The 141,649-nt window shown below is 38.7% G+C and overlaps 3 protein-coding genes and 1 long non-coding RNA gene across 9 annotated transcripts; 3 read left to right on the top strand and 1 right to left on the bottom strand.

The window, feature by feature from the left end:
* The first annotated feature begins 23,613 nt into the window (after positions 1-23,613).
* Positions 23,614-37,171, top strand: abhd17c (abhydrolase domain containing 17C, depalmitoylase). Its single transcript, XM_007907196.2, has 3 exons — positions 23,614-24,102; positions 32,238-32,417; positions 35,465-37,171. Exons 1-3 carry the CDS (start codon positions 23,633-23,635, stop codon positions 35,682-35,684), a joined length of 870 nt encoding a protein of 289 aa, XP_007905387.1. The 5' UTR covers positions 23,614-23,632; the 3' UTR covers positions 35,685-37,171.
* An 875-nt stretch (positions 37,172-38,046) lies between these two features.
* Positions 38,047-97,468, top strand: LOC103187600 (cell surface hyaluronidase-like). Of its 5 annotated transcripts, none has more exons than XM_007907175.2 (27): positions 38,047-38,228; positions 39,340-39,470; positions 40,060-40,391; positions 44,668-45,147; positions 53,543-53,593; positions 60,181-60,321; positions 60,738-61,296; positions 62,637-62,806; positions 63,036-63,227; positions 63,448-63,617; positions 64,522-64,731; positions 65,698-65,903; positions 66,610-66,679; positions 67,082-67,210; positions 69,340-69,425; positions 71,211-71,342; positions 71,486-71,521; positions 73,204-73,356; positions 73,482-73,659; positions 75,224-75,439; positions 80,617-80,825; positions 90,102-90,284; positions 92,391-92,613; positions 93,108-93,209; positions 95,305-95,465; positions 95,778-95,887; positions 97,130-97,468. In XM_007907175.2, the coding sequence occupies exons 2-27, from the start codon at positions 39,403-39,405 to the stop codon at positions 97,324-97,326; spliced, it is 4,764 nt and encodes a 1,587-aa protein (XP_007905366.1). In that variant the 5' UTR covers positions 38,047-38,228; positions 39,340-39,402; the 3' UTR covers positions 97,327-97,468. The 5 variants fall into 5 exon arrangements, with proteins under 5 accessions (XP_007905366.1, XP_007905375.1, XP_007905360.1 ...); XM_007907184.2 differs by having other exon boundaries at positions 38,047-38,232; positions 63,039-63,227; XM_007907169.2 differs by having other exon boundaries at positions 38,047-38,232.
* Positions 54,217-57,593, bottom strand: LOC121850881. Of its 2 annotated transcripts, XR_006085797.1 has the most exons (4): positions 57,483-57,593; positions 56,858-56,898; positions 55,610-56,257; positions 54,217-54,584 (listed from the first exon to the last, which is right to left on the bottom strand). It is a non-coding gene; the product is annotated as an uncharacterized LOC121850881 (long non-coding RNA). The 2 variants fall into 2 exon arrangements; XR_006085796.1 differs by lacking the exon at positions 57,483-57,593 and having other exon boundaries at positions 56,858-56,957.
* LOC103187599 (cell migration inducing hyaluronidase 1) lies at positions 58,960-139,453 on the top strand. Its single transcript, XM_042344119.1, is given in 30 exon segments — positions 58,960-59,125; positions 99,916-100,074; positions 101,474-101,617; positions 102,195-102,336; positions 102,439-102,675; positions 102,968-103,147; positions 106,356-106,426; positions 107,016-107,111; positions 107,376-107,497; positions 108,110-108,257; positions 109,746-109,937; positions 114,221-114,390; positions 114,559-114,768; positions 119,294-119,499; positions 123,911-123,980; positions 124,112-124,240; positions 125,657-125,742; positions 126,586-126,717; positions 127,616-127,651; positions 128,210-128,365; positions 129,058-129,238; positions 129,940-130,155; positions 130,563-130,774; positions 133,898-133,974; positions 133,977-134,082; positions 134,503-134,707; positions 135,400-135,486; positions 136,381-136,538; positions 137,303-137,403; positions 138,638-139,453. Coding segments are annotated over 29 exon segments (4,065 nt in total). The 5' UTR covers positions 58,960-59,125; positions 99,916-100,007; the 3' UTR covers positions 138,766-139,453.
* Positions 139,454-141,649: the final 2,196 nt, after the last annotated feature.

The following is a 141,649-nucleotide window of genomic DNA, read 5'->3' as shown; positions in this document are numbered from 1 at the left end:
AGTTAGCCAAGGATGGATTTGACCCTGAATAAGTCGCTGAGTCCCAGTTGAAATAAATGTACAAATTGCAGTAAATTATACAATGAATTGTCAGCTATTAACCAGGATGCTGGGTAGGGCAGGTGACGCAGGGAGGAAACGCTGCCCATGTCATCGTGTTGAGAGCACGGCTCTTTTGGCTGAATCACACAGAAGCTCACAGATGTTCATCACATTTTCCCAAGGTTTTATCTGTTTAACCTTGGAATGCTTCCTGTGCAATTTCCTGCATATAAAATGTGCCCTCAAAAAACATCATTGACCTCTTGGCCTTGCCTTGTTCCCTTGCGCTCTCCTCCCATCATCTATCTCAATGCTGAGTAACTCACATTTTATATCATAGTGTCCACACACTAAATCAGTCAATTTGGCTATCTTGTACAATGTAGCTGCACATTCATCTTTGGCTGTATATCTATTTTGGTCAACTGGGTGTTGAATGAATGCAGAAATCTTTTGCTGAAGGTTTCAGGGTCTGCTTTGTCCAAAGCAATGGCACAGGGACTGATCAATAATACTTTGACTTTGTCTTTTTGTCCCACAGAGAGATAGAATTAAGTAAGTATACTCAGGAGGATGAGATAACCAGTTAGCAGAGGGATTAGAAGCCGTGGAACCAGAGGTCTGATTGGAGCAGATGGCGGTAACTGATGCAAGCGTGTAAAGCGGTAGCTGTTGAGCAGAAGAGTCTTTTGGTAAATTTGAAAGCTTGGATGAAACTGGAAGTGTCCATTACTTTAGTTATGCAGATCACCATAGCCATGTTCTTTTTCCCCTCTACCTCTGAAGATATGAACCTTGCTGCGTACAATTCTACAGGCACCTTTTAAGTGCTTCATCCAAGTGGCTATTAATGCGTTTGCCCAAGCCTTTTCAGTAAGCTACTCAACCTTGGGACATCACTACTGAGCCTCACCACAGTCCACATATACTCACTAAGTAGTGTTCAGGAATAGGAAGACTGACTTAAGTTTTCTCTCAGAGACCAATTCCTACTGTCATCAACTAAGTCAGCACAGTAAGCCAGTGATCACGTTCCTAATCTATGTGTCAATTTCAATCTAAACAGTATCTTAACCAGCTGAACTTGTGATTTTCATCCATTTTTATAGATTGATTGATTTTTCACTGTTTTGCCCACCTCAAAAATCCCTTTTTTATTGGTGTTACAATTGTACAGTGGTATTAAATACTGAATCGTGTGCATTTTTTATAATCATATGATTTCTTTGGAAATTTTGCAAAACTAGCAAATGTGGTGGAACATTCAAGACCATATGATTACGTCACAGCCACTTCAGCTGCTTAAAAGGTCACCTGTTTGCTGTAATAGCGGGTTAAGCACTTGTTTATATTGACTTTCAAAAGGAAACACAAGGGTGGATGTACCGAACACTCAGGTCCCGGTTCGCAGAGCTTGCCAACCGGAAAGTTATTGAGAAGTGCAACTCTGATGTCAATTGAAAGTACATGCTTGGAATTACTAACGTAAATCAGTTCTGGTGTGGCTTGGGAATTTCTACTGTTCTGGAACTTGTTCAAATTTAGCAAAGTATTTGTGATTTTTTACAATAAAATGTTGTTTCTAAGGTATATATTTAATAATATTTAATATTTAAGTAAGTAGTGTTAACTAAGTACAGAACAAGGATCTTGAATTTGATTTGCTGGGGACAAACTACAAATAATGTGTGGAGTGGCATTGTTATGTGACCGTTCCAAGATCATATTCTCTATTGAATTTAAAGCCTACTTTTAATTTGTGGAAACAAATCCACATATATCCAGAAGATGCAACTTTATTACAAGAGTTCTTAAAGAGTGATATGCAACATGTAGAAAATATTTATCCGGGTATAAATTATTAAACAACATAATTATCTGCCAGGGATCTAATTTGCAGTTATTGTAAGCACTAATCTTCAGTAGTCCTAAAAGGTGATATTCAAAGTAATGTTGAAACAATGATGATGTATAAACCAGATGCAGTTGCAAACTTTTGGTATGTGAAATTCACAAGTTGCAAATTCCCAGTCAACAAAATCTGTGAAAAGAAGTCAGTGGGAAACCACAGGCGGTTTTATTTATTGGTTGTTGTTTCAGACTTTCTGACTTGGGATTCGTGATTGACAGATCGTTAGTTTCTCAAAGAGCAGACATTTTCAATTGATGTAACGATCCAACTTGCAAATATCATGTATTCAACCCCATGATAAAGCAATTGTTCCAGATCATGGATCTTGACTAACAAGAGACCTGTGTTATAATCTTATCCCTACAAACAGAACACCTTAATGCCAGCAGCTACACATTCAGTTGCTTAGCAACTTTCTGTCTCGGTAAGCAACTCATTGTCATGGTTATTTTATTATTTGGGGAGAATGTAAAACCCAGCCTGACTGATTCTTGTCGGGGAGAATTCTGTGTTTGAAACATTGAGAACAAAGTACTTTACCAGAGCTGCTATTTCAAGAATTTAGTCAATTATTTAAGAAAGGTGCAAGTGCTGGAAAGTTCAGTGATCCCTGTGGAAAATCTGTGTATTGTGAGAAGGAAGTCGTGTCTCTATCTCATAGGGCAATCAAGCATCTGTCTGTCAAAGCTGCCTTTTATCCCCAAGAATTATATAATACAAAGCTGCTGAAGAGCTACACACCAGAGGATTTACGATCTTAATGCAATGCAGTTCTGAACATGTATGTGGTGACCCCTTTTCCTCTCCTGACACTTCTGTGAGACTCAACAGTTGTTTCCCAAGAAAATGTCCCCAGATGAAGTGTGTATTATGGGTTCCCAAGAAAATATTCCCAGATGAAGTGTGTTCGTCGTTGCACATTACAGCATTACGGGGTGAATTATACTTGGAATGTTTTAGTTCATAAATTCAAAATTTGATTAACTTTGGGATTTCTTCTTTTCTGTGTTAGCCATAGCACTTCATTCAGATGCTTTAGTGGCGCAGGTGGGGTGATTAATCTTGCCTGTGTTTCTCTGGTACAAGAGGGGGGAAAATTAAAAACAGCTATTCATTGGCTTTATCTTGGTAATGTAATGTGGAAATGTCCAGACAATGATCTTTTGTTAATTTAATCATTCACTTTGACTCCAAATTACTCAGAGTGGGTTGCACCACACCCTTCTTTAGTGTTGCTATATGCTACTGTGTGTTACCTGTGATAGATGTTTGGGCATTTGGTTTCTATTATTAGTTGTTTTCCTGACATAGCAACAGTCAAAATACTTAAACTAACAATGCACAACTGTACCCTTGAGAAGAGTAACTTTCATATTTACACAAGCTAAATCCCTTCATTTAATGTCAGCAATCCAGAACATTTAAGACATGTGCTTATTCACTGACCCAAGTTTAACCTATTTCCCTCTTACCCCCCACCCTCATCCCCACCCACCCAATTCCATGCAACAGCGCACCTTGAGCTACACTGCCATTTCAGGGTAACATGATCGAACAATCATTTAACAGTAAAAAGTTTATAACTTGCTGGTCCTTCAAAAAAGCATTTTGATATGGGGAGATGTTGAAGAGCTTATGTTAAAATGTAACAAGCAGTAAGCCATAAAGTGAATTGCCAATGAAGAATATAAACCCAGGCAGCAACCCTTTGGCAATGAAATGTGTAACTCACTAAAGTGGGACTCTTCGCATAATAAAAAAAATCTTGTAAGCAAACCTTTTTGTTCATTCACAGATATAATTGGAAAGCATAAATCCTATCAAAATGAAAAAAGTCATGTCTACATCACTGAAAATGATGCACATCTATTCTGACTATTTGGTTTGCCCGAATGGCAGCATATTTGCCCAGTTTTTCATGGGGCCTTCTCTGTGGTGGCAAGTTGTTTGTAGGCATCAAGTTGGAAAGGAAAATTAGCTATTCAGTTTTAAGGAGCAAACAATCAAATTTCACGTTGAGTTTTACTTCAGTACCCTCCAATGATAGGCTGCAGTTTGGCAGAACCACAGAAATCACTTCATGGATGTTTGTGAGACATTGCTGTGTGCAAATCGGTTGCCCCATTTGCCCACAAAATGCTCAAGTCACTACACTTTGCAGTAAATCCTATAAAGTGCTTTTGAAATGTCCTTACAATGTGAAAGGTGCTATATCAGATTATTATTATTAAAATCACTGAAGCAGCTCAGCAGTCCTCAGCTAAACCTCTGCAGAAATTGTCTTGCAACAAGAAAACTACACAAAAGTAAAGTTATTAATAAATAAACATTTCCAAAGTGCTTTCCTCTTTCTCTTCCAGAAATCAACCCATTATGCCTCCAACAAAGTGAACTTGTTAAATCAAAGTTGTTGATTTTACTCCCCCAAAATAACCAAAGAAAAGCAATTATTGTGACAGTGAAGTGCTGGTAGCAAGGTGGGAACAATGGTTAATAAAATCTGCCAAGAGTCGTGCTGTGCAGGAGATTCAGCTTGTAAACTGATGTCTCATTCCAGTTCAGAGAAAATGAATAAGGGAGGTGAGCTTCTTACATATGTACCAGTCAGAAACCGAACGATGTGGCAATCATTCTTGAGTTAGTTGTTGATGGGAACTATTTGTTTGCATAAAAGCAATTTAAGGTTTTGTTATTTTCAACATAATCTGTTTCAGCTAGAACACGTTTCTCTTTTTGCTTTTGCACTGGGAATGATGCAGAAATGTTACAACAGCACTCAAAAGGTTAGAGATGGAGACGTATTTCAGTTGTAAATTTTCTATTTGTCTCGTTGTGATGTAATTCACTCAGCCATTCTGCAAATTGAATAGGATTATAAACCAATGATGCAAATGGTGCTAAAAAAGGACTGGAAACTTTTATAAGATGCTGACGACATGCAGACTAGAGTCAGTGCTGGTTAATGCTTTCAGAAGTTTTATTGCTTTGGGTTTGGGATTTTCTTTGAAACAGACGTAATTGTCTTTTGTCCGTGTCAATGATTCTTCAATCCTGTCTGCACCCTGCTGCTTTCTTTTATTGCTTTCTTTTATTGCTGTCTTTGCTTAATAAATTCTGCAACATTTCTAAGTCAGACCTTTGGAGGAATTAGATGCTGTGCTTTTTCTTTGTTATCAATAAATGTCTAATATGATTGTAATGAACAGCATATTTTGTAACAATCCTGCTGGATCAAATACATTGCTGTCTTAAAAGTGTACCTTATTCCTATTCTTTGTCCTGTGCAAAAGCACCAATAGTTGTAACATTTACTGTAAAACGTATACATTTTCTGTACAAAGGTGATCTTTTATTAGTCCCTATTATTAGCATTTATTGCCAGGGAACAATATTTAAATTAACTTTCTTTTGCTGCTTTTGAGGCGAAGGATACCTCCGAATAGAATGGAATACTCAAATCTGAAAAAGGTCGATAAACACAGTGTCTCTGTTTGGCAGGTGCAAAAATTTGTCAGTGATTGAAACATTGAAGAACCACACAAGACCAACCTGACTGACCAAGTATCCTTCCCTCCTAAATAACAGTCACGCATTGCTGAATAAGAAATAAATTGAGGTTTTAAGAAACAAGTTAAACATGGCTGCTCATCTCAGTTCCCTTCCTCTGACTGGAAGTGGGTAAGTGAAGGAAGTCTGCAGTTTCTGTCATTTTAGTTATGTGCTGTATTTGCTCAAATCTAAGACTTTTTTTTCATTAAGAAGCATCTCCAAAATCAAGGTGCATCTTAGAATTGATGGTGTCTCCGTTTTGCAAAGTTTATACGCAGTGGATGAAAGGACATAAAGTAAGATTGCTCTGTATCATGGGGAAAGGTTCATGCTGGGACTCAGCAGAATGAGAAGTTTTTCAGGAACTCTCTCCCTCTAACCCTCGATCTTGCCCCCTCCCTGTGCTTAACTTTCACCTAAAACCCTACAACAACAACAAATTACATTTGTATAGCATCTCATTAACCACACCTACGAACACCCCCCCACCCCCCACTCCTCCCTTGACACCGTCTTTGTGAAGCGCTCCAAGATGTTATCCTATATGGAGTGCAAGTTGTTATTTAGAAAATTTTGTTGTTATAAAAAATCTTATCAATGTAATTCTATTCTAGTGTTACAAACTCCAGTTTTGCAATAATAAACCATGCATTGTTGTACAAAGATGTCTGGCTGCTGTGTATCACTAGCCAAATCTCTTGGCATTTCTTTACACAGCTACTATTTAGTGAACCATTACACTGGCGCTAATATTTTGGAAACTGCAGGATACATTTCCAGACAGAGGCTGTGCTTTGTACGCTCTTCAGCTCCATACGTTAGCTTGTCATCAAGTTGTCATCCTTACTGTTAACTGCTGGCTGTTAAATCACATAGCGTGCTGGAAAAGAAGAACAAGGTAAGATTATCTCTCCATCAAGTGGTGTACAGACCAAAGGCAGAAAATTGGAACCAACTAAGGGGTGTTATATACACTCTGCAGGTTATAGTTGCCATTCTATGTCTCAAAGGTAATTTAGTGCAAGTAATACAATCTCTAAAAAGGTACCATTGGTTTAAAGCAAATACTTTCTTAGTAATCCTTGCATTTGATATAGCGTTTCATCACGTCATTGAAACATTTCCAAACGCTTCACAGGATATACTTTAAAGTGGATTGACTGTGTACTTTGAGGGCGAAACACGGTAGCCAATCTTCCCCATCTTTAGGCCGCACCTGAAGACCTTCCTCTTCGACCGCGCCTACGGTCACCTTCCCCCTCCCCCTAGCTCTGCCTCAGACTCCGCCGTTCCTAAGCGCTCTAAGACGCCGCCCGGCGTGGAGGGCGCTATATAAGTGCAAGTTGTTGTTGTATTGATCTGAAAGCTGCTGTAGTCAGAAGGGCATTTATGAGAAATGCTCTTAAAATTGTATGTAATGACTCTAAGTGAAGTCGCCACTGTAGATGCGAGGGTGTTGTCATGTGTTACTTGCAATGTAGACAACCATTGGTCCAGTCTTACTGTTCCACTAATCTAATGCTTTTATGGAAGCAAATGACTTTCAATACTAGCACTGTATTCTAACAAATTCCATTAGATATATCCATTAAGGTCAGTATCCACATGCAGGAACAGTACATTATAAGTATACGAGCACACTATTTATTTGGGTTCCCATTGTCGTCACATGAGCTGTGATCTACTTTTGTACAATTAGTGTGTATGGAAACATGCGGGAACATTTTGTGGAAACTACCACCAACAACAACTTGCATTTATATAGAGCCCTTCACGCTGAGTAGCGTCCTGGAGTGCTTGACAGTGGAAGAGTCTGACACCAAGCCAGAGGGAGAGGGAGGGGGAGGTGACCTTAAGCATGATCAAAAAGGTCTTTAGGCGGGATTGGACAACAAAATATCTGATGAATATATCACTTATCAGCATGTCTTTGTGCTCTACAAACAGTCACATACAAAGGCCTTTGATACTTTCTTTCCCGTGTGCAACAATCATGGCATTTTTAAATGTTGTTAATGATTTGATGTCTGGATAACTGGCACTTGCTGCCAACCATGATCTATTACAAGCAAACGTTTTCTTTAAAGATAAGAGGAATGGGATTTAAGACAAAATAATTGGCTCCTTAAACATGCCTCCTGCAGATTCCTTCTCCCTACATAGTACATTTAATAACTCTGCTATTTTCACTTTTAATATCTAACTTAGTATATATTGTTTGTCTGTGCTTTCCTAGGTCGGGAATTTTTTTGTACAGCCCTCCTTTAAACTACAAGACATGCATAAATATCCTCTGCTCCTACTTTGCTACTTTGCAGTAGTCTTCATGCTTTAGCTAAGTGATGTTTAAAATTTGTGGACCTTTGTCCAGACTTCTGCTCAAGATCACAAGTCTTGGATCCTGTGTTTACTCTCTCCTTGACATATAGCCCTGCCTGACACCTCCTCTGCATTCTGAGCAGCTTGGCTCTTTCCCAAAGACATCATCTTGTCTCTCCATCCAATCATTGACCAGGTCACAGTCATTGGAATGAACCTTCTGAATTCCTCTGAAGATTTTATAAAGATTCAGCAGTTGACGTCTCAAACTTTATTGGGGTCAAATGGCTCAGCAAGTACAGTATTTCAGGAGTGTGGAATGATCAAATGCATCCTGACTGGCTGATGCCATTTCCAGACGCTAAAATAACACATTCTCACAATTTGCTTTACATTAAGCCATTTGTTTAAAAGCTTCATTAAAAAATTGTTTTTTTTTAATATTTATTTCAAAAAGTGATGATGGTACCTTTATTTCAGAATAGGAGATTTTGCAGACCATTCCAAGAGAGGGGGAAAAAATATTAAAGTTGAGATGACATTGATAAACCTCTTGAGGTTAAAGTCATCCCAACCTCTTGAAGTATTATAACCTTAGAAATGTATTCCAGAATGTGAAGAATGCTGAACATGGCAGTAGCAGCAAGTTAAAGTGAACATCCAAGTATTTTCCAGTTAATAGCTTTCCTTTCTGGTGGAATTTGCTAGTTTTGCTGCATTTTCAGTATGTGTCTTAAATCTCAAGTTGTGTCATTTCTATAAATCTGGTATCTACACATTACCGCATTATATATAACTGATTTTGCAGCCTTACAGTTTATCAATATTTTACTTTTCATGAAGCTAAACCGATTCCATAACAACAATCGACGCTCAGTGATCTGTAGAGCTTTGAACTTATGGTGTCTCCTTTATTGCGTTGTACTCGTCAAGTACAATGGCAGGTGAGCCAGTGTTCGTTCATGAGCTTTCAATTTTGGCTGCGATACCTTGAATAACTATTTTCAAGAAATAAATACTTTTGTTTTCAAATAACGAGCTCGAAAAATATGTGGAAATTGGCATTTTGGCGTGTTCGAAATTCTCACGTGTTTGCTGATTAGTAATAACTCCAGAGGATATTGTTTCAGTTTTATTAATAATGTGCTCCTTGCTCTGGCATAAGACTGCGGAAATGGTCATTGGAACTGGCTTCCTGCCATTAATTTATGATTTTTTTGTCTCTAAATAATTAAAAATGCAATATTTGGACACTAATCATTAAGAGATTAATTCATAATGAAAGCGATAAGTTATTTATCATCATATTGTCTAACATTGTGACATTTGATGCCTGTGTTCTAAACCAGCCTAACTTTCAGAATAAGAACTGTTGTTGAGTTAAATAACTAAATCCTTCTCTTTAATAATTGACTAAATCGCAATTGTTGATTCACCAGCAATAGCTGTGGTTAAATCAATTGTAAAATGGCTTAAACAGCAATCAAGATCTCCTTACAGGAAAATTACTGACCCTCAAAATATCTGCCCATAGTTCCATGCGTTTCCATTGTTGTGAAAAGTGGATATTTCCTTTACAGTTCATTGTTCGTTATGGGCGGTTTCTGTTTCTGAATTCTTAGCTGTTTGTATGGTTTAGTTGCCTTTATAATTGTTAAAATGTTTCAATTTATTTTAAAGCAATTTTGAGATTTAAGTTTTACGAAGTTCACTGAGACCGACATGAACTCCAGCACAGGGCATACTGATTCCAACCCATGATAAGAATAGTAACTCAAAATATAAATATTATCAAGAATCTGAAAAATCTAATTTTGCCATTCTTTTAAAATAATGCAAAAGTACTCATTATTACTATTTAAAGACATTCACCAAACATTCCAGTGTTATATTTTGTATAAAAGGAGCTTTATTCTGTAAATACTGGGTTGTTTGTGTGCATTCCTTATAATGTATCCACTGAACCGCAAAGCAGAAACAAATTCTTAGCTAAAGGGTATAATGAGTTAAGATGTTGACAGCTCCATGTGGCTAGAGAAGGGTGAACAGCTGTGATTTATTGTTCCATGCAAATATCTTGTGGTTTAAAATGGGTCTGATAAAAGCTTGACTTAGTGTGTTTTTGCCTGTAGCTGCATTACATTCCTATGTCAGGTCATGGAGCAGACAGCAAGTGGCTGTATCACATAATGATTACAAAAAGTGGCCCCCAGTGAAAACATTTTTTACCGGATTTTTTTTATTTAAAGTACAGAAGCCAAGCCTGTAGAACTCTTAAGGAATGTTGTAAGCAATAGTTTCTGTAATCTCAGACTGTATGACTCAACATCAAAGTTACCAAAAGCTGAATATGGATTGTGGGTCCGTTGGGGGCGCCAATCCCACCTACATGGCCATAACCAAAAGACCTGGGCTTGTATGAAATGCTCGTGACTTCTTCCAGCAGTTGTCTCCTCTACCTTCACCACTCTAAACTCCTACCAACAATCAGTAATGGCAGGACACATGGTGATGTGTCTGCTATTACAATGTAGGTTTATCGTGTCCTACACAGAACCAACATGGGAAGTAATAATAATAAGTTAACAGATAGTTTTGAATCTTGAGCATATGGTGGTACAGGTTGATGTTTCACAATCAACAGCTCTATTCTGGTGGTGTTTTGACTACTGTCACACACACAAAAGTCAACATTGACACAGCAATGAGGCACCAAAGAGTGGTGGAGACATGGGTTCACCCTAACCCTATCACAGTTCTTCGTGCTTTGGAACTCCTGGTGCCAGCTACATTATAAAAGGAAAGTACTGTGCTTCATGGAGGCCAGACACTTCTGGGAACAGGGAGGAAGAATAACCTAAGGGAGTGTAATTTTGTGATGCTGCAGGAGATCTGTTGGTGGAAGGCTGGAAACAGGTCACTGACCTGCTCTGATGACAGTCAATAGAGACCAACTGGAGAATTGGGAAAAATGGGAGAAAATAGTAAAAATGTGATGTATTTAATAAAATCATTTTAAAGTCCAAATCAAAATAAGCAACGTGGCATTACCAGCGCTAAGATGGCAACAGTTTTAAAGCAATAAACATAATAATATTTATCTTCCTTGATGGATGTACTGCATAGTGGCTCATTTGTGTGAAACTGAGCTTAGGAATGCTCAGCTCAATTCCAAGATACCTGATCTCAGCTGAGGCAACAGTTCAGGTGCTACAGCTGGATTTGGGGCCCTACAATAGTGAAGGAAACATACCAGAGTTGATTATTATCAGCAACCTGGGCCAGCCCTAAAATGAGGGTGTGTCGGCATTTAATGAAGACAGGCTTGCGCTTTGGTCAACTATCCCCTACCCCTGGTTGGGATCGTGTTCCGCCACTGTCAAGCGCTCTGGGACGAGCATGACCGGCAGAATATAAATGCAAGTTGTTGGTGTAAGGTTGTTGAGTAGCATCCTAATAGTCACTGTTCACTGTTCTAGGTTCACAGATAAAGAAGGATCACAGGGCACCCATGAAACAATAGAATAATACGAGAGGAGAGTTGAGAAAATTCAAAGGAAAAAGATTAAATTCAGTAAACTTACGTTCACATAAAAAGTCAGAAAAAGACCAGTGATGGATTCAAAGGAGATTTAATGAGTTAATGTGCCGAGAGGTAGATAAAAATGAAATGTATTCAGTTGAAATTAGTTTTAATGAAGAACATTTTGTTATAGATTATCTCAATTTTAATTTCTTGCCTGAGTTACTAGAAAAATATGTTTTAAACCATCTCATAGTCTCTGGCATAAAATAGACACAAGGGATTTGGAAGATAGATCATGCCTTTTATAATAATAATCAATAATAAAACATTCATCAGTATATCTCCATTTCCTGGCAGACACTCAGTGATTCAAACTGGCACTCTGGCTAACCCTCAAGTACTATGAAAGTAAATGTTGTAAAAGATGAAGCCATTGAATCTACAACTGCAATCTATAAACCCTGACTGGAAGTCAATGGTGCAAAGATGCAATAGGAGGAAAATAAGCCTGTAAAACAGCAGGGTTCACTTTAATTGCCCTATATTTCCTTACAGCACCAAATCTATCAATGTTGACATGTTTTGCCATGTTCTCGGTACAAAATGTAAACTTATCATGTAATATAAAATGCTAGATATTTTGTACTCCAACAAATTAGTTCACCAAAACAATTCACGATTATTTGGAGTTACAAACAGCAGAGAATGTACAAAAATAATCAACTTTCTTTGTTTATACTCAACTTTCATTGCTTGTGCTCAATTTTCATTGTTTGAAAGAGAACAAAACAGCAAGTTCCAACACTAAAATGTTCATGTATAAATTGTACAGCCAATTATCTGTTAACTATTCTCAAACTAATGCACATTTCACATTCTACAACAGCAGAGCACACTGCAGCCCAATGAAAGAACCACAAACTTTCATAGCTTCCATTAGTACACTGCTGACTTGAGGAGTAGTTAAATGAAACATGAAAGTTAAATGAAAGTAGTTCAATGAAATTTCAAAAAAACATCAGTTTTGTAGGTAGTCTGAAGAAAACAGCTGACTAAGTGAATCATTCAGATTAGGTATGTTGGTTTATCCCACAAAATGTCAGTGGCACCTGTTAGAAGCACCTAAAACAATCTATGTGCTCCTAGTTCACATCTAATATGTCTCTAATGTAAGGCAGCCCATTAGATTTATTTTCATTAGATTGGAGTAAGTCAGTTTGTTGCAAATATTGCTTGTGGCAAGATGGAACAGATAATTCAATTATTACCAATAAGTGGTATTTTGCAATATAATAATAATAATAATCCTTGCATTTGATATAGCGCTTTTCACGTCTTCTAGATGTCTCAAAGCGCTTTCACAGAATAGGCTGTAATATGGTACGTATTGTAGATTCTACATTCCGCAAAAGTTCAAAAGCATCCCTCAAAGAGCAAAGCAACACGACGATACACTATTTTAACCAGTGTCGAAAAACACTGCCATTTTAGATATCTATTCTGTAGTAAGTATTAAATAGTTCTTAGATGTTGTTCATTTTTGACCTTATGAAATTATGGTTTATTGTTGCTGGTCCCTCTGTATACCATAATCACTGGTAATAGAGGGATGAAATTCCTCTTGCCTCTAGCATAGTAAATTTGACAATGTGTGTTTATGAAGGTAAAATCCCATGGTAAGTGCACTTCATCAAAGTTATTAAACTTAGTGGCAAGAGGAATGTGATCCCATGGTTTGTATTCTGTGATCATGTTCAAACATAGTTTGTGTTCTGTGATCGTGTTCAAACAGCTAAAAAAAAATACAAAAACATATTTAGAATGGATAAACATGAAGGTCTGTGTTAGTACCCTGATCAAATGTTTAACATTCCATAGAGATTTCAGAAAATAAGAAATGTAGGAACTTGTTACTCAACCAGAAATAAGGCTGTGAAGTGTGAAATCTGATAATCACGTCTTTCATTGTGTGATCAACATTTGAGCCCTTGGAAATAAAATGTTAACGTATGCGAGATCTTACAGCAAAAGAATGCATTGGCACAGAGCAGGGACCATGTTACTGGTTATTCAATAGCTTGAAAAATAAATATCAGTCCTTCAGAATCATTTAAATATTTTTGGAGGGAATTAAATAATTTGAGATGATTTTTTTGATAAAATACAGATGCTGGATTAAACTAAAGCTTTCAGGTATTTGACAAACTGACATCAACAACTTATACATGTCCACCTAACAACGACCCTTGGAGAACAAAAAAAAACTTCTAGTCAATTTTCATCTCTAGAGGGAAAAGAAACTGCCTTCACTACATTAAAAAAAAATCAGAAGAAAGAAATGTCTCTCATAAAGAACGTTCAGTATTTTGGGGGAAAAAGGTAACTGAATGGAGGTGAATTTCTGGGCGTTAGAAATTTTTGGCAACAGTATCTGGAAATAGCACCACTGTGGGAATGAAGGTAACCATTTTCTGACAGCTGTTTTCAATCTCAGAAATAGATTGGTGAAATGCCAATTGAGTTTATTCATGAGGGGAAGATGGGAATAGATCGAATTGAAGTAGGCCACGTTGCAGTTTCTTTATACTTAAGGGCCTGTGAACCTGTTGCCAGGAAGAGCTGGTGTTGCAAAATAAGCACCTTGTGTAACTTGGCAAAACCATAAAAGCTTGGAGTTTCTCCTGTTAATGCTGGCAGATAAGGAAGAGGACAGAAGGGAAGTGAGGGCACACAGGTGTTGGATTTGAGATACATGTTGTATCTCAAATTGATGGGGGTCCAGCGTTAAGAGAAAGTTGAGACTCTCCAGGGAAGTAATTACTTAACTGTCTCAAGGCAGAAACTTGAGGATCCAGCATTATTCTGCTGGTGATTGAAAAGATTACAATTGCTTTTCTACTTGGCCCATCCATTTTCACAGCAATGTGAGGCAAAAATGTTATGCCATTGCTCTCTTCCTCGAGATCTTGAGCCAAATCAAATGAGAACGTGTGAAGATTGGGGCATCTGAAGAACCAACTATATCAACAACACACCACTCCATCACAACTCTGAGTATGCCAGATTTGGTCAGAAGCTCAAAGCCTGAACCCACAAACCTCACTGTAAAATATGTGATTTTACTAACAATGCCAATTCATATACTGCTCCTTATTTAATTAAAAAAAGTCAGCGTGAACAAGACTGAGGAGAATCAGTTGTGTTTGCCTCTCAATCCTTTCTAAAATTACAGGTAGCAGAAGGCAATTCTGATCACAGAATTGAATGTATGTTTACTAAGAAGACAATGTGATGTAATACTGCACATTTTAGTTACTGTTACTAATTTGCATTTAATTAACTTATCAATTTTGAAAATCTATTTTGAAGACGTGTTAAAATACGTCTTTGTTGATTACATATGGATCGAGATCCATAGTGCTAAAAAATACATTGACAAAGAAAAAAGAAAGTTAATGTAGAAAAAAAATCACACAAAATGCCAAGATAGCAAGAATACATTTAATACATTGATACCAATTGTACTTTATTTAAACCAGTTGTTGAAATCAAAGTACACATATTTTAACCATCTCCTACGTTACTACTGTTGACTGTTATTAGATCTGACACAATGGAACAAGGCAAGAAGGCAAGAAAAGGTTAAAATTGCAGGATGACACATAAATGTTTCTGAAACAGGAAGGGTATTTACCAACTTAAATCAACTCAGAAAAAATGTGTGATGCTATGGCAATACTGTATTGTAATGATGTTTGCTGCTGGATGTTTCAACATCATTACAAATGTTGACATTTACTGGTACAAAAGGTTACAGTTTCCACTTATTAAATAATTTAAGTTATTCCTGAAAGGTTGAGCTTCCTGGACTATCATTGCTATTGTTGCACAAGACTTGGTGTTGTAATAATTACATTTTCATGTTTTTATTGGTTTGATCTTTGTTGTGTGCACTCACAAACAAAAAAGGTTTGTGGAAAACCAAAGGTTACATATACTTTGGTATTATAATTATTGTTGCACAAACATTGTTTACTAGTAACTATAGATACCAGAATGCTGTAGGAATGGGGAAACTGCCACTGATTTCTCAATCATATAATTCATTTATAAAGTCATTTAAAAGAAGTTCACTCAATGGACATCCACTCAAGTTTAGACTTCTCTATCTAGGAGTCAGACTGCAAGGGTTGTTAGAATAACAAGATACAGTAATTCAATTTTATGTGGAACATGATGGTTCTGAGTTGCTAGAAACCATACAATTTGCACATGGAGGCAGAATAATTTAGGATGCAAGGCTCCATAGATGTTTTATAAATATGTTATTCAGTTCTAAAGAGATAGAAAGAAAAGTCTGTACCGCTAGTGTCAATCCATTCCTTTAAACAATTTGGTTGTTTCTTAAAGACATGAATTTGTATCAACGAGTAAATATCATTGACAGATTTCTGCAAGGAAGGATGTAAAAATGGAAATGGCTCTATTATTTCATGTATTTTCATTTTGAAAAGCCACAAGACAGAATATTACCTTGCAAGTACAGGTTTTGAAACCAAATGATTATGGCACTACTCGTGTAACTCAATATATACTAACAAATTTGCAACTATAGATTTTTAGATCGCTGACTGACAGATTGCTTTGCATGTTTTAAATCCTGCTATTGTTAAAATAGTTTATACAATATCTACAATATATATAAATTTACAGTATATGCGTTTGCTGTACAGAATATACAATGTCATTTTCTAGATCATGACTGTTATGTAAATTCCTCTTCTCAATCCAGATACGTGAATGTAATGTAGCAATTATCTAGAATATTTTAATATAAAGTTATTGTTATAAACCCAAGTTGATAAAAAAAATTGTGGATACATAAATCTTAATCAACATTTGAAGTTTTGAAATTATTTGAAAATGTGTAAAATCAATATTTTGAAAGCTGCAAAAGAAAATCATATTTTGAAATGTTAACAAATTTTCTGTTTGGATTTCGGGAAACAGTGTAATGTGATAAATGATAAGCAGTAATATTTTTGTAATGTAAAATATACAACAACAAAATTACATTTGTATAGCGCCTTTCACGTCGGGAGAACGTCCCAAGGCGCTGGACAGTCAGTGTTTTGGACCTGAGCTGGGGGCCAGGCTTGGGGAGGGTGGAGGGCAGGGAGTTAAGCAGGTTACTCGAAAGCACGGTCGAACAGGATAGTTTTGAGATGAGTCTTGAAGAAGGCAAGGGAGGGGGTGAGGTAGAGGGACTGCGGGATGGAGTTCCAGAGGATGGGGGCAGAGTGGCAGAAAGCCCGCCCGCCAATGGTGGGGTGGTGAGGCGGGGTTGTGAAGCAGGCCAGAGCCTGCTGAGCGGAGGGAGCGGGCAGTATGGTAGGGAGTTAGGAGGTTCCAGAACTAGGGGGAGTGATATAGTATAAGTAGAATAAGTATAATGTAACATATAAGTAGAAAACTGACATGAAGTAGGCCTTATTTCTGATTTTAAGTGAACACTGTTCAATTGATGGCCAAATGTACCCTTTAGAAAACAACATCTGTTCTTTTGATGGAAAACAAGATACGATCTGGCTTTTTCAGCTGTTTTCTATCCTTTTCTGTTTCTGTTGGTTCATACTTCAATAACATTTCAGTTATTTTATGTAATTGTTCTGCACCACCTTATTCCCATTTTTCACCACCACGTTAACCCATTAATTACTGAATCAGGTTTCCTTATGAAAATAAGATTGACATTTTAATTAATTCAGTGAATTTTAGTATTTTAGAAATGTGGAGTATTTCTCCTGGTTTTCATGGTTTATATTGCCCTAATTCAAATAAATTTTACTAATCTTTTCATTTAGCTGAGCAGCAATTGGAAATTGCTGGGGCAGATTAGCTATCATATTTGACTACGTAATATTCATTTCATTTCTAGTCAATTCTATTTTGTAAAACGTATCAAAACATTTATTCTTATATGAAAAGCACTATATATTAAAGTTCTATGATCTAGTTTATAATAAATAATATTACTATTATAATAAATAGAAATGTAACTGATCAATCCTTCATATAATGTGGAATAGTAGACTGTCCAACACCTTGAGATGTCCTCCCAATGTGAAAGACGCTATACAAATGGAAAGTGTATATACAAATGAAAACTGATATTGTGTTGGATTCAACCATTACAATTACTGGGGCAGATTAGCTACCAAACCAAAACTGATACTAGGTGTAACATTACTGTGGCACTTCGAACAAAGATCTGTAGATCAAGAGCAGGAATGTAGGCTGTTTTCTTTCCCTCTTTCTACTGGAGAGAGTGAGTTTACTTTTAGCACTCAGTGCTATCCACCCATACCAGGAATTGAACTTGGGACTTTTATGGCTCAAAAGCATTTGGTACCTTTATTCACAGTATTCATAGGAAAACCTCAAACCGATCTTTCTGCTCAGCGGGTACCATACCGTTTCATGTCCCTTGCCCTACCCACACCACTATCGTCAGACGGGCTTTCAGTCTATCTGCCCCCACTGAACCTCCATCCAGAGTCCCTCTTTCAAGATCTGCCTCCTGACCTTCCTCTTTAACTGTCCCTTTGATCATATCCACCGCCCGCCCCCCACACACCAATCCCACTCTCTTAGCTTCTACTCCCGGTTTGGGTGCAAAGCAAGCACTTTGGAATGTCCTCCCAATGTGAAAGCTTTATAAATGTAAAGTTGTTGTTGAAGCTCTTTGGAACGTCCTCCCGATGTGAAAGGCGCTTTACAGCTTTTCCTGTTTTTTTTAATGAAATCAATGAAATAATAAAACAATCATTTCATGCCTTTAACTCTGTGAAAATCCAAAATATTGCAGCTGGAATTTTGATGTCTCCCTTGATATCCCAAGTCGAGGTAATAGTCTCTAATGTTAAAAAACTATTTGTAGTCTCAGCTGAAAAACGTTTGTTTGCAGTCTTATTTAGGTGGCTCTTGGGATTCCAAACTCTTATTAATATTATTTTCAAAAAGTTTAACAAGTGTGTTTCTATTTCCCATGCTCACAAAAGTGTTGACATGCAAAAAGAGCAGTGAAGTTCTGGGAGAACTGTTTATGGACTTCAGTGTGACTCCTGAAATTCCCATCCCTCACAAACGGGTATAAAAAAAACGTTTGCAAAAACACCCAAAAGCCCCATTGAACTTGTTTGAGGATTTGTCAGGGGATATTAGGGAGGAATTCCTGTAAAATATTGCAACTGAGAAAGTATATTTTGAAGTGAATATTTAACATTAAGTTGTAACTAGTGTTTAAAGGATACTGTAAATATGTCAAAATTTTCACTCCAGCAGTGGCAGCCATGAATATCAGAACTTTTTTCCAAGAGCATGTACGTAGCAGCACTGGAAAGTCTTATGAAATTTTGCATAGTTTATTTCCATATACATGCACTATACTTCCACAAGACTGTGGGCTCTTGCCTCCTTCAAGGCACGACTCCAGACCTTCCTTTTTGACTGTGCCTTCAGCTGCCCTCCTACCCCCTCTGCTCTCTCATACCAACCCTGCCCCCCATGCTTGGGTCCTGATCCCTGACTGTTCAGCTCCTTGGAACGTCCTCCCGATGTGAAAGGCGCTTTACAAATGTAATTTGTAAAATTACTGTGAAAATATACTTTATTTGGAAAGTTATTTTATTTAGTCCAGTTATGACATTGCACAATGCAAAGGACATAAACATATATCTAAAAAATAATTTTAAATATTTGTAATGTACATGACACTATTTTTTATTATGCAGGAAGTCTCGTAAAAAGATTGTCCTCAAGTGATATACCTTTTAATATTCAGAACTCATGTATAATAGGGCATGGGAGTAGAGGTTTCCTCAATTCCCTGATGGGAGCAGGAAATACGCATTCTATTTACCATTCTGAATCTATTAGAATTTCTAGCAGAATAAGCTTACATTAAATGCACAATTTCAATGTTTATTTTGGCAAAGATACATCTGGTGTGTGCAGAGGGTGTTTACAGTATTTAAAAGTATGAGAAGTTATTCATTAATACATGCAGACAAATGGATGCCTATTTGGCATTTAGGACTGATTATAAACACGTATTTTCAGTCCTGAGCTGATTTAAACCACCACTTATGTAAATTATAAATTCAAAATGAATGAAGAATGCCATACTCACCAGCAATTAATTTCTTGACTTTCCACTAATTTGTTTAATTGTGTAAATTATACTTATTTTCCTTAATACTTTATTTTCTACTTTTGAAACACTGTCAATTTCACATTTCAAACTTTCTGCACAGGTCAGCAGGATACATTGCAACATACAATAACACAGGAGGCAAAACGGATACTGGGCATTGGTGATACAAAATTACAGAAATCGACATATTTTCTCATAAGGATATAGATAAATAGATGGGGATAGAGGCTCAAATATGTTGATATGGAACAGGATTCGAGGAGTTATTCTTCACTGTTTTCAGAATACTTGGGAGAGCATACTGTTGTGTATTTTCTAATCAATAGTCCATTTAAGCTTGCTAATACACTGGTCAAGATTGTTCTGCATCCTTTGATGGCCATAGGTCGAATTCCCAGAGGAGACGCAGTACTTTAGTATATTATTCACTGAGCTTGGTTGATAGAATGCCGAGTTGCTAAGCAGGACACAGCCTGTATGAAGGAATTTTCCTGGCATTTTGTTTAGCTTCTCTGTAATACTAGATCGCCTTTTAATTGAACTCAGGAATTGCTTCAGCATAGGAATCACAGAAGAATCTTCACTCACCATTCCTAACTGAACAAAATATGTATTGAAGTGAGTGGCTGTAAAAGAGGATTAAAAGTCTTTATTAGAAATCCATGGGGACAAGTAAAATATTTATCAAGAAAGATGGTTTATCACAAAGAAGTCTGAATTCCTTAACTGACCCTAAATAAACTTCAGTTGAGACTGGCCAGAGATTTTGATATAGGTGGAGATTTGCAATTGCAGTTTATTAAAGTCAAAATATACTTTGTAAAAATTAGAGGATGCAAATATTTTGTGATTTTGGCGAGTGGTTTAAGGGGATTAGATATTTGTATTTAGTTTTAAAATTGCTCCAGTTTTATTTAATAATCTGTCAACAGTGAATGATTTATCAGTATTTATGATCTTCTTTTGGGACATTTACCCTAAACTTTGCTTTAGCAAAAACACTTTGTTCGCCCCGTTTTTATTGTCATTTGTGTCCTAGCCACCAATTCCAAAGTCTTTAATGGGAAAGGATGTTGAATATTCAAATTGTGTGCATATGCCCACAGGAGTGGAGGGGGGTGGGGGGGGGGGGGGGGGGAGAGAGAGATCGTGTGCAAATGACCTAGGAGGCAAACAAAATAATTTAAAAATTATAGTTACATCCCAATTTGTTTGAAGGAAGTGACTGCTTAGGATATGGGCAACTTGATTTGTGTCTAATGGCATCCCCAGCTGTTCCAACACCCAGACTGAAGCAGTGTATAACCAAGTGAGGAGCAGGGTGATCGAAAGCACGGTCGAAGAGGAGGATCTTGAGATGGGTCTTGAAGGAGGCAAAGGGAGGGGACGAGGCGGAGTGTGGAGTCAGAGCATAAGGTGGGGCTGATGCTCAATCAATCTACATGATTGTGTGGTGCTTTCAGTGTTGTCTTCCAGCCAGAATGAGGCTGCCCAGACATCCTTGCTCTAGACATGCAGTCTTTTTCCTGGATTCCTCAGAGATCAAAAGATGCACTCTCAATCTCTTGACATTCCTCCCCACAAAATTTGGGCAGAAATATGCAAGCAATCACATGTGGTCTGATGTGGATATCGGTTGCCAGTTTCACTGTGCACCATAACTATATATCGAATAACTTGTAAGCATGGAAAGCTTCAACACAGGAAGTAAATCTTGTACACCTTCCAACCAAGAATATGAATGATTAGAGTCATTCAGGTGGTGGCCTAGATTAGAATCTCCAAAGTCATTAAATCAAATGGACAGATTTCACACATTAACAAGCAAACCAGAAAGTCCTTCGGGGTTCAGTTCCTGTCACTAATAGAATAACATCTGACTACAACAAGAACTCCAGTGTGTGCCCTAGATTTAGGTCCATAGTCCATGGGGATTTTTAAAAAAATCTTATTGGGTACTTCCCTTGGGAACTACAGCAGAGGTTGCTCTTTAACAGGGAAAGCCTTTTTTGGTGAGCAGACGGTAGGACTTCTTTTAGCTAAATGCACCATCAAATTCCCATTTCAATATTTTTTTTTGTTATGATTTGAAAGTCTGATTCTAACTACTGTGCCATCTGGCCAATTCCATATTTATATTCTCAGTACCATTAAACAATCAATATTATAGTTTGTCTTAGTTGGCAGCACATTCAATTCTGGTTGAGAAGGCTGTGGATTCAATTCTCATACAAAGATTTAAAATAATTTGGGCTGGTTCTCAAATTCAGTAAGAATTGTATTGCCAGAGGTGCTATTTTACATTCAATGGTAAACTGAGGTCACATCTAATGGTTTAAATGGATGGTGAACAATCTCCTGGCATTATTTTGAATAAGAACAGAGGGTTCTCAACTTGTCCTAGCCAATATTTCTGTCATATTAGTTCACTAAGTTTAATGGGCCATTGCTATTTGTGGAACTTTGCTGTCTTAGATTAGCTATATATAAAAAAGTCACAGCACTTCCAACAACAATGTGCACTTATATGATGCCCATCACATAGGGAGATCTCTTAACATGTTACAAAGACAGGATGGGGGTGGTGGTGGTGTTGAATGAGATCAGAGGTATGATGAGGAAAATCCACGAAGCCTGATGAGGATGATGCAATTGTGGAATCTCGTGTGGGACGGCATGTGGGCTGCGGAGTTCTGGAGCGTGTGGGCAGACTAGTTTTGGAAAAGTTGCCTGGAGGTGACAACGGTGCCGTTGAAGATTTGGGCTGCATTTTCGAGGGTGGTGGGTGAGAAGCGACTGGACTCATTGCGTGACAGCGTGTTGCTGTGACGGGACGATGGAAATGAACATTTCTGGAAAGGGCGAGATCAAACGGGCCGAAGAACCTCGTCCATCTGAACCGATCTCGTGAAGTGACCCACTGGCGGATTAAGAGAAAAGTCGGCGTGAATTTTTTTGCGTGTGTGTTTGTCAGACCGTTAGGGACACCGGTGGATTCCACCGAGCCAAGTGTGAGGCTGAACACTTTACCTGAACAGCGCGGCAGTTTGTTTAGTATCTGTGCGCACTTGGCTGTGGCGTTTCGCCCACAAATATACAGTCAATCAACTTTACAGTCTATTCTGTGAAGCGCTTAAGAGACATCTAGAAGACGTGAACAGCGCTATATCAAATGCAAGGATAATAATAATAATAATAATAATAATGACATTTGTATAGCGCCTTTCGCATCAGGACGACGTCGGGAGGCGCCGGGCAATCAGGAATCCGCACCCGAGACGGCGGTTGGGATCCGGAGGGGAAGGAGGGTGACCGAAGTCATGGTCGAGGAGGGTCTTGAGACGGGGTCTTGAAGGAAGTCAAAGGGAGTTTTGGGGGGTGGGGGAGAGCCTGAACAGCTGAGCCCAGGGCAAGCGGGAAGGGTCCGGGTTTGACACAGAAACGTACAGGAGGGGGAAACAGGCCAACTGGGCCAAACGGGTCGGTCGGTGCCGCTGCCTGTACTCCACACACCGGGGTCTCGCTCCTTCACCCGCTCCCTTGACTCCCATTGAGCACCGAGCTCGGCGCGGGCGAGGGTTCCCCCGTACCTTAGAAGCCTCTCGTCGACGTTGGCGTCCACGGTAACAGCCATTCCCCCCCCCATCTCCTTTGTGTGTGTGTGTGTGTGTGTGGATGGAGGGAAGTGATGTTCGTCTCCAACCGCTGGACTAAGAGCCGCGACGGGTAACCACCTCTCCCGCGCTCCGTCCTGCGGCTCGAGCCGGGGGTGGGTGGGCCACGCGGCAGCGCCAGAGCCGCTGAGGAGGGGGGGGGCGGGGCAAGAAAAGCCGTTATTTCGGGGGCTGGTCTCGCGCTGGGTGTCGCGCGCGCACGCGCAGGCGCGCGAGGCCCCGCCTCCTCCTCACCCCCCCCCCCCCCCACACACACACACACCAGCTCGCGCCGCCGTCTCCTGGTAACTGCCGCGCCCCCTCCCTCCCCCCTCCCTCCCCCACCCACGCGCGCGCGCCGCCAGCCCGGGTTAAGCAGCAGCAGCCGCCGCCGACGCCGCCGCCGAGGCCCGAGGATGAACGGCTTCTCGCTCGGCGAGCTGTGTTGGCTGTTCTGCTGCCCGCCCTGCCCGAGCCGCATCGCGGCCAAGCTCGCCTTCCTGCCCCCCGAGGCCACCTACACGGTGCTGGCCGACGACGAGTCGAGCGGCGCGTCCACCCTGCACCTGTCGGAGCGGGCCGACTGGCAGTACTCGCAGCGGGAGCTCGACGCCCTCGAGGTCTTCTTCACCCGCACGGGCCGGGGCAGTCGCCTCTGCTGCATGTTCGTCCGCTGCGCGCCGGCCTCCAAGTACACGCTGCTCTTCTCTCACGGCAACGCAGTCGACCTGGGCCAGATGTGCAGCTTCTACATCGGCCTGGGCTCCCGCATCAACTGCAACATCTTCTCTTACGATTACTCAGGTTACGGGGGCAGCAGTGGGAAACCCTCAGAGAAAAACCTTTACGCTGACATAGACGCTGCGTGGACAGCGCTCAGGACAAGGTCAGTGGGAGACCGATAACCGTACAAATAACTCGGCGGTGGGTGGGTGGATGGGTGGGAGGGGATGGCATCGCCGCCCACTCCCTCCCCTCCCCCTCCCATCGTTATTCTTGCTGCCTCGAAAGATTTCAGTCTTCTGTCCATTAAAGGAATGCGGGCTTTTGACTTTGTGCTCAGACTGAAGGCCCTGGTGCCTGTGTATTGATCCAAGTTATAAAAGGGCACATCTTATCCTTTGTTCGGCTCGTGAATAACTTGCAATGAAATTTACTCATCATCATCCCTCACCCCACCACCACCACCACCACCCACCCACCCACCCCCTGGTCTATTTTTTTAAAAAAAACATAAACTGGTGATATTTGAAGGAGAAACCAGACACTTTCAACAGATTCCAACAGAAGTAGATTTTTCAATGAACTCCACCTGGGCAAGAAGTGAGTGAGTAAAGTGTAAGCAGCCAGCACCAATCCTTTTTAAAACAGTAAGACTTTTTATAGCATTTAGGATCCAATGTTAACATTAATATAATTCCTTGCATTTGACGGAGCGCCTTATATCGTCAGAACTCACTCCACAAAGTGCTTCGGGATTTCACCGTAGAGTGTTAGTGATTGCATTTGTAGGTGAATGTGGCAGCCAGTTTATGTACTGCAGTGCCCCCATCATCAGCCATGAAGCGAATGACCAATTTTATCCAGAAGATTGTTGGTCAGGACATTGGGAGAAACTTTATTCTCTTATTGAACGGTGCCAATGAATCTTTTAACATCCACCTGAGAAGGCCGACAGGATCTCTGCTTAATGTCTCATCCGAAGACCAGTATCTCTGACAATGCAGGTCTTACCGATGCAGTGGTGTGCCTGCCTAGTCAATGAGCTCAAAGTCCCATTACGCAAATAGGACTGTATTTTGGTGGTTTGTTGAGTACACATAAAAAATAATAATAAATTGGCCACTCAATCCACAAATGTTTGTGGGACACTGCTGTGTGCAATTGGCTGCCTCGTTTCGCCCACAAAATATACAGTCAATTCATTTTACAGTATATTCTATTGAGCTTTCAGATCTCAAGGATGTAATAAGGTGCTGTATCAAATGCAAGAATTATTATTATATTACACCTGCAGCTGAAGTGGCATGAGACCATCTGTTGGAAGTACAGATATACCTGCAGCCAAATTTCTGTATTCACTGCTAAATATGTGCTAGTTATAAAGCACATGCAGCATTTATTCCAAAGACCATCGCTTGGAAGTAGAAGCATACCTGGTCAAATTCCTCTGCTCAGAGCCAGACAAATGCTAGTCAAAATACATATTATACCAATAGAAATTTTCTTAATGTAATCTTTACATTTCCATATGAATCTTTTTGAAACTTAGAATATCTGTGTTTATTTTGAATGAAATAAATGATTCTAAGTAAGAATCAAATAGACTCAAGTTTGCGATGTAGTGCTGCCATTCCTTCTACTTAAAAAATAAATAAATCTAAATTTAAATCTTGGTCTTATGATCTGAGATCATCAGTAATATTAAGATGCACAAGTTTAACTTACCAAAGTAATTTAAGGTAGGTCCAGCTCCAATGACAATGTCCATGAAACAACAATAACTAGAACAACAAATTGCATTTATATGGCACTTTTCAAGTTGAGAGGATATCCCAAACACACTTTCACTGCTCTGTACTGCTACATATATGCAGGAACCTTCCAATGCAGTCATTCCACAAACTACCTGAGCAAATAAGTATTTTTGTAAGGTTCAGTAATAATATTATTCCCTATTATGTTGTGAAAGCAATAGATTGTTTTTGTGGACAAAGCTGCTGCCCTGTTATTGTATTATTGTTTTGAGCACTGCAGTCTCATCCGGCTTTCACACTTGGATGCCTTTGTGGGAGTGCTTCAGACCCCGGCTAAGGCTTCAAGCGCTGGAGTTACAGGGAGGAAGGGAAAATTGGAGGAAAGGTCCCATGTGATTGCATATCTAGAATTATGAATTAAATAAAAGAAAGCTCAGCGGATTTGTTTTGTTAAAAGATCACTGTCAGCATTTCCAGAAATTGCTCTTTGCAACCAAATTACCCATTTGAACTAATGCAAGATGGTGATTGATAGAAGTAAGATCTTTTAAATAGATCTGAAGAATTCAAACAAATATAATTCTTAATTTAGAACTTTTGGGGGTCTAATTTGTGAGTTGAGGCAACAGCCTACCTGCAGAATGTAGGGTTTGGGCCTACTGTGTGCAAATACATACAGGTGCTCTTCGTTAATAGTATTTAACAACCAATGTAAATCGTCATATAATCATCAATAATCCCATTACTTCTATTCATTGGTTAATTCCATAATTAACAGCATCCATAACTCCCTCTGTATGCTTGAGTTTGCACATGGTCAACCAAGTCAGCAAATTTTGCACATGATTGGTATTGCAATCTGTAAATTAGACCACGGAATGTCAAGGTTGTTATAAATGGTATACCTAGTATTTTTAATGTTAACGGAGGGAAGGGAGCTGTTCTATCCTAATACTGTCCGTAAAGCATTCCAACATGTATTTCATTTCATCAAATATCTATGACTTATCTGGGCGCCAATTAATGTTAACAAATTAAACCCCCACATTTTATTCCAAGGATGAACATAAACGGCTATGTTGAGACACAAGAGATATATCAAAAGAGATTTTGATGTGCTTTCCTAAGGCTCTTATAACATCACTGAAGCATTCTGCCAAGTACTTTTACTCCCACTGTTAATTGTGATCATTGGACTATGGACATATTAACACATGTAGAAGTGTAGAATGATCATTTATGTGCAGTACAAAACTAATGTTAATGATTATTTGCAAAGGTGGCATGCAGTATTGATTTTCCCATACAATGACATTGTTTCATAAACAATGGGTTAGGATGATGCAAAGTATTGTACATTTGTTTCAGTATAACCTCAGAAATCAGTTTAGTTATAAGTTTCCTGAAAATTCTACTTTCATAAATATGTGGGCAATCACATCAACCTCTGATTATTATTAAGTTAAGATTGAGGGATTGTTAAATAGTTTCAGAAATTGAAGATAATATTTCCCCCAGATCTGTCATTGTATCTGTCCAACTTGTGAAAATATGAATATTTTGTAACCAGAATCTTTAAATAATTTGTTTTCATTCATTTGATTTATTTTACTTCTGTTACATCCTAGTTTGACTTTCCTTCAATAAATCAGGACATATGAGAATATCAATGAAAGTATTGCATGACAAATGTAATTCTTATTACATTTATCATCTAAGACTAACTGCCTCAAGAGGGCATTTTCCTCTGCAGCAAAATATATATATATTTCCTTCTTGGATTTTAGTGTTTGAAGCTCAGTTTTAATGACGGTTCAATCATGATGCCGTGAGGAACAGTGTTCAAGCCAGAACTGTTCAGGTGGATGTTTCATGACACTATTCAAAAAGAGAAAGTACCGTATTTTCTCACAGTGACCTGACCCAGATAGAAAATTGGACATTCACTCCCGGCCATATTGCTGTGTGCAAATTGGCTGCCACGTTTGCCCATAAATACAACATAATTTACAGAAAAAAGTGTTTTGACATGATAAAAATAAAATGCAGAGAATAAAATGTTAACTTCATTTTTAGTTTAAAAATAAGTAAGTGTCGGACTTGATAGCAATGCAAATGTTTGTCTTCATACATTCCTAAGGTATAAATGTGTGAAATCTTTTAGGATTGGATTGCGTGCATCTGTCTGGGCCTGAAACTTGGCTTGGAAATTAGATGCGTTACATAACAATTTTCCTAATTAGTGAAGGCGCACTGTGGTATTGTAATTTATAACTTGTTTGTAAGTAGGCCTCTTGCCTCCTGCAGTTTACCATATGGTTCTTAGTTGTGTTGTCAGCAGAAATATGAGTGATTTTTTGACTTTGCTCAGTTTTGCTTGCAATGAAAATTCTGATGGTATTTTTCTACTTGTATATCTTCTGTAATACTGTAGGATATCTAATCAAAACGACTAATCTGTTGATGAAAAGATTGCAACATATAATGGAAATACATTTTTAGAGACATCTGAGATATTGTAGCATTTGGTTACTCAACACATTTGTTTTATTTATTTTCTGAATAAATAGCAGAAATTTCCTGATCTAGCCTACAGTTAGATGATCTTATTGAAGACAACAGTTGGGAGTGTTTCCAATTTGCCCAAACATCTCTGGGCTTGGAAAGAGAAAAATAACTAGGGTTCCTACTGCAGCTTTACCATCCAGTGATCCCTGCTGAAAAGTACGTTGTGGAGAAAACAATCTAGGGGTTATAATGTCCTCCAGTAAGCTCTCTCAAATAACATGCTGATGAGTCCTGTCTAGGCTCACCCAATGAGAATAGCCAGTTCTAGATACCAGAAGGCTTCTCGTATCCAAGAAACGCATTCCAGCAATTTACTGCCTTTAGGATGGAGGAAAAATTGGCAAACAAAAAAGAAATGTGGGCAAGTTATGGCTTAGGGTGAATATCCATCTAGTCCATGTTCAGTTTTCTGATGTTCTTAGTGGAATAAAGCCAATTTATACTAAGATTTTCAGAGCAAGTTAATCTGAAATCTGAAAGAAATGGAACACACAAAATGCTTGATTTGTTAGGTCATATTCAACTTGGTCTTCAAGGCAGCAGATTATAGGGGTGCAAGTGAAGATATTGGTGGAAACAGAGTGGGCAAAGCACAGTACTTGTTCCTGAGGATAAAGATAAATGGCTTTTTTTTATCAAAACACATTATTTGCTTCTTTTGGGACAATTGGGTATTCAATTCAGTTTTGTGATGAAGGCCAGATGCTGTATTGTACTGAGTGATCACTTCTGTAAGTGTGAAGGTCTACTGCTGTTGCTGTGACTTTGTACCAAGCAGTGACAAAATTAATTTCTGGCATGTAAGGCTCAGTGCCATGAGATAACTGGTTTGCTCTGAAGCTGAATTAAAAGATAGCAGCAGATTTTTGCAGTTGAGATAGTGAATTGTTTGCTTCCAAAGACACAGTCACTACAATTGACAGCAATTATATGTAGAACTCTTTGAGATGTTTCAGCGTAATAGGCCTTGTGTCAAGTGGCTTATTTTATCTTGCTTCTTTTGGTTTTCCTATGTCATGTGTTGGCATAAGGGCTCTGTTTTGTATCTTCTCCACACTGTGTCTCTTCTTCACCCGCCTATCTTATCAACTTCCTTGAGTTTAATTTCCTCTGTACACATAACTTTATTTTTTATTTCCCTCAGAGTCCAATGGCTAAATCGTGAAACCTTGCAGGGAGTGCCCACATAGACTATGAACTCAAGTCCTGACCTCTTGTACTCTTGTACTCACAATAATCTAATAATCCTTGCATTTGATATAGTACCTTATCATGTAGTCAAAATCTTTAAAGTGCTTCATAGGATTTACTATTCAGTGTGTTTGTAGGCAGATTGTGTCAGTCAATTTATGCATATCAATGCTTCATCGTGAATTAAATGACACATTTTATCTGTGAATTCTGGCCAGAATACCGGAAGAAAATCCCTTATTTTTTCGACAAGTGCCATGTCCACCCAAATAGGCAGACCTCGCTGGTATCTTTGACAATGCAGCCCTCTGATACAGAGGCAAACGTGCTGCAAGATGAACTAAACTGTTACATAGGTGCCATGTGGTAGGGATTGCCTTATTGAAATGCTATAGTTTTAGGGCATGAATCAAGAATTTGTTTGGTTCTTTGGCATGTTATGTACTTACAACTTAATTGCTGGGTCAGATATGACGACCTGCTTATTTAGAGCCTATCATTTTGATAGTTTTCTTTTAAGTGTGTGCACATTGCCCCTTTTGACTCAACTTTGACGTGAACTACAGCGATTTACTTGGACTCTGCACCCTGTATTTAGAATTTTAAAGCCACACCAGAGAAGACTTATTTGCCATATGTCATTTTAAATGAAACATTCCCTTGAGTCATAAAAGTTACTGAGGGCTTATTTCACTGCGGGTGAAAATACATGGTTTTAAGTTTGCAACTAATGGCTGTGAATTTCATGTGTTGTACAGTATAATAGTTTATTGAGCAGTTACATTTCTACTGTGGTACTGAAGCTCAAAAGAAAATCGAATCTGAAAAGTAGCAGATTGAATTGTGCATGGTCATGCTGAAAATTGCATAGAGAAAGAAATGAGCTAAGACAACGAACTGGATGATGCCATGTTAACTTCTGAATTAACACTGATTAAACCAATAGGTTGCTCAACTATCAATAATGTCTTGGATTGTTGCAGATCTGCTTAAATCAAAGTTGAATTGACAGGAGCAATGTGCACATCCCCTTATCAGTTATGGAGTCTTGTAAACTGTGCCATACCCATTTGAATGAGCTATTTTCCATCACTTTCCAATCCATGCCTCTTAGCCTGCCCCTGGACTTTGAATGCTTTCTCTTAGTAAAGGATACTTGGTGTCCGATCTAGAAGTTAACTCTTGTTTAGAGAATACAGTATATTCTAAATTGGGATTCACTGAAAATTTAACCAGAGGCAGGATTATAAACTCGGATTCAGATTTAATATTAGTTGAATTATTAGTGGCTGCTTGACTTTAAATAACTGTTTACAATTCATATGTAAACTCCCCCCCCACCCACCCAACCATATTCTCCCTTGTTTTCACTCTGGTGAACTATTCAGCTATGATTTCACATACACCGTGAACCTTTGCTACATTGCCCAAGAAGCAATTCTTTGTTTGAGCCTCTATTGGCAAGCTCTTTGACCAATTTCCTATAGTTAAGTATCTTAATTCTGAGAGTATTATACAAGCAGTAGCCACTTAGATTAATTTCTGCAAACTTGCCATTTGTGAAAGGGATTACATAGAACAGGCTTATATTTGTCAAGTGTTTCTTCTGACTGAAGAAAATAAACCTGCAGTTAGTGTCAGTATAGATAGCCTCTGGCGTGGAATCTACTGTATATATTTGATATATATTTCATAGGAGAGGTTTTTTCCCCCTTAAATTGAATGCAAGTTTCTCATGCATAAAATATTTTAGCTCTCCCCTTTTCCTTTGGGTATTGTACATATGAAACCCAAAACACTCATATCCATTTGATTCATGTGAGAATCAAATGGACATGAGTGTATTGGGTTGCATATGCTGTATACCCATTCATAGAGCTATTCAAAATATCAGGTTAATCTGGTTCTATTGTTTTAAAATGAAGATTAAAAAGACACTTGTTATTTTGGGCTCCTAAGTTTTATTCAAGCTATCCTCCTTGGGCAAAATAACTTAAAAGCCTCATCATGTTATAGTGAGTACCACTGCATTGTATGTGTTTTGGTGTAAGGTAGCATTGTGCAAAGATTTCCAGACATGTGACAGTAATTAGTACAATTACTGCATCTGGCTAATTTTCATTTGTTACAGTTTAGGTCATGTCAAAACTAAGTAGATGTTTGTACTGTACATCCATTGAATAATTAAGTAAGTTTATCAGTTTCAGTTATGATGTGAATAATTTTTACTTCAGTTTGAAGTAATCGAAGAGGTAAAGAATTAAGATGGTTCGGTTTCATAATTTCACATTATAGGAGCCAATAAAATAACATGTATTTCTTTAGAGTGTTAAATTATAAAAGTTGTTAAATTCTCAACACTGATGTTAATTGTTCAAATATCATACTGTATGCTTGTCATGTTAATGAGAATGGATAAAGATGTATTTCTTGTATGTCTACTTCCAAGTCATTGCAGCTTTATGTGCCTGTGCTTCCTGCAGTCAGCCAGTTTTTGATTCATTAAAGAAGCTGTTTATCTCTCACCTGCTGACGTTTAAATTGGTCCTCTTCAGAATGTTTTCCCAGTTCCCTTTAAATTTTGATATGAATCAAAATGGCATGAAGGGGAAAATCTGTATTTTTCAGTTTGGGTGTTCTCTGTTTGTGATGCAAACAAAAACTCTAATATGGCCTATTCTTCTTTGGTGCATGACCTGCAGTCAAACAAAAAAACAACTGCCTCCTGAAAGCAGGTAAACTGACATGATTTACTCTAATATATGTGATTTGTACTCTCTTTTAGGTATGGTGTTTGCCCTGAGAACATCATTTTGTATGGGCAGAGCATCGGTACTGTTCCCACAGTAGATCTGGCATCGCGTTACGAATGTGCAGCTGTTATCCTCCATTCTCCTCTCATGTCTGGCTTGCGGGTGGCATTCCCTGATACAAGGAAAACATACTGCTTTGATGCATTTCCAAGGTTAGTGTGCTTAACTGCAACATGTGTGAAATTAGGTAAAAAATTACATAAATATATATATCAGTTAAAGGACTGCAAAATGTTACCTTATTTTGTAAGCTGTATTTTCAGTAAAACCTAACCTAAGCCAATTGAGAAATTGATTTGCAATCTACCACTTCTCAGTGTTTTGTTTCTTATCTTCTAGTATTAATACTTCCAGTGTGTTACAAGCCACCAGATGTTTGTAAATGTATTGAATGTTGAATCTAGTATTGGTAATTGTAGTGACAATACTGAAAAATGTTAATTACATTTCTGACGAACATGTAGGTGAACATGAGAATTTGAAGCTTAAATTGTGAGTAGGTAGCTGTTTATTTCTACTTTGATCAGCAACTCAATTTCTGTTATTTATGTAATAATGTATTTATAAACACTAGAAAAGTGAGATTTCCCCAATTGTTGCCTGCTAAACTATTATTTAGATGCTGTTCAAATTTATAGTTTCAGACATGTAAAAAGTTAAAAAAAAATTGTGGTTTGCATTTTCTTACTTAAAAATATTGACCTAATGAAATATGAATGAAATTTAGTTGATGCTATTACAAACTGGAGTACAACCTTATAAGAAATGTAATTCTGCAGACCTCGTGCTTTTCCTGTGATAGCACTTTATTTATTTAGTGCACTATAATTCAGCCAAACCGCCATTACCTTAGAAGTTTGCATTGAATGTAGTTGTGTGGACCTCGTGCTTTTCCTATGAAAGTACTATATCTGTTAGTGGATTATAATTCAGGCAAACCAGCATCAGTTTGGTAGTTTACATCGGGTGAGAGCATCTCAAGATTGTGTCCTTTTATTAATTGCGTCATCAACTTTTTAAACTTTAATATTTGTGCTTACAAAAGGACACGTAGGTTTGCAGGACCACATTTAACATACCTGGTACTACAGTGTGCTTTCCTAACGTGAACATTCTGAATTCCAGACAGAAGTTTGAACTTGGCCTATGAATTGCTATGGCCAAAAAGAGATTTGAGAAATTCTGCTGGAGTGGCAAAGGGGATGTCAGAGATTTTTCATTGTTCAAAATCTGCTCCAGCAACTCTTATTCAGCAGATATTCTCTAACTTTGTCTCTGCACTTATGCAAACAAGAAATTCCAGGTTGAAATCAAAGCTGTATCTTGCAGTCTGGATATTCAGACTTCTTGCTTAAAAATTGACTGAACGTTCAAAATATTGGGTGGCAAACCATCTTAAGTGAATGGATGTAATTTTTTATAGTGCCAAGGGTTTCCGATTCATCCAAAGACTAATCTTTGTATATATTTTAGGGTGAAAAGCATTTGCTCTGATTTAAGTAAAGGTACTTAGCTAAGCAGATTTGTGTTATAGTTCAGTAATGTTTCTTTATGGATTTTTGTTTGAGTAGATAAAGCATGTATATTTATTTATAACTCTCTGCACTGCAAAATCTGTTCCTCACTCTTAACTTCGATAATGTTGGAAAATGAATGCTGGCTGTGTTATGGTGGTTAGCATAGTTGTGATTAGTTCTGGAAGATTAACTGTTTAAGATAAACCAAAACGCAGGATAGATGAGTTCAAGCCAGATCATGAAAAATCCAGTTCCTTTATTTTATGTTTTTAAAAAAAATGAAATTGCACGATGAAAACTGGATCTTACCTAAAGCTGTACCATTCATAATGTGTGAGGAGTTTTCTTGCAGCGTGTCTAATTTTAAGTTTAAAAAAAGTTACGAGTACTGCTTTCTTAACTGCTTTCACATATTGGACTCATAGTTTTATAGAATTGTTCACCCGTACCTCAGATTCCTCATGTTTTGTGCCCAATAGTCTGTTACCATTGAGCTTATATATTTTTCCACTTGTAGCTTATTTACTCTTAATCTTATATATACTAGATCATAATATCTTCCTACACTTCATATTTCCTTGTGAAAGATTTCTACTATTTTTTCTTGAGGCTTGGTGATCTCTGTTCACACACAAATTGAAGGTCATTACTGGCCTCATGTAGCAAGATCAAAATTTCTAAAGCATCGCTTGTTTGTCATGCGGTTCTATTTAGTTGTACAAATTCTACATGTGATTAGTTACAATTTTGTTCCTCATGACATCTTGTGTGTTATAATGCTTCTCTCATTCCTATTTACGTAACTGGTGGATCAAAAATGCTTGATTTCGTAGTGATTATCATCAGCTGTGCATTACAGCACGAGAGATTCAGATGAAGAAGGCCCTTTGGCTCGTTTGATCTCCTCTCTTCAGAACACCAGCCTCAATGTCGTTTCATAACAACATCAAGCTGTTTCTTAAATGATTCCAGTATTTTGGCCACCTATCCTGATAGCCTATTCAAGTGTTGATCTGTAGTCTAATAAACTATTTTCTGATACCCTAAATATTGCCTTTACAATTCTGTGCCCTCTTGTCATGTGGCCTTCAGTTTACTTCATTGATCTTGTAAATTACTATAAGATTGGGAGGTGCATTGTATTGTTGAAGCTGTCCTTTGGATGAGACATTAAAGCAAGGTCCCATCTGCCTATTTAGGTGGATGCAAAAGATCCCATGGCACTGTTCAAAGAGAAAAGTTTCTCCCAGTTTCGGACTGACAATTTCCAAAATAAAATAGATCCTTCACTTCACAGCTTTCGTGGGTCATTGCCGTGTGCAAATTGGTTACTGTGCTTGTCGACAAAATACAATCATTAAACATTACAATATATCCTATCCGCTTTCCTCCTGATGTGAAAGGCAGTATATCAGATGAAAGATTGTCATGTTTCCCTGAGTTATGTATATGGTTTGGGATACTGTGCAAATATAGTACAGAAAGTAAGATCGGTTTGCATGCCATTAATTAGAGAAAGGTGAGTAATACATTGCAAGTTAATCATTTATACTGTAACCCAAAGTGATTATTAATATTTGTGTTCTGATTATTCAGTCCATAAATCTAGTGTAATCAGACCTCATGTTGATGTTTAATATTATGCCACTATTTTTATTTCTCAACTTTCACTTATCTTTCAGCATTGACAAGATAACCAAGGTAGCTTCACCTGTGCTGGTAATTCATGGTACTGAAGATGAGGTGATTGATTTTTCCCATGGTCTTGCAATGTTTGAGCAATGCCCAAAAGCAGTGGAGCCCCTCTGGGTAGAGGGAGCAGGGCATAATGACATTGAGCTTTATGCACAGTATCTTGAAAGACTGAAGCAATTCATATCTCATGAACTACCCAGCTCTTGAAGACTCTTGTATGGAAGTTCCCTAGGCCAATGTGAACGGAAGGACTGAAGTATTTGCACATACTTTAACTGGATAGCTCATAGCTTTGTATCCTATACAAAGGCTATTAACTTTCAGGGTTATTCAAACTGAAACACCGAATGAAATCTCAGTCTTTTTATACCAGGAAAATTCATTTATTCCATGTACCTTGCACATGAATTGTTCATCTACTGTAATTCTGCAAAGACATTTGATCGTCATCAATGCTTTCTTTCCACTTTGTCCCTTGCATTCCTTAAAATCATAGTCTGTACATCAGGGATTGTAGTTTACCTGCTAACATTCTGGATACAATTGTATGTTAAACAGGTTTAACTGTAATATCTTTTGTTCATGGAATGGGAGTTTTTCCTGAGTAACATGGTAGATTGTATGATAATGATTTCATAGGTTAAAAAGTCCCATTGAAGGATTTGATTTATCCAGTTTGGTAAATGTGATCTGTATATTTATCAGACTTGTGACATTTCTGTCCTTGCCTTGCAAAGTACTGTACCTACAAATATTTTAAATTAATTTGGAAAGAGAAACCGCTGAAGATTCCATTTCATTGCTAACAAAATATCAGTGTTCTTCTGAATCTTCTTAATGTTTCAACACTATCTTTTTTCCTTCATGTTTAATATACAAAACCATAAAACCTCAAGTAATTTCCTGATGGTGCGAACCTTGGCATGTAAGCTGAATACTTTGTGTAAATTTATGAACTATTTTGAATAAAGTTTTAAAATATAGTAAATGTGCTCTTTTGGAATATGTTAGCATACTTTCAGTCATAATCCCAATTGAAATTCATATTGGAGAAAATGGTGTCTTGGTAAATTGCAGTGTTTGTAAATGGTATCTTTCAAAGTTATATAAACGTTGTTTGTTTCAAAAGGTAATGAGAATACGATGTAATAACTGCCTAATTTGATGCATCCTTTTTCTGTGAAGTGATTGATTTATAATTGTAACTGTATTTTTACCCTGAATTCATCAACCACACGTAACCTTTAAAATTTGTTAAAAATGTAATGTCATAAATTTACACAGCTGTATTTTTACAGTAACCAATGTAGTTTGCGGGTTTAATTGGACATCAGATGATATGAGAATATTAATGTGGTATGATTAACACTGGAATTACATTGAAGTATGCATCAATAATGCAAGAGACAAGGAATAACACTACTAGATAAAAATCAAAGCCTTAAATGTACTGTAAGCCTCAGATTGCTGTATATTTGATTACATATTTCTTTGTGTATATGCAACAAATAGTTGCAAATGTAATAAAGGATGCATGGAATTTAATAGTATGAAACTTTTGATTATTGTTAAGTTCACTGAGACATTTGTGTAAGAATTGAGAAAAAAAATCACACAATTGGTGTATGTCATTTGGTATGATTTCCCCCCTCCCCCAAAAACCTGATTTAAAACTCGAATTAAACATTTGAAATACTTGCCTAATTGTATATTTCCTTTATTTCGACTGTTGACGGACATAAAACAAATACAGGCCTCCTTACCCTGGAGAAACGTTTTTTAATTAAGATTTTATATTTTTCTCCTTTTTCATTTCTCCATGCAATTCTTTTTGGGTCAGCCTGTCACCAGGCTTAAGAGTATCCAAACCAAACAGAGTTCCGTGCATCCCACCTACACGTGAAAATTCCAGAGATATTTATTTGAATCTGTGCAAATAGATAGTCTTGAGTTCACTGCCAATTCCAGTCTGAAAGTTCTTGCAAGAAAGGATACTGGCCAAATCCCCTCTGAGGTTTGTTTTTGCGTCTCTTATTGGAAATATTTCTCTGCTACCTCAGGCGCAAGTGCATACAGAGGATTTTCAAAACAAAGCAGCTTATGTGTGTGGATTGGAAATTTAAAGAGACTTAGGAGTGATATTTGATGTGTGATTCATAATGTCCAAACGGTGTAAAGCTATATTAACAGTGAAACTAATGTTAATATTAACGTTCATACCTGTGACTTGCATTTCAGTCATGTTTACTTAAAACCATATAAAATTACACCCACTTCCAACCAAACTCTTCAAGACCTGATGCTGAGATAGGCTGTAAATCTTTAAACTCGAAGCGTGTTACATTTATGTCCGGAAAGATTCTGTTTCTACTTTTTTTTTAAAAAAGAAGAGAGGTTGACCTTGAATACGTTTTGAACAAGTACCAGAAACCTGAAATCTTTTTCCATCAGGATTCGTGAAAAGTAGGACGTTTGGCTTTTGGAGCATCAGGTTTTTTTTCTCTCTCTCTCTCTCTCTCCCTCTCTCCCTCTCTCTATCTGAACTTTGCAGCAAGTGAAAGATGAGCTCTGGTCTAATGAAACTCTGGAAACGAGGCTTATATGATCGTCAATCCTCGTCACACGGTCCCAACAGCACAACTTGTTAAAAAAAAACCCACGAACTGCTTTAACACCCCCACAAACACAGTGGAAGCGTTGTGATGGCTGCGTGAAACCGACCGCTGGCACTGGAGAGGGAACCTGTTGCAAGTCAGTAAGTTTTTTTTATACATATATAAAAAAAACTCTTTACCCTTTTCGCGCAGCTGAGAACCCCCCAAAATGTGCTTTCTCTCTTTGTTTCTTTTTTCGAGTTGCTGGAGGGGGAGGAGGAGGAGGAGGGGGGGTGTGTGTTTGCACTGCAATAGCAGGAAAAGATTTCCCAGTGCAATTGTTTCCTTTAAAGTGATGCGTAAAGGCGTCGCGTCCCAATCAATCATTGATGCGGGGGATACCAACTGTGCCACGTGGATTTTGTTTTGGCTTTGGAAACACAATGAATGTGGCCAAAGTTGGGGTTGGGGTGGGGGGGGGGGGGTTGCCTTGTCTTTCCTATCCGCAGCCACAAATGGAAATGAATTGGGAAAGAATCTGCTTAATCTCCTAAAATCAAAACGTATTACAGTTTCCACCCCTTTTTCCTAAAATCAGCATCCTATCACAGCGCTGGCATCACTGGCCACACCATAAACCAGAAGATTTAATGGGACTGTCATCAGGATTCTTACCAGTAATGGCTTCAATCCTGGCAGTTCTTGAAATCTCTAAGAGTGTTTTGGAGCAACCTATTAAGAGTATACTGAGATAGAAATAAAAAGTTCCAGAGATATTTTCCTATCAGTACTTTACGCTTATTTACGCTTTTAAACGTTTCAATCAAGGAGATGATGAATTTCATGAGATTTAAACTTGAAAGACTGAGACACGTTAAGTTCACGTTGATTTTCCTACGGCTTCAATGCTCTTACAGTGTGATGCAACTCCTTCCAAACTCACAATTGGTGACCTTCAAACTTTATTAGCTTTGTGTCTTTGACAGGAAAAAATAAAGTGCAGCTGGTTCCCACCCTAGGGCGAAGTCATGCAATCCCTTTTCAACATTATTTGAAAATAAAATAATAAACTTGGCAAATAGATGCAGCTGCGCAGATTCCCTGAAATGAGAGCAAAGTTGTTCAGCAAGAGTTATTCAGTAAAGCTTAATTAAATCCTAGAATTGTTTCTCAGATCGTTTAAAAAAGTGTCCATTGGCACTGCTTGCATTTGCAGTTTTCAGCCTATTAGTAGGAATGTTATATTCTGCCGTGTTTTAATTTGGCAGAGTATTGTCTAAGATGTCATGGGACCATAAGGAGGAAACCGACTGAAAGGAATGAAATAGTTTATGCCCTACATTTGGGAGAAAAGCACACCATATAGAGTTTCTGCAGATGAGAACCTACTACAACAAAGGTAAACCAATCAGAACTATTTGCATCTTTCTGGGCTAAAGGTTTATTTTATATTCAACAATGTTAATCTATTAATCTCTTTGTTGAAACTTCCTGATACGTGAAGATTTCACTCTAATCAAGAGACTAGGGAGTATGATTTTTTTTCCTTAATGAGGTACAGAATATCTGCTCTGTCTGTAAGATTCACTCTTTTATTTCTTCACAAAGCAAAATATTACATTTCAGATACCATAGGGATGCTTTAAAACCTTTTGTTTATTTTTCCTTGGAAACAATGTCATCCTCTGAATGCTGTAACTCGTACATGATGCAGCTGTTGTAAAGTATTTTGGGAGAAACCAAAAGTAAATCTTTTAACTTACTGCGTTTGTTTTGGGTCCAAATGTTCAATATAATAGAATGTAAATGATTACATAGTATTTTTTCCACGTTGTTCACATTTTATATTTTACTTGATTTTAAAGTGAAGAGTGAAACACACATTGGAACAATCAGCTAAAGGACACATAATTTTTTTAATAGAGTAACTTTGTTAATGGATATTCTGTTCAGTTTTTGAATCTCTAAATTTGTGTTCTTATTTAAAGATTGGAAATGCAACCCGATGAAGAACTCATGCTCCAGTCTTCTCTCCAAGACCTTTCCCATTACTGTACAGCTCAGGAACTTCAACCAAGTAGAACAACTCGTGCTCTCCATTTATTGCCTTCTTTTCTGAAGCCTTTGCTTGTTAAAAATAGTGTGGCTGAACTGAAGTTTAATAAAAACCTCCTACTTGAGGAAAAGAGGAAAATCTTCCCTGGGACATCAAGTGAATCTTGCCTTCGAGTGTTCTGTGTGGGGGCTTTCACATTATTTGTGCTGTGCTTGATCTGCTGGCAAGGAAAGTTTCATTTGTCACAAGTAACACGTTCCAAAGGTAAGCTAGTCAATATCCTCCAGACAGAAAGATGCATACAGTATTGCTTAACTGGAGGAACCAGGGGCATTGTGTTTTTTTACTTTTCTAAAGATAAGGCAATAGCTTTGTCCTTTAAAACTACTCATTTTATAGAATCAAATTACCGATGAATAAAATATCTCAATGGCCAGTTTGATCATCATCATATTAGAGAATATGGGGGATGAAATCCTAATAGGTTTTAGACTTTTGACCTCCGTCATAAAGTTTGCTCCAACTATTCCAAGACAATCTTGGAGGCCAAAGATAACCCCAGGCGCCTCTTCTCCATTACCAATCAGCTCCTCTGCCCACCCTCTCACGCCTTACCTATCCTCACCTCCAATGCCAACTGTGAGGCGATGCAGGACTTCCTTGAATCCAAAGTCGAGGGGATCTGCTCAGCTGCCTCTGCCCTTCCATCTGCTACACTCTCCCCATCTCCCCCTCCCAGCTCGGCCCCTACCCATCCCTCCCTCCACACCTTCAAACCTGTCTCCCACTCCTCTCTCACCACCACTATAACCTGCATGAAACCAACCACCTGCTCCCTCGACCCCATCCCTATCCCTCTCCTTACCTCCCAGCTCCACCTCCTTGCCCCTCTGCTCACAGACATCATAAGCCTCTCCCTATCCACTGGTAGTGTTCCCCATTAAAATGGCCGTCATCACTCCTATCCTTAAAAATCCTCTCTGGACCCATCTCTACACTCAACTACTGCCCCATCTGCAATCTCCCTTTACTCTCCAAGGTCTTGGAACGAGTTGTTGCTTCCCAGCTTCGCACCTTCATCTCCCGCCACTCCCTTCATGAACCCCTTAAATCGGGTTTCCGTGCTATCCACAGCACAGAAACAGTCCTGGTCAAAGTGACAAATGACATTCTGTCCATCTGCAACTAGCGCTCCCTCTGCCTCCTCGTCCTTCTTGACCTCTCTGCTACCTTCGACACCATCGACTACTTTATCCTCATCCACCGCCTCTCCTCTTACCTCAACCTTCCAGGCTCTGTCCTTGATTGGTTCAGATCGTACCTCTCACACCACCTCCACTTCATCTACACAAACGGTTTCTCCTCAAGCCCATATACTGTCTCGTGCGGCGTTCCTCAGGATTCTGTCCTTGGTCCCCTGCTCTTCAATATCGATAATGCTCCTTCTTGGTGAAATCATCCACAGACATGGGGTCAACTTCCACATGTATGCGGATGACCTCCAACTGTACCTCTCTGCCTCCACCCTTGACTCCAGGACCACTGTTGTTCTGACAGAATGTCTGTCAGACATCAAGTCCTGGATGAGAGCTAATTTTCTTCCATTGAACGTTAACAAGACCGAGGCCCTCCTGATTGGCTCCCGTCAGTGCCTCCACACCTCAGACGCTGACAGCATAACCATCCATGGTTGCACACTCCACCTTTCTAAGCCAGTCCAGAACCTTGGAGTCTTGTTTGATTCTCAACTATCCTTTCAACCCCAAATCTGTGCCATGATCTGCTCTGCCTTCCCCTACCTCCGCAACATCACTCGGCTCCACCACTGTCTCACACTGCAGGCCCCGAAACCCTCAAACGTGCTTTTACTCAGGAATTTAGGAACAGGAAAAAGCTAATCGGCCCATCAACCCTATTTTGCCAATTTATTAGATCATGGCAGGTCTTTTAATCCTATTTTCCCCACTTTTTGCCACACCATTAAATATCTATTTATACCCCTTTTAAACATCTTGGGGGAATACTCTCCAGTCTTACCCCATTGAAGTCAACAAGTTTGGTGTTGTATGCGGCATGTTGCACAACAAGACCATCTCTGAGCAGCAAAGCCAGGGTGTGGTGAAACAGTGAGAATAAGCTTGTAGCAGTGGATGATTCACAGTGGGGCCTGGCTGGACTTCATCAATTATTTCTCTCTAACCTTGCCTTCCTTGCTTTCTTTCTCTATGAGATGCTCTACCTTTCCCATGGCCTGTACTGTGAAAGGCAACTTTTCAGCCATTATCTGTGAATAAGACATAAAACGAGAAATACTTTCATGCTTTCATATTACTTAGTTGAGCAGTGGCAACAAAGCATCTGGACTCTAGATGCAAATACAGTTTTATTATGTTCAGTGAATAAATATGCTGTGGTTCATTTGTGTTTTCTCATACCTAACTGTGTGCTTGACCATGGTGTTCTGTCTCTGTTCCTACTTTGTCCTCGATTTGAGGGAGATGCACTAAGAGTTCTTTAAACTCTTGCACAGCTCTAACTTTTATAGCAACTTGCTAGGACTTTTGCTGTTCTATCGGAGCCATCGAATGTTCTTATTGTTTTGCAGCATTGTTCTCATTGTTGTTCTCATTGTTGTTACATGGCTAATATGTGGCTCAGAACAAACGTAAATATAGCTGCCTCTTGGAAGTCAACTACCTGAATAGTACTAGTAGAGGGTATTTCTCTTGCTTGAATAGTCAGATCTATATGCTCATGTGTCAAATTCTCTGATATGCTTGTCTGCAAAGCTTTATAGATAGATTCAAATCTGCCACTTCCTGAATTGACTTTGATAAAGTGGTTGTAATTGTAAATAATTGTAACCAGAGACGAAACATAGTATAGCATATTGATTCACGGCATATAATAAAACAGTCTGTTAGTGTTTAGTGTCTCGTCATGACATTACATGAGGTTATAATTACATTTTAACCTCATGTAAATTGTAAGCTCATGAATTTCTCCAAAGCCCTGTTGGTCCTCTGCAGCCCTTCAGCAATACTATTCAGGTATTTCTCTGAGTGTTTTCCACATGGCTGATATATGTTGTAGCATCCTCTAGCAGCCTCCTACTCCTTTCTGCTCACACCCCACTCTCGCCATTTTCACTCAGCTGGCGTGTCTGCTGCACGTCCCTTGTCCTCTCCACTCTACAATTGGCGGCTATGCTTTCAACCACTATGCCCCGAATCTCGGGACCTCAATCCCTCCCTCTTTCCCACTCTTTGCTTGTCTTCAAATCACACCTCCTCCTCCTTTCCTGCTCAGCATCAAGTCACGCCGCTGTTAAGTGCTCCGAGACGCTCCCTGCATGAAGAGCGTTTTGTAAATGCAAATGCAAGCTTATCTATTCTTACAAACATTTGATTCTGATTACAAGAATTCCCATTTACCTTATGGCCACCATGTATTAGAGGAACTGCATTGCAAATCTACTTGCAGCAATATACTGCTTCAAAAGAGTTCTCGGTTTTACATCACTAGGTTAAAGCTTTGGTGTTCTGACGTTGCTGGACTGATATTTCCCATACCACAGCTGTTTCGCCAACAACAGCTCCTTTTGATTAACAGTTAAGAAGATGGACATTGTAAATTATTTCATCAGTTCAGTCAAGCTGCTTGTGAATAATAAAAGGCTTGTGTTTTATAGCCAGAAGGGGCATGTTTGCATCTCAGGGAGTGAAAGAGCACACCCATGGATGGAACAAATAATCTATTGTAAATATTTTTTATTTGTGGTTTGAAGAAATCCTCAGGACTTGAGAATTACTTACCACTATCGTCTTTCCCATCAAATGTATTTCAGGATTCAAATAACAAACACAGCATTTTTACAAGGAGAGAGTAATTGGTCTCTATTGCTTACTCTATCCTGATCCAGAATAAACTTTAGACCAGGATCATTAACATGATTTGAATGGATTCCAGGTTTAGGAATTGAGGTTTCAGATTCTGACAGTAAAACGGGAGTTAATTCAATGATTTTGGTTTTCTTAGCAATTAATGTTAATGAATTTGCAGGATCAACTGTTTATATCTCATTCTCTATTTTGTGTATCAGCCTGGCTTAGTGATAGCACTCTCGCCTGAGTCAGAAGCTTGTAGGTTCAAGCCCCACATCGGGATTTGAGCTCACATAGTCTAAGCTGTTGCATTATTGGAGGTGCCTTCCTTCAGGCAGACATTAAATATTCCATAGCACAATTCAACAAGAGAAGGGAGTTTCTTCCAGTGTCCTGGCCAACAATCCCTCAAATTGGTCAATCACGTCATGGTTGTTTGTGGGACATTGCTGTGTGCAAATTGGCTGCTGCATTCGCCCAAATGTACAATTAGTCCACTTCACAGTAAATCTTGTGAAGGGCTTTGGGATGCCCTCTCGACGTGAAAGGTGCTGTACCAAATGCAAGGATTATTATATATTGTGCTCTCGTAGTCATTACCAAATTTGTATTTCATTTCAAAGATTCCAAATAACTCAATTGCTTTTTACTCACAGATTCAGATCAAATTTCTCTTTGGAATGTATCAGAACTATCTGAATATGGCAGAGCTTACTCATCAAGCATCCACCCACTTTACAGACGTGCTGTACGGAGTACAAGCATTACAAAAGGGAAACAGAAAAACAACTTGCTGACAAGTTACCAGAACATGGAGACAATGAAAGAAATAATCCTGCCTTGTGACTCTCTTCTTAAGATAACTAATTACGTACTGAGAAAAGTATCGGAAAAAGCTGTACTGCTTGAAACCTGTGATCAGAAGCTGAGTTCACAAATTATTCAAGTTGACCCACTGATTCTTCTTAAAGTAAAGATAAAACCACAGCTACTTCAACAAGTCTTAATGTTGCTGAAAAGGTTGGGCATGCTGATAGATGCACATCAAGGAGAAGCTTTCTCCATTATGAAGAAGCTAATGGCTAAAGAACAAAAAAGAATTTTAGAGAAGACAGTTAAAATCCATAATAATCATGGTAGGTATATTTATAATGCCATTTTTAAAAATTATTAATAAAAAGTCTTGCATTTTGATAGTGCACCTTATCACATCATCAAAATGTGTGAAAAAGCATTTTACTTTGTAAAGTACAGTGACAATGCATTTATACACAAATAGTAGCAGCCAGTTTGCATGCAGTAATGTCCCACAAGTCATTCATTAACAATAGCTATAATAATAATAATAACTATAAATGGATTGAATATTGGACTTTTTCTATCAAAAAAATCTCGTATTCATTTGTATTCGGTTGCACATTCCACCTCACCAAGCCAGTTAGGAACCTGGGCATCTTGTTCGACCCTCAACTGTCCTTTCTCCCCATATCCCACCCATGAATCTCTCTGCCTTCCACAACCTAAACAACATTGTCCCATATCTCCGCCACTACCTCACCCCTCAGGCTGCCAAAAACCTCATCACGCATTTTTCATTTCAAGGCTCAACTATGGAAACTCCCTCCTTGTTGGTCTCCCCAACTCTTCCCTCCAAAAGCTGCAGATCATCCAGAACTCTGCAGCTCATGTCTTCTACTGCACCAGGCGTGTGTCCCCATCACCCCCACCCTTGCCCGGCTCCACTGACTCCCCATCCCTCAGAGGATAGAATTCAAAATCCTCGTCCTCAGATTCAAGGCCCTCCACGGCCTTGCCTCCTCCTACACCTCTGACCTGCTGACTCCCTATCAACCTCTCCGCTCCCTCCACTCAGCAGGCTCCAGCCAGCTCCAGGTCTCCCGCCCGATCTGCCCTACCATCAGCCTCTCTGCCCCCACTCTTTGGAACTCCATCCCACAATCCCTTCGCCTTGCTCCCTCTCTTGCCTCCTTCAAGGCACGACTCAAGATCCTCCTTTTTGACTATGCCTACCTACTTGCCCGTACCCTCCGTTCCTCTGGCTCTGCTCCACATCCCCCGCCCCAACCGCCCTACCATCGGTGGCCAGGCCTTCAGCCCCTAGGCTCTGGAACTCCATCCCCTTGCTTCCTCCCTTTCCTCCTTCAAGGCCGGTCTCAAGACCTTTCTCTTTGACCGTGCCTTCAGCTCCCCTCTCGACTCTCTACCCCCTCCTCGCTCCATCCCTTCTCTCCCTTCACCATGACCATTTCCCCCCTGCTCGGGTCCTGACCCAACTGTCCAGCGCCTTGGGACATCCTCCCGACGTGAAAGGTGCTCTATAAATGGAATCTTGTTGTTGTTGTATGCTTTCAGCTGCTCTCCTAACCCCTCTGCCCTCCCTCATCCCAACCCTGCCCCCATGCTCGGATCCTGATCCCTGATTGTTCAGGGCCTTGGGACGTCCTCCCGACGGGAAAGGTGCTTTACAACTGTAGTTTGGTTGTTGTTGTATTTTACATTATTGTGAGTGTTTTCCCCTGTTATCAATCTGACAGGACAGGCAGTAAAATCTGTTAACAGCCAGTGGGAATCGGTGGGATATTCCCCCACTGATTCAGATAAGGAACTCAACACGTGGTACTTTGGAGTCATGAACCAAGCAAACATTGTTACTGTTCCACTCTGTCGTATGAGTGCACTTATCAAAAATGTGTTTTAACCTGCAATAACCTTACTAACACAGGGGAACTTCATTGTAGCGTAGTCACCTGGGTCCAATAGTTTAGACAGTAAAACTAATAGATTTCCGTACGGTGACGCCTAGCAGGATATTTTAAAATAAACAAGTCACACTTATTTTCCAGAAAAATGGGAAGCTATTAAATTATTTAGCAAACCTATGCAGATAAGAAGCACTCCTTAACTTGTATCTATTGCACTCATACATCCTGTGGTTATTTACTAGTTCTGACCATTATAAATCTGAAAATGTTATCTTTCAAACTGAGTAATCAAATAATTCAGGACTTTGCTTTCCCTTCTTAAATTCTTGCTCTATGCCACTCTGCCACAGTTAATTCACAGTAGTTGTGTGAACACTGGTTGTTGACCTTTTGTACTTATTATCAAGTAACTGTATTCATGGGCAAACATTTATTTACAGGTTTACAAAAGGTGTGATTATACGTGGCATTATCTGAGCCAGGCGGGTCCACAGCACTCCCAAGATACTGCTGATAAGAGACAGACAGCCTGGCTCGTGGGCAGGACTTGGAGGGGCAGATCAGTCATTGGGAGTAGGGTTTCTTCCCACTCAGCTCCTGTTAACCTTGAAAGCCAAAGCCCTAATGGGTAGGGTGGGGCCAGTTGGATAAACAGCGGAAAGCTTTCCAGTGTTTGCAAGGGCAATCTGCACAAATTTTTGCAGGTTAAACTTCAGTCGTACCCCAACATACAAGTTATAGCTCTTGCTAGCTGAACCTAATTTTTTATGAATAGGTAAGCAGAGTGCTTTCCTCCAGGGAGAGAATGGAGAGAGTTTTTCATTCCAAACAAAGGGAAATTTACAAGGATGTGTGGAACTACTCTCAGTAGTTTGGTTCAGCGAACTAAAAATAAAAAAAAGTTCCCTGTTATTTGCAACTCCCCTCAGCTCTGCAGCTTGAGCTAGCCTTGCTTCTGTCTCCACTTCAAAATAATTTAAATACAGTAAAAATAATACTGAAACTGAGATATTACCAAATGTACAATTGCTGGTTGTTTCCTATGATTCAGTCAATTTCTGGTCCACTTCAGATGTTTCCCACACCCTATTCGTTGTCTTCCAATTTTGTTGACTAATCTCATCTGGCGGTATGTCAAATGCCTTGCTATCAACCAAATTTATAATGTCACCAAGTAGTGACTTAATGATTTAATTTTCCATCAGTAGAAGTGGGATTTTGAGCACATCCATATTTGGCGAGATTGTACTTCCTTTCCACAGATTCTTCACTTCCAATTCTGTAAGTGAGAAATGTGGGTCTGAGTGTTCAAATATCATAATCTGATCTTTTTACATTATTCTATTTGTACTTGCTAAAGATTTTGTTACAGACATCACAACACAATGAATTGTATAACTTGAACCAATGAACTCAACTTTAGTGAATCAGGTAGCACTAACACTATCCTCTGAGAGACTTAAGCAGTTACTTCAGTTAATTTTAAATCATTCACCGTTGAACTATGCTTTCTACATTATTGACCCAGATGATTCCTCATCTTTCTTCATATAATTTTCCATTTTGTTCATCTCAGTCTTAAAATGCTCAGTGTTTACAGGATTCACTAAATATTTCCTAAACCGGGCCAGGGTACTGCTGCAAAGAGCTTTACTTTAATTAGCTTCTGACTATAGTGCAATAGTGCAGTCTAAAACATCCTTAAGTGTTGGGCCATCAGCATGTACCATCTATTTTCGGTGACTTCTAACATAGCGCTATTCATTTGCACACTGCTGTGATTCATATCTCAGAAATGTGACAGCTGTTGTCACACTCATCTTGAAATTGTTAGTTAAGGCGAGTAATTTAATGGGTCTTTAAACAAAAATTTGGGTTTGGAGAGTGTGTTCTCAAATAATGTTTTGTTCCTAAATGACTTTTGTTACATATTTATTAATATTCCCAACAGAAATTAAGTTAGATATTGTAATATTTTGGTGAATGCTAGTAAATGAAGGGAACTACAAATGCGTGAAGTAGATTAATCAGTTTTGGAAAAATAAGCATGGAATGGGACCTAGTCATACAACTTGCATCAATGCTGGTTGTAATATGCATGAGTCATTGACATTAGTACTCTGTTTCTAGATCTGTAACTCTTTATAACAGATGTTTGTGTGGAGTTTGTGAGATTTACAAATCCATTTGTCAGAATTGAAAGAATTTTAAAGTATTTTTTGCAGTATAGTATTTCACAGTTTAATATGTGAATGGTTCACCCTGTGGTGCTCAATGTGTCTGTCTGTATGCATGAGAGAAAGAAAGAGAGACAACAGCAAGCTAGCATAAACATCTGACTGCATATATAAAGAAGATAAAAACAAACCAGAAAGGAATTGGACAGAAAAAGAGTCGAGTCAGCTGGTAAGTTTGCTCTGAAGGCTGACTCATGTAGGTGGCAGAGGCCTATGCAAACATGAAAGTAACTCTGGCAGTGGAGCCTAAAGGCCTCTAAACCACTGTTGGATGTACCACAGATAGAACAGACACACTATTCAGACAAATGTTGTAGATACTTCTTGACACGTTAGCTGTTGGCTGTTTTATTATTCAAGTTGCACTTTCATCACCTTGTACCAAATTCTTAAATTCAAGCTAAGTGCCCGAAATGGCAAGAAAAGATAATTTGAGCCTCAGTATCAGTTTTACTGATTGCCACTTCTGTACCTTTGGCTAACAAGCTTGGGTGATCCATTTGCAAAGATGGGAACACTGAGCTGAGTGGTTGTGTGGAAAAGAAAATAAATACCAGGCTGGAAGGTTAGCTAGAGGTGTTCCACAGCCCACTTTAATGGACGGCAAGATATCCAGACAACAAACTGGTCTGGTCATTACTCAGACAGGAAGTCAACAAGAAATTGATAAAGATCTCCTTTATTACTCGGGAAATTGGCACATTTAGATCCAAAATGGTGGCAGAAACAAACCTAATGCAAGAACTACAAATTGCATTTATATAGCACCTTTCACATCAGGAAGTCATCCTGTGACGCTGTTTCTTGTCTGAACATCTTGCTGTCCATTAAAGTGGGCTGTGGAACACCTCAAGCTAATCTTTCAGCCTGGTATTTTCTTTTCTGCACAAACAGTCAGTTCAGTGTGCCCATCTTTGCCAAGGGATCACCAAAGATTATTCGCCAACAGCTCAGCTTGGAAACGCCAATCAGCAAAACTAAGACTGAGCCAGGGACTGAAACTGTCTTCTTGTCCTTTAGAACACTTAGCTTGAACTTGAGTATTTGTTTAGTGACTTGTACAAGCCCCGTTAAGAGAAGGGTTAGAGGGTTCAGTAACTCTAGATAACAGTTTTCTAGCCTTAACCACCCTTCCTGGCAACGTGTTTCAGTCATTCATTACCCTCTGGATAAAGAAAACCATCCTGGTGTCTGTCCTAAAATTGCCCTTTACAATCCTAAATCTACGCCCTCTTGTTCTACCATGTTTGTGTGTCTTAAAGTTTGCTTTTACAATCTCATTTAAAATTGCATACAATTCTATAAGTCTATAGGCCTCTGGGGTTTCTTCTCTCAAGACTGAGAGTGTAGTGCCTCATGTTCATTATTTTTCATTTTGCTTCTAGATTTACAATGGAGTTGTAACTGAAATGTGTTCAATGCTTCGATGATGATATTGAGTACTGTACTGCATTTTAGGGCTTCGTTTTGACTGCATTGCATGCTGCCACCTACTGCCCAAACTGATTGAGCTTTGCTCCAAGTAAATATTTAAAGGAACCCGCTAGTAGTCAGTCATCTAAATTATATTTGATCCACTTTCAGGATCATTCTACTTCCCAGTTATTTTGCAGCAATGTAGGTCACTATTGAAAGCTTCTGAGTGGCTGATTTTCAAGTTATTGTTGGACAAGAATCAGATTTTCTTCTGTTCTGACAGTACAGAGATGAACTGTTTTTTTATGACTCTCCTGGATGGTTCATATCCCTCCTGTTTTATTCATTAAAGCAATGATGATGAACCGTTTGGATCCCTAGGGACAAAACATAGACGTACCAGGTTGTGTGCTTATGTCAATGGGATTTCTGTTGCAATGTTTTCAAAACGTAAACATTGTTTTTTTAATTTTTTCTACCAAATTGTGTCTGTACCAGTGGAGACAGTTGCTCATCTTCCTTAGTAAGTGCCCTTTCTGGCCAGATGCTATCAGTATTCTACACATACACGTGACATATTTTAAATAGTTGCCCAATCTAAGTGCATGCACAGGACAGTTGTTTTCCATAGTGCCCATCATCATAAAATAACAATTTGCTGTCTTTGATGGGAGGGGATGAAATTGACCTCCCATTACTTACTTTGACCATGAAAGTCATAGATTCACCAACACTGCATTAAGGTATGAAGAGTCTTACTTTTGTGTTATTTTAATTTTTTTACATGGCTACAAATTACCTAGAAATACACAAACTGTACCACACCCAAACAGGTCATCATGCCCAACTGATCTATGCCAGTGCGTATACTCCACATGAGTCTCTACCCATCTTAATCCCCTCTCCATATTCTCCCTCCCCCCATATCCCTTTTTGTTATGCACTGATCAGCAAGTGAAAACAGCCTATTTATGGCTACCTTATCAAACTCTTCCAAAATTTTAAATACTTCTCTATCAGGTTCTCTCTTGAATGCCTCACCTTCAAAGGAAACAAAGCTCTAGCTTGTCCAGTCTTTCATTAATAATTGTATTCTCTCATCCCTGATAACATTCTTGAAATTGTATGCTGCACTTTTTCCATTGCTACAGTATTCTTTTATAGATCGATGGCACTCAGAGATTTCCTAGGATACATTGGTAGTTTTGTCAATAGCAGATATTCAAAAATCTTTATTTAAAGAGAAATCAAAATGGCTCATTATTTGCAATTTTAACATCAGACTATAAAAGATAACTGTTAATTATGATAGTGTGAAAATTCCCTGATCAAAACCAACTACATAATAACAAAGTTAAAATGCTGGAGACTAATTTTTGTACTTGTTTTGTACTTTAAAAATATAGTGATTATTCAAGAAACCATAAGTGACACTGGCAATAGAAGAGTAACCAACCACATAGTATCTCTAATCACCTTCTTTGGTGTGGTTTAGTTAATGAGAGGTTTGGCTGTTTTTTGAGGTTTTTATCTTTTTAAATTATTTAATCATGTTTTTTTAGCATCAATTTGCAACTAGTGGTATACCAATGGGTGTATATCAGGTGTAGTTTAATCTTAGTAATATTATGGTCGAGTTACTTGTCTAGGTGGGCAATATTTCTAAGTCATTAATGTGTACACTTGCCTGTCAATCATTACTTTGTGTTGTGACACAAGACCTTGTCACTGATTACCGTTTTTTTGATCAGCTAACAAATGACCTTTAAAGCTAGTTCTGAATTAAACCCAGGATGACAGAAATTCCCTGGACTGAAGGCAGAATAAGGCCTTATATGGATCACAATAGCTTGGTGGAAAACATACTTGAGTTACAAAACACAGTTGAGTTTCTACATCCACTGTTCAAAACACAACAAAACTTGTTGCAATGCAATGCTCTAAACATATTGTCTAAAGTTTTATACAGCATCAAAAAAGCAAGGAATCTCTGCACCTTAGGACTGTACAGTTGCTCGTCACCCTCAATGCATGCGGGGAACCCCTAAAGCAGATCTCGTAAATGTGTATTCGTTACAAAAGTGCTGGGCTGTTTAAGATGTGAAAAAAAATTCTAATAGGAATTTGAAAGTTTGCTGCTTGAATTATGGATGAAACAAACCAGAAACAGGCAACAACAAGGCCCTGTTTGAATTAAGTCAGACAGAATTATAATAAATGTTTACCAGATTCAAAGGTAGCATGGAATTCACTTAAGCCATCAGGGTGTTTATCTCAGTCCACACAAACTTAACTACAAAACTAGGATTATCAGCATATTATCTAAAAAGGCTTGAAATTGAAATCAAAGTGTATTTTGTTACCCCTGGACATACAATTTGGCTTATGTGGTATTGATTGACACAAAATATTATCATTAAATCAATTGATCAGTAAAGTGCATGGGTTCTGATTCTAACATTACAGTGAGCACTTAATGCTCTAAATGTCGTATAAATATGTTCAGTGTATATGTAATCTAGAAGCAAATATAAATATTGTATGACAAGTCCAAAATGGCAGAGGAGTGAGCGCCTCATACATATTGTATGAAAGAGTTAATTTGAGACTCATTTGACAACAGGCCAGCAAACCTTTTCTTTCTCTTTGAACCATTTTCTTCAAAACTGTTGACTAGATTACTGATAACTGCTACTGTACTTGGGCATTAAAGGTTTCATCTTACCATGCTGAAAAATCATAAAATATGGAATATGGATAAAATCTCAGTTAAAGATTATCTTCCATAATGGTGAGTGATAATTTGACTAATAATACATTTGACTGGCCATGCATGACCATGGTAATTAAGTGATTTGGTCACTGTTGGAAAATATCTCCTCTTAAACCATTGGGATGGGTGTGTTATTAATAGAGTATATCTCAATGGTGACGTACTGTAATTCCTTCATGAATATGAACGATGCACAATTCATTATATTGCAAACATAGGTAAGGAATGACAGAAGTGAAACTCATGGTTATTCTTGAGATGTGTGTATTCTTGGAAATGAACAGCTGTCAATTTTTGTAGAGCTTTTAATTAAAATTTTAGAACACTATGTATGATTGAAAATTCATTTAGGATTTTATTTTCATATGATTTATAACTGCAGGTGATGGTGAAATATGGTTCACATCCAGACAAGAAGATAACTTGGGAGGAGGTAAGTGAGGAGTCCTTAGTTGAAGTTTTCAATTCAGGTTTGTACAAAATGTACTCTAACTTGTGGAGCCTCTGAACCACTGATATGTTGAACCACCGTCAATACTACTCATAATAACAACAAATTGTATTTATATAGCACCTTTCACGTCAGGAAGACGTTCCAAACTCAGCTCAGCTCTAACGTATCTCTTTTTGTCAAGATCAGTTTAGATTTCTCAAAGATAAAAGATTGAGATGTTCAAAACCAACTTGTTATCCACCCCAGTTGGCCTTGACTTTACAGTCTAATCCCACTCTCATCACTACTTCTAAATCTAGTCCTCCGAAAATACATGCAAATATGGTATGTTGTGTTACAATTATTATGAAACTGTGCTATTTAAAGATACATTGACAAACCTGTTCAATATGAAAAAAGTAGAACGGGAATAAGCAATTCAGCCCCTCGAGCCTGTTCTGTCATTCTATAAGATCATGACTGATCTGTAACTCAAGTCCAATTACTTGCCCAGTATCTCTTAATACCCTGACCTAATAAATATCTATCCATGACACATATTGGCAACAGTTCACCAACTAGATTTTGAGTCATGAATCTACAAAGGTAAGTAAAATGCATGCTTTGAATTATTAAGATTTCACACTTGTTGCAACTTTTCCTGATTTTACAAAAAATAGTCATAACAGTTTCACCTTCATACAATCTATATTGTATTATGCTATATTTAAGACCCATATTTCCTATTTTATTAAAAGCCTTTAGTGTTCTCTGGGAATAAGAGGCATCAAGTAACATGTGCAACAGGTTTTGGTCTGTTCGAGAATCACAGTGTAACCAGATGGATATGCCAATGCAAAAAAAAAGCAGAAATAAGATTGCTTAAAGCCAATATGTCAACATAGTGACATATCTTTTTCATGATGATCCATGACTCCTGTACCACCCACAGGCATCTATTTCTGAATGAGCCGGTCTTGTGTTGTTGATTCTGCCAGATTGTAACAAGAAAGAATAATGTTATTATTGCACTTTACCATGATCTAATGAAGTGAAAGATATTCTTTTAACTGATTGACACAATATTTACTGGGATGGTATTATAATATATGATCTCTATCATATATTGTAAGAGCCCTTGGACATTTAAGAATGTGAGAACTGAATCATCACATCCAGGCTCTGTTATGCTATGTCCCTAAACTAACTCGTCTTGTCTTCCCAACTTTTCCCTCCACAAGCTGTAGATTATTCAGAACTCTGCAGCTGGTGTCCTCTCCTATCACCTCCATCCTCATCGGGCTCCACTGGCTCCCCATCCCCCAGAGGATAGATCATATGTTGCCTTGAATAACATCAATAACAAATTACATTTATATAGCCTTTCATACCGGGAGGACATCGTAACTCGCTGGAAAGTCAAGGATTTGCACTCAAACTGGGAGTTGGGATCAGGAGGGTTGAAGGGCAGGGAGATGGGGGTAGGAGTGTGACCAAAGGCACAGTTGAAGAGGAGGGTCTTGAGACAATCTTGAAGCCAGGATGGGGCAAGGTGAAGGGACTGGGATGGAGTTCCAAAGGGTGGGGGCAGAAAGGTTGAAGGTCCAACTGCCAACGGTGGGGCGGGCAGAGTGGGAGATATGGAACAGGCCAGAATCCGCTGAGTGGAGGGAGAGGACAGGTTGGTGTGGAGTTAACAGGTCGCAGAGGTAGGGAGAGGAGGAGGGCTTTGAAAGAGGAGGAGGATTTTGAACTCTATCCTCTGGGAGATGGGGAGCCAGTGGAGCCCGATGAGGATGGAGGTGATAGGAGAGGACACCGGCTGCAGAGTTCTGAATAATCTACAGCTTGTGGAGGGAAAAGTTGGGAAGAGGAGACTAGTGAGTATAACAGAGCCTGGATGTGATGATTGAGTTCTCCCATTCTTAAATGTCCAATGGCTCTTACAACCAATTTTACTAAACACAAACCACTTTGAAGGGAAATGCATATTGTTGCCCTTATCCATCTCATTACCTTCCTCTTCTGAGTGACCAGAAGGCACAAGGGATTTTCTTTAATCGTCCTGATGATGTCTGCAATATTATTTTTTGTTTTTTTTTCTAAAAAAAATAAAAAGAGACAAACCCGCGAGTCGTGCACATGAATGACAAATATTGTGGGGTTTTCATTATCGACGGTGTGTGGGCACAGCGCACAGTCATTGGGCAAAGATTTGTTTTTAAACCACATTACAGTTCCTTCGGGGTCTCAGAATTGTTTTGCAAAGGAAAAAAAAAGGGGGAAACGGATTGCGCGTCTACGGTGATGGCCCTTTCGGCTATTTTTGGTGGATTTTTCTTTTCTTTTTCGCGTGATTTGTAATTTACTGAATTGAAAGGTTTGTATTTTGTCCGAAGAGAGTGAGTGAGCGAACTATTCGGAGGCTGTGGAGGGCTTCAGGGAACCTCCGAATCTTGTTCCAGTCGGTGGGGGTTGTGCGGTTTCTCGGGGCTCCGCAATGACCAGCGGATTCTGTAGGATTTGCTGAAGTTTTTGCGATCTTAAATCGTGTTGTTTCTGGAATGACACCAGAGCTGAGCGTCCGTTTTGCTGCCCCTTTTTTTTCTTTTTTTTTCTTTTTTGGCCAACGTTCAAAGATCCCACGTAATCGTGTCTTACAAACTGAGGAAACAAACACTGGAGTCAGGGATCTACACACACAACACACACACAACACACACAGTACATACACACACACACACACACACACAACACACACAGTACACACACACACACAACACATAGTACATACACACACACACACACACAACACACACAGTACACACACACACAGTACATACACACACAGCACACACAGTACATACACACACACAACACACCACAGTACATACACACACACAACACACACACATAACACACACAACACACCACAGTACACGCACACAGGGTTCAGACAACCCACAGGAGGTTTTGTGGAGGAAAGAAACATTTTTGCTCGTCGATTGCCAACGTTTTTTGTTAAACGCTCCCTCCCTCCCTCCCGCAATGAGTTAAACAGTTACATGTTACCAAAGCAAAACTTGAATGGGAAATCAAAGTCCCCCCACACACACCCCCACCCCCACTCCCCCCCCCCCCCCCCCCCACCCCCACCCAAGGTATTCCTTTCAATAGAAACGCCGTGCAGATAAGATTCCGAAGGAGCACTGTGTGCGCTCCTGTGCAGACATCAGGTTCAGCAATAAATAAAGGGAGACTCACCCACTGCTGTCCCCCCCGGAGTGCGGGAGCCCGACTGGTACCTGAAAACGAGTGAAAGGTTTTTTTTATTCGAGAAACACACACACACACACAGATACACACACACATACACACACAGATACACACACACACAAATACACACACACACACACACACACAGATACACACACACACAAATACACACACACAAATACACACATACACAAATACACACACAAACACACACACACAGATACACACACACACAGATACACACACACACAAATACACACACACACACACACAGATACACACACACACAAATACACACACAAATAAATACACACAAACACACAAATACACACACACAGATACACACACACATACACACACACAAATACACACACAAACACACACACAAACACACACACACACAAACACACACAAACACACAAATACACACACACAAACACACACAGATACACACACACACAAATACACACACAAACACAAATACACACACAAACACAAATACACACACAAACACACACACACAAATACTCACACAAATGCACAAACACACACACCCAAACACACCCCCCCCCCAAATACACACACACACACACACACGAGAAGCCGCACATACAGCAATAAGCAGGAAAACAAACAGTTACAGCCGCCGAACCTGGTCACCGCTCTGCGATAGCATCGCAGAGAGCGAATGGTTATTTTGGAAACAGCAAATGATATGGCATCATCACAACAACAACAATAATAATAATAATAATAATCATCATTTTAATGAAAAAAAACACCATCACCACCAACCACAGGATGGTTTGGGTTTTTTTCCCTTCAATTCTAAGAGTAAGAGAGGAAAGGAGATGAAGGGAGAAGAGAAGGAAAGGATTGTGGTTCGGTCTCAGTCATCTCTCACGTTGCCCCCCAACCCCCCACCCTCACCCCAACCCCCCCACCCTCACCCCAACCCCCACCCCAACCCCCCACCCTCACCCCCCTCACCCCCACCCTCACCCCAACCCCCCCACCCTCACCCTCACCCCAACCCCACCCTCACCCTCACCCCAACCCCCCACCCTCACCCTCACCCCAACCCCCCACCCCCCACCCCAACCCCCCACCCCCACCCCAACCCCCCACCCTCACCCCAACCCTCACCCCCACCCCAACCCCCCACCCTCACCCCCCACCCCCACCCTCACCCCAACCCCACCCTCACCCCACCCTCACCCCACCCTCACCCCAACCCCACCCTCACCCCCACCCCCACCCCACCCTCACCCCCCACCCTCACCCTCACCCCCACCCCACCCTCACCCCAACCCCACCCTCACCCCCACCCCCACCCCACCCTCACCCCCCCACCCTCACCCTCACCCCCACCCCACCCTCACCCCCCACCCCCTCACCCCCACCCTCACCCCCCGCCCGGTCGGGAGAGTTGGCACAGAGTGCGAGTCCTGTCATGTAACTCAGGGCGGAGAGGACAGGACAGGAGAGGCGCCCGGATTCCTGTGTGATGTGGGGGGGGGGGGGAAGGAGAGGGAGTGGGGGGGGGAGGTGGGAGGAGAGGGAGAGGGAGTGGGGGGGGGGGGAGGTGGGAAGAGAGGGAGAGGGAGTGTGGGGGGGGGGGGTGGGAGGAGAGGGAGAGGGGGGGGGGGGTGGGAGGAGAGGGAGTGGGGGGGGGTGGGAGGAGAGGGAGAGGGAGTGTGGGGGGGGGGGGAGCCCGGGGCGGAGCTCAAACAGGGACCGGCAAACAGAGAGAGAGAGGGAGAGAGAGAGAGAGAGAGAGAGATAAACAGTGCAGCGGCCAATCGGCGGAGTATAAATGAAGCGGCGCCGCGCGGGGCTGAGCCACAAGAGCGGCGGCTGTACCCGGGGCCGCGCTACAGCCCTACAGCCAGAGACAGGGTCTGTGCATCTGTGCGGACACTCTCTCTCTCCCCCTCTCTCCCTCTGCTTCCCCTGAGCCCCAGCAAAGCACCGGCTGCAATTTTGTATCCCCGAGCACCAAAGTGACAGGTATCTCCCTCCCTCCCTCCCTCCCTCCCCCCAACCACCACTCCAACCACCACCACCACCACTCTTACCTGACAGCAGGAGCCTGTGGGTGTGGGTGTGTGTGTGTGTCTCACACCTGGAAAACCAACAGCTGTAACCAACCCATCCATCTGACCCTGAGAGACCATCGCAGAGCACTTCTCCTCCGAAACTCCCAACCAACCAACCAACCAACCCACCACCCACCAGCTCTCCCTCCAGTAACAGGTGTGCAGAGAGAGAGAGAGAGAGAGAGAGATTGTCAACATGTCCATTGCTTGTGACTTTGCTGTGTTTGTTGGGTGTTTTTCTTTTTCTTTTTTTTTTCTTTTTGGCAGCTTAAAAATTCCGTATGACTTCTTTGATGGTTTTAATATAATTCAGGAGAGAGAGAGAGAGAGAGAGAGAAAAAAAAACAGGCTCTTTATTTCTCCCCAAGAAGGCTGTGCTTTGGGGGCATGTCACCCATATATATATATATATATATTATATATATATATATAGCAAATTAACCAGACAACTTTACAGAATTTGTAAGCATTTCCAAGAAGATTATTTTCCTGCTGTGTTTTTCTCTCTCGGGGTAACGAGGAGAACCTGTTCCACAAACGCTTGCATTCCTCTCGCTTTGGTTATTGGGATTTGTATGATATTAAATGGATTGCTTCAACCCACAAAACAGGTCTTTACTTGATTCCTTACTCACTCGGTACCTACCGGTGCGGTGGCATATTGTGTGCAGAGTTGCCTGAGGAATTTCCAATGTGAACATACATAACTATTGCATTTAATTTCTGGCAGACAGGTACCTGCGCTGGAATAGCTCTCTCGTTGGAACAACGCTTTCGCAGATGACAGTGTGCATTACTACCATATTGTTCAGTTCTATGATTATTATTCTTGGTGTTGTTGTTGTTGTTGTTGTATCCCATCTGCCGATCAGTGATTCTCGACACAGACCTTTCCTGTTGCTCTCCCGGGATGTCATCCTTTAGAGCTCCTGTTGTAACTGCTTTCTCCAAAACCAGTGATCGCGATTGCACTCCAGTTATCACTGAGCTCCTAAACAGCGCGCAACTGGGACTTAACTCAAGGCTCAATAGCTGGTTCCGAGCCTGTCTTAGAATTTGCCTATTTTGAATGGAAAGAAGTTTGTCACAACAGGTGTGTAACTTCTTTGTTGCAAACATTTTTTTTAATATATATATATATATATATATATTACACATTCTCGTTATTAACCGCAATGGCATGTGATGGTGAAATGAGTGTTTCCTTTATAGCTGGCTGTCCAGATAAAGTTCCTCATTTATTTTCCTGGAATCCTGGACACAACGAAAAGAAGAAAGTTAAAATTGGACGCGGAGTGTTCCTCCGATTGGAGTCTTCAGCCTCAATGCATTCCATTATTATTGAGAATGGGGGTGAGTTTGAGGCTATCAGTCATTCTTTGAAGCAAATAACATGTCACCCCCCCCCCCCCCCCCCCCTAAGTACTTGGCTTAGGGGTCTAAGTAACTGTACATAGCCTCACTTGGTAATTTGAGTCATTTTTTTACGCTTTCCGTGAATATATTGGATCATTTCATTTTCCTCCACTCACCCTGGTAACTGTAGGTGTAGATCTGATAAAATTCCAGAGATTATGATCTGCACATGTTTTAGCATTTCAGCCACTACAAAAATGGGGGTACCAGTCTGAAATTATTAACTGAAATAAAAATATTTGCATAGATCTTTTTTTTGCTTTGCTGTTAGAATATACGTGATTATGATAAAGGGGGAATTGCTGTCACGTAACAGTTTAATGTTGTAGGTTATTGATGTTCTTCTTTCACAGGAAAGTTAGTATTTGCAGATGCGCCGAAACCTCCCATCACTTTAAGAGCCAAATATATTCTGATTAGGAATGGAGGGGAGTTGCACATTGGCTCAGAAGGTTGTCCATACAGTTCTATTGCTGTAATCTCTCTTTATGGCAAGTCAACAGAGGTATGGAATGTGGAGAATTTTGGTAAGAAATTCATTGGTGTGGACAAAGGGGGAGTTTTAGAATTACATGGGAGAAAAAGCATGTCTTGGACCTTTTTAGCCAAAACCTTGTACCCTGGAGGTATGCAACACGGCGCTTATCGTTTTGAGAAGCAATGGGGCACCAGAGGCATCAATGTTAGGATCATAGACCAAGGCACAGGTCAGGTACTGGTAACTGAACGTTTCGATACCCACCTCTGGGTGAATGAGAGCAAACGTTTGCAGCAGTTTCTGCTTCGTCAGGCGTATGGGCGAATCGTAGCTATGGCTGTGGGCGATTCTGCAGCAAGACGTTTGACTTCACAAGTGAGGGAAACCATCAGCGAACTACTTGGGAGCAACCATGTGAAATCTCTGAGTTACAGGTAAGATGCGTGCATGCTTTTCATACGCAAAGCACAGAATTATCTTACATTATAATACATAGGAATGCACAAAGCTGCCAAATACCATTTTGCACATACCTACAAGATGCCTTTATAAAGTTATTTTATCAGCAGCTATTTTCTGCCTCCATATACACCCCATTGAATGCGCTTTGTCAATGTAGATTTGAATCTGTCTCCTGATTCCTTGATGCAATTCAGAATGAGCCTATTCCACTGTTCCATCCAATGCACTACTATTTACACATTGTTATCTACTGATCTTGTTCTTGCAAATAGAGAACTTGGGGAATACCAGTGGTTAATGGGAACATCCCAGTCCCTTTACTACCTTTCGGAATCAAGTTCTCTGCAGTTAAAATAGATTAGTTTTAGTCTAGATTTTAGTATGGGAGACTAGGGATTGCCCATCTTTTGCATATATAGCAGTGATATTTAAAGCACAATCATATTGACTGGAAGAGGGAAGAGCCTGAGCACTGGCAGAGGGGTTGAAGAGTTGATCAAAGGCAAACTCAAAAGAGAGGTTTTGGAGGTGTGGAGAGGATGTGAACAGAAAGCCACATTTGATTCTTAGGTTTTGGTTAATTGGGAGCAAATATTACCAACACTTATCAATTTGGCAAGACAAGCATTTAATAATAATATGAGCAGTAGGGCACATTGAGCACCTTTCAACTGCATGCTTAAACAAAGATCATTTTGAGCTCTGTACATGAAGGGTGGATACAATTTTCAGCATTTATTGTTTTCTGCTAGCCTTGCTCCATCCATGTCAGTAGTGGGGCTGAAGTATCAGACAACTTTTTTTTAAAAAAACACACACACTATATTGTTCATGTGTATACAAATGTAACAATGTTTTGTATTTGTGAGCTAATATAACACGTTTTTTTTTATCGCAGAGAAGCATTTTAACCTTAACTGGGCCACAATGTTTTCATTCAATACTTTTGGTTTTATGCCAATGACTTCTAAATATTACAAAGGCATATTTTAGACATTACAATTGGAGCCACCATGGACAGTTCCCAATGCCCTTATCGGGCAGTTTGCCAAGTTTATTGAAAGGAATGGTTATATAGCAAAATAAAAACTCAAAATAAATAATCAACCAAATCTAGTTTATGTTTACTTTGAAAAGTACAGTGTGTGTGTGTAAATATATATACATATTTCTGCAACGAATGAATACATAAACACACATTTACGTCTTGCTGGAGATGGAATGTAATACCAAAGCTCCAAATACAAAAAAAACTTTCAGTATTCACCAGTGACCTCTTCAAATCTGTGTTCTGGATTTTCATGTTCTTCAGACAGCCATGGGCTCTTGTTGGAGTCATTGGTGTACACACATTATTTGTTGTGGAAGATAAACGATTCTATCAGCCTGATGGGTCAACTGGCATGGCTCTGGCGAGAAGAAACTTTCAGACACATGATGGGATTCAATTCACAGTCACCGCCTTCAGTGAGTGGCTAAAAGGTGAGTTCACGTCATGTGCAATATTTCAACAGTACAGTTTACTGTTAAGGCTGAGAAGCGATTCCCCTGTACTCCCAAACAGCAACAACAACAACTTGCATTTATATGGTGTGCTTCACGTAGGATGATGTATTGGTGCACTTTACAATGATGTGGTTGGATGCCAACAAGGGGGAAGGGGGAGGTGAAGGTGCAGGTTGGAAATCATGCAGTTTTTCTTTTCCTTTAGCAGGTGTCCCTCACTGTGGATTTCGTGTCGAAGTGTCAAACGGTGTAATTCTTAATTTGATGGACAAAGCTTCAAGCTGGTTGCCTGGTAGCCGAATAGTCATCGCTAGCACGGACTATTCCATGTATCAGGCAGAAGAATTTAATCTTATTCCCTGCCCCGAGTGCAACATTTACCAGGTTAAAATTGATGGTATGCAATATTAAAACTCAGATTTTTGTTGTCCTTTTTTCCAAAAATATTTTTTAATTATTATTTTTAATTACATTAATTTGTCTTATTGGCAGTATGGATTTTAATAATAGAGTGTTTAAATAGTCTTATGTACGTAGGAAGGGAAAATTGGATTGTACTACATTTTCTTCCACATCTGTGGCTGTAAAACAACCAGTTTGTTCTTTAACACATATAGGTATACCTCAGTATCTTCACATGGGTGAAGTTATAGATGGAATAGATATGAGAGCAGAAGTTGGACTGTTGAATAGGAAAATAATTATTAAAGGAGAAATGGAGGACGTGTGTTATGGAGAAAACCATTGCCATTTTTTCAACTATGATACATTTGGAGGGCAGATAAGGGTAAGTATTTCACAATACAATATGGGGGACTGTTTTTGTCCCCAGTTCAGATGGTTATATTCCTTTGCAGTTTTATTCCCTTATGTTCCAATGAGTTTTCCCATGTAAGTAGCTTTCACTAATCTATTTTTCTGTTTAATGGGGATCCTTTATAAAGGAACAGTTGTTTCTGAAGCGACATCTCAATGCGCAACTTCCTTACTTGAATATAAAATTTAGCATGTGTTGAAATTGAATTGGTAGGCAGTAGTTTGAATATCGTGTTTAATTTGGGGCTGCTCATTAAAGATAGTGTGTGTGTATGTATAATAATAATAATCCTTGCATTTGATATAGTGCTTTTCACGTCTTCTAGACGACTCAAAGCGCTTCACGGAATATGCTGTAAAGTGAATTAACTGTATATTTGTGGGCGAAACGCGGCAGCCAATTGCGCACAGCAATGTCCCACAAACAGTCGTGGATTGAAAATGACCAATCTATTATTGTTTTGTTTTGTAGGGATTATTATGTATGTATGTGTGTGTATGTATATATATATATAAGTTGTATTGAGAAAGGGTGGAAGGAATCATCAAGATATATTGACAATTCAGACATCAGCCATATATTCATCATGTGTTGGCACAGACTGGATAGAATGGTAATCAAACACCAACCTCAAGCCTTTCTTGTTATATTTTTAGCTAACATAATTCAACAGTGCAAGAACAATGAAATACAAATGTACTGTTGGCATTTATGCTAAGTAATATGGACTTTAATGACCACAGTGCCCTCCCAAATCCTATTGCCATATCATGATTATCCAGCAGATGTCAATGTTCTGAATTTCCAACTTAAAATATTAGATTTACTTTTTCATTCATCATCTAAATTTCAAACACTCTTCTTGCCTCAGTAGATCCTAAACAATTTTGCCTCAGTTCACTTGTCTGGTGTGGAGGTCACAAACATGGGACAACAGATTCTGGGGAGTTACCCTGTACATTTTCACTTGGCTGGAGATGTGGATCAAAGAGGCGGGTATCATCCACCTACATATGTTGACAATTTAGCCATCCACCACTGCTTCTCCCGATGCGTTGCTATACACGGAACTAATGGTTTGCTGGTATGTTTTTTTAACTTAATCGTGTTTTAAGTTTCAAAGACATTTCCTTGATTTTTAATCCCTATGGAAGAGCAGGGATGAAACCTAAACAGAAGTTAAGTCTATCTAAATTGGGGAATACAATAGAATACAATACAATGGGGAATTATAGTTCCATGTTAGGAATCATTCCAGCATTGTTGGGCTGACTTGAATCCATTCCTGTCTGTAATTTACTGTAATATCTCTTGTGACATTCTACCATCTATTTGACAATTTATCCTGTTATTTAATTTTTATTTAGATCCTCACTGGGTTACCAGTAATTATAATATAGTGACATCTTCCTGATTTAATAGAAGGGTAAAAATAATGCCAACATTCAAATGGGAAAATTCATTTTAAGAAACAATAATTCCGTGCAATGGTATATGTTTTCTTAAGGATTGTTTTGATATTCTTATTGGAGATTTTAAAATGTCAAGAGGGTAAATGGCAGGACTCATTCTTTCAGTAATTTAGCATTCTTGAAACTAAATGTAAAACATAACTAACATAATGGAAAATATTAATGTTTGTTTTTCATTGGGAATGTTGATGTTTGATGGAGTTTATTGTAAAGTAAATGGACTGAATCCATTTAACCAGATCTCAAAATTGTTTGTAATCTTCACAAGTCAATTGCCACTTTTAGGAAAAATCTATTATAAATATGCCTGAATATTGAAAGATTACATTTAAGTATAAGAAATACATATTATATAAGTTGTTTTTATTTAAAAAAANCTAATTTACCTCATCAATGTAGAACTAATGTCATTTACCATGTTTCTAAGAATTTCAGTCATTTTCATTGCTTCAATGACAACTGGCAAGTTGATTTTGGCTTAATTTCCAAACAGTTGTATATTAAATTAATTCATTGTCTTGGAAGTGCTCAGTTTTTTGTTTAGTCTTAAATTTATGCATTATAATCTTATTTTTAAGGTCAAAGATACAATAGGGTATGACACTTTGGGTCACTGTTTCTTCCTGGAAGATGGTGTGGAGGAGAGAAACACACTGTATCATAATCTGGGGCTTCTTACAAAGGCTGGAACAATTCTGCCTTCTGATCGCAATGAAATCATGTGTGTAACTATTCGTGATCAAGTATATGGAAGTTATATCCCAGTACCAAGTTCTGATTGCATGTAAGTTGACCATAAGTTATTATTGCATTAACATCTGCATACACAAAGGAGATAGAGGACTCTATTTAAGTGTGCAAGACCAGATATCTCAAGATCTTCTATACTCGGGAAGGGAAACTAGATACTCTACTATTAATTATTTATGCAAGATGAGTGGGGATTTTATTTTACACTCAATTATAAAATAGTATTTTGCTACAAATGTTTTGTCCACCAGTATTCTTCCATCGATAATATCCTGAAAGTACTGACACTTACTTAGGGCTTAGTTTAGTGATAGACACATTGAAGGAATCTTGTGGGAAATTAAATAGGTACGTTAAATGGACCAACGTTCTACTCCTGTCTGCTATTATTACTATATTACATGCATTACTGTAAACTGAAGGGATTCATGGTTTACGCCAACCTGACATGTGCTTCCCATTTATATTTCCTGTGTGCAGTACCTTGCATTTATCTCCATTTAATCTTATTTTCTAGTGATCACTTCAGAGGTATAACCTGTTTAAGATCTCCTTGTAAGATCATGATTACCTTTGCTGATTCCACCTCCGCCATAAGATGTTGCAATTTATCAGTTATATAACCCAGTCAGTTTAAACTGTTGGAACTCTTTCAAGCTAGGAAGCATTATCAGTAGCAGCACATTGGTAACACATCCACATAAGTTCAAAACTAAAAGATCCTATATTGTTATTTCCAGGGCTGTCACAACCTTTTGGATTGCAAATCCAAATAACAATCTGATCAACAATGCTGCAGCTGGAGCTCAGGTACAACATGTTTTACTGACTTTAAACATTGAAAAATAATGTACCTGTGTTTATGTATTAAGCCCATTTTTGAAAAAAGAGCAGGGAGGGTGGTGTGATACCTCCAAAATTTCTCACCACCTGGATTAAATTTAAATTGTAGACAAAATGGTGCTTTTCAACCCAGCCTCACTGGTCATCTATACAGGGTTAGAAACGTGTCTTTCTAATTGTTACCAAATGCCCTTGAGATGCAAGCTAGTATTTGATTAGCTTTGTTGTTAACAGCTTTACATTGATGGCGAACCTAATGTAAATGTTCAACAGTCACACCAAAATCCTTCTCTTAATGACTGAATGGATGTTGTACAGTTTAGATTCATTATTTCTCCTTATTTTTTCCCTTCATTCCCCCAACCCCAGGATGTGGGTATTTGGTACATCTTCCACCGAGTTCCCACTGGAGATTCTGTCGGTCAATACCCAGAGGGTCAGACTGAGTTTACTCCCCTGGGAATATTTTACAATAACCGGGTACATTCCAATTTTAAGGTGTGTAAAGCTTTGGTACTGTGCACTCGGAATATTTAATTACAAAATCTTGATGTAGGTAGTGGTTGAACTAGTTTAACAAGTGATTGTAGATATGTTTGGACACGTTGTGACAAGTTAAAATTCTTGAAAAACAACTCATGCAAAGAAGGTTGAAACTGAAACTGGTCAATAGTTTCACTGTTGACTTATATCATATTTATTCATTTGTTAGTAAATAGCGTGACATGAGCACTGATTTGGCAAATATACAAAAGAATGAAGCAAGTTCCCAATATAAGGCATCATTGTGCAGCCAAAGATGTCCATTGGCAAACTATACAATGCTTAAAAATCGAATTGCAAAAGAAAATCTTTCCAACAGCATGTGACAAAACGGATAGGCAATGGGCCCATCAGATCAAGCAGATAAGCTGTTTAATAGTATATTTAAGAATTTTTTTAAACAAAAAGGCTTTTGGACTGTTTAAAAATCAAACGTATTTGTAGAAATTACTTGTACAAGTGGGGGAAGAGATTTCAATTATCCTCAGTAATTCAGGGCTGAAAATCGACTGAGATGGTTTTAGCACATTAACCTATCAATCTAACAGTTTAACCTTTTGTCACTTCAGCTCTCACAGGAATTTCTAAGTTTCCTTCTGAAATAGTTGGTGGGAGCTGGAAAAAAAGGGAGATATACGGGTTGGGTCAATACAGAATCTATATTAGCTTTCAAGAGGGAACTAGATTACAACAACAACTTGCACTTATGTAGCGCCCCCCCATGCAGGGTAGCGTCTCAGAACGCTTAACAGTGGCGGAGCCTGACTCCGAGCTGGGGGGAGGGAGGAGGTAGCCGTAAGCACGGTCGAAGAGGAAAGTTTTCTGGCGGGACTTGAAACAGGGGAGAGCGGGGCAAGGCGGAGGGATTGAAGGAGAGTGTTCCAGAGTTTGGGGGAGTAATGGCTGAATGCGCGACCTCTGATGGTGGAGCGGAGGGTGTGAGGGACGAGCAGGAGGCCGGTGCCAGTCGAGCAGAGGCGTCAACTTTTTAGTATCTAAAAAGGAGTAAAAATGAGGCAATTTTTCAGAGGGGAAGCAAGTAAATGAAACTGAATGGATTACTCTTGTAAAGGACCAACACTGTCACAAAGCACTGAATAGCTGCCTTCTGTGCTGTAAATTTCTGTAATTCAAGGTGAAAACTTTCTATAATTCAAGGTGAAAGATAGCAAAAGAGTGGGCAAGTCATTAAAATGTAGGGGGGGGAAAAAGGCAGAAATGAGGAAATGATTTGGCCGGGAGTGGGTGGGGTTGTTGTAATGTGTTTAAACTGTATCACGAGTATTACAGTTGTATTATTTGAGTTGATTAATGCAACCATGGGTTGTGGCAACCGTGCTGCCTTGCAACACTTTTTTTCGATAAAAGAAATGCAGTATTTTGCAATTTCCACACCCAAATTTAGATTATATGGCACTAAATCCAACTTGCTGTCAGGTGAAATTTATCTGTTAAACAAACTTGCTGTGAGCTGGGCAGCTTTTAGCTGAGGAAAATGAAGCAGAAGCAATAGCAGTAAATCCTGAACACCAACAATACAGTAAATTACTCTAAATGAGCTCAGTGGGACATCAATTTGTAGATAATAACACAAAAAAGCACGATTTATGTGAAAACACCTATGGTCAACTAATAGGGTTATTTGCCATGCTATGCTTATTGTTACTGACATCAATTTTCTGTCTGGGTTAACAATACTTTGGTGGGGAAGAAATGGATAGTAAAAAAAATTTTTCTGACAGATTGCCTTTCCAGTTAGATAACAAAAAGCTGTATATAGGAAACATTTCAGATTAAGTAGCTAATGAACTTTGCATTTGTTCATACTTTACTAAGGTGGAACATGTGTCCAATAAATTGTTGCATAGAATGAGTCAATTTTTAAAAAAATCTGTTCTTACTGCTCACTTGGCGTTTAATTAGCTTCTGACCTGCCAATATTGGGAGGACATGTCAATACTGGAGTGTTTTTTTTATGATTATTATGATATATCAAATGCAAGGATTATTATTATTATTATTATTTGTTTGAAAAATTGCTTATTCTTTCTCCTCTCTTTCCTCCTCCCCTCGCCATCTTCAAGGCTGGACTCTTTATTGGGAATGGAGTGAAAACAACAAAATCCAATGCTGATAATCCCAGAGAGGTTCTTACAGTAGACATTGCAAGGTAGAAGATAATTTGTTGTATTGAAACATCCCAAATTACTTCGCTTTAATTCACAATCCATTGGTATCGTTTTCATTAATCTTTAACATGGGTTTGGTTCATAATAAACTTCTTAACTTCTTTAAGGCATGGTGCAGAGAGTAATTCAAAGATACCATTTGAAATATTGCAACATAACAGCAAAAGGCATTACATAGTCAGAGGTGTTACATTCTTCTATTCCATAGCCAGTGGCTCTCATAAAGGAGAGCACCAGTGGACACATAGCCACAGCTTAGGTTTTCACTAAGGAAAGCTCATGTGTGCATTCACTGGCAAATATTAGCAATTAAATGAGCACGCTAAAGTGACCAGCTTATTCTATTCGGGACACTTCTGGACTTGTGAATGAGTCATCTCCTGAACAGGTGAAGACGAATGCTTTGCCAAATGCTGGAGAAAAAAGGTGTGGTCCTACATTCACAAATGTTACTGATGATTCCCACTAAATTGACAATCTGCCACAGGATCATGAAAAATTTCACACACGTCTGAGGTTCCCCCATAGCTTAAGCAGATTCACTCTGCATCTCATTCTGGTTTCTCTAACCAGGAAGTACTGGATGCTGGCGCCATGTCCCTGAAACAGGAAAGCACACCTTGTTCCTTTGCTAATAGCTTATTGAGCGGAGCATTTAAAGTGGATTTTAAATGGATGGCTAATGGGCTAGGTGGAAAGCTGTATTTTAAAGAGTAGCACTTGCTATCAACAACAGCAAAGAATTATGTTTATAAAGCGCATTTCACATTGGGAGATTGTCCCAAGGCGCAGGACAATCAGGGATTTGGATCAATATTATTTAAGATACTGAAAATTGTACATCAGTGTATAAGATTGTAATATTCAGCTGTCTGCTCCAGCTGCGGTTTGTGTTCTAATGTTATTAAATGCTTAGTGGACGAAACTGGAATCTTGACGTCTTGTTTGACCCTCAAGTGTCCTTTCTACCCCACATCCGTACCACGACCTGGCCTGCCTTCCTCCACCTCCGCAACATCGTCTGGCTCCACCACTGCCTCACACCAAAGGCTGCCGAGATCCTCATACATGCATTCATAGCATCCAGGTTCGATTAATCAAACTCCCTACTTGTCGGCCTCCCCAACTCCTCCCTCCATAGGTTGCAGATCATCCAGAACTCTGCAGCCCGTGTCCTCTCCCGCACCAGGCTCCGTGACCCCATCACCTCCATCCTTACCCGACTCCACTGGCTTCCCATCACACACAGGATACAGTTCAAGATCCTGGTCCTCACTTTCAAAGCCCTCCATTGCCTTGCTCCCCCTACCTCTGCAACATTCTAAGCCCCTACCAACCTGCCTGCTCCCTCTGCTCAGCAGGATGTGTCATGTCCCCTGCTCCACCATTGGTGGGTGGGCCTTCAGCCACTCTGCCCCCATCCTCTGGAACTCCATCCCGCAGTTCCTCCACTTTGTACACCTCCCACTTGTCTCCTTCAAGACCTGTCTCAAGACCTTCCTCTTCGACTGAGCCATCGGTCACCCTCCTTCCACCCCCTCCCCCCCCTTCCCTCCACCCTCCCCAATCCTGACCCTCAGCTCGGGTCCGAAATCCTGATTGTCCAGCACCTTGGGACATCCTCCCGACGTGAAAGCTGCTTTACAAATGTAATTTTTGTTGCTGTCATTGAAACTACATGCCTTTGACAGCAGTGTCTGTTTCCAAGATAAATCTTCCATTTGACTGCAACAGAACTAACCATCTGGTTTGTATCTTTGACATAGGTTTCGTCCACATCAGGATGCTGATCCCAGAAAGCCTCGAGTTCCAGCCAATATTGATGGTCTTGTAGCCTTTAAAAATAATGATCATGGTGCCTGGGCTAGAGGGGGTGACATTATATTCAGCAACTCAGGGTATGTTCTGTCAAATCATGTAGTCTCTATGTTTTACTTGCTACCGCAGTTATAGCAGACTGGTGATTATAATAGATTACTAGTTGCTGTAAATTACATATTGTTTGTGGAATTTAAGAGTGACTTCCTTTGTGCTTCTACAGGTTCTCAGACAATGGAATTGGATTGACTCTAGCAAGGTAACTTTATTGAAATAATTTTTCTAATGTTTTAAGTACTGTAATCCATGTCATTATCCAGCTAATCCCCCAAATCAAATCATTAAAAATATATTTAAAGTTCAAGCCAAAGCTTCGACTGGCAGAAATAATTTTACAATAATCTGCGAGACGAATGTGGTCGGTGTAATTTAAATTGTTTAGTTTTTTTTCAATCATTCTAAATATTTCTTGCCATCAAAATGAAGCTGTATTATACAGTGCCTCACATTGAACTCACATCGCTAAAAGACTAATCTCTGAAGAGCACCTACCTTTACCACACTTGTTCCTTTTTGTACATTGCCTTACAGTATGTCCTGTAAAAAACAGTTGCAGGATTAGTGACATTCTTATCCATTCTCAGGATCCCTCACAGAGGTTCCACACTAGTTCCAAAATACCCACAAAGTGTCAAAGTCTCCCTTAAAGTCACCTTGCCCGTAGACTCAGAACATTTTTGCTTGCTGAGTCACAATGCTAGACAAATACATTCAAATCGAAGTATTCTTTGCTTTTGTTGGCATTATTATCCTCTGAGAAGCAGCTACCTGTATTGGCTCTGGGTTCAGCCTGAAGATCCAGGCAATGATAGACAATGTGCAAAGATTTGTCGGTTCTCAAGCCCTACCTTAAATTTCAGGTTGGGCACATTTCCACCTGAATTGAGTCATTGCACTTTAATTTTATCATTTTGTGCATCAAATAAAAATTGAAGAGAAGTTTTATAATGTCAGCCATTAGATACCCTAGGATTTTGTGCGGTCATGAAGGGTATGAATTAATGATTCAGAAAGCTTAGTGCTGGTCATCATTTGTGTGAGGTAATTGTTTGGCAAATTGTAGCGTGACAGATACATAACAGTACCATTGGTTGATGTGTGGTTGGAAGGTTTTTTTTGCTTTGGACTTCTAAGTTAAGCACATTTTAAATTGGAAGAATTTGGAGTACTGGGGCCCATTATGTTAATCACCTCAGTTCAAGCAAGTTCCACGATGTCCATATATATTTGTTTTTATTGTATGAATGCCTTGTTTAATAAGCAGTAAAGCTAATGTGGTTCTAGTGATAAGGGGCTTTGTAAGTGTTGCAGTTTATTGTCATGGTAGCCGATTGCTTGCGGGCAATGAGAGACAGTATGGGGTCTGTTTTTTATTCTGATATCACGATCGTGCTTTGTTTGTGATATTGACCACACAGCAAACAGAATAGCAATTATAGTGCCAGTTGCTAGGGGCACAAAAGACACTTGGCTCATATTTTAGTAGTTCTGGTTGGGATTGTTATCTCATATACGTGGAAATAATTCAATTTTCCATGCACAGGAGACCAATTATTTAGAACATGGTATTATTGGCCACGTATATATTTTACTAAGCCTTTGCTTATCTGCTTATAACAAAGTCCCCAAGGGTTTAAATGGCCTGAGCAATGATCTTCTGTATTTTTGCTTTAATTGTTTGAAAATTTGTTATATGTTTTACATCCAAAATTGTCTTAATTTTAAAATGGCTATTCTCTTGTTCACCATTTTGAAGTCTATAAGACGAAGAATCATCCTTAATAAATTTGTATTCAGAACTAATTTTGTTCTTTTCTTTCTGGCTGATACTGCTATTCAAGCACAATTGACGAGTGAATAATTGTGTTTTTGTTTCTGTAGTGACGGGACTTTTCCAACAGATGAGGGATCTAGCTTGGAAGTTAGCAAATCAATCTTTGTTGGGGAAAGCAGTAATGTGGGCTTCAATGGAGGAAAGAACAGATACTGGGGAAAGGGAGCACGTGGCGAATACAGAACACTTCCCAGAAACAGGTAGACAATGAGAGCTTGAGTGGATGAGACCTCTTTTTTGGACTTGATAATGCAAGAAGCAACAAGCGGTGTGGGCTTAGCTGTCGATTGATTTTTTTTTTCCCCCCCTCTCTTGTGTTTTGCAGAACCTTTCCTATTCGGGGGTTCCAGATCTATGATGGTCCAGTCCGACTAAGGCAATGCACATTTAAGAAATACCAATCCACCCATGAAAGATATTCTAGCGCACTTGCATTTTTTATGAGGAACTCCTGGCAAGTTAGCCCTCAGAACAATGTGTCTCAGCTGATGATGGAGAGGAGTGTAAGTTGCAGAACTGTTCTTTGTTGTGTACTCGTCTGTAGCCAGAAGCCAGTGATCATGACTGATCACTATTTGAAGTTTCTTTAGACTTAAAATTAGAATTTGATCAAGTTCTGTTTATGTTGCGGGATGCTGTAGAGTTGCTTCAAATAAACATGGCTCTGGATTACCCTGAGGTTACCGGTGCTGTGAAATTCTCTCCATTACGTCCGTGAAGTGGAATCTGCAGCTCAAGCAGAAACCACTGAATGGGTTAGAAAAAGAAAAACACACAACCCCAGAACAATATGTTCAGTTATGTCAAGGCAGCAGGACAAGAGGGCCCAGTTTCAGGTCAATTTTAGGACAGACACCAGGAGGTATTCTGTGCACAAGAGAGTAATAAACCGCTGGAACAGGTCACCAGGAAAAGTACTCGAGGCTAGGACACTGGGCTCTTTTACACACAGCTCGTTGCTGCAGTGGGAAGATGTTGAGATTGACATTCAGGAAGAAGAAGGCCAATGTTCTCCTTTTTACCTAAAGGCTTGCGTGTTGAATGTAATAATTCTCAATGCGTACCTTGCAATGGGCACCTGTTGGTACTCTGCTCGGTTGGCCATTAAATGGCTTCTTGAGTGTTGACTAGCTATTTGAGTTGGGAACATGACATCATAACTGAGCCTGTCTTCATCTGTGTGATTTCCAGCAAGGGTCATTGCATAACTTTTAGGCGTGGAGATCCTGTTTGGTTTGTTGCCTCGAAGACGAAGGGAATTGAACCTTCCATGGGTCAGTTTCACAAAAGATATCAAAATGCTTGTCCCACGAGGTAGTTGAGCAACCAAATCTTGTGTTGAATGTGACAGGAACATCACTCAGATTTTTTTTTTGGAAAAAGTACAATATGGCTCATATTTCTGGGTTTGACTCAAAATCTCTGGTTGACTTTCGAAAAGTTTAACAAATTGTTAAACACAGTCCTGAAATACGTGACCTACTCCTGTGTTAGGCAATCAATATTCTAGCAAACCAACAATCGCAAAACATTTCAAAATACATTAAATCCTAATTATTTGGCCTAGGTTACTTTTTAGATAGAAGAATGCTTATTTGGCAGCATTTAACACATAACCAATTAAACCAATTAGGTTTAACAAATTCAAGCACTGTAGGCATCTGCATAACAAATAATACCTGCATATTTTGGAAAAGAAATTTAAAAAATCACTGCAGTCAAGATCAGTGGACTTTGAAAAATTGAATTGGAAACGTCTGGCTTTTTTACAATGAAAATTTAATTACATATTTTGACTATAAAGACAAATTATTGACTTAAAATTCTGGAACATTTTCCAGTTCTTATTCCAAGGCCTGTAGTTTTCAAAGGTAAATAGTGGAGTGTTTAGATGTATTGTACTTTTAATTACAATGGTGTTAATCTATAAAATGTGCAAACATAGCCTGTTACATTGCTTCATACATTATTTTGTCCTGGATTTCTACTCCTACATGAATCAAAAAGCAGATGGCCTCCTTTTGGAGCGTTCCCTTCCAGTACCTCATTTGTCTTCCTTGTTTGTAGGTGGACCTTAAAGTATTCTTTGGCAAAGCAGGCCAGTGGTTTGGAGCTATTGACCTTGATGGGGACAAAGCTTCTATTTTCCACGACTTGGATGGTTCAGTAACTGGATTTCCAGACACATTTGTAGCCAGAGCTGACAACTATCTGATTCGTCATCCAGGCTGCCTTAGTGTGCCAAGATGGAACGGAGTCATATGTGGTGGAAAATATGCACAGGTATAGCTTACTAATATTGTATAACTTTTGGGGATCCAGATTGCATAATGGTAACTTTATTGATCTATTTTTCTGTGGATACTAGCGTTTTGTTTTGCACAATATTTAAACTCCAATGAACAACGTTAGTAAAAGGATTAATGTGACAAAGTATTGAAGGATTGAAATTCATTTCAATTTTAAAAATCCTTTTTGATTTTTATAGATTGAGTTTTTAAACAGGTTTGAGCCCTGCCCTCAACATAAAGGTTGAGGCCCAATGATTTCCGTGCTCTGTTTTGCTCCAATTGATGAAAAATCAATATTAGTGCAGCTACAAATTGGATAGCAACTCAATGCAATCAAGTATCCTTTGAAGCAGCAATGAAACCCTGGTTCCAGGGGTTGAAAGGCAAATTGAGTGCGCGAACGGCATTCAAAAGGGTGAATAAACAATTTTGAAAAGGGGCTTCAGATAGGGTAGAATAGTGGAACATTTTCTAGTTCATATTCTAGTTCATTAAAATAGATAGAACCATTATGCTGGGGGGATCAATTCTATAGGGATAGATTGAAAAATGTGATGTTTCATGATAGACCTGATTATCACTTTGAATCTGTTATGCGACATTGCATTTTCACTCTCTTATGTGCTTAGCTTTCTGGCGGACTTGTGACTTCTGTATACAGCCGTCTTTTGGTTTTTCACCAACTTCATAAATAGGTCAATCTGATATGTTACCCTACACTTTGAATTCATTTTCCATTTGTCAGTGTTCCATACTCATAATGGGCTATTTCAACCTCCACCTAAACTCCCCTTGCACCACTTCTGCCGACTTCACTGCCCTCCCCTCCTCCCTAAACCTCACCCTTCACATAAATTCAGCTACCCACAACCGTGGTCATGCCCTTGACCTTGTCATCACCCACGGCCTTGACATTTCCAACCTTAGTATAGTTGACAAGGCCATCTCGGACCACTTTCTCATCTCCTTCTCCTCTCACATCCCTCTCTCCTCCACCATTCTCTACCGCCCTTGGAAAAGGCTACTCCCTGAGACCCTCACAAAGGCCCTCACATCATCAAATATCCTATCCCTCCGGCCTTCCACCCCCGGAGATCCTGAAGCAGCCGTCCAGCTGCTCCATGATCGCCTCTCCTCCACCTTCAACTCCCTTATCCTCCTGAAATCCAGGACCATCTCCAAACCCACCCGATCTCCCTGGTACAACAACCATCTCCACCGCCTAAAAACCCAAACCCAACTGCTCAAACGTAGATCATGGGAAAACTGGCCTGACAGTTCACCGCCAACTGTGGCTCGAGCATCTCCACAGCTACTGTTGTTCCTTGACACGCGCAAAAATGGCCTTTTACTTCAATATCATCTTGGAGGCTAAAAACAACCATAAAATCCTTTTTTCCATCACCCACTACCTCCTCCATGCGCCCCCTCAGGCCTCCTTAATCTTCATATCCGATGCCAAGTGCGAGGAGGTCATGGACTTCTTTTCATCTAAAATACACAAGATCCGCCAGGCAGCCTCAGCCACCTGCCTCTTGTCACCCACCACACGCCCTCTCTGTCCCCTTCACCCTCCCCAACACCTGCTCCGACCACGACCCCCATCCTACATTCCTTCCTCCCCATCTCTCCCTTTCACCCACCATCACATCAATGAAACCCACCACCTGCTGCCTCGAACCCTTCCCCACCAACTTGCTGGTCACCCAGCTCCCCCTCCTCTGCCCACTACTGGCTGACGTCATCAATCAGTCCCTGCCCCCCTCAAAACTGCTGTCATCACCCCCTCCTCAAAAAAACCTTCCCTAGATCCCTCAAACCCCAGCCACCACCGCCCTATTTCTAACCTGCCGTTCCTCGCAAAAGTCCTAGAGCACGTTGTTGCCAATCAACTTTGCGCAAACCTCTCCTGCCACTCCCTCTTCGGACCTATCCCGTCCGGTTTCCGCCCTGCCCACAGTACAGAGACTGCACTTGTGAAAGTCACAAACGACATCCTGTCTATCTATGACCAGGGCTCCCTCTGCCTCCTTGTACTCCTGGACCTCTCTGCTGCATTCGACACAATCGATCATGCCATCCTCCTCCACCACCTTAACTCCGTCATCCACCTCAGTGGGACCGCACTCGCCTGGTTCGACTCATACCTCACAAACTGCCAGCAGTACATCTGCACAAACGGCTTCTCCTCCCGCTCTCACCAGGTTACCTACCGGGGTACCCCAGGGATCCATCCTTGGCCCTCTAAAACTCTCCAAACCCATACGCAACCTAGGCGTCAGGTTTGACCCCCAATTATCCTTCCTCCCCCACATCCGGTCCCTCACCAGCACCGCTTTCTTCCACTTCCGACGCATCGCCCATCTCCACCAGTACCTCTCTCCGAACGCAGCTGAAACCCTGGTCCAGGCCTTGTCACCCCTCCCCTTGGCTCGGCCCCCGGGATCCATTACTGTGAAGCGCTCTGAGATCCCGTCCGGCGTGGAGGGTGCTATATAAATCCAAGTTGTTATTGTTTGCAACATTCAGTACAAGTGCAAATCTATGGCTACAAATCTTCTCCATGTTAGCTCTTAAACGTGAGCCATTTCTGTTTACATTTTTACAAGCTGTTCATAAATTCCATGTTAACATTTTGACTGCTTTGTATTTTCTAGTTCTCATCTGCAAATTGCCACAATTTCCTTTGCTCTTCCATGTACCCCCCCCACCCAGTTAGTTTACCACCGCCATGCTCCTCTGCTAGATTTGAGCATTGCCAAGTATCCTTGTTTGTCCTCTCAAGTAATTATTGTGTTCTGGTGGGTGAGTATCTCTTTCTGAACATGTATTTCTTCTTTCCAATGGAAAAAAACACAAGCACATCTGCCAAATCCCCTTTCTAAAAGAATGTAATTTTGAGGGATGTGCACTGTAACCAGCTCAGAATATTCTCCAAATCCTCTGTGTCCCTGACCCGCAATAGATACTCTAGCTTTCTGAGATATTAACCAAAATTGCTTTTGATGTATTCCCCCGAAATGGATGGAAAAATATTTGTTAAGCCACTTTAGCTTTTCTAAATTGTTATTGGCTAGTAGCCATGTTGTCTTACCGAGAAAAGGCTTGGGAAAAGAAGAATGTGTGACCTAACAAACAAAATTCTTAGAAAATTCAGAAATTACACTCTTAGTGTCTGAACTAATAAAACACAACTTGTTTTTTTGCGAGAGCTGTTTATTTCAGTCATGCAAAGCTCGATGTTGATTTTTCAGTTTTTAACTCTTGTTTCAGTTTAATTTTAACAGATTGTTCACTTATTCAAGCTGGTACTGACCAGATGGGTCTTAGGGCAGGTCTATTTAATAGCCCTGAACAAAGAGGATGATCGTTAATCGGCAGAATCTGAAAAGAGGCACAAAGTGTACAAGTAGATCCAAAGGTCTTAAAATAGCATGAACCAAATTAATGGAAAAAGAGAGTGCCAGAGAGTGTAAACACTTTGTTTTTCTTAAGTGCTTCATCTCCGCACATCTTCAGAATCTGGAATGCTGATGTTTGTTGCAAAACTGTGAATGTAATGTTAAGATACAATAGTCATTCATAATTGATGACTATTGTGTTTTGATATATTAATAATTAATAATAATAAACATCACATTTGGTATAACACCTTTAACATCAAGAGGATTTCTCAAAGCTCCTCACAGGATGAATTGTAAAATGGAGTGAATGTGTGTGTTGTGGGTAAACACAGCAGCCAATTTGCATGCAGTAATGTCCCACAAACAGCCACAAGGTAAATGAACGACCAATTTAATACTCTTGCAGAGACAATGGTTTTTTTTTCTCAATAAAAACTTAGGGTTAATTTTTTGAAAATCATTAATTAAAAGACATAAATTTATAATCATTCTTATAAAATGCTGTTCAGTACTACTCAATATTAGCTAGCAATACATTTTGGACCTAAATTAATATGGCTAAAATAAATATTCCAACCAAACCTCTCGTCTAATTGGATGGAATTCGATATTTCCGTAGCTTTTTATAAGGACTTACCGGTTTTGATCTCCAAAGTACATTTCTAAGAATGTGTGACTTTAATATGGATTAATGCCTGCTGACTGTTCGCTTAAAGAGATTAATAAAAGAATGCAATCTGCTAATAATCCTTGACTAATTACCAAGTTACATAGAAACTTGCACCAGTGTTAATTTTCAAAAGTGCTTCTCTCTGCGTGTGTCGGCTGGTGGTGTGGAGTTTGTGTTTGTTCAGCAGGCCAAAGATTAAATGAAAAACAATGGGGTTACCAAAAACTACCAGATTAATAAATGTGCTGAAACATCATCATTGGAATAGTTTTGGCAGTGCAACATTTGCAGCAGAATATTTTGAGTAATCCTCTGAATGTAATTCTTGCACCATATTTAATGCACAAACGTGTATCAAAAATTAACTAGCTGCATCTGTTGATCTCAAAAGTCTTGAAACATACTTAGTATATTTATCAATAAGATAAATATTAAAAGGTTAGTGTGTAGGCACTTCTGTCAGTACATCTCATACAATACAATTTGCAATCATATAGTGCCTTTCAAGTCAGGACGACGTCTCAAAATTCTTTAGCTGGCTGGACACTCAAGCCCAGGTTGGGCTCAGTAGAGTTAAAGAAGATTGGGGTTGGGGAGTGGGGGAAGATGACCGAAAGGGCAGTCAGTGGGGTAAGTCTTGAGGCTGGCCTTGAAAGTGGGGAAGGTGGAGGTGGCTCTGAGATGGAGTTCCAAAGAGCGTGGGCAGAATGGCTGAAGCCCTGTCCACTGATGGTGGGCCAAATAGGGAGGAGGAATGTAGTAGACAAGTGTTTGTTGAGTGAAGGGAGTGGCTGGGTTGCAGAGGTGGAGTGGGGGTTGGCGGAGTGAGGCCGTGGATTTACAACACATTTGAAGAATTTTACCTTTTAAATTTGAGCAGTATTTTTTAATACAATTTGACTATTTTTGTGTAACAATGTATGCAAAGTGCTAAGTTATTTAGGAAAGTGATGGATTGTAAAAACGTCTTATTTTAGAATTATGTTGAAGCTCGCAGCTTTGAGCTGGAAGTTTGTAAAATCCCAATGTCTCCAGAAGCATCAAGCAGCACATTCCCTCATCAGTAACTTATCACTGTCACTTTTCTCTACTTAGCTCTACGTGCAGGCAAGGCACCCAGAGAACCTCTCTCTTCAGATTACAAGGGATCCATATCCCAACCATGTTCTGACGCTGCAAGGTGTGAATCGTAAAGCACCGTATCAACAGTATCAGGCTGTGGTGATGCTGCAACAGGCCTACACTCTGTGTTGGAATGGCAGAGCGCCGAAGGAAATCGTCCTCTACCCAATCAATTTTAACAGGTACCTTTATATAGGGCTTGCGATTTGTTTGTTCGTGTCACTATCGTTCACCATGCATCCAAACCTCCAGCTGTATTATGCTCGAGTCACGTTTTCTTCTTTACGTCTCAGAAAATTGCCGCTTATAATAATCATAAATGTATTTTGTAATGATTATTTAGCTCTTTTTTTCCCCTCTTGGCTTGGGCTTCCAGTCAGCTGTGTAAAACGCTTTGAAATGTTTTCCTGATACAAAAGGAGATATGTAAATGTATATTATTGTTGATTACAATAATTCTAGATGGGCAATGACATTTAGGCATCACTTTTAATAGACGGTATTTTCTCAGAGAATTGAAGAACTTGTTTATAATAATAATAATAATAATAATAATCCTTGCATTTGATATAGCGCTTTTCACGTCTGGAGGACGTCCCAAAGCGCTTCACAGAACACACTGTAAAGTGAATTGACTGTAAATTTGTGGGCGAACGCGGCAGCCAATTGCGCACAGCAATGTCCCACAAACAGTCATAGATTGAAAATGACCAATTTATTATTGTTTTTGGTTTTGGAGGGATTATTATTAGGCTCTGTGTGGAGTAAGGAAAGTTGCCCAAGGTTTCGCCCTCTGCCTGGAATTGAACTCAGGTCTCTCGCTTGCAACTGAGCTACAGGACTCCAAATATTTAAGTGTACCTGAAATAGCAGCATATACTTATGCCAGTTTGCAGCAATCGGGAATATGTTCTTAGCTGAAACATTAGTGGTGACAGATTTAAATGTAGGTTTTAGAGGTTCTATGTTGAAAGATATAAATTGGTGAATAGAATTAAGAAAAAATGGAGCAAGTAAAAGAGTGCCATAAAATTTCCCTACTAAATTGGGAGAATGTGGATTAATTTTAGTTTCTTAGGGTACAGTACAGTGTGTCTTTCAGACAATGATGTAATTTAGAGCATCAGCCATTTAAGTTGCCTGATTAATACTGAATTCAGCCAACCCCTAAGACATGCTCCCACTTTGCTAAAATTGGATTCAACTCCAGGCATGAACAGTCAAATGATCATTTTCTAAACTATTGTGCCCAGTATTTTCTTTTACTTTTATGTCCAAATCCCTGACTGTCAAGCATCTTGGAATGTCCTCCCAATGTGAAAGGCGCGATACAAATGTAATTTTGTGTTGTATGGAATGTGTAGGTTTCTTTAACTTTGTTTCTCAAATAAACAGGCTCAAATTAACAGGCTACACAGCTTGTTTTGAGGCTAAGATTACCACTGGAATAATCTCTCTCAATTTTTTAATGTGATACACTCAGGTTACAATCTAGTATTTTATAATATTATCTGACAACAAGAGAAACAATTTTCATTCCAAAAGCCTCAAGTGTAGCAAAGATAGTTCTAGCCTACTACGTCTCCAAACCCACTGTTCTCTTTCAAGGAAGATTTAATATTCACAAAAATAAAACAGATTTTCTTTTATAATTTAATGCTAAATAATGACTGTGGATATATGAAATGTATTTAATTCCCCTGAAATTTAAGTGTGATTTACTGTCATCAGACAGCTTGAGAAGAAAAGAAACAGTCAGCAATGGTAAGCTGCACTTGTTTAGACAGGAACTCTCGTGGGGGGATGCAGTAAGGGATGGATTGTGAGCCATAAGTCATGACAAATTGAAGGATGCAGAGAAAGATAGTTGTTTTGACTAAAAGCAGCTGTGTTTCTTTAAAGCATTGCTTTTTACTTTTCTTTGGAAAAGAACTCTTCCCAATAACTAGACTTCAACATTGTTCACAATTTCAGTAAACATCGTTAGCTTTAGCTTGGTAACCTGTAGAAAGTCATTGCTGATAACAGTCAAGTTTTCATTTGTATGTAAATGTTCAGAAGAATGCATAGACTATTTTGGGTTTTGATGTTTTGGATGTATTTTTAAGTAAGTGTATCTAATAAAATTCATAATTCTTGATTTTGATATAATGCCTTCCATGGCTCAAAGCACTTCACAGGGCTTTGAGACATGAATTTAATGTACGGTGTAGTGAAGTGTTTTGTAGGAGAACACGGCAGAGCATTTGTGCCATTGTCCCACAACAGCCATGAAATGAGTGACCAATTTTATCTGGGGGATTGTTGGAAAGGACATTGGGAGAAACTCTTTTCTTTTCGAATAATGCAATTCAAAGCTACCTGAATTGGCAAAATGTGGCCCCATTACTGTAATGAAGCCTAAACTATGTGAGTTCAAAGGCCTGCAGTAGGGCTTCAACCCAAAATCTTCTGATTCAGAGGCAAAGAGCACTACCAACTGTGCCAGACTGACACAACATTAATGTAATAGTGTCTCTTTCACGGAATAGGGTTTGGACATTCATAAATCACACTCTTGCTGTCATTTATAACCACAGTTTATGTGTGTTGTCCTTCCTATATTTATGGAGAATACCTGGGAGATAAAAGAAGTGACAAAATCTTAAATTACTGCTCTTGTGCTGATTTTAGCACCATAAATACTGAAAAGTAGGGTTTGGAGGCATTCTTGTTTCCTTTATACTTGCAAATTTCTTTTCACTCCATTTATGGTATGTAATTTGAAGCCAGGTGTAGATTCCAGCAGGACTAAATATTGCTTAAAATTTTTTCAAATCACTGGCAAGTTAACTTGTGTGCTCAAATCTCATTTTTGTGATGAGCCAGACAGTATTCAAGGAGAGTTAAATTTGAAATTGAAAGTGACCTATATATATATATATATAATATAAATTTTGAAATTAGGTTTACTATTCAAAAGCACACTGGACACTTAAGCTAAGAAACAAAAATGAACAATGGTGTCATGGCTTTGAATACTTGGGGTCTGTCAAGGGTTTTCACACAGATTAGGATTAGCATACTCGTTCAGCAGTGAATCATTCAGGTGTTACCAAAAAAAGTTATAACATTGAAACTTACTGAAAGTAAAATAAACTTGTTGCTCTGTGCAAAACTTTGACAACCAGAGCAAAAGAGTTCAAACACATGACTATTGGTGATTTTTTTGTTTGTTTCTTAGCTGAAGTCTCCACTCCTGATTCAATAACACAATATTATCTTGGCAAAATTATGTAGTCAAGTTCATTAGCATTATTTTTTTCTGTCATTCTTGGATATGAAGATAAATTCTTATAAGGCAACGTGAATGTTTTTTACCAATTTAAAACGTCATGATTAACTTTTAATAATTTTAATTTTGTTGATTTTACAAATATTCAGTGATCTATTTTAAAGTATAGCATTACAGATGTTTGATAAGCAACCATATGCTTTTTATTCAACAATCTGTCAGGGCGAATGCAACATTCAGATGGGTTACAGATGTCAGTGTGCAGCAATAATGCATCTAAAATTTCAACTTTAGAATTTAGAATTGTAATGGAAAAAACAAGTCAAATGAAAAATGATATGTTTTTGATGACAGAATACAACTTTGCTAAAGGTGCTGTCTGTCTTGTTGCTTCTGTTTCAGCAGAAGGTGAAATAATAACTGTAAGGAAAAACAGCAGACACAATTGGGATATTTCATATGTATAATTAGTGTGCAAATTACAGTGGAGCCATCCAAACTAGACAATTGGCCGTATTTTAGCTTCTTTAGGAGAGGAGAGGAAGCCCAGTACCTGTCACAACAACCGAAAAATTACTTGCACAGAGAAGTAGCTTCTGTGTTTTTTTTAGTAAACTTAAGTGCATAGCTCACAAAATACTACACATCTGCCAAGTATTATACTATGCTTGATGTCTCTCTCTCTATGCTATGTTATAGCACAAATGTAGCCCAGAACTATTGGAATCTATGTGATCTGTACTCAGTGGTTAGACACTCGCTTTGCAAGTGAGAGACCTGAGTTCAATTCCAGCAGGCGAAACCTTGGCAGGTTCCTTATCACACGCCTAATAATAATCCTCCAAAAAACCAAAACAATAATTAAATGGTCATTTTCAATCTACGACTGTTTGTGGACATTGCTGTGCGCAATTGCTGCCGCGTTCGCCACAAATATACAGTCAATTCACTTACAGTGTGTTCTGTGAAGCGCTTGGACGTCTCCGACGTGAAAACGCTATATCAAATGCAAGGATTATTATTATTATTATTATGCTTCACCGTTACACAACGAGGATACAGTTCATTTTCCCTATCATTCCTTGGTCTGCACGACTACAATTCTTAAATGGATGGACTTTCCCAACTGAAGATGTATTTTGTATCCAATCTCTGGTCTAGTCTGATCTGAATTATCTCATCCAAATTATTATCTAATTTTCCCAGCAGATGGGCACAAAAGGTGCCTGTTAAGGAAGTTTAAGCGGTTCGGAAGGAATTTTGACCACATTTTAAATGTCTGATTTGCATTGTCAAAGATATAACAAAAGTCACATCGTTGGTGCATAAACTTTAGGAGGTGGCATCATATAGCGCCTTTCACTTTGGGAAGATGACTCAAAGTATTTGCAAGGATGTAGTGTCTTGGTGCATTGTCATAGAAATGCTGCCTAATGGAATAATTAGATACTTGTGGGCCGAATTCTAGTCATCATTAATGTGTAGCGCCTTTGGTGATGTGCGATTCATAATGGGGAAATGTCATTAGCAACCAACATGCCCAAATGTGCTGTGCTTAATACCAACCGGAATTTTAGCTCATGGGTTCTCCACAATTTCGCATGGCTTTGGGAATGGGTAAACCTAAATTTAAGTCAACTTGCACCATTCTGTAGGTTAACCTAGGTCATATTCATTACTGTGTGTTGCATGGATGGACCTAAGGCAGTGAAAGGAAACCATTCACACAGTATTACATTGATGCGATTATTTCATCAGTACAGAAATGTAGTGTTTTAAACGATTTGCCTCATTTATGACTATTTGCAAGTTAGACCTCAGCAAATCATTTGCAATGAAGAAAGAAATCCTAGAATTAAAAAGCCTGTGAGACACCTCAGCCAGATGGGGTTTTCATCTTTACATCTGAAAGAAAACAAAGAGAGAAAATAGGCACGGTTCTGGGTAATAGTTTCGGTGGAGCGAGTACGTGTTAAATAGAACAGTCATATTATATGGAATAAGTTGCCAAAGAAGGTCATTGAAGCAGGCTATACAAAATCCCTAATGGATTTGTTTCTGGAAAGAGAAAGGATTGAGCGATGTGTTGAGAAGGCATGAAGCTGACATTGAGAAGTATCAAACAGAACAATTTTGTTGGGCTGATTTGCCTTTTCCTACCCTTAACTAAGCTTAAGTTCTAAGGTCTACACACTGGAGACTGGAGGAAAAAAAAACACAAAAATGTTTTTTAAGTAAATGAGTCATAGTGCCTGGAAATTGAAGACTAGTTAGTCTGATGAGGAAATATGTCAGATATCATTATACAGAATGCTCTCAATGCTCAGCCAACCACGAAGCCACAAGGAGGACATTGGATTAAGTCTCAAGCACAGAGTTGAAAGTTCGAATGGCTATTCTTGCTGCAAGATTCAAGATTATTTGTGCATAACGGTGTCCCACAAATAGTAATGAAGTGAATGACCAATTTGTGATTGTTGACCAGGGCAACAGGAGAAACTACCCTTCTCAAAATCTACTTGGATTTTCAGAAGACATTTGATAGTTTCTTTTTTTAATAAGAAAAAACTTCAGCAATTAATAAGCTTGACTTGCTTTTGAATACTATGTATTTTTGCCTCCCAACATTGCTCAAAAGATCTTAAGGGAATTTACTTCCCAAATCTTAAGCAAAACTTATGGTCCAATATTTAACAACCCCAAATTACAATGAAAATGGGTTGCGATGGGCAAAATATAGTCACCAGAAATATCTGAACTGTAATGTGTTCAGCCAAGTTGATTACATTCAGTTTTAAAGATTTTAAACATATAACTACTGCACCTTAACTGATGCATTTTTAAAAAAGCAAATCAAGAAATTTGGCCATAGTATCACAAATAACAGCATTTTTCCTTTCCTAATTAAGTTGATTTGTGTTTCAGATTTTCAAAAACAAGTGCATATGTGGAGGTATCTCGCAAGCCAACCACTCGAGACCACTTTGTCCAGTCCTTGCAAAAAATCAGTTCATATCTAACCATACAATTGTATGAAAGTCAATAATTGTGGTTTTTTTTTAAAACTGGCAGGCAGGCCTGTTTTGTTACTTTGTCAAGTTTATTCAGTATTTATGTAGAGTGTTTTTCAGGAAAGGTTGATAATAGATATTTGACTGGCTGGAACATTTCATCAAAACAGCATAACTTCTAGTCTTATTTTCCCCATTAGACTTATTTTCCCTGTTTTTATTATTGTGAGGGGCGTGATGAACTAGAAAGAAATCTTGATGGACTTGTGGCCTTTGCTGCAAGAGATTTATTTATTTATTACAAGACATCTAAAACAAAAGCAAAAGTGTGGATAATGTAGACCCGAAACTGCAGAAAATGTTTATAAAGATTATTAACTAGGATTCTACTGGCCTCCAAGGAACTTTGGTGTTACAACGCTATGTTCAGTCAGCTGGTGTTAGTAGCCTAACTGGAAATTGAAACCTAAATTTGATTTCACATTAATTTTTCACGTGTTTTACCAATTTTAATAAAGTTCAGAAATATCGAGGAATGCGACTTTATCCAAAATGTTTCGCCAAATATATTGGAAAGTTGGAACCTCAAGGATTATCTTGAACATGTCTCCAGAAAAGACATGTCATACTTTGGCTACTTTTTTATATTTACATTATTTTAGTATCTCATTTAAGCAAATGTATCAATGCGAGACAGCCACATACCTTGCTGGGAAGTTAACATTTGTTGCTTGTTGACCAAAACCTGCAAGAATAGTTAATGTTTCATGTGCCTTTGCAGAGTCCGTCGAGATTTCTTATGAGGTGTGGAGTGCCGTTGTCAATGCTAATCTCAAGATGTCGAGTTGGACTTTGTCATTGACGCAAAATTAGTTTTTTGCAGTTTGTGTCAGTGCTTACTAATTCGGACAAGTCTGAAAGAAAGGCTTCTATTGAACTCGGCTGTGATACTCACCAGGCTACAATTTTACTAGAAAGTGGGAAGTTTTAAGTGCACTTTTAGAGCTCTGGCAAACACAAAGTGAGCACACAGTTGCTCCCCATGTGCCCTTTAACTTGATGTCTCTGGACTCAGGGATACATACTTTATGTAGACGAGAGAAGAATATTTGACTCAAGCCATTATGGGTTTGCTTCTTGATACAAGTTCCATTACAGGAAACAACGTGTAATGTAAAATGGTCAGTTTTCCCAATTCCAAAAACCTCCAACCCAATGATGTTTCATGCTTGGGCAAAAGCCTTCATGTTATTAAGCAGTATTCATTGCCATCATACTTCCACACAAATGTAAAGCATCATTAGAGATTGATTTGGGGATCTTTAATGCCCTTTAATGATAGGGAAAGAAAATTATATTTGGCTGAATATTCGGGTGCATTTCTCGCCCTCTGTTACTGTTATATGGGTGGTAGAGATCACAAAATAATTATTTAATGACTTTGCATGAATTGGCATAAGTTGCCTGTCATTGCCACACTTGCACGATGACATCAAGACCTGTGCATGTGCAGAACACATCCTGAATGTGCTGTGCACACGTGTCATCTCTGGGATCTAACTTCCAGTGATGGGTGTGAGTGAAGATGATCTCATGCTCTGGAGGTAGGACTAGGAATGTGTGTGAAGGGGTTCTAACTCAGCAGTGATCAGAAGACATGTGGGCAGGCGAAAGATCAAGTTTTGGTTGATTTGTCTTTAGGATTGGGCAGTTTTTATTCGGGACTTTCCCTTGAGATTAAATGGACAATTGAAGTTCCCGATAAGATTGGTGTTGTCTTGTGATTGAGGGAGCATGGCTGATGAGCCAAATGGTCTTTTCTTTGTCCTTGCTTTCATTTGTTCTTGTAAATGTATAAAATAGTAAAAGCATGATTGAGAATATATGCTGAGGTGCGGGCATGATCTCCGTTGTCCAAATTTATCTGAAGCCGAATTATCCTTCAGACTGTCTTGACATACAGTGTTTTGCCCGTTGTTGACATGATTTGATCCCAGGAGTGGTTGCACTGAGTCAACTATGCTACATTATTGAAATTCTTTTCATTGTTAATGCATTCATGGGAAATTACAAAAACATTAAGCGTATCCCATGGGATAAAACCATACTGCAAAAAANTTGATTTATTACTTTCTGCATTTGTCAGATTAAGCTAGTGTTTTTCCAATTTCTCTAGAGATTAAACTGCTCTTTAATTGTTCCTAGCCACAACTCAAGTTCTAATCGTTAAATCGTACTGTATACAAGGAAACCTTTCTAGTGCACTTATTAATTGAGTGCAATTTATAGTTTATATAGTTTCAATATGCCTTGTTAAGTTTGAGTTGGATTGCTAAATGACAAATTTGTGGGCATTTCAATTTCTGTCTGGTTTTCCAAATGGCCTCATAGTACTCGACCAAAGCACTGAATCAGATTTTTATGCAGAGCCATGTGAATTGATACATGGTTGATTTGAAATTAATTGGAATGTAAACTGTGCTTTAAATATAACGTCAATGCACTTTCACTAAACCAATGGAACAGTGGAAATGTTGTAAGCTGCCACAGACTATTAATAATTAATTTCAAATGGCCACTTCTCGTACTATGGCAACAAATCATCTGAAAAACAGAACTATCTGGGAACTCTCTCCCCTTGTGCTTTGTGTTGGTTATCAACATTTGTGGAATAGCATCTCTGCAAGCTATCAAACTTTCATGTTTGACACTGTTTGCTACACTGCTTTAGTGAACAGTTGCCTCAAACCTGCACTTGTAGGGTGTCAAATGACCAACTAGCGACTATTCTCCTTCGGGAGGAAGGGATGGGGCAGATTTAAGCAGCGTCTCCTTGAGAGGGGAAGGTAAATGGGGTCTCTGCCGGGCGAGGTGGGTGGGGGGAACAAAGGTAAGAGGGGTCTTGACTGAAGGCGCGTTAAAAGAAGGATTTCAGATGGATCTTGAAAGAGACGAGGGAAAGGACAAGGTGAAAGGGCTTCAGAATGGAGATACACAGAGTGGGAGCTGAAAGGCTGACTGCCGACCGTTGATTAAGAATGACAATGAATTTCTTCATGTGTCAGATGCCCGGCAGACAAAAAAAAACGTTATAAATGTTTTAATTCATCAAGCAGATTTTTTTTTCTTTGAAGGGCTTTGCAATATGTTCTAATAAACCTATTGTCTTACAGAGGGGACTGGATCCAAGTTGGTCTCTGCTATCCTAGAGGAACAGTTTTTAAAATCATGTCTGATATAAACGAGCGACAGACTGGAAGAGTACACAGTGTGGAACGATATAAGGCAGCATCTTCATTCAGCACTTTACAGAAAAACCCAGACAAGAGTTTGTATTACTTTGACAGTGATATGGGGTAGGTACTGTTTGTCTGCTATTTTTAAAAGGAAGGTGTCAATTGCTAATTGTTTGAATGTTTTGAGGATTAGTTGTCGGATTGTTTCCTCTGTATATTGGGGTAGAGTCCACAAGAGGGTGGATTGTACATGGTCTGCAGAAGTCATGCCTTTAATAGCCTGCTGGCAAGAGGGAATCCATATTGGTTGTTACAGTACATTAAAGTGCAAACTCCATGAGGCTAGCTGCCATAATCAGAACTGAAACTCCTAGTGCACATGGTTTATTTGTTGAAGTATCAGCTAACAAATGGCCTTTCCATTGCTAGCTACCATTTTGATATATACAATTGTGGCATTTTCAATGCACACTAACAAGCAGATCGTTAGAAAGATGAGTAAAAGTACATATACTTTTCCAGATGGAAAAATAGGCATTTTCTTTTATTATGTAAATAGCATAGATAGCAGAAGTTGTACATGGAAATTGTCAACCAACTGTTGCTCCCAATTTCAGAGTAGTTGAAAGCTATTTTCATCTCTAATAAGGATTCCTCTTATTCGAAGATATGCCAATTAATATCTTTTAATAATAGTTTGCCCTTCAGAATATTAGGCCTTTTTTTGGATTGTAGCTTTTCTTTTATATAAGGAAACTTGTGTTGATGTATTTTTGTTTGCTCAAATATTTGCCATGCCCATTTCGGAATAAATAAAAGTCCATCTTTTGTTCTGTCAATGGATTACAAGTGAAACTCTTAACATGCCCCATTCAAGGGTTTATATATGGGGAGAGGTAAACCATGCAAAATCATTACATTCAGTTCAAGCTGAATGACTTCCAGTTCTCCTTTTAAACATATTGAAGCAGCCTGGAATAAATTAATGATGTTAACTGTATTGTATGTTTGAAATAATTGAGCAGCTTGGCAAGTACTGAACCTAATGAACTACCAATATTCTTTCGCGTGCCAGGGCGCATTAACCTGGGCAGTGCAATATAATCTGGTGTTACTTTTTTTTGAGTTTTTCATTACAATCACCTCTTGTAACAATTTAACCAACAAACATCGTGACTTCATCACCATCAGTACTTGTGGATACGTGTGACTGTTTTACAAATCATTTTGTTGAAGTCACCTATACAAATGTTTAATTTTACCTCAGCATGTTATGTCAACAGAGTAAACTTAAACGATAAATCTGATGGGGGGAAAAAACTATTTTATTTACAATGTGCGCAATTTTTGGAATATTAGATCCATTCACATAAAGATCCATGGATCTGATTTATATCTCATGGATAACCGATAAGTAACAAGTTGAATATAAGTAGCAAAGGCTCTTCGTCAGTTATTATGTTTACACCACAAGGTAAACACCTTCTCAAAGCCATAAGGATAAGATATGAACTTGATTGATCACGAACTGGTCTCTCTTCATCTGTTTTCAATTGTGATTTCATTTTCATTAAATATTAAATATTTCGACAAGATTATGTCATTATGTCTGGTATAAATTTCAGTCAATCCTGTAAGACCCTCAACCCTAAAGTTTCATAGTTGCAGAGCGTTTTCAGAAATGCAATCCATTCTTTATTATAGTATTCCCAAAGAGAAGCTTTTTAATTTGTCTTGAAGTTAGACCGCGTTTCATTTCTAATGTGGTTTGGCTTCAGTTCATGTCCCAGAGCACATTTGAATAAAAGAAGTCAGATCTAGATGTTGTATTCAAATATTAACACATCTGAGTTTCTGCTTACTGCTTAAAATAATTTCCCAATAATACCATGCAATTTGCTTTAGTTCTAATATTATTAACTGCAGAAAAAATCTTGCATTTAAAACCAAATTGATATCTTGCTTATACGTATCAAACTCTATTATATTAGCTTGCAAAGTGCCTTTTCTACCTGTAGAAGTACGAGATAGTTTGAACGAAAGCAATGAAATGAGAAATGTGATCATTTTCTTGTTGTACTCTTTATTCTCTCCCCCGCCCCCACCCCAATAAAACATAAAAGATTGAGTGTAATATTGTACAGAACTGACTGGGAATTGATAGTTCATATTCTGCACTTGTGAGATATAAATTCACTCAGTTCACACAATTTTTGTTCCTGTCAGACTCCTCTTTATTATTCTTCAAGCAAAGCACATTCGGAAAGGTCACAGTTATTGCTCCAAATATGGCTGTGAACGGGTCAAAATATCGGCACACATGATGTTCTGGGAAGTGAATGACTACTTACAGAAAATATACCCAGTGAAGTACCCAAGTATGCCATCTTATCTCTTGTCATTGACTCAGCGAACAACTATACCTTGTGACCAGTGTGGTGCCCCACAGGTATGTCTTGAACACTCAGTCTGAAAATACCATATATATATATATATACACGCACAGACCCTACACTGCATAAGACTGTGAGTTGCCAATTACTGCACCATACTTTTATTGGGCAGTCATTGGCGAATCGCACTACACGATCCATTGAATAAAAATGGAGGTTATTGCTTGGGTTAAACAGCCTTCAACTTTCATTATTATAATACTTTTTTTAATAGGACAACACAGAATATATAATGTGTGTTGCAGTTAAAATGTCAGGGAACAACCTGTTTAGCTTGTCCCAGCAGTGGATCTGGGACTTGGTATGAATCGTATATTATCTGAAACCTCATTCGCCAGGGGTGGGGATCCAGTACAATTCCTACTGTGTGTGCCTAGTTATCCTGTGTGTTTCACTGTCAATTTCAGATTAGGTGTACAATATATTGAGAGTATAATATCCTGCATCAACTTGCATTGAATAAAGTGTTTTTCTTTGTATGATATCTTAGGTTGCTATCACCAGTGATCCACACAGAAAGTACGTTAGGATTCAAATACAGTCACAGAGTGGAGCTGAGATTCAGAATGGACAAAGGTTTGCCTTCATCAAGGTAAAATGTAATGAGCCATGAAGTTTATGTTTAAACTTGACCTCAACAGATGCCAAGAACCATATGAAGCAAGTATGGGCTGAACTGGTTGCCGCGTTCGGTCTACCAAATATACAGTCAATCCACGTTACAGTATATCCTATAAAGCACTTTGAGATGTCTAAGTAATTAAATAATTCCAGAAAGTATTCACGCAGGGTTGCATGAGCCAAGGCTTGCAGATCCCACAGTGTATTTTGGGTTATTGGTGGAGTTTAACCAGCTAAAAATATATTGTTTGCCATTGTTTGGCAAGCTCTCTGTGGCTGGGCAAGCTTCTTGCTGCTTGTCCAGCTTGCCTGTTGAGGTTTTGGGTTCTAGGGTTAACAGGAGCCAAGTGGGAAAAATCCCTTCCTCCTCTAAGAAAGAAGGTAAAGTTAAAATAGAAAGTCAAGGAAAAGAGTGGCAGAAGTATGAAGTGCATCTATTTACACTTTACTTAGTTTATCATTTCCAACAGCATAAATTATAATTGATTTTCTTCAACACTGCAGAAAAACAAATAGATTACTAGTGTAGGATCAAGGTGCTGCATGACAAGCATTGTCTGTGTGATCCATTGTATACGGAGCTACTGACTTGAATTGTAGCTTTGTGGAGGGAGGAACGAAGGGAGCAGAGCAATTAACAGATCCTTCTCCATGGGGAAAATTGGAGGAACGGTTGTGCAGACAATTCTCATAGCCTTCCGAGCTACCAGTCACAGAGTGACTTTGGTAGAAAGTCACTCTGACTCTTGCCTATACACTTTATTTGTTAAAAAGAAGATGGAGAGGAAGAAACAGCAAGAGAGAGCTCTGTCTTCCAGTTTTGACTTAATTTCAATTTCACCAAACAATTCTTTAATGCCAAAGTGGAACTAGGCTTCGGGGGGAAAAAAACTTGCAGTTGTAATTTTACTTTTTTATGTGCTCAGAGACAATTGTTGTTAATAGAAAAAAGTGACTTGTAGAAATCCTAGATCCATAAAGGCGTAGCTAGGCTGGAGTACTGAACAGATTCCACATTCTTTTCAAACAAAACTCTTAGTTTTACCAAGTCGAATTATGTGCTGTACAGAATTATGAAGTTGGAGAACCAGCTGTGTACTAAATTATCAGTTTACGTGGCAGACTCCTTTGCCATCAGTTCAGCAGTGTAATTCCTCACTGGTCATGTGGCATAAATCAACTCATCACAAAATACATGGGTACTTGCCTGACAAAAAAAAAGTTTGGATTTTCTCTCTGACTCACCATGAATGAAAGCTGTAGTTTGGGCTTCTCTTGTTAATACAAAAAAGTTGCCATGAATCATTTGTGTGTTCCAGTAGAACAAGATCAGATTTCGTGGACCAATTTTATTTGCATGGTTTCTGTGCTAAATTTGATTTAACAGTTCAGTTCAGCCCAATTTATGACAACTGTCACTTCATTTATAATCAGTTATATATTTTGTGAAGAGCTTTATTTTTAGAACTACAGAGATTTGCAGCATAGAAGAACTTGTTTTATGTGGAAAGCACTAAGTCATTTCAAGTTATGGTTATTATACACATAACATTAACACTTGGCCAATGTATGTATTTTATTCCAATAAGTATTTGACCTAAATTAATTGAGTAGCTGCTCTGAGAAGAAAGTGAAGGGTTGGTTGAATAGATAGTTTAGATTTAACTTCTATTTATAGAAGATAGTTGACATGTTAATTGCTTTGCCTTGAGAGGCAATGGGACTGGGTAGTGTAAGTAGTATCAAGAAAGAATGGTCAGGATTTTGATGCTGAAGGGAATTGGCGGAGACAGGGAGTGATAGCATTTGGAATGAAGCTGGCCAGATGGCCTGAAATAGCCTTTTCCAGTCCTGCTTATTGCTGTTTTCCTAGGTTTCTGAACCACATTCCATGCCTCAAAGATTACATTTCATAGCGTTTTACAATCAGTGTTTTGTCATCTCCACAATGGTATTTTTCTATTTGAACACATTTGGAGAATGTGAATACAACCCTAAACATTTTAACAATTCATTCACTTCCTCAAAAAGAAAATAACTTATTGATTGCTCTTCTGCTTTTGTAGGTAAATGATGAAGTTTTCCTGTTTGAGAAGCCAGGGCTGTTTTTTGTTGTGATGGATGCATGTTCTGGAGACATTGTGAGCAGGCAACATTTCGATATGGTCCTTGCTCCCCAGGTGGCTGATGTCATTGCTAATTACATCAAGATAACCATACCAGATAGGTGAGCAGATGGACTATTATCCACTTTTCATGTGTTGCCAACTATCACTGTGAAAACAGCTGTAGTGGCTGCGATAGATGGACGATCACTCTAATTCAAACAAAGGGACTTAAAATAAACCCTCTGCTGGAATATAACCATTTCAAGATCATGCATTTTTTAAAACAAATTAAGATACTGAAGACATGGGGAGACTGGATTACCCTTGCCCTCCAAGGTCCTTCACAAATGGTTTAACGTCAAATTGCTCTCAGTTCTTAGCCTCACCTGAGTGTATTCTTGCTGATCATTTCCTGTCTCTGTTGCTTGCAGGTCAATTGTTCTGGTTTGTTCAAGAGATGATGCCTCCTGGCAGCTGACCTCCAGGTCTGCAGCTTTCCTCAGGCTCGGTGCTGCACAGCCAATGGGACTTTTCGTGAAAGGTGATGGGTAACTTTCTGCATGCTCACATTTAGCTCGTTTTTGCCTCGTAGGCATCCTCGAATGTATCAATCAATTCTTTCTATCAAGTGCAGGGAGAGGGAAATATTGGAAACTAATTGTTTACTTGCTGAAATAGAATTCATAGAATCCAAGCCATCAGTTTAAAGAGATGCTATATATCAGTTCTTTAAAGCATGAAAGATTCTTGACTGTCTGTCTTTAAAAGCAAAAGTGAAATAATTCTGGAGCGCAGTGTTTCTGCCTTTACTAATTCATATTTTTGTGCTGAAGAAGTCACGTGGTTTTGTGTTTGTGAGTTTTAGAACACTGAACCAAGGAGCAAGTTTGCAATATCCGTACAATTTGCAAACTATGTCACACAAGCCCCATTGTTTTTTTTGGTCTCGTACCTTAGAGCCTCAATTTTGCTGCTAGGTTTTATTGTCACCCATGTGAATTGTTTTGGTTTTTGGTGCATGCAATATCCTGTGAGCAATAAAATGATCAGGTCAGCCCACATGAGACAGTAAACCTAGGTTAAGCAAATTCCAGATGTATTTAAATGTTTGCCAATTCTTAATTTGTTCCTGACTTGGTAGATACTGGTATAGTTACTTCTGTTATATCAAAGTTGTTTATAAACTTATTTTTGTCTGCCACAGGCTATTCATTGCACAATAGGAATCCACTGCAATGTTTGGGAGGGGTCATTCTTGTTAACTGAGCTGTATAATATTGCAACACATTTTAACTTGGTAAATTTAACCAAGGAAATAATATTTCAGCATACAATATATAGTTTGGCATGTCGAGACTGCCAGGACTGTGGAAGGGGAACCTTAATCTTCTTTCACATAGCAAATTCTTTTGTTATTAACGTTTACATGTTTTGACAGTGCTTAAGGTAATGCGTGCAAAAATAATTGCAGGTGTCATGTTGACTGCATTAATCTCTTTATGAGAGCGTCTAATGGTTGGCTGTTATTCTTTCTTGAAAGTCAAATATTTTTGTATCTCACCAGTAACTACTGTATTGTTACCTTTTGAGCTATTGCACAAGTGTTTTCACATCTTGGTTGAGATAATTTTAATTTATGCTTTTATCTATACATGTTCAGACAGTACAAACAGCCAATTTTCCATGGATTTCTTTCTGTAGCCTAAAATGATTTGTGGAAATAATGAGAGCACAGAAAATAATCATTAGCTCTCTTTTTTTCTTTTTCTTTTCTTACATTCAGGAAGTTTTGCTATGTTAGGATTCAAGGGGCAGATGAAGCCAGCGTGGATTAAAATTGTAAACCGCAGTGCCGGGCAGAAGGTAGCTTCTCTACAGCATTATGTCCCATTGAAACTGAACGAATATGGCTGTTCAGAAAATGCAAAGGAAATTCGGAAAGATTTAAAGTTGTTTCACGATCTCATATCAGTCAACTAAACTAACTTTAGCAACAAGATGATGATGGAATACATTCCACTGAGATTTCCTTAATTGTCAAATATAAAGAAGTGCTGAATCTCTGTCACATTACTTGTATTTTTGTATCACTGGTATAAATAAATATGTTGCACACAAAAAAGCTTGGTCTGTTCCATCTTTGAATGATTTGTAACACAAAGAACAGAAGGTTATTCTTCCCCCTGACTTAGAGTGGTGAGCAAATGTCTTATTTATTTCACTAACAAATTGTCCATTGCACTTGTCAAATTGTAACTGAATGATCAGTCCCCCAATCTCTAGCGTACGTGATGTATAAATCAGAGAACACTTTTTTTCACTTGCACTGAAGAACTGAACAATATTCATGTACTCTTAATTGCAAAATGTTCTTTCCAGTTTTTGAAATGCAAATGGATTGATAACCAAAGATGTCTGCAAAGCATTTATTCTGAATTATAATCACAATATGTTGGAATGAGTCTCAGCATGTTATATAATTTGTGCCTTTTTCATATCATAATGTGCCTAATGCTAACACAATCCTCAAGCAGTTTCTAACATTAAACTTGTACCACGTTTCTGTTCTATGATGTCCGAGGTATGTTTCCAATGACTGAATTATAAAGACTTTATTCAATTTAGATTTATTTTGGGCTCTGGGGAGTATTTTTAAGCAATGTTTATCCCATTGCTTAAAAATAGAAATATATTAAAACCAGTTGGTTTAAAAGCATTGCAGTGAATTATAATCATGGAATGTAAATGGTACAGCATATAGTAATGCAATACAACGTACAATTTGTCTGTGCAACTTTACATGCAATGCTACTATTAACTCTTTGCGCACCAGGCTTCCTTTGGAACTTTCCATTATTTAAGATTTTGGGTTCAGTGACTTACCTCAATGTTAACTCAATTAAACACCAAATTTAATTAGAAAAAATGAACTTCTTGAATGAACAATTTGCGTGTTACTATAGTTTATAATTTTATACATGATGTGCTTCAGTAATTGTTTTACAAATTGCTAATGGTTAAAAGCAATAGTAGCACCTATGATGCAACACATGTTTGCTTTACAGTAGTGGTGTAACCATTCTATTAAACCACCATTAGAACTTCTGAAGGGAAAGCAGAGCTGATTCTCTTTGGAGTCTAGGTGGCTCCAAGTTGACTAGGCTGACTGAGGGAGACTAGAGCTGAGGCAACTCTTTGGTGGACTCAGTGATCTGATATCTGAGTGAGGCAGGTCTGCAGGACTTCAGGGTACTTGATCATTGACCAATCTGCCTGGTATAGCAGTGTGATTTAGAAGGATAGATGTGGCATTGGGAGTCAATTTTTCCAGGTAGTTGCTGATAATCCTGCAAGCTATTGCCCTGAAGTAGTAGGGTGGTCCTAGCTGATCAAGCAGTGGAACACTTATGAGTGCGTCAGTCAGGTAAGTTGCAAGGTTTTCGCTGCTTTGAGTTGAGCCCTTAATACTTTGGCTTTTGTCACTTATATTCTGCAGAAATAGGCCAGCAGCATATGGATACATTCGTTCCTTCCCCTGCCCTTCAGTAAGAGACTTTGTACTTGTAGAACTCTGCTCCTGTGAATTCTAGAGAGTTGTAATGATTGTACTGCGAAAGGTTTATGTGTGAGTCAGACTCCAGGCTGATCAAAAATATATATAATTATTGTGATTCATAGAGGAGCATTTTGTTAATATTGAAGACCTTTCAAATTAGGCTGCTTAAAATCCTCAATACAATATATGGAGGCATAAACGAGATTTGCTGCTTAAAGAGATAGCATATTAAAACTAGGAAATATACAAATGTTTTTTGAAATCTCTTTGCTGAACATAAGAACTATTTTAAATTCATATTCTTAAGCTTTGAAGGGGTTTATGACGAGTTGTTATGCATTTTCAACAGTTGAATAAGTAGATTGATAGACATGGTGCCTCAAGCTTTTCCATGTCCATTTTTGATTGCATAATTCTCCCAATTTAAAGTGAAAGAATTACCTAATAGTTTAAAGTTCGGCAAATAAAAAAGCCCGTTGGAGATATTTCTGTGCAAGTTTATTTTTGCCAAGTTTTTAAAATATGTGAATTGGGTTCAAAAAATGTTAACTTCAAAAATGAAATGCTACTCTCTCTGGAGACTCAATTAATGGAGTTTACCGAAAAATATGAGATAAAATTGGCCTAAATCCTCACTTCTTTAGGATAGTTTTGGAGGTAAATTGAACCAGATGGTCTCCAAGCAACTGCTGGAATTCAGGACCAGTTTACGATCCCTATATTCTCTTCTCCCTTACATATGTATGCATGTGTCTACTAATACAATTACTATATGTGATGTTAGTTTGGAATCACGAGATGGACTTCAATCTATACTTCAGTTGATGGAGAAGACTACTGTTTAGGATTCTCGATTTGCGGCTGACATTTTCTTACATACGTTTTCTTAAACATTAAGTTATAGGAAAGGAAGGTGGATGGATATTCTTCTCAGTGTAATGTAGTGTGGAAATCAAGTTTAAAGTCTTTTTTTAAATATATAAATGGCAATTCTTTTATATACATATATACAGATGCTTGAAGTTGGCTGGATTGACCTGCAAAATAATCCACTGGTGATTAGACACGCTCAACTTTATTTAATATCTTCTGAATACCAAGTACAATGAAGGCAATACTCCTCCTTTGCAACGTTGGATGGCTACTGACAGAAGCATTCGCTCTATTCGGAGGTAAATAAAATTTAAACTACTTCAGAATAAACTGTGGGATTAAAGTACAAGTACCATGTGCACAAAATTGTTCTAGTTTGGCTCCATTGACAGAGCTCTCACATTCTATTTTAGAAGAACTTTGGTCTCTTATTTCCTCACTAAACCCATTAGTCTCATTCTCTTGAGCGCAAAATACCTGACTTCCATTGCTGTGGGATTGTGACTGATTTTCTACTTAAATCTTAAATCTTGAAGTAATTCAAATTTAGTTAACCTGCCTACAAATACAGTCACTACATTTCACAGTAAAATCCTGTGAAACGTTTTGAGATTTCTTGACGACATAAGGCGTTATATCGAATGCAAGGAATATTATTGTTATAATCTCGATCAGTAACAGACAAGGTTGCTTGGCCACCCAGAAATGAGTACTTGGCACAAGGTGGGTAACGAATGGAGAGAATGCAATTGCTTAAAAGTTAGGGTAAACCAAAAATGTAAATCTATAAACATGATCTTTCCACCAAAGTGAGACTACTGATTTCTTCGTTGATTTCCATATAATTATACTTGATCAACTCCACAATGGAACTTAATGCTTGTCTAAGTTTACTCCAACACACCCAATTGTGGAATGCAACAAGTAGCATCACTGGAGAAAATTGGCAACAGGATTCCATGGAGATACTTACCAGAGTAACTGGAGGGGGAAAAAAATCTGCTCCAGAAATTGTGTAGTTTCTTAAAGAGTTATAGAACAACTTGGTCAGCCCATGAAAGGTTGGCAACACTTTCTCTTGTTAAGTTCTGCCCACTTTATGGCTGTTCATTCAATAGTGATGAATGGAGATACTTACATGTTTTTAATGTCTTCACTATAAATTGCCTAATAATCAGCCATCAAACCTGGGACTTTCCTAAGTTTCACTCTAGGCTTTAGCAGTAATACTGATTCATTGAGGGATCTGAGTGTTTTTCCATGTAGTTTTTCAAATTAAAATTTCCATGTAATTGTCTCAACCCTTAATATTGAGAGCTAATTTGAGGTTTGTGTAAAAGTATATGTAGATTATGAAATTAATAAACAATGCAAAATTACAGAGGCTCTTGTAATCCCTTTATAGTGGTTGTAAATTACATAATTGAGGGCAGTTCCCTTATTTGCGCACAGTACAGATAAGGGATTTTTACAATTCAATATTTTGTAAATAAATCATGCTGGGTTCATGCCTCATTTGGGACGTCCTCTCGACGTGAAAGGCGCTATACAAATGTAATTTCGTATCATATTATAATTTGTAGTTCCCAGAAGATTTGTTTTAAAATCCTGCAAATGAAATGCTGATGATTTTTATGTTTTAATAGAAAAATAAAGCGTAAAGGTTTGTCTAATGTAACCTCGCCTGTTTTTCCATAGCGCCAGCTTGCCCAGACCAAGACCCAAAACTCCACCATTGGAGTCCTGGCCACGATAAGGAACACCGGGTTACAATTGGACGAGATCGCCAGCTGCTCCTGGTATCTTCAGCCACAGTTCATTCTATTCATATTTTCGACGGAGGTATTTTTTTTAGTACATTATTTTTCTTATACACAGTAATCGCCCGCTAAATGTACAGTCAATTCACTTTACAGTATATTTTGAGACCCGAGTTCAATTCCAGGCAGGGCGAAACCTTGGGCAAGTTTCCTTACTCCACACGCCTAATAATAATCCCTCCAAAAACCAAAAACAATAATAAATTGGTCATTTTCAATCTACGACTGTTTGTGGGACATTGCTGTGCGCAATTGGCTGTCGCGTTCGCCCACAAATATACAGTCAATTCACTTTACAGTGTGTTCTGTGAAGTGCTTTGGGACGTCCTCCCGACGTGAAAAGCGCTATATCAAATGCAAGGATTATTATTATTGTGTCCACATGAGGCCTTACTTTAAAGTTTGTCACAGCCATTTCTTTTCCTAATCTAAAATGAGTGTTAATGTAACAATAGCATACATCACATTTTTGGGTGACTCGACATTGAAATAAACCTTTGTGCAACGAAATTAGGGGGTGGGGTGTGAAAGTATAATATATATTTCTGCACCTTTTGCAGATTAAATGTACTATACTTATTTATTGTTCCCTTTTGCAGGCAGACTTGTTATTTCAGACAGCGGCAAGCAACCTATTGTGCTACGCACACGAAACATTCTGATTGAAGATGGTGGAGAGCTCCATATTGGCAGTGAAGGCTGCCCATTTCAAAGTAACTTCACCATCATTTTATACGGAAGGTAAATACAGAAGAAATTATTTTTGGGGAAAAAAGTATAATGTCACAGATATTAATAGAGTACAATCTGGCTACAGTTTTATTTCTGATCTTTCATTTGTAGATCTGACGAGAAAACCGAAGCATTGCACAGCTACTTTGGCTTGAAGTACATCGGCGTTAGTAGAGGTGGAACACTTGAAATTCATGGAGCTCACAAATTGTCCTGGACATTTCTGAACAAAACCCTTCACGCCGGTGGTATGCGTGAGGGTGGCTACTACTTTGAAAAAAGTTGGGGTCATCGTGGCATCATAGTCCATGTCATTAATAATATTGGAGAAGTGGTCCATTCCGATAAGTGAGTTTAAAGTTTGCCTTTTGAGACTAGTTTATTTTTCTTAGTTCAGGTTAGCACAAAACCATGTACGTTTTCTCAGTTGTATTGTGGAACAGAATATGTGTGTGTTTATTGTGGTAGTTACACCAGTTTATAGTCATTACTTCCTCCCATTCATTTATCTCAATTTTTCATGTGCTGCTCATTGTACAGTAGCGTGTTTTTTGTCGCGGTTGAATTCTGTTTGTTCTGGCATTATTGCTAACAGGCTCTGTGCGGAAATAAATATTCTTGTTTTGTTTTTAAAATAAAGGTTTGATACTTATAGAAGCAGAGATGAGAGTAAACGTCTTGCTGACTACTTGAATGGCGTTGAAGAAGGCATGATATTATCAGTTGCTGTGAATGATGAGGGATCAGCCAAGTTGGAGGACTTTGCCAAGGCCGTTCTGGTAAAGCTGGGCAGTAAGCATTTCAGACAACTAGGATTCAGGTATGCAGTTTATACAGGTGCAATTCCCGGGCAGGGCGAAACTTTAGGCAAGTTTCCTTACTCCACACGCCCCTGTTTACTTAGCAGTAAGTAGGAACCCGGTTGTTAGTCAATTGGCGGATCGCTTTCAGGGGATAATATTCCCTTTTGAAAACGTTCTATATCAAATACATGGATTATTGTTATAGGAGATGGACATTTTGTACCCCACGAATTGCCAGGAGGGTTTTCGCATCCTCTGGATTTCACATTCCCTAAGAAGGAATTTAGCCGACAACAGGAGAGAAATGTTGAGTGGGTTGTAGAATGGATGGATTATTTTGGATATGAACTTGAATCGATCTCTGGGCTCTTTTCCGCTTTTTGCTTTCTATGTATCTTTAAGGGCCCAGTTAATTTGCCAGTAGTTAGACTTCTTCATAAGTGCCAGAAATAACTTTGCGATTCAGTAACATGACATGGAGCATTATTTTACGAGTGATATGCCATTTGGAAAATAACATTTTCTTTTGAATCTTATCTACACACGTTTAATCACTTGTAATTATTGGCCCTACTTCCTTTATGAAGCCACATTTGGACGAAGCAACATCACCCCTGGACTAAATTTTATTAAATGAATATAGATAACTTAATTGTAATTGCATTCTCATCTATTGCACCAGAGTAGGAACTGGAGGACAGAGCAGGACTACAGTGGAAATGAAACTTCCGCAACAGGTTTATTTCTAAGTTTAAAATCGACCAAACTTCACATTCAGAGATTCAGGCTCAACAATATGTTCATCTCTTCCTGTGGTCTTAAACGAATTCTGTTTGTGCTCCTTTTTTCCACTTTCTGGTTTTGCTTCCCAGTTAATGCTCCAGAGTTCCTCTCAAACCTCCAATATTTGCTTTTCTAAAGGAAAATTTATGTTTTTAGCAAATGCTTTGTAATGGTAATAATGGATTGTTATTGAAATTATTCACAAGAGAAGCTACAACCGTGCAAAAAACCCATAAAACTTTTATTTCTTCATGAATTGGGATTCTGAATCAATAACAGATTGGAGTCCCTTTTACTTCCATCAAGATTGTGTAGAATTTGAGCGTATTCTAGAGCCAGAGTGTTTTCACACTGTTGAATTTATGATTAATTGGGAACATACAAATGTTGCTCTATAAGTTTGAAAGTTGTAAAATTTATAGGAATAGATAGCTGTCAGATGGTGTCCAAAATTAAATATTTGGTGAAACAACTCTTTATTATAATGCGATTGAAATTAAATCCATAGACTTAAGAGTTCAGGAGCTTAACACTTTTTTAAAATCAAAATCAGATGTTATGACCAGTGAACTTGCTATGATGTTTTTAAAAAGAATAAATATTTACAATTTCTTTATTTTAATTGTAACTAGTGGAATAATTCATATTCAGTACCAATTATATTAGTTCTGTGGCTCAGTTATACTGGATGCACTGTGTATTGAAGCAAGGGATCTGACAGAATGATTCAAGTTATATTGATGCATACAGAGGATTTGAAATCCTCTCGTATTCCTTTTTGGTCTGTCCTCTTACTACCCCGGATCCTTCTCTTTTGAACATTTTACCACCGTTCCCACCTCTCTTTTAAGATCTTTGACGTATCTATTGCTCTCCCAAATCTCCTGACTCCATCCTCACTTAAATCTCCTCTGTTCCATCTTCTACGCTAACTCAGAGCTGCTTCACATTTCCCCCACCACCCCATCCCTTCATCCCACTAACAGTACCAAACAACCAGAGAGCAGAATCCTCATACATTACAAAGAATTATATAGTGAATATACAGCTTTGAGCAGTGGCATTGTTTTAGCTATGACAGTGGTGGAGGCATGTTGAAGACCAAATAAGGGGAAGAGATATGATAGATGAGGAGACGTGTTAAAAAGATTTTTCGCAAATTAATGGTCCAATTCCACATCCAATTGTTCTTCCTCAGGAATTTTACATACAAGTCATCACTTGAGCACATGCCATGAAGAAACTCTATATAAATAAATATCTACAAGGCAACCAGGCCATACAGGATGCACCCTTGGACCCTTAGGGAAATAACAGAGGAAATGGATTCCCCTCTGGTTATTGTCATTTCCCTGCCAACATTTGTCTTCCCTTCCTCTCTTAAAGACATTTGACTCCTTTGCTTTTTTTTCTACTGGGGTGTGGTTCCAATAATTAGTCCAGTTATTTTGTTAAACATTGAATTGAATACATGACCCACAATTGTGGTCATTACCATTATGTGTATTACAACGATAATCTGCACATCTTTCAACACATCCATTCATTTTATATCACTTGACATACACAGTAACATTGAGCTTCCATATCTCAGTATTAATGGTACCGAACAATACAGTATTTATATTATCTTTGGCCCCTGGCCAAGCCCATTGAGGCGATGGTGGTCCAATTTTTTAAACTTGGAATGTAACTTTTTTTNAAAGAAAAACGTTCTCAATCCATCTGCAGTTATATTCTGGAATCTACTCAAAATCAAAGGCAGGAGATTAAAATTGCATTGGCACTGAACCACTTTGCCCCCCACCCCCCGCTCTCATGAACTTTCCTTAAATCCCTTCCACCTTGCATGCAACTCCCTTTCTCCTTTTTAAAAAAAATCCTTCCAAAAGCCCCACTTCTTTTGCTTGTGCCTTCGGTCACCTTCTTCTTACAACCCATCTCAAGCTTCCACTATGTCTCTATGAAGTGCTTCTCTCATTTGAAATATTGTGTGCAATGGAGTTACTTGGTGTTGATTTCCATGGTATAACAGCCTATGAAAAGGTTCAATAAACTTAGATAAATGTGGAATATAAGGACATTTTATTTTTAGGTTAGTTGACTGTTTATCTCATTCTTTTTATAATCAACTGGATGTGCGTGAGATCTAGAGAGTTATCAAAGAACATCATTGCCAGCTTGATTACTGTGTTAGTATTTTCACTAGCATAAAGACTACAACAAGATTAAATATTCCTCCATAATTCACTACTCTGTTTAAGTTATCCTTTATATTTCAAATTGTACAGCTGCACTTCTATTATAAAACAATGTTTGACAGCTTCTTCAAAAGGGTTTCTGCTATTAACATTCCTTATTTTCTTTAATTTTGTATTTATTTTGTTCTGGCCTTCAATGAAGATCTTAATAACTAGAACACTTTTCTATTTACATTTGAAGGCATCCTTGGAGTTTCATCACAATAAAGGGATATCCCGAAACTTCTGTGGAGGATCACATTATCTATCAAGGTAGCGCGATCCCTAATTTTGCGTAACTAACTTGTTGAATTGTTCATTTTAAAATTATGAAAAGAAGAGCTCTTGGAAGCGCACACAGTTTGCACTTGAGATCTACTTTGCAAAGCAAAACATCTGACATTAACCTCTTTGTCAGCCATTGCTTATGCTTTTAGGGATATGCTCAGTAAACACTGGCCTTCTTCATTCCCCTGCCCTATCAACTCCATCTTCGGTGCGTAGACTTTCAGCTATTTTAACCCCGCTTTCTGGAACTCCATCCCAAAGGTCCCTCTGACTCGTTCATTCCCTTCAAGACCCATCTCAAAACATACCTCTTTGATCTTGTTTTCAATACTCTATCCTCTTCCACCCTCAGATCAGAAGCCCAACCAGAATTGTCAAACTCTTTGAGACGTCCTCCTATTTATTATACATCTGTAAAATGTTTAGTGAGGGAGTTTCTGAGAACAACATGAATTTGTTTTAAGCATTTATTGGAAAAAGAATGCAAATGAAAGTTTTATTTTACATTTTAAAGGACCACAAGTGTAACTTTGAGCCAATTTCAGATTTTTTTTGTTCACGGATGATCAAACAGGTGCCGAAGGATCAGCTATGGCGAAAGTGTTTAAACTTTTCCAGTCGCCCTATGGAGATCACTTCACTGTTGCCTCAACCAGTGAGTGGGTGCAAGGTAAGAACTAAACTGTCACTATTTTTTCATTTCTGTTCGTGCATGTTTTTAATAGTCATACCCCTATTTCAAATTCCTTGGTGCAGAACGTTAACCATTCCTGGTATTGTTTTTTGTTTTAAAAAAATATTGTTTTTGAAACAGTTTTTTTGTATATATATATATTACAATAATTATGAGCATTAAGTTCCCCAAACGCCAACGTTTTACTGTTGGATGGATTCTTTTCTAACACTTTAATATTTTTGTTCCATTTCATTGCAGATGTGGAGTGGACCGAGTGGTTCGATAGGGATGATGAGAGAGGGTCTGGAGATTGGGAAAAATTATCGGACCTTAGAGCAGCTTTTCCTGGAAACATCTGTGCCAGTCCAGTTGACATGCAGGTAAGCATTACAATCTCTGGTTCGATCATCTGATTTGTTTACAGCCAATGACAATGATGAATGCTTCTGTAATTCTTTCCAAGTACATGGTTATGCTTAAGATATTCAATTTAAAAAGTGTCTCCGCACAGAAACGTTTATGAATAAGGAGACAGAAACTGAAGATTCTTACCAGAAGCATGAAAGGGAATTTTGAGGACATTATTTAAATTGTATTAAGATGTTGAATAATTTTCCACTGTTGTCAATGCCGCAAAATATAAACTCAATTCACTTTCCCGTATATTCTGTAAAATGCTTTGAGAGGTCTAGAAGATGTGATAAGGCGCTATATAAAATGCAAGGATTATTATTGTTATTGAAGCCCGGTTGATTATGTAATTAGAAAAAACACTTGAATACAAAATAAAACAACATGAGAAAAAACAGAAAAATAGGAACTTGCACAGCGCAGGAGTAATGGCCTACTTTTGCATTGAAATGTCTCCAATGTTAAGGTCTCCAATGTTAAGTAGATGAATTTTAATCTACTGCATTTAGGCAAAAAACACATCCTCATTCAAACTAATTATAACTTTGATCAATAATATTCCAACTTTCCTCAAATTATAGGCATCGACTGTTGATGGAATCCCAGCCAATTTGACAACTGAGGTATTCCATAAACATGATCGAGAGTACGGGTTTGTTTGCCGTAATCAGGACCAGGTTGATGGAATCTGCTATAACTACAAAGTGCGCTTCCTTTGTGGTAAACCAGGTTTGTAACAACTGAAGACGCACACAAATGTACAAATAAGTTTGACGATTGATGCCTGAAAGCGAAATGAGTCTGCCCACTGTTCCAAGCTAAAACAGAAAGTGGAGATTCACGTGATTTTCAACTTATTTTCCCTTTGGCCCGACACTAAACATTAAATCCATTGTCAATCCTTTAAAAAATTACTATTTTAACTTTTTTTTAAATACTTCAAGCTGAAGTTTGGTGCTTCTAGTGCTTATTGTCTGCAACCATCATTATTATACCATCTAGATATCTGCGATACAGATCAACAATGCTCATTCAAACACTAGAATACCCTTCAGTCAAATTGTTTTCAATTTGCTTGTGATTGACTGAATTTTGCACTATTACCCTCTGATAATTGAAGAACTTGTAAAATAATTATATCCTATAGATTTTAAATTGTATGCTCACCTTTAATTACCTTTAAGGTTCTTTGGGGAAAAAAATCTAGTAGTGGTATAATTGTCGTAGGAACACTTAAGAAAATGGCATTTATTTTAATGCTACTCTCACTGCCCACTGATATCTTTTTCATCTATTGTACTCAGTGCAGTTGCACATAATTGTGAATATGTCAAATACAGTACATTAAGATTAGACAAATCAAAGAGCACAATAACCTTCGTGATTTCCTTCCAACCAACGTTGCCTGGGTTTCAAACCAGAGGAACTCTCCTCTGTGTTAACTCTTTGAGTTGTCTTAACTCAGTTCCTTGTGCCAACAGTATAAAATATCTCATAATTTAGTACCAATTTGGCAATCTCATTACAAGAATCTTGATGCGGAAAATTTAATAGGCTCACATTATAGATGTGTCTGCCCTGCCTTAACCCCATATTTCAAACCTCGAATATCTTTTATCTTCCCTGTTGAAACCCACAATATCATCCATAATACAAAACGATCATGCTAAAAATGTATTGAATTAGATGTAGTTCCCACAGGTTTAGAGAGCTATAAAAAAAACATTTGCTATCTGGGAAATGATTTTCATTTTACAGTTTATGATGTAATTAAAACAACATGATTGAACTAACTGGGTTTACGGGGGTTTAGAGCACAGGAGGCATTCGCAAAGACATCTTGTTGGCTGCACACTTATGCATTATTAAGTTTCAAATAATGATTTCCAGCTCTTTCTGATGTTGTTGTTAAGCAATTGTTTTTTAAGGAATTGTGTTAAAAGAGATTTTTCTTTGACCAAAAGTAGTTCAATCATTCATTCCAAATATACAGCAATATTTTAAAAAAAATTTTTTTATTCATATCTATTGTAAATGTATTGAGAGTAAAGGCAGAATATAATTAACCTTCCTCAGTAAAATGTGTGTGTGTGTGAGTGGGGGGGTGGGGGCTTTCCAAATTAAACCATCTTGACAAATGTATTGAAAATAATTTCCGACATTTAGCTAAAATGCTACCTGCTGCGTATGTTTAATTATTTTATTTCTGCTCTGCAGTGTGGCCCAAGGTGACCGTTACCATAGATACACATATTAATAGCAGTATTCTGGAGCTAGCAGACGATGCCAGGACGTGGAAGGCTGGTGATGTCATCCTTGTTTCGAGTACTGATTATTCTATGTACCAAACGGAAGAATTTCAGCTGTTACCCTGCCCAGAATGCAGAGCAAACCAGATCAAAATCCATGGTATGGACTGCAGTCTTATTTTTTTTTCCTTCAAAATTGTCTTGGTTGAAAGAAAGTATCATTGATTGTTGGATACAGGCATTCCTTTCTGGTGTGGGGGGAGGGCAGCTGGACCCCTGACACGTGTGGAAACCTTTCACCATGGTTAAGAGTGTTCAAACCAGACTTAAAGTCCAACATAAGTGTGCCACTTATAAAAGCAAAATCTTCTATGTCTGGAATTTAATGCGGGTTCTCTCTCTGTCACCCTGTTACCTAATTCTCAGAGTGTGCATTTGGGGGTACTGCTGGAGTTGAACCAACTAAAACTGCATAACTAGTATTGTGAGCACTGTCTGACAAGCTTCCCCGCTGCTTGTTAAACTGGGACCACCTAGTAACAGGCATGAAAAAACTAGGACTGCGTGAGTGTGAGCCATTTCTTCATTCATTGCCCTTCTGAGTAACATTGCAAGATGAAAATTCCATTCACATACATAATATAACGGGTATGTTGAAATCACCCCAACATTCTTGGGGTGGGTGTGGAAAGAAAAATCTAAATGAGTTATAACTTGTATTTTTATAACAGGGAAAGCCCAAACTTAGATTCCAGGCTCATTTTGTGTTAGTACCATCAGCTGTCTCTCCACTGTCACCCATCCATTCAAGTCTTCTTTGTGTGTAATTCCTCTAGGATTTTTTTTCTTGTCCTTCTCTACAGTGTTTTCTCATCTGGTACCCATTCTGTCTCCTTCCAAAGGCAATGATCTGCAACCATAATGCTTACTTACCATGATTATTATAGTCTTCCTGATCCTTTCTCTCTGTATACACTCCTTTTTATGGCTTTAGGGTTTTGTGCTTTAGTTACTGTATTTTAGTCACTGTATTCTTACAGATGAAACCCAGCAACTTATTATCCTTGCATTTGATATAGCGCTTTTCACATCGGGAGGACGTCCCAAAGTGCTTCACAGAACACACTGTAAAGTTAATTGACTGTATATTTGTGGGCGAACGCGGCAGCCAATTGCGCACAGCAATGTCCCACAAACAGTTGGAGATTAAAATGACCAATTTAATTATTGTTTTTGGTTTTTCGAGGGATTATTATTAGGCGTGTGGAGTAAGGAAACTTGCCCAAGGTTTCACCCTGCCTGGAATTGAACTCAGGTCTCGCTTGCAAACTCGTTTAAGAAATAGCTTGTTACTTAATGGTAGGGTGAGTAATCTGGAAGATGAGGTCAAATGGGCTGAAGGGCCCTGTTCATCAAAACCCTTTCTTGTGAAATACCTGCATAATTTCACGAATATTTCTCAGATGTTTCAGCATCTTAGACCTGAGGCAAAAAAAGTCCATAATTGGACAAATATTGGTAAATATAAATGAATATTTGACACAACAGCACAATCTCTAAACATTACCCTGCTGAATTTGAAGGAACATCTATCCCATTTTGTCGTTCAGTCTAACTGATTATAAACTCTGCAAGGTTTTTTAAAAAAAGGTAAATCGTAAATAATTCTGAGTTGACAGTTTTCATATTTATCACATGTCTTGTTACTGTTTCCCTTCTTAGCCATAGTTACTTTCACAAAGGCTTCCTTCAGTTGAGATATTAGTTACACCAACCACAAATTGCACTTGTATAATATCCTTCATGCAGGGTAGCATCTTGGAGCACTTGACCATGGTGTAGTTTGATGCCAAGCTGGGAGCAAGGGGAGATGACTGTAGACATGGTCGAAGAGGAAAGTCTTCAGGTGTGATCTGAAGATGGACAGAGAGGGGGAAAGGAAGAGGGGGTCTGGGCATAATAGTGACTGAACACACGACTGCTGATGATGGAACGTAGGGGTTGAGGGACATGAGAAGGGCCCGAGAGTTACAAGTGGTAGAAAGCCCCTGAGTGCTTGCTTGTGTCTTGCATAATTCACTTTTTGTCCTTTGAAGGTACAAGGCTCCCCCAGCTACCCCAGTATGAATGAAATCATCCAGATAATAAATTTGAGAATTCAATAGCAGTAGTTGAGCCTGCAAGAGATATGAGGGTGAGTGACCTAACGAGCTGCAAACCTTTTGAATTTCTTCTATGGGCATTGGTATTACAACAGTTTTCTATTTCTGGCTAAGTTATAGAAATTATGATTGCCAACATCTGGTGAGGGGGGAAAAAAAAAGCTGAAACTGAAAATCAGGAGGAAAACATTTCACGTGTTTACAATTTTCTTCTATTTTTACTGTAACTTACTGGCAAATGCCCTGCTTTACAGAACCGTGTTCCATTCCTCAAAGCACAGTGAATGCATTTGCAAGACTGTCAAAACACATATCTATGTTCAAGATGTATAGCTGTTACCTATACATTGCCCTTTTGTTTTGGTTCACGTCATATATCTTCTTTTTTTAAAAATGTTAAATAGGAAAAATGAAATGATTAAACCCAGAAAAACCAGCAGGAGGTTCCAAAGATGTTATATAAATTTTATCTGAACTCCCCACTGCTTTCATTATTGTCCTAAAATCGCTCCATTTTTCCAACTTGTACTGTGGAACAGCTGGATCCGTTTTATTCTTATTTGTAAGGTGGTAATTGAAATGTTGCAAGTGTTGGGTTGGAGGCTATTCCATTGCAGTTGATGTGTACACACATACATCTGCACTGAAAAGGTAATACCGTAACTGATGCAGGTTTTCCAAGTTTATTGAGCGATTATCTGCAATTGATTATTAGAAAATGAGAGCTAATCTGTACTGTAAATACATTGATCCTAAATCCCATTTCACCCACAAAATATACAGTCAATTCACTTTACAGTATATTCTGTGAAGTGCTTTGAGACGTCTCAAAGACGTGATAAGGCTCTATATCAAGTGCAAGGATTATTATTTTTAAGCAGTAATTGTTTACAGCAGAAGAATTTAATTTACATTTAAAATACATCCTGACGACTTATCTTCACCATTTACCAAGGTGGCTGCAGCTGTTTGCTGTTACATAAAGTGGTCGTCTTCAGATTGTTGATATATCGCTGTTATTCTTTAATTCGTGGAGTGTACTTTATTGCGGGGAGAATTCTCCTGTGGCCTTAGATCTGACGGTTCACTATTCAGAAGTTTAGAACTGTCATTTTGGCAACAGTTGCAGTATTAGATGCTGAGCACTTTATTCTGTCCTCCGTTTTTAATGCTGGTGAGTTGGTTTCTGAGTATGTGTTATGATAGCATTGGAAGTGGTATCCAGACAGTTTAGGAATTTCAATGTGGTTCAATTTGCCAGAGGCATCCCTCTGCATTTGCTTGTGCATGAGCTAAAAATAAGGAATCATTTCCTATATTTTGCTGGGCCATTAGGGATTAGGTAACACATGCTTTCTTAACCACTAAATTTACAATGCTGGGAAACATTACCCAACAGTTGTGCAGTGTGTGGGTTTGAAGGTCATATTCTGTCTGCCATGACAAAACATAATGAAAATATGCTGTATCATGTTATAATTTTAAGTTTTTAAGTAATCAAGAAAATTCTATTAATCTTAACATTTGGAGTTATGATGTTATTATTAACTGCATCATTTTCCTTTTCCGCAATGTGAAGTGCTTCAGAGCAGTTGTGATTTCATCGTACCATCTGCCAACTCATACACTACGGATTACTACTCGCATTTGTAGCGGGAGATATTAATATAGAGCCCAAGGTCCAAATAGGGAATCCAACCATTAAGAAGCAGAGTGATCACACAGACACAAGGAAACTTCACAAACCACTTCCTAGCTTATCAGAGCAGCATTTTTGCAGGCTGGTGTGATGCCTTTCCAATTATCTGCAGGATTTTCCTTTTGTTCAGTCCCTACTTATTAACAACTCTTGTTACAAGTCACTGCAAATCAGATCCCTTTATTTGAGCTCATACTCAAGGCTGGGATTTCAGAGCACTGTAGGGAGAGAGTCCTTAGGATGAGACATTAAACGAGGTCTCATCTGTCCGCCTGTTCAGCTAGACATTAAAGATCCCATGGTACTGTTCAAAAAGAGGAGTTTCTCCCTGTTTCCTTTAGATAAAAGTTGGCTGTTCACGTCATGGCTGTTTGTGGAACATGGCTGTGCGTAGATTGACTCACAAGTACACAGTAACTATACTGGCACAGGCACGATGGGCTGAATGGCCTGCTTCTGTGCTGTAAAATTCTATGAATCTATGAAATCAACTGAGAACAAGATTTCTATTGAAGCTGTATGTTATTTATAGAGTGCTTGACTCTGTTGGTATCCAATGATGATCTCCTTTTAATCTTACAGGAAAGGCAAAATATCCTCATATTGGTGAGGAGGTTGATGGCATTGACATGCGTGCAGAAGTAGGAATGCTGTCCAGGAACATATTAATTAAGGGGGAAATGGAGGATCGGTGCTATGGTGATAATGCCTGCACATTTTTTGAGTTTGATACTGTTGGAGGACACATTAAGGTACAGCATTTTCATCATATACATTTCATTTCAAAGAACTAATGGATTACTGTGAAAGTATTGTGGCTACCCCAGTTTTGGGGTTCTTGGCGCAAAGATCTTGAAGGAACTCGCAATTATTTTACGGAATTAGTCAAATGTATCCCTGAATGTTCTTGTATTCGCCAGATGGGAATAGGTTTCAAAGCGACTCACATTGAAGGTGCTGAGCTGAAACATATGGGCCAGCAGTCCATGGGCCATTATCCCATTCATTTTCACATGGCTGGAGATGTGGATGAAAAAGGAGGTTACCACCCCCCAACGTATGTGAAGGGGATATCCATTCATGACTCTTTCTCACGGTGTGTGACTATCCACGGTTCAAATGGACTACTGGTGAGTAGTGGTATTCATCGAGGCGACAAACAGACTAGCAAAAATTGCAACTTGCAGTTTACATTTACAGCTGTTTCGCCCACAAAATATACAGTCAATTCACTTCACATTATATCCTGCGAAGCCCTTTGAGACATCTCGAAGACGTGATAAAGTGCTACATCAAATGCAAGGATTATTATTATTACATTGGCAATATTTTGTGATGGAATTTTTTATAGATAAAACCCCCTGTAATATTTGGAGTTTTTACACAAGGATTTGATGTGGTTCTAGGAAGGCCTCTGTGACTTAACATGTAAAATAGTTTCCTTTATATCTACATCTGTAATTGACATTTTTAACGCAACCCTCTCATAATTTTCTCCAATGCATGCATTCTTTACCAATGCAGCATGCGATCGCACTCTTTTTATAGTGTTTTTACGGGTTAAATTCTTTCCGTTTCCTGCATCACTTAGTCTAAATACAAACTCCCTGATTGAAAAATGATTCAAACCAAACGCAACTGGTTTTCCTCTGACAAATGCTAGGCTTTCTTCACCAGTGAGCACTGAAGAATTCAGCATGTGTGCGCTCGAGCATTGATAGATACTCAGCTCCTACATCAAATTCACGCGCTATAAACTTCTAAAGCAATTTAATACATTCAGAAGATAACTTTATACTGTTTGAGAATCAGTGGCGTAATAAAAATACATGGGGTTAGGTCACCTGACAGTGTGCCAATAGACAGATATTCGGTCAGGCCAAATCAAAGTTGCCATCGAGAGATAACTACTGTAGTTGGGGAGCGGGTGTTTGTGAAATGGTATTTTGTTTTTAAACTTAAATTGAAACCATGTTTCACAAGTAATATCCTGTTATCAACCACTGGAAAAACTTACATTTAGTCCTGTACTACATCATCAAGTTTCTCTGACAGCACACTGACTGGGCTGAGTAGCTTCACTATTTATGCATCTGTTTTTTTTTAAAAAGGGGGTTAGAGGGTTTTGACCAATCCATTACAATCTTTCCTTTTCAATTCCAGCTTAACAAAATGATCCGCTAAAATTATTTATATTTTTGCGGCTTTCAAAACCGAGGACGTAAAGCTTTTGCTTAATCTTTCAGTGTGCGATTATATTTCTATTACATTTCCATGACCTATCATCACATTTTACCCCAGTGATTCCTCCAGTTTAGAGGAAACTTAGATTTCCCTCACATCTTTCAAATGACGTTCATGTTTAAAAAAAAGTGCTGGATGCAGAAAAAAATATGTAGAACAGTTCGGGCATATTTCATCTTTAGTATACATGGTAGAAAATAAAAAATATTTTTATTGCACTAATTGTTCTCTTTGACCGTGCCTTCAGCTCCCCTCTCGACTCTCTACCCCCTCCTCGCTCCCTCCCTTCCCTCCCCTCACCCTGACCATTTCCCCCCTGCTCGGGTCCTGACCCAACTGTACAGCGCCTTGGGACGTCCTCCCGACGTGAAAGGCGCTCAATAAATGGAATCTTGTTGTTGTTCATAACATAATCATCTTGTTCCAAAAGATTTGTTCTTGTGCAGAACATTACTGCATTGGCTGCTGCCCCCTGCTGATTTAGAGATATCAGTGCCAGGCTTCCGACTCCAGGCCATGTAGTTTTCTGATTGGTCCTGTGCTGGCTGTTTTTTTTTATTTTTCTTACGGACCCTTTGGCCTTTGGGTGTGAGCATTGATTGATTTGCATCTTCAAAAAAAAAATTACTCTCGTTGTTTGTTTGCTCACTTCTTCTGGAGTCCTGTAGCTCAGTGGTTGGAGCAAGTGAGAGGGCCTGGGTTCGATTACTGGGTGGGGTGAAGTGTTAGGCAAGTTTCCTTACTCCACACCTAGCAGTAAGTAGTCGTTTGGTGGATCGCTTTTCCGGGGGTAATAATTCCTTCAAAAAAAAAAGAAAAATAACTTGGTCACTGGATCCACTACTGTTTGTGGGGGACACTGCTGTGCACAGTTGGCTGCCATGTTTCACCCACGGAACAGTATATTCTGCAAAGAGCTTTCAGACGTCTCAAAGATGTGATAAGACACTATTTCAAATGCAAAGATTATTATTTTTTTTAAAAAAGCTTTTCCATTTCTGTCTCATCCGTTTGTTTCCCTCAACTGTATTTCAAAGCATGTCTGTGGACCTCAGCTGCCTCTTAGTATAATCATTGGCACTTTCATCCAGTGCCTTCCTTTTTATTGACTTTCCATCCTCTACTCAGCAGGGCTCACCAGCTCCCTATGTCTGCTGGTTGAGTTGTGACGAAAGGTCACAATGGCAAATGTTGATGGACTGACCTTACTGTAAATTTCCAGCATTTTTGTTTTTTTTCCAGCATTTGCAGGAGGTTTTTTTCCTTTTTTTTTTAATGACTGTAGCTGCCACATTTTAAGGTCAAGTTCCAACATTCCAAGCATGTCCGTTGTATGTGGAGTGAATTGTATCAGTCCTCAACGTGCACCCATTGATGCAATCCAGATGGAGAGAAAAGTGACATGCTGGCTTCTGGCCATTGTTGAGCAATCCGAATTCATTCATTCCATTTGGGATTTAATTCTCTTCACACCAGTAATCCGTGCACCTTATGCAATGCTAACACGACTCTGAAGCTTCGCTTTGTTTATTATTCCCCCTGCAAAAACAATAGCTCAGACACGGTAACTTTAAGTTAGAGTTTTGTGCCAAACTTCTGCCATGCAGTTCCTTGGGACCTTCACCAGTCAGCAGAATGAGTTTGATTTATGCAAAAATACAGCAAATATTGTATATTGATGGACAATTCAGAAACTGTGTAAAATTATAGAAATTTTACACTGCAAGTAGCTAACAACAATGGAACACTTAACAATGGCAGAGCTTGACACCGAGTCAAAGAGTGGGGAAGTGACAATAGACTCAATCGAAAAGGAAGGTCTTCAGGTCCAAACTGAAGAAGGGGAAGGAGGAGGCAAGGCAGTGGGATTGAGGAGGAGAGTTCCATAGTCTCAGGGTGTTGGAGCTGAAAGCACAACTCAGTAATAGCTAAGTAAAGTTAGTTAAAATTAAGTAATGCAAAAGACACTGATAACGATAACCTGTACAGATACATGGATGCACTGTGAGAACTTTGGAAAAGAAAGTGAAGATGAAACACTTGAATAGTTATTTACTTGTGTATCTGAACTTTCTCAGTCATGCAACAAATGTTGTATTTCTCAGTTTGCATTGTTTATTCACCCCAAACCACAAGTGTATTTTGTTTCAAATTGAGAAAATGTAATAAACATTATTTATAACTTGGACTGTGGGTCAAAAGCAGGATTCCTTCTGCTGTTCAGTGGGTCATGTCACCGCTAGACGCCAATGGCCATTAGTTTGAAAATTCCCTTGGCGGCGGAAGTGATGAAGGTATAAATTCATAAAGCTTCTTGGCCCTGCGTGATTTATGTAACCACCAGTATAGGCCACAGAGACAGGGACAAGTTTTCAGTCTGTGATTTGATACAGTATCAAGACAAAAAGCTGAATTATTTCTTTTCAAAATTGTGTGTCTGGTGTCTTGAATTAGATCATTACAACTTCAGTTCTGTACTGTGGCCAGTGTTTACATGTTATTAACAAGTCACAAGTGTGTATTATACCAGCCTACGTAACCACAATCTATGGGTGAGAGACGACCACAAATGATCAATCTCTCTGGAATTCCATATCCTAAAGTCTCTCTGACTCCCACCCTCCCCTCCTTTAGTCTCAAAACATACCTCTTTGTGCGTGCTTTTGGTCGGCTTTCCCTTACCCCACCCCCTTCGGCTCTCACCCCCAGCTGAAGTGCCCACCCAGCAGTGTCAAGTGCTTTGAGACATCCTCCTGATGTGAAAGGCACTATATACAATAAATGTATTTACATTTTAAAAGGCTTACATTCATCTTTTTTGATGGCTCGGGAACATATTCATTGAATATTATTGTGTATATAATCGGAAACATGAATTATCCACAAACTGCTCTGTTTCATAATGAAGAGAGGTCACTGCCTGCCCACAATGGGTTCAATTAACTGAAGGCAGTTTCAACACCAAGGCTGGAAAATTACACCTTCTAACGATCTAAAATCTCATTTAATTCCTAAGAGACAATTTGCAAGTTTTCCATTACAATTAATGTAACAACATATTATGAATTCACAGGAAAATCTTTTACCATGACTGGTATTACATTTTGAAAGATTGCCCTGCAATCTTGAGCGATTAAACTCGCTGAATGATATGTGGTGCTTCTTGCTGTAACGTGACCAATTATTATTGGCATTGCCTTTCAGATTGCACGTACATATTTGCTTATTTTAAGTGCAAAGCATGTTGATCTGTTTGGCTGCTTAAGGTGTGGCACACAGCCAATGATAATTGTGCATTGTCACTCTGCCAGCAGCAAGCAGTAAAGATACTAATGAGAAAGCAGAGTGGAGATGATTGCATCCAATGCCAGAAGTAAATAAAGCATAAACAATTTCTCTCTCTTTCTCTAGGTGAAAGATGTCGTTGGCTACAATACCCTGGGGCATTGCTTCTTTACTGAAGATGGGGCTGAGGAACGAAACACATTTGATCATTGCCTGGGACTGCTGGTCAAGGCAGGGACCTTGTTGCCATCAGATCGCAACAACCAAATGTGCAGGTTCATAACAGAAGGAGCTTACCCAGGGTACATCCCAAAGCCCAGACAGGACTGCAAGTAAGGAGTAACTTCCCAAGCCATTGTTAATTTAATGTGGTTTGAAAATGAGGAAGGCCTAGAAAAATTGTGGTCCAAGCCATTTGGTAATGCCAAAATATAATGCCTTTGCCATTTGTACATGTTGCATTTTACGCTTACAGATACTCGGAAATGAAATTCCACTAGCCAGTGAAGTTTTCCAACTTTTGTTGATATCCTATAGCTTATAGTAGTATTTCTTTATATATTATTTATCATATTTATTATTTGTTGTTATTATCGCCAAGTTTAGTAATTTTACAGAGTGGCAGAATAATTTGTTCAACAAATGAATGCATTATTTCTCAATGTCCAGGTATGATCAAAGCTGAGCTGCACTGACCAGAAAGTTTTCAATAGGCTGCCCAATTGCAAATCAGTATCCTGGATCATGTATGGGCCTGGGATAGCCATATTGTGCATATTATGATCATAAAGCTGCATCCATAAAACTGATATCTTTAGGATGTTCCATCTGGACTATTTATCAGTCAACACGTGTAGCCTCACTACATTTATGGAGTCACTCTAGGCTTACTAGCCCCACGCCTTCAACCCTAGTAAAGTGATTTGGAGTGAACTGCTAGTTACATTCACAAAATGAATAAGTTCTGCATAGTTATATTACCCAGAACAATATAGTGGGTAGATACAGGATCCTGACTGCACACCACAAATCATATACAGAATCATCAAAATAATCACACTTGACATGTTTTGATACTGGGCACTTATTTCCAGTGCCATGTATTTCCAGTTTATGCCTGCTGATGATTAGTTGCTGTTTTGGCATTGAACGTCTGCCAGTAACCCACACATTTCTGTATGATAAAAGGCTACATGTTATACAAGTAGCTAATGAGAACGTCTTTCAAGAGGAAGCTGGAAGATCTGTACAGCAGATGGTTCTCTGATTCAGATGGTTAAGGCTTCTGGCAACCCAGAAGATGTCCATATGGAACCTACCCAGGACATTTGTTTTATAGGCCCCAAATTCCCAAGCAGCCCTATAAAATGGATAGCCTGGGAAAGCTCCATCTGGAAGGTCCCTGTTTGTTGGACATCTCTGCCCATATGAGCAAGGAGTCAATGATTCCATCGGTCAGCAAGGTGTTCAATTGTGAATATTTGAAAAATGCTCTATTACAGGAAGCGAATACTGTATTTAGATGTCATAAATGTTGGAGTTCTATATGCAAGGCTTTTAGTGCTCTCTAAAACGGTTGCCACACTGATCATATGTTTAGATCAGAGCTTATTTTGGGTGGCTATAAGATCCAGGAGGCAGACTTGTAAAGATAGCAACACACTGCACATTTTCCTTGCTCTTAGTGCTTCACTATTATCTGTCTACTGTCAATTCAAGGAGCTCATATTTTGCTGCAATTGAGGTTGAAAGTAGCTTGTCCGTCAATGCTTCAAATGCAGTCAATTAACTGTTTTGTGAATAAACAACACCACATCAGGGAATATTTCGAAACTCACCATGCAAAATTTGTTACAACGATCACTTTATGTTGCTGGCATTTGTGCCCAATATCCCAGGACCCAAGAAGCAAGAATGTTAGAGAGAAAGGGAGATTGAGAATAGTTACATTGTAGAAGTTATCCAACAACCCAATATTTTCTATGATAAAAACATTTTGGTTGGCCGTTTACTAGACACATGCGGAATCCATCACCATGCTTTGGAGTATCAAAACCAAACTGAGATGTCCAAGCACCCATCTACACATGGACATTCATGTGTATTGGAATGAAATGCACTTGTTCTCCCTGGCGGGGATGCATTCTGCTTGCCTAATTCTGGAGAGTATCAGGCACAGGTTGGCAAGATCCCAGGTTTGGGACCTCTGAGTTCACATTGAGGTACTGTTGAGGTTTAACCAGCTAAAACCGCATAGCTTGCCCTTGAAAGCACTGTCTGGCAAGCTTTCCCATTGTTTGTCCATATATAACGGTTAAGCATTGGAGGACCAAAAAATATTAAAGTTTGGAATTAAACCATCAAATCTATTATTATTCCACTTTGTTTGGTATAAGTACTTGCCAGTACGTGGGGTCATTTTGTTTTATTTACCAAGTTCAATTTCCTGAGATGTGTAAACATATCGAATAGAATTTTAAATGAGAAAGTGCACCACCAAAAGTTCATCTGTTTGGGAAGAATTTAATGGAAACTAGAAGATCCTATTCCTAATTTTTGATCTTCCTCTCAGAAGAAAGAATATAACCTTGTTGTTTCAATGTGTATTGTAAACACATACTCTTTTATTTGGAGCTTAAGATAAACATGTTTGTAATTGAACTCATGACATTAGTTATTGAAGAAACATTACAGTGGTGGGCAAATATAAATGCCAGCTTTTATCAAAATCAAAGCCGCTGCAATTATTCACTTTAATGTTGCATGTCATTCAACAACAAGAAGATTTCATTTATAGAGCGCCTTTCACGTCAGGATGCAGATTAGAGAAAACATGATTCACATGACATTGGCATTGTAAGAATCTTATGCTATAGATTGTATTTATAGTTTATGTTATTTTGTTATGGATTTCAAGAACAATATCCTGGCGAGGATATTTAGGCATTGCAGAGTTATGTACAGTACCTTAATTCCTCTTTTCCCTGGTGATATTTATTTGGCACTTCAAACCAGGAGGTTCTGCATTAAGTATTGGAGATCTCCGGTACATAGCTCTTGCAAATTGAAAAGTGCTCGTGTCTGGTAATTTCAAGGGAAACAGATATCAAAATGATTGCCAAATCATTCCAAATGCTACACAGGATGAAATCTATAATCTCAGGAGTGTTGCTGAGGCATCCCTTGCTCTTAAAAATAATAGAAGCAGCCCTGCGAATGCTGGAAATGTTAAATAAAACCAGACAATACCTGTGGCAACCTAGCCTTCACCTAAAAGATAGGTGTGAACGAAGCATTCACTCTCCATTTGAGATGCTGATTACACTGATGGTGAATTTATATGGAAGAATTATGAGATACAAAAATTTGTTCCCCATTCGTCAAAACCATCCTGTTTGATGATCCATGCTTCTGAGCTAAAAGGCTAAACAAGGATTCAGTTAGATGGAGCAGAGGACCTCAGTACAGCCCTTTGCTTTAAGTTCCAACACTCATTGAACTAGGAATTATAGAATTATTTGGCAAAAAGAATTTTTAAAATAAAAGAAAAGACTGCTGCTTCAATTATTTCGTTGCCCAAAGAAAAAAATATGGAACTGATCTGGCTCTTTATAAACCAGTTTGCACTCACATTCTCCAAGTACAAATTTTCATTTAATCAACCTTAACAAACAACAGCAACTATATCTACAGCTCTGAATTGAGGTGATAAACTCGTTGTCCTTATGCCTTGTGAATTGTTTTGGCATTTTGTTATTTAATGGCTTCCAACAAGGGATTGACTTGCTTGATAGGAATGGCATCTGTTTTTGTTAAGAACTAGATTCTCCCTCCACCTCAACCAGGGTTTAAAAGGTTGAAATATTGAGAGTAAAACCTTATATAAAGCTTCTGAGGCAGTACCCCGAGTGAAGGATGCAAAATAATGCAAGTTTTTAAATTAACACTAAATGATAAACCATTAATTTATCACAACAAGGTTGATAAACTTAACAAATGAGAAATACCTCACCCAAACATAGTTGGGAAGAGGCAATTGAGCATTTGTTATAAATTCCATTCTGCAACACTACCACTCCAGTCATCTTCTGATTGGACTTGTTGCCTACAGCTCAATCTTAATGGCCTTAGTTCTGATGGCACAAAAGAGGGAAACCTAAAAATATAATCATTTTCTAGACTGCAAAGAGCATCACGTTTAAAGCATTAAATACAAGTAAATAGTTGGTAATTCAGATATAAATTCAGATATAAAAACAAATTTAATTTAGTAGCTCCCATGGCATGAACTCACTGGTGCAAGTGTTTCTTTACAAACCCTGGGGATATCGAATTTCCTTTGTAGTGTTCGCGTAAAATTTAAAGTATGAATAGTGTAATATTTACTTGCAACAGGGAAAAGTACAGGATGAGAAAAGACGAAAGAAGTAGAATGAGCAAAAAAGTTTCCATTAATAATTCAATCTGTAAAGTTACAAGACTTGGTTAAATACTGTATTAAAAACACAGTAATAAAATGTTCTGTTTAAACAGTTTATCAAATGCAAGGATTATTATTGTTATTATTATTATTTACTCCTCATTGTGCAAATTGATCTTGTTAAAAAATACCCGATATCCAGGCAGAATGTCTCAATATTAATGTATATTAACCTATGCTTTGTTTAACTTAAATTTACTAATGATGTGTAAATGCTCAGGCATTTTGAAATTATTATTGAAACGTTCTTGGTTTTGTTACAGTGCTGTTTCCACGTTTTGGATAGCTAACCCAAACAACAATCTCATCAACTCTGCAGCTTCAGGCTCTGAAGTACGTAAAAATCTTCTATCCCATATGTTACCATTTATTGTTATGATCGAGTTACGTGGCGGTATTTTAATCTAAAGGAAAAGTACCTTTTGAAGTTTTTTAAAAATTTCATAGGAATTTTTATGTTGCAGGAAACGGGTTTCTGGTTCATTTTTCACCACGTGCCTACAGGGCCCTCAGAAGGAATGTATTCCCCTGGTTATTCTGAACACATGCCACTGGGAAAGTTCTATAACAACAGAGCTCATTCCAACTTCAGGGTAGGTTTGCACGCAATGGGCTGTAATACGGCAAAAAGGCACTGGAGAAACAACCTTGGTTTAATCTTTACAGTCAGTCAGCTGGTATTTATTAGAAAACCTATATCATCATTGGTATTTACAAGCATATTCCTTGCATCTGTGAATCGTACTAAGAGTAGAGTTTGAGGGGGAAAAAAATACCTATTTTCAGTGTCTTTCGCTTCCCATGAGTGTCATCCCTAAAAGCTGAGTGACAAACTGTAAGAAACACTGTGCTCTATCCTGCGCTCTATCCCACGTACAGCAACGGTTGAAACAGTATCTTTTTTGTGATAGTTGGACATAAAGCATGGCACTTTCAACCGGGATTTCTCGATAAGGACTCCGAGGCACGAATGGGGATTTCTTTCAGTGGTTGCATGAGGATCACTGAAACCTGTAGGAACTCTGCTGTGAGAGTAGATTGCGTTGGAGTGGAGTGCCGCTGGCCTGTGTGACGTTCTAATGGTTAATGGAAGGAATCCCCATTCAAAATTTTAGATGCAGTTTTATTGCCTCGTTCAGTTTCCTGTTTTGTTCACATTGAGCTCAGGCATTTTACTCTTTTTCTGAAGGCATCAATAATCCTTGAATTTGATATAGCATCTTGCACGTCTCAGATTGCATCATAGGATTTAATATAAACGGTAGAGACTCTAAAGGCGTACTAAAACTTGGTATTTTCTTGGCAGGAAGGGAATCGAGATACATTTTGCTTCAATTTTCCCAAATTATAATGACTGTATTACAAGTGGCATAGTTATGATTTAGAACTTATATCATAAGTGATTATGAAGTGGGGGAAAGGCTTACTTAAGATCTTTTGGGGCTAATAATACCCCAAAAGTTAATTGCAAAATACAACATGGGCAGGTTGGAATTTTCTTTTCAGAATGTTTCAGATTTTGGGGGATTCCAGTAAATACCATTTCCCAATGTACCAAATAATGGATTTAAGACTTGGATTGGCACATGGAAGAAACATGCCAAACTTTAGTAAACGTGCCTGAAAATAAAACAAATGGTGGACATGAAAATGTGGTCTATATACATCTGTCTACAGAAGCCTATGACAGCTATCGACTGAATAGTGTTGCTGCAGCAATTATTTACTTGATCTTAAACAACATAGCAATTCACTGTGCATTGTGTCTTGGATGCTTATTAAAATCCCTGTTGTATATTAACTTGTTTAAATAATAGCTGCACTTTTATATTTTACAGTGAAAACCTCGGAAAATTAAACCAGGCAATTTATGACTCATTCATTCTGTGCTTAAAAACAATTATTTAGCATAACTTGTTGATCCTATCTTCTAAGCATATTTATATTAAAACAATTACCAACAGTGTAACATCTGAAAAAGTACTAACTTGCCTAAATATCTTCTACAGGCTGGATTAATGCTTGATCACGGGGTGAAAACAACTCCAGCTAATGCAAAGGACAAGAGGCCTTTTCTTTCACTGGTTGGTTCAAGGTGCGTTCATGGTGTAGAATAATCCAGCAATAGATGTGTTACAAAAGAACACTTAATTCTCCTGGGGGAGACGACCTGCTTTGAGAAGCTGCGCATTTTTACTTCTGAACATTAAAATATATATCATGTGTTTTAAAAACATCGTGAAATTGGTGAATCTAGTATTTATTTCAGAAGGCTTAACCAAAATCACATGTGTAGCCTGTAAAACACATAAAAACTGGGTTGAGTTTTTCTATTTTATTCAAGTAATGAAATTATCATTTTTCTCTAAAACATTTTGCTGGTGATTGATTAGTAACTTGTTGTTAATTTGTGCACCACGATATACGAACGAGATGGTTCTTCCTGTGAATAAATATGGTTGTGATTTTATATTGTTCTGCGTGTCCTTGGGGAATTCTTTTGTATTCGATCTGCAGCTGGGTGGATATTCTGTGAATTTATTTTGAATAAATTTGAATTTAAATTTTGTTTCAAAGTAAAAAGACGATGCATATTCACTACATTCTCTATTCAAAGGGTTGAGAAAAAACACGGGCTGATTCATTCATAATTGGGAACTTTAATTGGTTTATGGAAAATGTTGATCAATATACGTTAAAGAAGCAGGGATGGGGGAAGGGAGATGTGATCTAAATAAATAAGAGAACTACCTAGTTTGAATTCAGTGTGTGTTTGTAGGCAGATTCTAAAGAGATTCTCTGCAGCTAACATAAAATAGTGCAGCTGGAGAGAATTCTAGCTCTGTTTTCTTCTTCATAGAACATAGTGTTCTGAATGAAATCTTAATTCTGTTTTGGAGATGATTTGAAATGGTTGTCTGATTTCTTCCGGTTTTAGGTATAGTCCCCATAAAGAAGCTAATCCTTACAAATCGAGGGAGCCTGCTTTAATCGAGCATTACATTGCTTATAAAAATCAGGACCATGGTGCTTGGCTTCGTGGTGGCGATGTATGGTTGGATAACTGCCAGTAAGTCATACTTTTACTCTTTGAAATACAATTTATGGATTTAATCACTTTTTTTTTAAAAGGTTGGCTGTATACTTTAAATAAAAATCCATTGCTTCATCATTCTCCGTAGCTACAGTCCTTCTCATTATTTTTCTGCACAGTGATACATCACGTATACAAGGATTCATTCCATTTGTCTTTAGTTGCATAGTAAGTCTGTGCTGATGTCATATAATATTTGGACTGGAGCATATGTATGGATTTCCCTTTGGAATGTCCCAACACAGTGTACATATTCTGTAAAATGATAATAGATAATTCTAAGCTATGAATCAATAAAACCACTTGTGCAAGTGTGAGAAACAGAAAATAAGTTACTAACAAATGCATTCTATAAAAACATTTTAACAAAAGAACGATTATTTGTTAAATGTACCTTAGGCTAAGGGAAATTTTGACGTATATCAAATTGACACCCATCTTGGAAATGTTTAAACCAGGTGTAACAAGTCGTACATCATTTCATTTGAAAAGATGCCTCGAAGAAGGAAGCAAACCAACCATATTTTTTTGCATTTGTATCAAACAGTGGGTCCACCTTATTTCATTTTAAAATATTTCCAGTGTGCATCAAAGTACTGCATCTGAGGAAAGTCAAATATGCAAATATGAATGATAGAAAATATGGTTGGTTAGTTCAGATGTCGCAAAGATGATGCAATAAGAGAAGGAGACTTCTCCCTGAGGTTGTAAGCTCACTATATAGCCTGAGTGAGAGATGTTTGGGTTACCCCATTAGGTCATCCAAGCTTGCTGAGGTTTATGCCTTAAACATTTTTTAAAAAATTCTAATTTGGTTCAGATTCCGTTTTCATGACATAATTCTTCATTCGTATTTGTGTGGGTTTTTCTTTAGATTCGCTGACAATGGAATTGGTTTGACCCTTGCCAGGTATGTGCTTGCAATTATTGATTTTTTAATGATTATGTCTCTCTGATTTCCTTGTCTCCTCTCTGGAGGCTGCTGCCTCATACCGGGGTATAACTATTGAGGTGCAGAGTGCCAACTGGTACCTTACTCGCCCAGTCATTCTTCAAGCCTGGCAGAGTCCAGGCAGTGAAGGCAAACATCATGTTCCGACCATGTGAATCATCACAGAATAATTTAATACCATTCACACCCAATGTCAATATTCCAATATTTCACTACAAAATATATAGTCAATTCACATGACAGTATATTCTGTGAAGTACTTTGAGACATCTCAACGATGTGATAAGGCCCTATATCAAATGCAAGGATTATTATTATTAATGTTCACAAATACGGGCGCAATGATCACTCGATAGTGATCGAGAAGAGAATCTCAAGTTGATTTCCCTCCCCCATCCAGGTTAGGTGCTAAGCAGTAAAACTCAAACTGTTGTCCTAGCTGAGATCAGATGACAATCTCTCTACTGTTGAAAAAAACATGGCAGACTTTGTGACCCTTGATTTTTACATTCTTAGTGGTGGGACTTTTCCAGACGATGATGGGGCCAAACAGGAGATTAAAAACTCTTTGTTTGTTGGGGAGAGTTCTAACCGAGGGACAGAAATGCCGGATAATCATTTTTGGGGACCTGGCGGTTTGGATCACAGTGGACGAGCTCTTCCCAAAGGAATGTAAGTAATCCACTGCTACCAACAACAGCAGCAAATTACATTTGTATAGCACCTTTCACGTCAGGAGGACGTCCCAACTCATTGGACAATCAGGGATCTACACCCGAGCTGGTGGTTGGGGTCAGGAGGCGTGGAGAGCGGGAAGGCAAGGATAGGATGGTGACTTAAGGCACAGTGGAAGAGGAATGTCTTCAAGGAGGCCAGTGCCATCCATTAGAATTGCATCATTCTTTGCTTCCTTTTGTTTGCAATGTACTAAAATTAGATGTTTTCTCTGTGTGTTCAAACTTGTTAAAGTAAGGATCATTAATTCTGGGCAAAGGAATGGATTTCTATTTTTGCCATATGTGAGAGCTGATGAAGCTGAATTGTAAGAGCTCCTTCCGTGAGACTTCACCACCGCTTTATATCTTTTACTGTTGTATTTCTATATTTAAAAAAATGATCAATTTGTGATGAACTTTATGCCGTACATCTACGAGGCCCTCTCAAAGCCAACAGAGAAAGTAACACCTTGTAAATCAGTCAGCGCTAAATGTGTGTACCAGACCATTGCACGTTTCCATTTTCATAAACAAAAGCTGTTTTGAATCTCTTTGCTTTGAATGGTTTTGCTTAAGAAAATTAGTCATGAATAATTTTGCAACACTGAAACTGAATGTGTTTTGTTTCCACCCCACCCCCATTTCCAGGAAATTTCCCATTCGAGGAATGCAGATCTATGACGGCCCAATTAACATACAGAATTGCACTTTCCGTAAATTTGCAGCACTGGATGGTCGTCACACCAGTGCTATTGGTTTCCGACTCAACAATGCCTGGCAGAGCTGTCCACAGAACAATGTGACAAACATCACGTTTCAAGATGTCCCAGTACGTCTTTAGATTTGAGGGCTTTAATTTAGAATAATAATAATACTTGCATTTGATGTAACGTCGTTTCACGTTATTGAGACGTCTCAAAGTGCTTCACAGGATGTACTGTAAAGTGAATTGACTTGGTATATTTTGTGGGCGAAACGTGGCAGCCGGTTGTGCACAGTAATGTCCCACAAACAGCTATGGAGTGAGTGACTGATTTTATTTGGGGAGTTGTTGCCCAGGACACCAGGAAAAATTTCCTTCTCTTTTCGAATAGTGCCATGGGATCTTTAACAGACAGCTGAACAGGCAGCCGGGATCTCGGTTTAACGTCTCATCCCGAAGGACAGCACCTTCGACAATTCAACACACCCTCAGCACTGCATTGGAGTATCATCTTAGACCATGTGATTCCAAGTCCTGCCGTGGGGCTTGAACCCACGACCCTCTGACGCAGAGGCGAGTGTGTGCCAGGCTGACACACCAATTTGATCAGTTACATTGAGAAACAAACCCACAAGGAGAACTTTTGCCATTCGCTTTATTTAGATTTTAAGATCCCTGGCAAACCCTCATGTTAATGTTAGAACATTATGGAACTTATAGAAATTCTAGGACTTAAGATCTTACATGATGTCCTCATGACTGAACATATTTCACAGTGTTTCTTTTCTTTTTGTTAATGAACGGATTGTGATATCTCGTCCATTCAGATCACATCTCGCGTCTTCTTTGGAGAGCCAGGGCCGTGGTTCCACCAGATGGAAATGGATGGGGATAAAACGACTATCTTTCATGATGTGGATGGATCGGTCTCTGAATATCCTGGATCTTATATTGTAAAACATGATAACTGGCTGTTGAGGCATTCTGAATGTATTGATGTTCCAGACTGGAGGTCTGCTATCTGTAGCGGTCACTATGCACAAGTAAGTTGGGAGGTTTATTATCATACCAAATATTTTCCATGGAAGGTATTATTTTAAAATCGCCTTAATTTACAGATGTTTGAGATTATCAGGCCTTTCAAAACATTCAGCCAAATCGTTTTAGTAATCCAATTTTACCACCTTTGCTCAACATTTGGAACAACACCTTTTTTTTAATGATACATTCTTAATAAAAAATTGCCATTCGGCAAAGCAGATTTCATATTATTGACTGTAGCTTCATACTGTACACGGATTTGCGAGGAACAGTTTGATGCGCGTTTAGTTTTCAAAGGTACCATTGCAGTTAGTGTGCTCTCCTTCCTCCTGTACTTTGCGTATACTAACGCAGGAATCAAACTTGGATCTGTTTCAATCATCAATTTTTTTCAATTCTTTGCTTCAAGGTATATATTCAGACTAGACACCCAGCGAATCTGAAGATGAAGATAATTAAAGATGAGTACCCTGACAATCCTCTGTACTTAAGTGGAGCTCTGGGCAGACACAGTCATTACCAGCAATACCAGCCTGTGGTTATGCTACAGAAAGGATACACTATCCACTGGAATGGGGTAGCTCCTGAGGAGCTAACAGTATGGCTCATCAACTTTAACCGGTGAGTAGCAACCTTTTTGTCCCAAATAAAGACAAAGGTTAAATTCCTCGAACTTATTCAAGAGAGATTCACAAGGCCATTTCAAAACAATCCTGTCTTCTTTGTGCATACAGTATTATTGAACATGCCAAGTTGACATTGGCCGGGATGTGTTAAGTGGTTACATTGAAAGCAAGAAGCCACCATTCCCACACCCCCCACCAAAGAAAACATGTACACATACATTTATATATCCGTGTCCTTCCTTCATCTTTTCATAACCGGGTATAAAGAGGTTTGTGTTTTACTGGCACCCTTGTTTATTCAGCACCCAGTGTGCTGTCAGGATGAAGGCTGTGCAGATGAAGGATGGTTAACAAAGAAAATAACGAACAGATAGGGCAAGGTTTTAGGGAGAAAGCTAAGTGACACATTCTGATATCTTAATATGTGGAGTTATACAGGAAGGATACCACCTTCCCCAGGATTCTGTGTTTGACAACTTTCAGCAAAATCTATTCCAAGTACGCGAGTCAACAGCTAATCCCACAGTTCTATAAAGCAAGCCCCTTCCCCATACACACTTCCTCCTTGGCCTATCTAGGTGCAGGTTGTCTGATTCAAGATTGATACCAATGCTGGTTTGTAATTTGAAAATCCACTAAACAACTTTCAGTGACTTGTTTTGTTCGATTCCCCTCCTCGAGAGAAGAGCTTTATCTCATCTTGAGATCAGCTGAGCTCATCTTCCACAATTGTTACAGTTGTGCAAGAACAAGTTATGCAGATTTGATATCATTTATACTGTTGGAAGTGAAACTGCACGTAGCGTCAGGAGTGGACCCGCAGCATGATTTATCCTGACCAACCCCTATTTATCCTGCACATCTTTCTGTGAATTGGTGTCAAACTTGCAGCGTAAACGGAACCATTCCATTCCCTCAGCAGTTCCATAGCTGCACATAAAACTAAACATACAAAGTCTGCATGGCTTTCTATGGTATTTATACAAAACGTGGACTCATTAAAATTGGCTGCATAAACATAATTAACTCATTATACCACCTAGCTGGTAGGAACAGTTGCCAGTTAGCCTACCCTGGGATTAGGCTACAGAGTGAAGCATTGATTTCTGTCTGAGGAATCTCTCCAGGGTACTTGCAGGGCAGATAATGACCCACATAAAGAAAACAGCCCTGGGTGCAAATAGGGACCTGAAATGGAGATATGTGCTGAATATTTTGAAATAAATTCAAATGAGAGAGCACTTTGTACTAAAAGTTCAACCCCATAATTTCTTTAAAAAACACAAGCAATAGAAAGAATTATGATTATGTTTTATTTATTTTAGTTGACTGATTAACAGTGGCACTGATGACATTGTTAAGGGAAACTTGTCAGGAAGAGTTACTGAGTTGGATCATGTGCAGGAGCTATTGACTAGAGTTCAAAACAACAAGTTGCTGAAGCACCCTGAATTACTGGCTGTGTCTGTGGTGTTGTTGTTTCCCTTGTTGCACTGGAGATCAATGTGAGTTAGGCACATTACAAATCCTGCCTCACTCATGGAGGATATGATATTCTACCTGCAGCTGACTGGCAATCTAGTTTCCTCCAAATTTCACCACCTATGTGCAGGTACATGAATTTAGGATGTGCCATGACAGTAGAATGAGAAGACATAGGCTTAGAGCTGCAAAGGCAATTTCATGACATATACCAGTAAGTATTTTATTTACCCAGAGGGTAATTAATGACTGGAATAGGGTGTTTAAGACCTGGACACACACACAGAACTGTTTAATCTCATCCTTAAAGAATACCCTACAGCCCCTCTCTCACACACACACACACAAACATCACAGCATTGAGCTGCATTGTAAAATAGTTCAGTGTCCTGGCCTCAACCACCCATCTTAGAAACCTGTACCAGTCATTAATTATCCGCTGAGTAAAGAAGCTTCCTGGTGTCTGTCTTGAAATTGCACTTTGCAACTCTAAACCTGTGGCCTCTTGATCTGATGTTTCAGTGACTTGGCTGAGGGCTCAGTTAGCGGAACTCCTGCCTCTGTGTCAGAAGATTGTGAGTTCCGGCCTCATGTCAGAAATTGAGTTCACAGTCTGGGCTGACACTTCAATAATGGGGGAGGGAGTGCTGCATTGTCAGTCATGGCGTCTTAGAGATGAGACTTTAATTGAGGGTCTGTATGCCTGTCCTCTGGTGAAAGTTAAAGATTCCATGATAATGTTTGAAGAGATACACCGACTCTCAGCTGGTGTGTCTCTTCACGCCCCCCGAAATCCTGGCCAATGATCTTCAGATAAAATTAGTCATTCATCTTATGGACCCATTGCTCCGTGCAAAATGGCTGCTGAGTATACCCACAAAAATAAGGGAAAAGACGCATAACGTCCAAGATTAATGTCGTCCAATAAACAAATATCTAATGCTCTATGTAGATAACTATTTTTATGATCTCATAAATTAAAAGCAATTTATGAAAAAGTTATGTAAATTGTTTCCAGATGGTATAGCTACTTATGAAAGGGAAGTGTATGCAATTGACAAATGCTTTATGTTTAAACAGAACTTGGCAATCTTGTGGTTCCTAAAGGAAAAGTAAATGACTAAGGTGGTTGAGATTGGTGTTTATTTTTAGGTTTACTTTTATTGTGGTTGGAGAGATTAGGAGGAATGTTTGTGTTTAGTTTCCATTCACTAACATGAATCCTTCACTAATCACACATCTTGCATGTGGACCGCAGATGGTAGGTACTGGGCTCAGAAATAATTCATTGCAAATAACAACAACAAATTACATTTTTATAGTGCTTTTCATATCCCAAGGCACTGGACAGTCGAGGGTTGGCACCCACGCTTGGGGTTGGAATCGAGAGGGGTGGAGGGTATGGAGGTGGGGGTGGGAAGCTGGCCGAAGACACGGTCAATGAAGAAGGTCTTGAGATGGGCCTTGAAGGAGGCAGGTGGGGGTGATGAGTTTTAAGCAACTGATTTATTGAGACAGAATCTCAGTGACAATTTATTGTTAACTGTTATCAGTGCAGTAACTGCAAAATGGCTTTCACATTGTACTAACTGACCCTGCATTATTGTTTGTTACAATCAGTATTCGTATTTTACAGGAATGATTGGATCCAAGTAGGAATCTGTTATCCTAAAGGAACCACATTTACTATTATCTCAGACATTCATAATCAGTTAACAAAAAAACAGTCAAGACGGGAACTTTCTTGCGATCCCACCAGATGGAGAAACTGGACCGTACCGACTCTGGCAGAGGCTTCTACTTCTTTGATGAGGTTGCTGGGTACGTCAGTCAGTACATCACCTGCTGACTCTTAACATTACTGCTGGATTGAAATATTCTAGCAAGAACTTACCACGATATTCAGTGGTGTTGGCAGGAATAAAGATCGGAAGACGTAATATTGCCACTTTAAAGCTCTTAAAATGTATTTGGTGCATTTAGCTTTTGCTAAGATGTGATATTAAGCCAAGAAAGCAAAGGTTTAAAAACTTTTGAAGTTTTATCTGTATTTTTTTTGTCAGCTGCAATAAGGAACCTTTACACTTATTTTCCTGTAAATAATTTGGCAAAAAAGCCTGCAAAATAAGCTTTTGAAGTGAGCTTTGATTTCAATATTTGCAAATTTGGTTAATTTACATTCAAAAGACTATTTCACCTCATTCAGATGCTGATTCTTGTTTTATTTTTCCACCATCAAAGAGTTCTGTTCTTGAAAGTGAAAGCTCACCACAACCGCCAGGAGTTTGCTTTCTGCTCTGAGAGAGGATGCGAGAGAATAAAGATCAAAGCCATCATTCCAAAGAATAGCAAGATTAGTGACTGTGTTATGAGGGTATATCCGAAGTATGGAAGAATTCCTACTGTGGATGTGCCAATGCCACAGAAGCTACCCACAGCCCAGCTGGTAAATTGCTTTTCTTTCCTCAAAGGAAAAAATATGCACATCATTAATCTTTTAATTATTTCTTGTGGTCAATCCATTTCCTGTGGGAGATTAAGCTAAAAGGAATCTGCAATAAAGCAAGGGTACATGATCTGTTAAAGGAATTGGCTTCGCAGACCGAATAGTCTTATCATGTTCTTCCATGTCATTCCTATGGACCTCATTGAAAGTGCAATTTGAATGGCTTTACAAGACTCAACTAATTTCATCCATTATAATCTGCACGCCGTTTTTTGGATGAGACGATAAACCGAGGCCTCATTTGCCTATTTAGATGTACGTTAAAGATCCCATGGCATGATTCAAACAATCCCCCAAATAAAATTGATCACTGACTTTGTCACTGCTGTGCGCAAATAGACTGTCGCCCACAAATCAGTCACTGCACTTTACAGTAAATCCTGTGGAGCTCTTTGAGACATCTTGATGACGTGATAAGGAGCTATATCAAATGCAAGGATTAGTATTTTTTATTATTATCGTGTGAAGTGCTTCAGGAAGTCCTCCCGACGTGAAAGGTGCGGTACCAAATTTAAGCATCATTATTATTGTTATCACCTAACAACCCAACATTGAAAATAGTGTGAAGCAGCATGTGTATCTAACAACATTTGATTTGTTCCTTGACATTGTTGTTCTCTCTCTTGTTGCAGCATACCAAAGATCGATTCTTAGAGGTAAAGCTTGAATCCTATAGAACCAGATTCTTCCATATAAAGGATAACTTGGCCTATTCAGTGGTAAGTACAGTTTTTGTTGCGTTTTTTGTATAAATATTTTTCAAATGTAATGATTAAAAAGAGAATGAAATGTTTTCTGCAAAATTTGCTGCTCACTCCCACTAGGGGCCAGGTTGATAATACCACAAAAACTGATTTCATCTTAAGACCCAAACAATCTGTCAAATAACAGAAAGCTTTTATCATTCCACCACTCAAACATTTTGAAATTGAACAAATAACAAAAATGCTTAACTCTAGCTCCAGCAGTAGGTTTAATTTTATTTCGTAGTTTCATAAAAAACATTATTTTAAAAGTAATCAAATGTGACTTACTGTGAGGTGCTGTGACATATGTATAATGAAATAACAGCTTTGTTTTGAGTAATAATTCTCAGTTTAGCGATCAGATCAATAAAACAATTGTTCTTTTTAATTTTTTAATACATATTCTAAAAGCAAATTCCAAACATCAAATTGACCAAAAATGTTAACAATTTTAACTACACTTTCTAATCTTTTAAAAGTGAATAAAATAATAATATATAATCCTTCCATTTGCGCCTTATCCTGTCATTGAGACTTCTCAAAGCGCTTCACAGAATGTACTGTAAAGTTTTGTCGGCGAAATAACGGAGTGGAATGGAGAGGGGAAACGGCATCTGATTTACATTAAAAAATTAAGCAATTTAAATCTCTACTAAGTCCTTTAGAAAATACACCTGAAAGTACCAGCATTAAATGAATTCTGAAACTGAGTAGAAAAAAGGATCAGATGAAACAATGTGTCTCTCTGATAATTTATTTGTACATTAATGTGGGTTTTCATTCCCTTTCTGGTATGTACTTTTTATTGCGTGTCTTGAGTTTCCACTAATAGCTATACCTGATTTTCTTTCAACCTTTACTGCGCAGGTTAATGGAAAGAAGTATTATCATTCAGAGGACGGGATGCAGATCATTGTAATGGATGGACAGACCGGAAAAGTGGTCGATAATAAAAGTTTTAAAAACACGATCTTACGAGGTATCCCAGTCCATGTGGAGAATTATGTAACAAACATAAAAAACAAGTAAGTAATTAAAATAGTTCAACCTTGGCCTAAATGTAGTTTTGCCAGAAACGCGTGGCGGAGTAGGAAAACATTGGCCAGCTGTTTTATTTTTTCATTTAACTTAACACATCTGTGCCTCGGCTTCTCAAATGCCACGCAGAGGTTAAAGTGTGGGGCAGTCGATCACAATCGGGTGTCATCAATGGTGGATTGCGTGATGTCATTGCGGAAGCAGCATAGCACAATCTCTGTTCTGTGGAATGATATTGATGCCTTTAACCAATCAGCCCTGCACTTACATAACAGCAGGAAAACGGGACAAACGCAAAGCCAATTCACGTTCAAATGTTCCACATTACATAAGCACTTCGCAGTCAGTACGTATTGGGTATGGCTTAATTTATTTCGTATGTTCTGTACGTGTATGAAATCTGGGATCATTCATCTTCCATTGCGGTTTTCCTCCTGCTAACTAATCTGGGACTGCAATTAATATACAGTAAACTCCTGATAACTCGTCGCTTTAAGGGAAAAGAGCTCATTGTTGAGTTATCTGCGTTGGTGAGTTAGGCATATATGAACATGCATAAGTAAATATATTGACAGCATAATGACCTAAATAGTGGTGACAAGTTAAGCCGGTGTCAAGTTATCCAGAGTTTACAATGCCATTTTGGGTGGACTTGGAAATGTTCTGCAATTTGAACGAAGGTAGAATATTCAGAGTATATTGTTTTAAAATCATAATGAAAATTAGGATTAATGGACTCCTCTATTTCTAGTTCCATAGTTCTGGTGACATCGAAAGGAAGACTGATTTCAGAAAGACCTTGGAACAATGTTCTAACACAACTTGGAGCTCCCAGTGGCATTAAACTAAAAGGTGTATTCTTTTGGAGGATTTTAATGGCTCAATAGTTTTATTGATCCGTATTTTATATTGTTCTTTGTGGAATATGTTTTGCTCAATCCTGAAATGTCAGTCTAGCTTTTCATGACTGTACCTCTAGTGGCTAGAGAATAGATACTGTAATTTGTTGTTTTTCCCCTTTTCTCATCCATAGCAAATTGTAGCGATTGCCTTTAATCTCATTTCCTATTCAACATTTTCTCCAGATGTTCTTTTTTTTAAAACAGATGTTCTTAAACGGACTGAAAGGTGTTAAGTCCATTTAGTTATTAAGAGTTGATTTTACGAGAACTCCAGTGCACATTACATTTAAACACATTCATACTACGGCTGAAAACGTATTTGAATTCAATGGGCAACAAGTGGCCTGGTTACTGTTGTCATTCTTAACAAAAACAAGTATATGAATTTAATGGGGAGTAGTGAAAGACATGCTCCTGAATAAACATGTATATATTTGGTAATTCTTAGCTATCAACAATGTATTACAGATAATGCCATTTCGATTTTATTCTCACAATTTCTATGACCTTAGCTCCTGTTTGGCATTTAATAACTATTCAACATTTTCCTGGCTGGTGCAGTAGGAGAAGCCATGTACTGACCACTTCCTTGGCTCTCATCTGATATCAGCTGATGTTTTTAATTTTCCAACACAAATAAAAACCAAACAGTGGGAAGTTCCTGGTTCATGTATATACTGGAGATGATCTCTGAAGACTTGAGTTGAATTGATGCCTGCACTGGCTAAAAGCACAATTGAACATCTGAAGTTCAGTAACGCTGGGAGTTTTGCCACGCAATAAATCTTTACAGCACTTTTTTTTAAATTAAATTGGCTCAGGCAACACACAATGGCAAGGCATAGTGGCAGAGAAGAGTAGGCCTGAAATGAGCACAGACGGCAGGCTGTGAGTTCCTGCCCACAACAATTGTGCCGCTGTAGGCAGGCGATAAGTGGTGTTTTTCTTGCAGGAATGGAGGAAAATTTCTTGCAGGTAGCTGTGAAGGGAAAGTGTAGCACAGGGTAACCAGATGGAAAGAGAGGGAGCAAATTTATAGCAGAAAGAATGTTCCGTTTTCTTAAATTGGAGATGGTGGCTCCATTTTTTTTATTAGTGTTTTTAACTTTTTTACTTCCATTATTGTTCACTATCATTCCCTGTATTTGCAATTGTTACTTTTTTTTCTTCTGTTTTTATTTCAGAAAAACTTGTGTTTGTGGGATTTAAAGGAAGCTTCAAGCCTGACTGGATAAAATTTGCCACCAGTGAATCGGCTGCAAAAATTCATGAAGTTGTGCCCATCCCTGTCATAAAGAAAGAAAAACTATGAGCAATTGTAGTATTGCCCAAGTACAACTTGGTTTATTTACACAGGAGAAATCACGGTAGTGCTAATGATATGTGTAGGGTAAACATCTATGAATATGATCCTATGGGTAGGATAACAGGTTGGCAGAACTGTCAAGGATTGCATTAGCAGCACAGCTATAGTGTTTTATGTGAAGAAACAAAGCTTACTTAAAAAGTTGATACTATTTGTAGGTGTATTTGATGATATTCCCTATTTTGTCTGAAATGTCTCCTTCCCGAAATAGCTGGTCCTTTTTCGGTTCTTTATACTTTAGTGTTTTGTATGTTGGTGTTTCTTTCTGTAAACCTCACAAAAGATTTATTTTATGCTGTGTGTACGTTTCTATTTATTTATTAAGGCACTATAGAACAAAACACCAAGGCACTTGTGGAACTGCATTGTACAATTTCCATATCTATAACAGAACGTAAATATATTTTCCATATCACTATTACTTGCTCTGGTAAAATCATAGTAACAAATCTGATTATGGTAATTTAAGCATTGGTTAAGAATGTAATTTATTGAAGTGGAAGGTCTCTTTTTAAGATTTCCTTCCGAAGGGGATGTTGGTTTATATAAATATAAATGATCTGTGTATACAGAAATGTGTGTATGTAATGATTCATAATAAATGTAAATCTAATTGATTTCCAAGTGAAATGAATGACAATAATTGTGTTGTATTTTATCTGTACATGTTGTTTTATTTTTGTTGGTCAGCCAGGTGTCTGACACATGCAGAAACTCATCACCATGCTTGAGTATCCAAACCAAACAGAGTTCCATGCATCCCACCTATTGAATGGAAATTCCAGTGAGATTTATCTGAATGGAATGCACACTCTATTCCCTGGAGGGTTGCATTCCGCTTACCTAATTCTGGAGAGTATTAGGCTCTAGATGTCAAAATACAATACTTTAATAAACTTGGGACAGGAAATAATTATTTTAAATAACCAGAGATCTAAAATATTGACTATGTGGATGTACAACAACAAGATTACATTTATAGAGCGCCTTTCACGTCGGGAGGACGTCCCAAGGCGCTGTACAGTTGGGTCAGGACCCGAGCAGGGGGGAAATGGTCAGGGTGAGGGGAGGGAAGGGAGGGAGCGAGGAGGGGGTAGAGAGTCGAGAGGGGAGCTGAAGGCACGGTCAAAGAGAAAGGTCTTGAGATCGGCCTTGAAGGAGGAAAGGGAGGAGGCGGCGAAGGCACTGGGGGATAGAGTTCCAGAGCCTCGGGGCTGAGAGGCTGAAGGCCCGGCCACCAATGGTAGGGCGGTTGGGGCAGAGGATGTGGAGCAGACCGGAGCCAGAGGAACGGAGGGTACGGGCAGGTAGGTAGGGGGATAGTAGGTCGGAGAGAGCAAGGCCGTGAATGGCCTTGTAGGTGAGGATGAGGATCTTAAATTCGATCCTCTGGGGGATGGGGAGCCAGTGGAGGCGAGCGAGGGTGGGAGTGATGTGGTCCCGAAGCCTGGAGTGGGACAGTACACGAGCTGTAGAGTTCTGAATGACCTGCAGCTTGTGGAGGGAGGTGCCGGGAAGGCCGGCGAGGAGAGAGTTCCCATAGTCCAGCCTTGAGGTGGTAAAGGCGTGGAGTTTCAGCAGCATGAGGGGTGTGGTAGTGCCGTAGTCTTGCGACATTCCGGAGAAATATATGCCACAAACACAACTGAATAGAAAGGAGGAACCCCTAGGCCTAGTTTTGATATTAGAATATTTGGTCATTATAATAAGTTGTTTTAAAATACTGTACAGAGGGGGAAGAGGGTAAACAAAACCAGAGTCCAAACTGGCAATTAATAAAGAAAAGTGCCAAAGTTTGTGAGTGATTATGTTTATACTGTTGGCAACCCAATAATAGAAAAAATTATTCCCAAAGGAAAGAACTCAAGTTTTCCACATTGATTTACTGCACGATTATAATTAAAGTTTAATTAGTGTTAGAGCATTACATTCTCGAATTAATATAAATCCACAAGCTCTACACATTATAGTACAAGATGTTTTGATAAGGCACTATAGTTGAAGTGCAAGGATTATTATAATAAAACAAACTAATGGTACTTTATCAACATGCTTGTCAGCATTTAACCTCCTTTCTGTACAAATGCATTGGTGAGTTTCCATTGAGTGATGATAAACACATAACTATTAACACTGCTTGGATTCCAATTTGCAGTTCAGTGGGTGAAAAATGTACTTTGTGATATGATAATTATCACTGCTGAGATCACCACGAAAATTGGGGCCAACAATTTGGTAATTATTGTATGTTCAGGGGTGTTAATACCTCTTCCCCCACTCCCCCCAATTTTGGCTTGATAGTTTACCCAAAACATTGTTTTTCTTACTAGTTTATATTCTTTTCATTGTAATTTCATTGTAATTCATTGTAAGTGCCAGTTTCTGGGAAACAGGTTGTTCCGAAACTGCTTCAAAGCGTATTTGGATTACTGCAACCCTGAAGGCAAGCTTGTGGTGATCCAGTTACAGCTATAAAAGCATAGCAACCAACACTGAGCTGTTTTGCTACTTGTTCTCTTTAGTTACTTTTACTAGTAAGTCTTATTACCCTTTAAGAGCTATTTCTGGTGCTATTTATGACTTTCATTGGAATTTTGCAAGGAAAGAAAGAGATGAGTCAGGCAAAAGACAAGGAGAACAAGCAAGAAATGTAATTAATCAATGCATATACGTGTGTGTGTGTGTGTATGTGTGCGTGTGTATGTGTATATATATACACATATATGATTCAGGTCACCTCCAGTAAAATTGTATTTAATAAAAGGCTTAGGTTAATTTTTCTTGACCATTAATTTTCCAAATGACATACTTTTATAATTCATGTAATATA

Source organism: Callorhinchus milii, unplaced genomic scaffold (genome assembly GCF_018977255.1).
Source record: "Callorhinchus milii isolate IMCB2004 unplaced genomic scaffold, IMCB_Cmil_1.0 Scaffold26, whole genome shotgun sequence".
Taxonomy (NCBI): domain Eukaryota; kingdom Metazoa; phylum Chordata; class Chondrichthyes; order Chimaeriformes; family Callorhinchidae; genus Callorhinchus; species Callorhinchus milii.
Note: the sequence above shows the minus strand (reverse complement) of the source record. Positions and strands in the feature narration are given on the sequence as shown.

What these genes read in the sequence shown, in the direction of transcription:
- LOC103187600 (XM_007907175.2), top strand. Translation starts at nt 39,403, where the DNA reads ATGCCCTACATTTGGGAGAAAAGCACACCATATAGAGTTTCTGCAGAT. An exon ending in ATTGGATTGACTCTAGCAAG is followed by an intron (nt 71,522 to 73,203) that starts GTAACTTTATTG and finishes TTGTTTCTGTAG; the next exon opens with TGACGGGACTTTTCCAACAG. An exon ending in TACCCAATCAATTTTAACAG is followed by an intron (nt 80,826 to 90,101) that starts GTACCTTTATAT and finishes ATTGTCTTACAG; the next exon opens with AGGGGACTGGATCCAAGTTG.
- abhd17c (XM_007907196.2), top strand. Translation starts at nt 23,633, where the DNA reads ATGAACGGCTTCTCGCTCGGCGAGCTGTGTTGGCTGTTCTGCTGCCCG. An exon ending in TGGACAGCGCTCAGGACAAG is followed by an intron (nt 24,103 to 32,237) that starts GTCAGTGGGAGA and finishes ACTCTCTTTTAG; the next exon opens with GTATGGTGTTTGCCCTGAGA. An exon ending in TGCTTTGATGCATTTCCAAG is followed by an intron (nt 32,418 to 35,464) that starts GTTAGTGTGCTT and finishes CTTATCTTTCAG; the next exon opens with CATTGACAAGATAACCAAGG.